Genomic DNA, 144179 nt, shown 5'->3' on the forward strand with positions numbered 1-144179 from the left:
AAATCCAACAAAAGTGTCTTGTTTCCACTGTTAGAAGAAGCTTTAGACAAAGCTATTAGAACAAAATGTAGAAACACAATAAAGGCTGTCACTTCCCGAATCATTACAGAATTTTCCCAAATGCATAAGAACGTGTTGGACAGAAAAACAAGTATTTGGTTAGGCATCGAATGCGCTTGTAAGACAACAAAAGATGAGAATTACGAAGATTGTCTTTGTTTCTCTTCAAAGCCCAAGATAATTCTTGAAAGGTATCAATCAAACTTTGAAGATACATCTATCGATAAAATGTTTGCTGGTTTCTCGATAAGGATTATTGATTTTATGGAATCAAACTCAACAGAAGCAAGCATTGTTGCAAAAAAGATTTTGGAAAATTCTGAAACTCAATTGATAGAGGGGAATATATCTGGGAAAGTAGCAAAAGAACTGTTTAAAAAACACGCTAAGTTATCCATTATCTATCCTTCTACTATGAAATCGAAAGGTTTTAAGAATCCCGGATCTCATAAAGTCGAGAAACTTGACTGTATCAACTTAGTTTGTAGCGTAAAAGGAGTTATACCAGTAGGAGAGACTCATTTTCCTTTAGAAATTGAAGGTGTCCGAACGGATGTGTTAGAGGGAGCAACACATTTACTTGGCACTTTGAGGATTGGTGATGTGGTTGAAAATACGAATACTCAAGCTACTGGCACGCTCGGGGGGTTTGTAAAATATTATGGATTGGACACATTTTTAACATGTGCTCATGTTGTCTTTGGAATAGATAATGTGCATTCAATAACAAAAAAAGAAATACATCTCAAAAACTGTCATAAAATGAAGGGCAACACCATTTCTGATGAGACAGAATGTATATTGATTCGGCATCAATTCAAAAATAATAATCATGATCCATCTGAGACGAGCATCGATGCAGCTTTGGCTATAATCAAGACAGGCGATTTGAGTATAATCAACATTGCAAGAGACGGCCCAAACAATCACTGTTGCTCGGGATTAGGTATGTCCACTTCATAAATATGTGCATTAAAAACTGGAAAGCTCTGTCTACAACAACGTATCGACGAATCAAATTAACACAATAAAAGTAACACAAAATATCTAGTGGCATAGTTGCACGGGTCGGGAAAATTTGTTACATCTTTTGATATGAAACATTTAATACAACCTATACGATTTCAATAAAATGTAGCGGCGAAGTAATAATACCTATGATTTATAAGATAGTGTTTCGGATCATGGTACTCATAATAAATCCCAGAAGTGAGCTTAATGTCTTGCGATATATTGGTGAGATATACCAAATACAGTCGATCGCGATATCGAAACAACATATTATCGTCTATTTCCTGTCAACGTGGAAATTTGTGCACGGGGCAACTTTGTTTATTTCCCGATGACATGAAATACCCCCTGGCGAAAAGTTTATAGAAAACCAAACATATTGCGGCATAGGCTAAGGCGAACCTTTTCTTTATCCAAGAATTTAACCCCTGCACTAAAACGTATGTACTGAAATCGCGTAATCATGAACCAGAAAAAAAAAAGATAAGATCACAGTATCATTTGTTTCAGGCCCTTTCAATATTGATACTGTTTGTATTTGCTATCCGTCATTCCTAAAATGTATTTAATTTGAACAGTGCAAACGTTCATTGGCATATTCAGGATGATAACAATTCAACAATTCATACAAGAGTTATTTTCCACATAGTAATTGGTTATTTAACACGAATAGAAAGCCATCGGGTTTTAGGTCAACAGTCATACTTGACGAAGGAGAGGGCGTGTTTATACATTCAGCAAAGTCAAACAAACGCTCCTCTTTGGCAAGGCTTTTAATGCCGGATGGGAGAAACCTTGGTATGTGAAATAAATATGTGAGAGAAAAAATGTAGGTGGTTATGGAAGAGTATTAGATAACAACTATATTTTCATTGCAATTACAATGTTAATTTTCCTAAATCGTGTGCATCCTTTTCAATGGAATTGTCGTTTCTTGGCGTTTGAAGCAGTGGCCATACAACTGATGGACTGCAGCAATGTATTAATTGAATATCGTAACAAAATATACTGTATATATAAACAAGAAAACAAAACTAATAACGGACTGTTTCTTTGTCTATTTTTTGTCAGGTTTGTCATCACCTTATTTGAATAACAATGCTATCGATCCAGTAACATTGCGTAACGCCAAAGCATTTTGCGGATATTCCGGAAATCAGATAAGTGATTCAAAAACATTGAAGAGGAATGTCCTTGTAAGAATGCCTTCACATCTACAGTCTGGATACATTACGATGTTCAATCAGCTATGTCTCTATGGGATGGATTTTCAACCAGGAGATTCGGGGACGTGTGTGTATGTTGATAACTCGAGCTACTTCAGTAGGCAAACTGGTTGTATTGGGATGTTGATAGGACAGTCAACGTGTGGACACTATGTTTTAACACCGATGAAGGAAATACTGAAAGCATTTGAGTTGTAAATCGTATATAACTCAGAGATAGATATAAAAACTAATAATATTTATGTGAAAACATTAAATTATGAATGACCTATATTTTTGTTGAAAGTTTCAAAATTATTGTATTCCATATTTATATTCCTACCTAATGGAGCAAAAAGGACAGTATGGTTCTAGATTTGAGCAATTTGGTCAGAGCTGTTATGTTTCGAAGTTGTATTGTATATATTATGATTTACAGATTGAAAGTCTACTAGAAAATCGTAGCAAAATGAAACTATTTGTAGGAATAACGTTTTGATTTTAATCGAAACATGCGAAAAGGGACAGAAAATTTAAAAGAGGCAATCAAAACCAGATATAAAAAAATACAGAAAACATAAAGATCAATAGATTAAAACTGCCCCAGGTTTAGGGGGGGGGGGGGATGTGAGCGCTCACAAATATGTTTAACTCCGTCATATTCTTTATGTGTCTGTCCCATGTCAGGAGCCTGTATTTAAGTGGTTGTCGTTGGTTCATGTCTGTCATATTTGTTTTGTTATAAATTAGGCCTTTAGTTTTCTCAATTGAATTGTTTCATATTTTCATATCGGGGCCTTTTATAGCCGACTATACGGTATGGGTTTTTCTCATTCTTGAAGGCCGTACGGTTGCCTATAATTGCTTATATCAACTTTATTTGAACTTTGGTGGATAGTTGTCTCATTGGCAATCATACCTCATCTCCTTATTCTTATATTACACAGAACTAGGAAGGATCAAAATGAACATAACCAAAAATCTAGGTGAATACAGGCTCCGGAAGGGTCATCAGTTCATATATGAATATTGACACAAGTATTGTAACTCTGTCTAAATCAATTGATTATATCCATCTTATGTACTCTTTTCTTTTTAAACTATGAGAAACTATAGACTATCCATTCATTATCTTATCCTTATACATAATTTAGAAAGTTTATAAAGTCTGAAAAGAAAGGATAAACAAAACCTTCAACTAGTGATTACGCAAATTTGTTTAGTCTATGCATCAGCTAACGGAACCCATTCTTCGATGAAATGAATAATCATATTAAGAATTTTAGTAAATTTTTGATAAAAACAAACTAATTTGGCTTTTAAATGATAAAGACAAAGATATTTCTCCGTTTAGTTCGTAACCTGGATTTGTTTTCTCTTAATCAATTTATGACTTTTGAACAGCGGTGCCTTTATATATCATATATACATTGTACAAATTGTGGGATCAACTCTCGAAAAGAGATATTCAAATTAATGGGTGATTTATGAGCTGCTCCCCTTAATTATGTGAAATATTGTGTTCCAAATGGAATCGATATTGCTGTTCTTACCAATTTATGTTTTGCAATTCTTGTCTTTTTATGTATGTATGATGTATGTTGTTATCAACTCAATTCGATGAATGGGGTGTTTTTGTTTTTGTTTTCTATATTTTAAAACTGTTGCAATTTACTTTGGATATTACACTAAATCAATTGCACATTATGTCTTCCTTCACTGTTCGTGACGTCTTCTATGTACATTCAATGACATTAGAGTGTACAAGGGCATGATTTATAATCAGTCCTTTGATCTATAGTTACATTTGTTGTTTTTATTCGGTTTAATTTAGTATTAAATGCATTGTACTTATGGTTTTGTTATTCATTGACACGGATTATTAAGTATAATTTTCGGGGTGTTATTTATGCAGTTAAGTGGTTTATATGAATCAATTTTATCTTCTTTTTTTAATGTGTCCCTTTTGATATTCATTGATCGAGATTAAATGAGAGAGATTTGATTTGAGTTCTTATAAAATAACCGATAACCCTATATTTTAATGTGTGTTTCGATACCTAACATCGTCAATGGTCGTATCTTTGACAGTCTCTTTTAAAATCGTTTAACACCTTTCTTAACTCGAGGTGAAATATAGATACTGTGGAATCTGAATTCATCGAAGAGTACTAATTTTCATTGATTTCGATGGTATAGGTGAGCCACAAATCTTAATTTTAGCGAAAAACAAATTTCCTATGAGCTGTGTACAGAATTTCTCTAAAACCACGTAAACTAGAATCAATGCAATATTGATTCTCTCTGAACCAACAACACATGGATCCAAACGAATATAGTTGTTAATTTCTGTGTCATTTGGTCTCTTGTGGAGAGTTGTCTCATTGGCAAGCATACCACATCTTCTTATTGTTATATCAATGAATCTACAAAAATGGCCTATTGTTCAAGACCATATTTTAACTCCCGATATCCTTTTGTGTTCGATTGTTTTCTCATTGACGTATACCAGTATACCGGACATCTCCATGTAATTATTTTAATTTTTGTTTTTTCTTACTTTGGCACTGTCTTGATGCTAACCCCATATAATATAAAGAGAAATGTGATGTTATAATAAATGAATTTCAAACAAAAAATTGATTACTCTTATTAAAAAAATATAAAACTGATTGTTAACTGTATCTGCATACGGTGTGAGTAATCAAAGGTAAAATAGGAAGATAGCATACATATTGATTGCTTGATAGTTGATTGCTTAACGCCCAATTGCGCATTTCGTGCAAATATGTCATGCAAATTCAGGACTAGAGATCTTGTAATTTGCTAGACCGGGATTGAGGTCGGGATATTCGGACTTCCAATTTAAAATGATAATATGTTGGATAGGGGCCGAAACCACTCATAAATCCTAACTGATTGATTACAAGGGTTCTTTGATGTGTAAAGAGCAAGGACCATCAAGCATTTTAATACTTGCCAACATTATGACCAGACGCAGATTCGTATTTATACATGGCCAAAAAGACGGCCTGTTTTCGCAAGTTTTACTGACGGACGGGAGAAGTCAAAAGATGATCATATTTATATACGCTAGTTAAACCATGGGTTAGACAGCATATTATGTTAGTGACACATACTGATGCATAAAGAAGTGATGAAGAAACAAAGGTTCCAACTCCCTCGGGCAAAGTTGACCTTTGTTGAATTTGCCAATCCTTTTTTTTGTCATTTTTTTGTCAAATAGTTTCTGAAGGTTCTACTAATTTATACATTCCCGGCTTTAAAATGTTTACATTTGATTGTTTCTGATGAAAGCATTTCCAGAAAAGCTGTTCGGACGGACGGGATTAATATGGTGTTTTTTTAACGGATTGATAGTTCTCCATTCCATGTACTAGTACCGAAAAGACAGATAAGATGTAAACACAATCGGAATTTCATTAAATTGAAACTGATTGAGACTAGGTGCACCTGTCCTAAGTCAGGAAACTGTTATTCGATGGTTGCCGTTTGTTGGTGTGAATCATACGTGTGTCTCGTTTCTCGTTTTTAATATAGATTAGACCGTTGGGTTTCCTGTTAGAATGGTTTTTCACTAGTCATTTTTGTGGCACTTTGTTGCCATTGCGTTGTCAGTTTATTTTCGATCTATGAGCTTGACTGTCCCTCTGGTATCTTTCGCCCCTCTTTTATACATTTATAGCTTGCTGTTCAGTGTGAGCCAATGCTCCGTGTTTTTACAAATTTTGACTTGAAAGGAGAATGTTCCTTCATCCAAGCATATCTTGGATGTGCAGGATGAAGGTCATTCTTAGAATATGAGCCTGAGGCTCGAAAGTAATGAATTAGCTTAACTTCTCTATGAGGGGTGAAGCTTACATGTAATATCTCTGTTTAAAGAAACAAACTATAACCACCAGACCATAGATGGCCAGTGACCTTGACCCTAGTATATAAGCACCTGTTCCATAATAACTTGTCATAATTTAAAGCAAGTTTGTGTCGACCATAAAACCCATTGGAAAAGGGTGGGTCTGACTGATAATCCCTAGGGTGGGAATTAATTACTTTCGAGCCTCAGGCTCATATTCTAAGAATGACCTTCATCCTGCACATCCAAGATATGCTTGGATGAAGGAACATTCTTATTCATATTTCGCCTTCGGTCTCAAGTAATGAATTAGCTTGTTTAAAGTGTAGACACAAACTAAAAACAATTTTTACATAAATGCCACATTTAATAAAGCATAAAAATCACAAGATCATCCAGTAATTACAACTGAAGAAAAGTGTTTTAGTACTGATATTATTCACTTCCCTGTTATTGAACTTATAAAAAGTTCTAGCACATGTCCAGACTAAGCTGTTGCTATAATGTCTTTAATAGAACATCCTGAAGCTAAAGGCACTTATGAAGAGGTTCCTCTAAATGAGTGAACCTTAAAACGTCTGCTAAAATTAGAACTCTCTATCTAAACTTTACGAAAAGTTCCATAAAAAATAAACAGACTTAGATGAATTCCTCACATATTTTGTACACAAAACATAATAAATCATTGTCTTAACAACACAAAGTTTTGGTTTATCAAAACCCTTGAACACCTCATTAGGTAGACTAACTAACAGATCTAGTATTTTTCAAAAGCTCATGTATATGAAAAAATAAATTGCCTTGTCTCTGAATGAAAGACATAGAATGTAAATCTAGAGCTGATAAAGATTGTACTTTGGCAGCTGTAGTCAAGGCAAATAAAGACACAAGTATAAAAGACAGTCTTCAATGTTAAATCCTCCAATGAATATAAAGAACTTACCACTAAATTCACCTCCCAAGTGAAAGAGTATCTAACTCTTCAATTGCAGATTCAGGTTTAAGCAACCCTTCACATAAAGTAAACAAACAAATTTAGTAACATCTACTTCTTAAAGGATCAAGTCTGTTTCAACATAGACCAAGTAAAATTTACATTGAACATGCTGAATATGAAAACTTCTGTTTTACAAAAAAAAAAATTCAATAATCAATAACATCCTTTTCAGATGGTGATGAGGAATTGATTCTCCTTTGAACACACCAAATAATGAAATTTCTCAAAAAATATTGATATTGCTTGATCATAGATGCATGGTCTCCAAGATGAAGTGTAAACATATTTTGCAAATGATTCTGAAATCTTCTATTTATAAGTGATTTCTGAATACAATACACATGTTTTACCCTACCGCACAATCACCACTTCAGGTGTTGGTTCACTTATATTTTTACTATACACACAGTTAAATTTAGTCTCTTCCTGAGGGGAAGGCATTCTTCAGTATGCAACATCGTTACTAATTTTTATGCTTAGCAGTTTAACTGGCAAATAAATTAAAAAGGCCTTAGCAAAGAAAACCAACTCTGAGCCGGCCAAAAAGGAATAATAAAAATAGCCTGAACTTCACTAATAATTTTCTTTATAATTATCCCCAACAAGGAAAAAGATGGGAAAATATAAGGTCTTAATTCTGACCATGAAAAGTAAAAACATCTCTGAAAGGAGCTTGTTGGTCAAAAGACAGAGAAACAATTATCTACAGATTTGAAAATGAAAACGTGATAAAAACAAAACAAATATTTCTTCTTTCAATTGCCATTCTGTTGAATCTGTAAAATTTCTAGACATATGATAAGCATCAAAATTTTCTTTCCAGGAATATAATGAGCTGTAATAACAATGTCCTTTCTTGAACACCAAGCCCAAATAATGAAATATTTGTAGTAAGCCTGTCAACTGACAGAGGTTATACCTCCTATTGCATTATAAAAGCTTCTGAAAATGTAATTTCTGATTGTATAACAATTAACAAGACTCTTTGTGACTAAAAATTTCTCTGCAAAAGAAAAATATAGCCAACAATTCTAAGTAATCTATATGAAATGAGCCTACGTTCCGAGAAGCTCCATCTACCAACAGAAAATTTTTCTTCAAATTTGGATCCCAAATCCTTCTGATGAGGCATCTGGTCCAATCCAAAAACTTATTTGGATGGGTCTTATCAATTTTCAATTTCTGATTTTAAATTGTTAAAATTTCACCTATTGATGAAAATAATCACTGTAACAACTATTCAGTGGTTGAACATTATTTCTCGCCATGTTTCTGCAATGTAACATTCCCACAGATACCGCATTAAATCATGCGCAACAAGACCAATATATGATGCAAAGCATCTATAATACAGTTACACAATTCTATTTAAGAAGAACTTCCCAAGGGAGATAATTTTACTATTTTCTCATCTGTCAGAAAAAAAATAAATAACTCAGTATCAATAATGAGACAAAGGAAAACAATGTGTTTCCAAGGAATGAGGACCGACTTCTTAAAATTTATTCTGAAGCACAGTTTATCAAGCATTTGAACCATTTTTTCTGTATTCACAGTACAACTATCTAGATTCTGATCCATAATAATAGAATCATCAATGTAACTTTATCATGTATATACTTCAAGTGACATTTTTTCATAAAAATGCGTAGACAGGTTTAAAAGCCTTAGTAAAAACTCTTTATGCAGAAGCCAATCCAAAAAACAAAGAACATAAATATCATATAATGTCCTTTCCACATGAATCAGGAATTTTTGATATAATCATTATTGATATTAAAATATGCATCTGTGAGATCTATGGATGTTAGCTATATATATATATATATATAGATAATCATCCCTATAAATTACATCTAAACAAATGATAAATGGTCCTGCTTCAAATGCTGGTTAGCCACAAGCTAAGTTTGTTTGAATTTTTCAAATAGATAACAGGCCTTGAAGACCCATCTTTCTTAGGAACTAAGAAAATATAGGAAATAAACTGATTTCCCAATGATTCAACCTCTTAAATAGCTCCCTTAGCTATCAATTTTTAGACTTCTGAAATTATTTCATCCTTATGTAAAGTGAAATGTATTTTATTCAAAAATGATGAACCTTGTGGCACAACATTAAAAATAATTTTATAACCATTTCTTATTAAATCGAATATCAATAGATCATAAGTAATATTTTCCAATTCATAATATTTAAGTTATCTACTGTATATAGGAACTGGTTGAGAATTGTGACCTCTTTGAGATTCTCTGTTCCCTGTTGGGAAACCTCTCCCTCTCAATGAAGGGAATTGCCATACACCCTGTTGACCGACAGAACCTCTGCAGTTAAAAGACTGATATTGCCTTTCCCATAACTGCTGGGAGTAAAATAATTGCTAGACCTGGAACCTCTTCCAAGGAATCTAGGATTTGCTTAAGAATCTTGGTATAATCACCAAGTTTGCTTCATGCAATCATAACTAAAAACGTGATAAATCAACTATCACATCAGAATTACAAATTGGTTTTATCATGTATTATGAAGATCTAATGGCTCATTCTTACAACAAATATTAGCCAACTCAACAATAGGGGTGATGGTCAACCCGTTAATAAAGTATCTCTGGGTTTCTTACATCTTTGAAACCACATAGTGGGCCTGTCTAGACAGTGCCATTTAGATCTATTTATTTATCCTTGGCACACTAGGATTCTCGCAGTTCTCAGGAAGATATTATTACTCCTCTATCAACTTGATATTTTCATGATTTGATATTTACTGACATGGTAGTATAAACAGTCACAGAAAGTCCAGAAGAAAATTCAGACCCAGTTTTCTGCCTTTTTAAACAATTTTGGGATTTCCCAAGCAAAATCATGATTAAACTGTTCAACAAACAGGCTGAGATACTGGACCATTAATCTCACCAAGAGAAGCCTTAAAGGCTTCTGAAAACCCTAATGTAGGATCAAACGAAGTATCAAATTCAGCTCTGGCTGAACTATCATCAGCCATGGCACAAACTCCAAAAGGAGGCCCGTACATGCACTGTATCATTACAGTAGTTCAGATCAAAATCTAGAACTAATCTTCATTAAAGTAAGCCTCTAATGGCAAAAATGGAATAAAGCAGCAGGGTTCTCTACAACCTCTGCTTGAGTGGAAGGCAGAGAAACTGTCTCAAACCTCATGGTTCATACAGACTCTTTACTACATTTAATAATAATGAGTCAATGTATCAATCTACATGCCTATTTTAAATCTCAAGTGTGCTATCTCCTCTTGAGAAATATTCACAAATCTAGGATATTTTGAAGCTATACCAGTAGCACTAGATTTTAAAACTTCCTTTTGACAGGTTTTGTTGCTTTGTCACTTGTCATTCATTTCCAATTGCAATGCCTTTTATGATTTTTTATAAAACTACTAGGTTCTATAACTGTTTAAGAAGAGGATTTATTCAAAATACCTCTAGTTTTCCTATTAAATTTATCATCTTTAATTTTTAAAACAACCCAGAGGTGATGAAAATCAAAGCCATCACCCTCATTAGTGTTAACATCATTCTAAACATCTTGCTAAAGCAATACATCTGCATTATCAAATTCAGCCATTGTAATAAAATAATGTGTACCTGTACAGGTAAAACACGTGCTAATTCTGAAGAGTACTCACGACCTTCAGGTAAAAGAAATACTTTTAAATATCTACCTGTTTAACAAACAGGAGTTAATGAATTAAGTAACACATGTGCCTTACATCGTAGGCAAAAACTTAATGAATATAAAAAATTGTCATACATCGTAGACAATAAAATTTTTTAATTCATTTCCAACAACACTTGTCATACATTGCAGACAAGAAATTTTTAATTCATTTCCATCAACACTTGTCATACATCGTAGACAAGAAATTTTTAATTCAATTCCATCAACACTTGTCATACATCGTAGACAATTGAGAAAATATTATGTCTAATTAACATATTAACATTAGCACTTGTCGTACATCGTAGACAAGTTAAATGTAATTGAAGTAACTTTCCCCTAAATCTAAGATAAAAATAAAATAACTAAACAGAATTCAAGTGAAGTGTTGTGTTCACTTCACACCCTCTAGAAAAATAATGACAAGTTATTATGGAACAGGTGCTTATATACTAGGGTCAAGGTCACTGGCCATCTATGGTCTGGTGGTTATAGTTTGTTTCTTTAAACAGAGATATTACATGTAAGCTTCACCCCTCATAGAGAAGTTAAGCTAATTCATTACTTGAGACCGAAGGCGAAATATGAATAAGAATGGCCTCATTTCAACTCAAACCAAATCTTTTTAAATCTAATAACATTTCAAAATTTTGTAACATTTTATTTTCAGGTTGATCAGGCAACATGTCCTTTAAACAGAAAACAATCTTTATGTATTAATTGATGTCATGGAATAGAAAATATAGAAGATACATACCCCGGACTACTTTAATAGACAGACTGATTGTATCAGAATATTGATAAGATTTTCAACTTCTGCACACTTTGTTTTAACTCCGATAAAGAAAATACTGAAATATTTGAGTTGTAAATCGAATATAACTCAAGATTGTTTTAAAAAAAGTTAATAGATATGTGAAAATGTGCAATGGTGTTCAAAGCTTCAAATTATTTAATTACATATTTATATTCCTAACTTCTTGAGGGAGTAGAACAGCGAGGGTCTAGGTTTGTGTATTGTACATGTTGTATATCAACATTTTTAAACTTTACTACGAAATCGTAGCTTAATCGATCTTTCTCTTGGAGGCAATGCTTTTATTTTCATATAAATAAAGGCAACAGTAGTAAACTGCTGTTCAAAAGTCATAAATCTTTCGAGAGAGAAAAGAAACCGGATAACTAACTAAAACAGACAGAAACACATCAACTATAAGAGGAAAACAACAGAACAACAGAAATGGAGGGTTAAACCTGGTTTAATGGCTAAAAAGTGATGGAAAATTTAAAAAAGGAAATCAAAACCATTACTCGAAAAATGAAGATCAAAACTCTAATCATTAAAAAGGGAGGTTAAAAAACGAAATAAAAAATCTATGTGAATTCAGGTGCTTCTTGTCCTGATACATAATTTTGAACGTTTAAATTTCTGAGAAAAAAAGGATAGACAAGAGCTTTAAAAAGAGAAAATCCGCATGTTCTTAATCAATGCATAAGCTTAAGAGTGGCATGGAACCCATATTTCGATTACATGAAAAACTATATGAACTTTCTAATGAAAACAAACTAGTTAAAATCGATTGCAAAATGTGTTTAGTTTACACTTACCTCCCCGCATATGCGGATAGAAACTCATCTCGTGTTCTTTTTATTAACATATACATTATGTACCAGAGTAAGAAACATGTTAGTTCACGCATGCTCATAGAATTTACATTTATGTATCTCCGGTAACTGGAATGAACGGATATTACCGATACATATAGGTTTTATTGTTGTTAAAAATTGAGGCTCCAAGATAACGCAGAAATAGTATCATAGAACATCGGGATTGTCTTACCTTTTCACATGTCATTTCCTGATATTGTGTAATAAGGTATATCGATCAATCAAGCATCTGGCTTTTAAATGCTTTAGCTGCTCTTCAAATCATTCGATAACACAGACGCTTACCACATTATAATAATTTTATGAACAGAGATTACTTTTAATGGCACATCAGATGTTATCGTAACAATGCCATTTCACTGTTAGAAGACGACATAAATTATGGTTGACCAACTTATAACATGTATAAGACTTGCTCCGAATGATTGCGAAAACTAAAATAGACGTGTTATATACCATTTTGAAGAAGATAGTTAATGAAGATTTACGACGTAACAAATGTCAGTGTGACATATAATCCGCAAAAAATAATATTACGGAAATTCGCGACCGAAGGTTATAGTAAGGTACAGTAATTTTGATTATAGATGGAGATAAAATGTAAACAGCAATAAAGTTCAGCAAAGTAAGATGTACAAAAACGTCATGACCAAAATGGTCCATTGAGCCCTTAAGGAGTTATTGCCCTTTATAGTCAATTTTACAAAAATATTCTCCTCTGAAACTACTTAGTCAAACTTGGCCACAATCTTCATCAGGCTATTTAGTTAAAACAAAAGAGGTCGACAATGGGTTAAAACTTTTGAAGCCAGGTCGAGTATGAGTTTAACATTTTAGTATAGTCAAAATAAGGGGAGTGTATTTGTTTAGACAGTGACGTGTGCTTCAGACTACATTTGATTAATATCATGTAAAATAATTCTTATTCAAAATGATCGAAAAAACACGGTACAGTAGAGTACAAAAACTGTCCAATACAGGCTCGTTCTGGTTTGTATATATTTTTTCTGCCAGTCTTCCAGTCTTTAATGAGTCATTTAATTGATCAAAAACTAAAAGTTGAACTGCGCACAATGTTAGCATCAGAGAGAGAGAGAGAGAGAGAGAGAGAGAGAGAGAGAGGGTGTTATGTGTCTGAATTATAGTATATGTTGAAATGATGGTCAACAAACAAAAATATGTACATAAATTTCCTTTTGTACTACATAACGGTATCAATATTTATCGTTGCTGTGAATGCATACATAAAACACTGAAATAATTTTAATTTAAGATTTCAAAGAAAATAGACTTTATTGGATGAACTTCGCGACAGGTGATTTGAAATCTGCATATTTAAACGAAACTAATGACAGGAAAGAGTTCAGCACGAATACGACCATAAAAAACGTAGGCACCCATGCACTTGATAACGAAATATACTGTGTAAACTTGAATCAAATACTCAACGTCACATTGCAACCAGTAACCTCAGCGAATGTCATATACGCAGGCACCAACAGAATATATGGTTTATTTGTATATAAGGATAGACGTAAGTACCAGAATAGAAATTTACGCAATTTTAAGTTACCTATGTTCAAATCTCACATATCGATGAAGAATGCGTATTATGGCAACACACAAAAAGTGAAGAAATCACTTTTACTATACAATGAGTGAGACAAGTTGCCCATTATTAAGTATATACAAACAAGAAAACGGAAACGGGGAATATGTCAGTGTATATACATGTATTCATATAAATACACCAGCATCTAATTAAGTTTTACAATATTAATGGGAATGTACTGCAAAGGATGTATCATTATTAGTATTTGTTTTTTTTATGCTACTAAAAGTTACCGATATATACCAAAATAAAAACATTTTCTAAATTGAAAACTGATGTATGCATTAAACATGTGAAAGTCGCATTAAGCATGTTAAGTATGTTTCTAGCGATAAAATATTGAATTTAGTATATGTATTAAGTTTGCTTGATTATTTGTTTGTTGGTTTTCAAAGCTTCTGTTAGGTTCATGACTCTAACATGGTCGATAGTTTAATCTACTTGTCTTCTGTTTGATATAATTAATACAGCATGTGTGTGGTAGTATAACTCATATGTTTTTCTCTTTATACATGGTTTAACTAAATAGGTCTATATAAAATGGTTACTGCTTGTTGCTTTGATGCACATATGTATAGCTTAACTGAAATACTACAAGTCGTCACAGATTACACTCCATGTAACATATTAAGAGCGTGATACACTAAACTTCTTTAACAGCGTATATTACGTCAAAATGTTTCTACTTCAGACATATAACAGTCATGGCATACAGTCTTTGAATGTACATATTACAATGCTTATTATACATTTATAATGCAAAACTAGTTTTTGGAATTCTTTGCATATCTCTTACTAACCTATCTGCTTCGCTTTGCAGTTTCGTATACATTAAATGTTGACCGATACGATTCTATTCCGCATTGTATGGTCCCGATTTGCAATGTTGACATTTACATTAGTTAATGAGTTACTTAGATTTAATTTTACGTCATAATATAAAAGAGAGGCGAAAGATACCATACGGACATTCAAACTCATAAGTCGAAAATAAACTGACAACGCGATTGCTTGGCTAAAAAAAAAGGGACCATGTGACGTACAATAATACACAAAACACAACATAGAAAACTAAAGACTGAGCAACAGGAACTCCACCAAAAACTTTGGGTTATCTCAGGTGCTCTGGATGGAAAGCAGATCCTGTTCGACATGTAGCACCCGCTATATTGCTCATGTAAGTGCAAACCCCGTAACAAGTCAAATTCGGTTTAATCGATATGATCTTTGGTATAATCATTTGTTTTGTATAACATGCCAATTGTATTGTTACCTGATTGTTCTGATCTAGTAGCTTATTCAATTTATCCGTTCGATTGCATTGACATTGAGGTGAGTAGTACATTATTTATTAATTGATAACATTCTACACGATTGTAAACTAAATATATTTTCATTTCACAACGTCATTTTGTCCAAAACGAAATGCATTATCATTTATATTAAATCACAAATGTACAAGAAAATAGAAAATAAATATGAAGCGAATATATAAATATTGCACACATCGTTTGACTTCATTTATACTATTAAAAAGGCGTCTACTGCGAGAGTGAAGAAGACATGTTAATTATGCGCTAGGTTCGCTTTTTTGTAAAGGCTTGGTTTTCCGTTGACAATTTGAAACATTAGGATGTCTATAGATCTGACATGGATGTATATATTTTTAAGGAATTACACTGATAATTTTGTTCAACACTACAAACATTCAAACAAGATTAACGGAGAGCAAATGAATATAACTAATACACACCAATTGAAACATCGTATCACAGACTTCTTGTCATATCTAAATGTCGCAATAAACACGGCCTTAATCTTAAAAATGTGTTTATATTGAATTCCAGTCGCATTAACAAATCTCTTAGTACTTGTGTTATGACACAGATTCAGAAATATCAGCATAACCTTAGTTGACAAAAGAACATAAAAGTATTCATTGTTTACGTTCGTTGGCATTTTACATTTAGCATTTTTTCTTCTTCTTCAATTATCATGGTTGAAATGATGTTGTCATACAAAATGTATAGAAACATTGACAAATTGTTGACACAGCATACGTGTATTTAGTTGTAAAATATCATAAAACTAATTTTGATTATATATTTGTTTTCTAGCCGGATTAATGTAAATATAATGTATATATTTTTTAAAGAATAACAGACACAGATCGAACGCGTATTGATAGAATGGACGACACACTATTATTTATTTCTTCCACAAAAATCGAGACAATCAGATGTTGAAAATCAATATTTCAATGACAATTAAATACGGGAATGACGTTGTCAAAATAATCATTAAGATCAAAATGGTCAGAAATTAAACGAGCTCAAAAAATCTAGACAATTTCATGTCAAACATAAGATGTGTATGTGATTACATATCTCATCTTTAACTTTTATTACACGTGTTGATATTTCATCTATTTCTATGTGATAAACATATCATGCAGAATAATGATATTAAATATTTTTTGTTAATTGTAGTTTTTTCTTTTACTTTGTTGGTACATTAGTTATAACGCAGTTGCTTGTGTTTATCGACATGTTTTGTTAATACACACAAGATATCAACACACTCAAACACAAACAACAGAACGACTGGAAACAACTGTCATATTCTTGACTCGGTACATGCATTTTCCAAAAAAATAAAAAAAGAAAGTTAACTGAGATTTAGCCTGCCACTTGTAACTTGTATGACAGTAATGTATTGTCCCTGTTTTTGAAGAAAAAATATAAGTAAGCGACCATTCGATACACAATACAGCTATACGTTACCGGACCATTATTTGCATACAGCAGTTAAAATTTCGAAAACATACATCATATATAATTATACATCATAACTAACTTAACCCCCGGCCATCCCCTCCCCCCAAAAAAAGCGAAAAATAAATAAAAAAAAAACAAAAACCTACAAATAAATCAAACCCGGCTACACTTTTGTTAGTAAAGTTTAATTATATAGATATAAGAAGATGTGGTATGAGTGCCAATGAGACAACTCTCCATCCAAGTCAAAATTGATGAAAGTAAACCATTATATGTCACAGTACGGTATTCAACACGGAGCCCTGGCTCACACCGAAAGTAAGCTATAAAGAGCTCCAAAAAATTACAAGTGTAAAACCATTCAAACGCGAAAACCAACGGTCTAATCTATATAAAAAACGAGAAACGAGAAACACTTATGAACCACATCAACAAACGACAACTACTGAACATCAGATTCCTGACTTAGGACAGTTGCAAACAAATGCAGCGGGTTTAAACGTTTTAATGGTACCAAACCTTCACCTATTTTCTGAAACAATAGTGTAACATCACAACATAGAAAGACACACTATAAAATATCAACTGAAATAGCTTAACTCAATCAAAGGACATATTAACACCATTGAACATACACTGAACAAATAAATTTGACCTATGACACAATGTAAATACAAAATAAATAAACTAAGGGAAGAATAATAAAAGTAACATGTTATATCGGTAAGAAATGTTAAGCAATTAAAGAAAAACAATAAGCTCGAACAAAAATATCAGCCATATGCAAAAAATTTAAACACAGGTAACTGAAAATAATTTTGTTGCTAGGTATACGTGTACAGTACCAATAGAGAAAGGAAATATTTTTACAAAATAAATAATTTTGATGTTCATAGTACGAAGTGAGAATTTATAGTTATACCAAACACTTATCAAAGCTGTTATATAGACCATATATAACCCTGAATAACATTAAATAACAAAAAAGCAATACAATAAGTAGCAACAGTTCAAATAAACAAGAAAGTACGATTTGAGAGTACTCGCAGTTACTGACAGCTAGTTAAAAGCCAAAAAATTAATAATAAAGAATCATGCATCAGAGACTAAAATCAACTAAAACACATCCCAGGGATTTAGTATTTTAACGTCATGGACAGTCAAAGAAGACATGACTAGTGCAATGCCAAAAATAAATGTATCGACAGACAGTAGGATAGTTAGGAGTTTAACCTCTTTATAGATCTAAACGAATGTGGGTGTGTCTTTATACATCCCGCTTGAAAAAAAATACAAATTTAGTTATGTTTTAATTTGCTGATGACAAAATCGATATTAGTGCCAATGTAAACTATATTCAAAGATCTAATTACAACATTGGTAAGATAACCTTTGCTAATAAGTTTGTTTAAAGGTTCGATGAGTTTACACGGATCACATAGTGATTTTCGCGCTTTAAGTACAATATTACCGTAACATTAAGGATGTGAAATACCGTTTTTAATCAGTTTTCTACAAGTACAGCCAAATTTACTAATCAAATCTTTGTATCTATGAAAGAACTTAGCAAACGTTTTACGTAATTTATGGTAACGAAATCCTTGATTTAATAATTTACCAGTAATGCATTGATTACGTTCGTTAAAATCTATGACATCATTACACACAAGGGCATAACGAACGAGTTGGGATATATAAACACCGTATGATGGAGCCAAAGGAACATCGCTGTCTAAAAAAAGGAAAATTAACAATAGGGAACGAAAAATCGTCTCTTTTGTCGTAAATTTTCGTATGGAGTTTTCCTTTATTAGAGATTGAAATGTCCAAATCCAGAAAGGACAACTACTGCTGTTTATGTTAGATTTAGTTAAAGTAAGTTCTATTGGGTAAATTTCTGTAGTATATTTAGAGAACTCTGGATTATTTAACGAAAAAATATCATCCAGATAACGGAAGGTATTGTTGAATGTATCAACCAAATGTAACAATGACGTGTCTTTACTGAGTTTGGTCATAAACTGAGATTCATAGCAATACAGGAATAAATCTGCTATTAAAGGGGCGCAGTTAGTGCCCGTAGGAATACCTACTACTTGTCGATACACTCTATCGCCGAAACGTGCATATATGTTGTCCAGGAGAAAATTTAAAGCTTCAATCATATCTTCACATTTCTAGTAAGTGTATCTAGAATACTTTCCTTTTTCGTTACAGAAAAAGGCTTTAAACGAGTTACAGCAAATAAATGTGTAATGAGATTTTTCAAAAGACCATTTAATTAAATATGAAAACTTTTTCTTGATGTCTGTTTGTTTTGTTTACACATCGTTGTCAATCTATTGGAATTATAATAATGTTATACAAGTGAGAGGTTTAGCTAGCTATAAAATCAGGTTTAATCCTCAGTTTTCTATATATGACGGTTGTTATCCATTCGTTAGATGTGTTCGAGCTTTTGATTTTGCCATTTATTCACGGTTTTTTCGTTTTGGTTTTTCGGTATTTTAGTTATTTTACTTTTTAATTCGACTAATAGTTGATAGTACTGTATAGTAAAACAGAATGGCATATATATCACAGATGTATATCTTGCTTTTTATTTGGTCTTCTGTTATCACTTTTAAATTAACGTTTTGGTTTTAATAACGTGACGTTATACAGCTTTGAAGTAAGGCCAATGAAAAAACGATAGTCAAAAAACCATTAAAAGGTTGTTTTCTACATCACATTAAATGAAATATTGGACAGTAGACATTAAACAAGCAACAATCGATCATCAATCTAAAATATAAATAGTTTTTATTGTATATATCTCTTGATATTGCACTTATTCTAGCACGCTTTTTTTACATGATTGATCGAAATAAAAAATAAAAACATCACAATATTTTCCCTATTGACGTTTGGCATTCGTTTTTGTCCCTCGGTTTCTAAGCATAAATCTTCCTCATATCAACACCATTACATGAAGTAATTATGCGAGCAATTTTATAACCCTGAAATAATCTCTATCCTGAATACCATCTGTTAAGCACAACAAAAAGAAAGAGAGCTTACAAAAGCCCATACAATGTAATTTGTTTAAAGATCCGTTCGTTATGAATTTTGAAAATTTACACAATGTTGACATCAGCGTATTAACTTTTTTCAAAACATCCTCAATGAGACTTAAATCTAAAGAATGACATTTAATTGATTTTAAAAAAAAATAAATAAACGTACGCGATCACTCCTACGTACCCTTTTTTAGAAAAAAATAAATGTTTCCTGTGTTTACACATAGAATGTTGTCTCATTATGAAAACCGTCGAACAAAACGGTTTTGCATTACACATACACATACCCCAGGACTATAAGATACAATCTGGAGAATTTATATCTATAACTCCATGCATGACATAAGCTCTATTAATTTGAAGTTTCTCGAAAAATAACAATACACAGGAAAAATATAGAGGTACACACAATTCATGTCATTTGTCTAGCTCATTAACGGACATATTTCGAAATCAGAGTGGGTAAATGTAAGCAAATTTGTAAATAATAAAAATAAAAATTTAAATAAAAAACGAAGTGGATTGAATAACATATAATTTGATGTTTGACTATACAAATGAAACAGATCAAAGTTATTTCATATTAAAAAAGTCGTTGATCAACATTATTTACTTGGACATATTTTAAATTAAAAAAAAAAGGTTCGTTTGTTGATATGTTCATACGTGTTTCTCGTTTTTTATACAGATTAGACCGTTGGTTTTCCTGTTTGAATGGTTTTAAACTAGTCATTTTGGGGCCCTTTAAAGCTTGCTGTTCTATGTGAACCAAGACTGAATTGATTTATAATCTTCCCTGAACTTGGAATGAGTATTTTATTAATTGTGATATCATTTACCATAACGTTATTTATCTAGATCTTGTTGGTGTTTTTATAACGATACCACATATATGCAATGTATTACTTTCATAAAAAAAGGTCCTAAATCATCTTATAAGGTATGTTATCTGGGAGCATATATATAAATATAAAGTGTATTCTCATAAAACAATACAGATACAAAGGTTACAGAGAATTTAAAATCATGAATACAAAATATTGGATGTGAAAAAATATATTAGAAATAAAATTTTTAAACAGGCAAAAAGAGATGAACATGATGACTAAATAAAAATATTTGAAGTTAAATAAAGTAAATAAACATGTTTAAAGAAAAAGTTTTAGTGTTTAAATATGTTGAAATTAAGGTTGAGGAGAAGTAGAACTTTCACCGTGTATATATGTTTTATGAAATTGCAAAACGGTCTGAGTGTCTTTTGTTATTTAGAGTTAAACAGTGACTTGAATTCAAAACATTCTGTCTGGTTAATAGTTCGTTTGGTATCAATCTTTTCTTTTCATCTTGTAAAGCCAGTCAGACTAAAATATAGAGATATTCGTCTACGATATCTCCATTCTGGCATATAGAACTCTTTCTTTGACTTCTGTTAATATGATACCACCCCCTTCTCTATTTGAAGTGAACGATTTGAAGTTCGGAATTGGAAAGTGTATAGCTTAAAGCCTCTTCCGAACATATGAAAGTCCCTACTATGTCATGCATGTACTGGTTACCTAAATTGAAAAAAGAACAATTTAAATTCCGTTTCATCTCCGCATCTAGTTAGTGGTCTACTACTAATCTATCAGAGCTTCTTACTATGTCCCTTACTACTATCAAAGAACTTGTTATTAACTTTTGTAATAAAGCTTATGAAAATAATAGTGTTAATTAATTTTGGAGTGTTAAAAAAATTCTTTAGAGGTTTTAGATAAAATACATGCTTTTGATGGTCCTTTTAATTCTGTTGACAGTTATGAGTTTTCTACTTATAATGGTTTACTTTTATAAATTTTGACTTGGATGGAGAGTTGACTCACTGGCACTCATACCACATCTTCTTATATCTATATATATATATTTCTCAGTCATTGTTAATACTGAATTAAATTTCTAATTCCACCTTTTCCTTGGAAAGACTGTACGTGATGCATTTATGAGTGTTCTGGATAGGCGTGTTTTACATTTGTTTAAACTGGCCAATCAATCGAAGTTTGAGACTTATCGAAAACAATTTTGTGAGGTCAGTATTTTGCATACGAAGAAGGCATTACAATATAATTTGTCATACATCATATTATCTATATTATCCGTTAATAAAAAGAATAACGATGATCTCATACAATTAGGTAATTAAAATTCATGACGGTTTGTTTTATGGAAACCGATCTGAATGTTCCATATAACCCATCAAAATCCACACGTGCACAAGATATATTTTTATTCATATTTTACTATCGGTTTGATAATCTTAGATTTTGTAATATTTATTATGCTTTTAAGAAATATTTGAACTTCTAACGTATAAGAACAATGTAGTTATGAATTTTAGACCTCCCTTGTAAATAGGAAAGGGGCAACCAAATCTTGATACAATAGACACACCGATAAAATATTTTATCAAAGCCTGAACGTATTCCTATGACTGAATCTACGTCTTTCTTAAAAGTTGCATACCTCTACCTTAAATGGGTTTCTGATTGATTGATTTAACCAGCCGATATATTTCTTTTTTAGATAATGATGAAGATCGCCTTTATTGGATGGAATTCAACAGTGGTTTTTTGAAATCATCAACACTAAATGGAAGCAGTGTTATAACGGTTTTCAACACAAATACAACAAATAAAAACCAAGATATTCATGTTTACAGAGGAAACGTGTACTGTGCAAATGGTAATTCTATACTTAATGTGACAGTTACACCAGATGTATCAGCGGATGTCATTTACAATGATACAGGAATAATCTATAGTGTATTCATTTATGACGAAAACTATGACAAATGTACGTATACTTAACAAATTCGATATCCTAACTGTTTCTAAAAGAGTTTATGAAAAGTATTTCAAGTGATAGAAAGAAAACATTTAAACAAAGTTTCATTGTTTTCAATTATAAGTTGACTGCAAGTTGAATACATTTAAATAATTCAATACATTTAGTAATATCATACATTTTAAATAAACGACTACGGATTATCTCATTGAAGTAGATTACGTTACACATTTTCTTATTGTGATGATTTATCAATGTGTTTTAGCATTAATAATACAGTTATCAGTTATTATGTTCATTTTGTTTGATATCCATTACAAATATATTATCTAACGACAATTATGCTTTCACATTTTATATTTATTTTTTTTGTCATTTATGTGAATATGTGTACTAACAAGCTGATTTCATTCATGCATTTCATTTCACTAAATACGTACATTTATGAAGAATCTAACTATAAACATAATATTTAACACTCATACTAACCTTTTGTTTATTTAACTGCGCTAGTTACCAGTATTTATAGAAATGACATGTTTAACAATATCAAAAAGGTTACGTGATTACTTAACACAATTTTTGTATATTATTCTACATTTTGAACTTAGCCAGTGTGATCTTCTATGAACAGGTAGGTACTTGATCAAACAAAAAACACTCGAAAATTGACCACTGTCTACACATGAGCAAATGTTCAAAAAATTAATTAAAACCATTATAAATATGCTATAAGGCGACAGTCTTACAGAACAACTCGTTTCTAAAAACAGCTGCTGTACTCCTTGTAATAAGTGTGATACGTTAACATTGCAAAACATGAGCTGTTTCGGATAGAAACCGACCTTATGCAAATGAATATCAATACATCTGTAAACCTATTTCGGGTTGAAACAATCTCTATGCAAAGGTTGTGACTGTTTGAAAATTGATTTATTATAAAACTCATAAAAATACAGATCAAAAGTCATCATTAATTTTGTATTCGAATGTTCCAAAGTCAATCAAAGTCATATACATGTAAATGTTTACGTGCACTTGCAGAAGGTCGATTTCTATTCGACGCAGGTGACATATTATTGCTGTATTGTATTCCTTTGCATTAACCTTATTGCTTTGTAAGTATACGAATTATGCCTGCGTAACAAAATACTTATTCCTGATATTGTGTTTGTTTTATAACATTTATTTTTATAAAATAAATACCATTTATGCAAAATAGTTTTATGACAAATACAGTTTTAATGTTTCATTAATGAATATGTTGACACTTATTAAACTCATCATAGATACCAGGATTGACATTTTGTACGGCAGACGCGCGTTTCGTCTATAAAAGACTCAACAGTGGCGCTCGAATGAAAAAAGAGTTTAGAAAAATGTGTAGTAATATTTAACCAGTTATCTTATATTTGAACGGCTGTATGTTTACTGACTGTCAATGGTGAGTAGGATTTTTTTCTATCTTAAACAATTTGTTAAATCTGCACAAATGCCTATGACAAGTAAGAAAACCTTATCTATGCAGATACACTCAAAACGGACAATACGTCAAGGGACAAAGCGTTCCATACTGTGCATGCATTAGCTGTCATATGCAGGCGAATCTACATTCAATCAAAATACGACGCTATGTCTCGATATCATACGACTTTTGATGTAACTAAGACTAGTAACTTAGATTTAGTGAGTTGAAAAAGATGAAAGATAATATAGTGTTTTACATCAACTTTCCCCTATTGAACAATGGGGGGAAAAAGATTTAAGGAAACTATATTTGATCTGAACAGCACTTTACAGAACGAGGAAAAACACAATACGTCATTTAAAGTCTTACATTAAAATTTCAGACTTTTCCTCCGCTACAAACTTAGTACTATTCACACAATTTGCTGGCAGCTAGGCAATACTGATCTGTTTCGTCAATGATCAGACTGTTTTTATCTGTAAAAACACAACAACATATTCAATTATATCATCGAGATTGAACAAATGCAAAAGTTATGAACAGTAATGAATGAACAGACAAACACAAACTTCCAGAACAAAACTTGACGTTTGCCAGTTTTGTTGAGATCGAAACGGTCATTCAAGATTTAAATTCACTTAAAAATGAATATCCTTTAAGTGTAGTTCTTTAAACATATACCATAGAACATGACAATACACTGTTAAAAAAGAGCAGCGTTCCAATGAAAGTGTCTCCATTATTCGACATGGTAAATCACGGTGCAGTTATTTACATAATTGCTGTTGTTTTGTTTTATATGATTTAATTTGATTGTAATTATAGGATAGACACCATTGGCCAGTAAATCAGTAATGTCTTACTTAAAGTAAACTATAGTAATGATTATGATACAAACGTAGACATGCAGTATTAAAAAGGAATGCGTAGTACATCTTTGATCAACTGAAAATGGATATCAAAAATAGAAATAAAGGTGAGTTAAACGGTTCTACTCTTCACACGTAATAAACATATATTGGAATAAATTTGCTGGAGGTTAATATTGATAAGTCTTGTCATTATTAGTACCATGGCTCTAAACTCAATGACATTTTTGTTTTGTCTAAATATCATCAGCGTTGACAGAATATGCGCGAGAGAGACTTTACAAAAATAGATCCAGTATGTTACTTTTTGCCATCGAATTATAATGACTGTATAATAGTAAAACGAAGGATATTGGATATCCATCCCTGACACAAAAGCAGTACATACACAATACACAGCCAAAAAAAAAAAAAAAAAAAAAAAAAAACACACAATATACAATATGTTCAGAAATGTCCATATCATTTCAGGTTTTTGTTGGTCATACACCTTTTCTAGAATTCGTAAAGTCTAGTCTTTCTAAACTTTTGTTTTAAGCGTAACTAAAATAAAAGATGACTCAGGATGGTCCTAAAATCCCTTTCAGTCATATAGCTCCAGTAATATAAGAATCAATAGCTGCCATACTTTAGTTTTAGTGTATGGTGTTTCTAATCAAGTGTAATGCACAAAAGCGCGTCAGATGCATCACATGTACTAGGTTTCATTTCAATTGATATGTCAACACTTAATACAGTTAAATAATGAATTACTTCCCATGAACTTTCCATATTTCGTTATCAATGCTAAAACATGAGCTGCTTCGGATAGAAATCGACCTGATGCAAATGAATATCAATACATCTGTTAATCTATTTCGGGTTGAAACAATCTCTATGCAAATATGTTACTGTTTGAAAATTGAGTTGTTATAAATCTCCTAAAACAGATCAAAAGTTATTATTAATTTTGTTTTCGAATTTTTCAAAATCAATCAAAGTCATATACATGTAAATGTTTACGTGCACTTGCAGAAGGTCGATTTCTATCCGACGTAGGTTATTGCTGTATTGTATTCCTTTGCTTTAACCTTATTGCTTTGTAATTATACGAATAATGCATGCGTAACAAAATACTTATTCCTGATATTTTGTGTGTTGTATAACATTATTTTTTGTAAAAAATACCATTCATGCAAAGTAGTTTAATGACAAATACAGTTTTAATATTTCATTAAACAATATGTTGACACTTATTAAACTCATCATAGATACCAGGATTGATATTTTGTACGGTAGACGCGCGTTTCGTCTATAAAAGTCTCAACAGTGGCACTCGAACGAAAAAATAATAAAAAGGCCAAATAGTTAAATAATAATCTGATCGAGATTGAACAAATGCAAAAATGTTTAACAGTAATAAATGAACAAACAAACAAAAACTTCTAGAACAAGACCTGACGTTTGCCAATTATGTTGAGATCGAAACGGTCATTTAAGATTTAAATTCATTTAAAAATGAATATCCGTTTATTGTTGTTTTTTTAAAACATTTACCACAGATCATGACAATAGAATGTTAAAAAAGAGGAATTTTCCAATGCAAGTGTCTTCATTATTCGACATGGTAAATCACGGTGCAGTTATATACATAATTGCTGTTGCTTTGTTTTAGATGATTTAATTTGATTGTAATTTATAGGAAAGACACCATTGGACAGTAAATCAGTAATGTCTTACTTAAAGTAAGCTAAATGATTATGATACAAAACTAGGCATGCAATATTAACAAGGGATGCGTGGTTCATCTTTGATCAACTGAAAATGGATATAAAAAAATCGAAATGAAGGTGAGTTAAACGGTTGTACTCTTCACAAATAATAGATATATTTTAGAATAAATTTTGTTGGAGGCTAATTAAAAAAAAATATTGATAAGTCTTGTCATTATTGGTACCATGGCTCTGAGCTCAATGAAGTGTTTGTTTGTCTACATATTTTCATCTTTGACAGAATACGCACAAGGAGACTGTATGTTACTATTTGCCGTCGAATTATAATGACTGTATGTTTAACAATGTCCATATAATTTCAGGTTCTTTTTGGTCATACAGCTTCTCTAGAATTTGTATATTCTAGGCTTTCACCCGTCTGGTTTAATGGTATTTAAAAAAAAGGATGACTAAGGATGGTTTAAAAAATCCTTTTCAGTCATATAGCTCCAGGACTATAAGAACCAATAGCTACCATCGTTTAGTGTAGAGCATTCCTCATCAAGGTAAATGCATAACAGCGCGCCAGATGCATTGAATGTATTAGGTTGTATTTCAATTTATCTGTGAACACTTAATAAAGTTGAATAATGAATTACTTTTAATGAACTTTCCAATTATAATTTGAAGTCTTACACATCTACCTCTTTAACTACAAAAGAAAGAAATTTTCGTCAAATAAAGATACGGGGAAAACAGACGATGTAAACACACCACATCTTCTTTTTTATATACACCATGTGGATATGGTAATATAGTACACAAAGTTTTGGTGCTTTAATACATTATCGTGTTTCTTGAAAATGTAATATTCAAACAAATAGTCACATTGAAGTGGTCGAAGTATGAAACAGTGTCATTCATTGATAATCAAAAAAGGCGTTTTAACCTCCAAAAAGTGTATTAAGAATGTTTAATGTTTAAAGTTTGAATTACCCTTTGGTATCGTTTGCCTTTCTTTTAATTTCTAGTGAATGCTGTCGTCTTCAGTTAAGTTTTATTGATATAAATAGTTCTAGAAAAACCCATATAAACTCAACGTTAATATTGAAAAAAGGAACAATTTAAGACTGGTCATATTCTTTAAAAATGTAAACGTAAAAACATTCAACTATTTTAGATATTAGCACCTAAGACACTGTTATTCACAAATTGTTTTAAATTATTAATAACTTAAGATGCAGAAATAACACCATGTACAATATTGAGGTATAAATAGATAATGGTACCATATTTAAGTCTTCTGAGTGAACGGTGAAGTATAATAAATCAGTTATTTTTTTCAATATTCGTGTTTGTCGCCAAAACAGCAGGTAAACTAGAGACTAATGCAGTAATTTAAAAAAAAGTCGAGGTTTACGTTTTGGAGTTATTTGGATATATTGAGGGAACATTTTTACCAAATGATTTTGTTATTTCTATAATTCAGAACAAATTCCGCAATAAAGGATGGAACTGCTGTTTATTTCCGGTTAGTTTTGGAGAAGATGTCAAAGAAAATACGTCAAGATAAAAAATCTTCGTAAAAGAAGCAGCTAATTATATAATATCAAGTCAAAAGTGGAGATCACCTGAGAACTCAAGACTTAAATACGATAAATGTTACAAATAAAATAGCATGTTTTTTTTAGATCTAATTTACTAAACAACATGTTCATATATTTTCTTGCAAATAAACTTGCGAACAATACCAATATCAAAACAATGTATTTTGTCTGATCCTTTGTCATACAATATCTTGACATACTGCTACAACAGTGAGATGATTTAAGTTATTTTTTGCTAGCAGGCTGGTTCCATGTTTTAAGTTTAGAATTCCATCGGTAGTCTCATACCACATAAGAAAGTTTTCGATATTTAAAGAACTGACAGGTTATTGCAGATTGTTGTATTGTGTCTGTGATAGAAACAAACGGTTTATTTTTATGTAACTATGTGATTCGGTGTCAGGACAAACATCGGAAACGTAAAGATACTGAGTCTGAATTATATGCTTAGAAAATATCAACATTAGTTTTAATTTCATTCATGAAGCAACACATTTATTTACCATTGCATATTGTTTTTGATACTTTTTATAATAAGCATATTGCAAATTTTACATTGTGCTGAATTATTGTGCATCGACTGACATCGTTAATCATCATGCATTTGATTGTATCCTAAGATCGATGCACTGTTTAAGTTACAAGATAGATTTGACTTGTTAACTCTCTTTGTAATAAACAAAATCATCAAGGTCGAAATGTATCTAGGGTATATAGTTTTGAATGCTCAATACACGTGTATTAGGTGGTTAAATAATCCAAGTCACGCAGTTAAATCCACGCATGCATAGAGCAAAAACAAAGAGCTGTGACTATGTGAAATGTAATAAAGATTGAAAGACTTTTAAAATGTTCATGGTGTGGAAAAAAAGGCTACGTAAATTTTACATTGAGGTTCTGCAAAAGGAAATCACGAATTCACCAACATTCCAACTGACTTCATTTTCAGAAAACGATATCTGTAACAAACATAAACTACTAGCTACTTCTTTACAAGCAGAACCAAATACAATGAAAGTCCCAACTATGTACTGGCTTCCGAAGCTACACAAATCACCTTACAAATATAGATTTATTTCGTCTTCAAGTCATTGTTCAACTACTAAATTGTCTATTCTACTTACTAGTACACTTGGTACAATCAAAAACCTGATAATAAATTGTTCAAATAAGGCATTTGAAAATAGTGGAATTACTACTTTTGGAGTGTCAAAAACTCGTTGGAAGTACTTGATAAATTGCATGCTTATATTGGTGATTTTGAATCTGTTCAAAGTTTTGATTTTTCTACACTATATACCACTTTGCCTCATATTCTTATTAAGAAATAAATCACACACCTAATTAAATGGGCATTTAAAAAGTCGGAATGCGAATACATATGTTCAAACTCTTTTAGGTCATTTTTTAGTAGCAACAAACAAAAGAGCTATGTCAATTAGACATGCTTTGATACTATATCTGCCCTTGAATTTTTACTTGATAACATTTTTGTTCGCTTTGGAGATTCCGTATATCGTCAAGTTATCGGAATTCCAATGGGGACTAACTGTGCACCACTTATTGCGGACCTGTGTTTGTATTGTTATGAATTACAATTTATGACTAAAATCAGCAAAGACCCATCGAAATAACATCTGATACAAAAATTTAGCAATACTTTTAGATATTTGGATGATATATTGGCTCTCAATAATGACAACTTCAGTATGTATACTAAAGAAATTTATCCTGTTGAACTTACTTTAAATAAAGCTAATACTAACAATGACCACTGTCCTTTCCTCGATCTTGATATCTATATCATTAACGGGAAGCTTAATACAAAAATTTATGATAAAAGAGATGATTTTGCATTTCCTATCGTTAATTATCCATTTTTAGATGGTGACGTTCCCTTGTAACCTTCTTATGGTGTTTATATATCTCAACTTGTACGATTCGCTCGTGTATGTAACAACGTATTAGATTTTAGCGAGAGAAATTTATATATTACTGAAAAATTATTACACCAGGGTTTTCGATATCATAAACTAGTCAAAACATTTACTAAATTTTTTCATCGGTATAAGGACATCATTCGTAAATATAACTCAACATGCAGACATCTTATACGTTCGGGTATTTCACATCCAATCTTTTATGGTAATATTCTTCACAAAGCACAAAAATGCCAGTATTCACCTCAAAAGCTAACAAAACCTTTAAACAGACTTATTAAGAAGGGATATAGTTACGATACTGTTGTCAGGTCATTAAAGATTGCATATTTTGGCTTTAATATTGATTCACTTATAGGGTCTTTGCATCGGAATTAAACATATTTATTCTAAAACCAGTTGTTGGCATGACACGGGTTGTGTTCTTCTCATTTATTTTATGACGGTATAATACTAAACCCCTAACAGGAGGGATTGTGCCTGATATTCATATGATGAAGACATAATCTTTCAATCAGTGTAATTGAGGTCTGGAGCAAGCATGTCAGTAACTGCTAGTAGTCTGTTGTTATTTATGTATTATTATCATTTTGTTTATTTTCTTTTGTTTCCTATTCTGACATCGGACTCGGACTTCTCTTAAACTGAGTTTTACTGTGCGTACTGTTGTACGTTTGTTTTTTCTACATTGGCTAGAGGTATAGGGGGAGGGTTGAGATCTCAAAAAACATGTTTAACCCCGCCGCATTTTTGCGCCTGTCCCAAGTCAGGAGCCTCTGGCCTTTGTTAGTCTTGTATCATTTTTAATTTTAGTTTCTTGTGTATAATTTGGAGTTTAGTATGACGTCCATTATCACTGAACTAGTATACATATTTGTTTAGTGGCCAGCTGAAGGACGCCTCCGGGTGCGGGAGTTTCTCGCTGCATTGAAGACCCATTGGTGGCCTTCGGCTGTTGTCTGCTCTATGGTCGGGTTGTTGTCTCTTTGACAGATTCCCCATTTCCATTTTCAATTTTACCTCTGCCCTGTTTCTTTATTTATTACTTTGGATTTAGTGATCCATGTATGGCAAAGTGAGCTGCCTTGTTAAAGACTATGCGTTGCCCTCTAGATGTATTCAGTATATTTGTCAGTCTTTTTGTTGGATATATAGTCCGTTACATACGTTGTCGTTGGTTCTCTTGCTGCATATGCCATTGTTTGTTCTTCTGTTTTGTTTCGTCTGATTCTTTTGGACGGGTTTAATTTTATTCTATATTTAAAATAAGTTAGCATGATTTTCAATATATGAACATTCTAAAACAAAGTTTAGTTAAGCAGAATTATGTGAAACCCAGACCATCAACCTGATCAAAAATGAATTGAATAATCATTAAATTATATCAACATCATATTGAACATCGACTATAAGATACTCGGACAAAGAGATTGACCGAATATTGTTTTTGTAATACATGACGTCACATTTGACGTCGACAGGAAATGTTAAAATATCAAACCTTGATGCGTGTATGTGACGTTTGTTTATATAGTACACACGTTACTATCGTCATCAGTTTCATCTTCATGCAATGCAGTTTATTAATTGAAAAATGTGTTTTCTCCGTTGTCACATGAAGTGTAGAATTATTCCAGCAAAAAACACGAATAAATAATGAAAAATTGAACCTCTTCAGCAAAACTAACAAAGCAGAAAATTGGACGTGTGTGAAATAATCAATCGTGATGTATCATTTAATAAACACCAAAGACAGAACAGAACAGTCGACTGGGATTATAAAGACAAAAGTTGGAGGATCACTTAGATTAGAAGAGTCATTTATAATCCAAAAAAGTATGTGATTTCCTTATTTATAATCAAATGTAATCGCAAAAATACCAAAACGTCAGAGTATATTCAAAACGTAAAATCAGGAAAAACCGAAAAAAAAAAGACAATATCATTCTACGTAAAGACAATTGTCATATTCTTGACATGATACAGGGATTTTCTGAGTAAACTGCTGGGGGTAAAACTGATTTATAACTAGCGTAACTTCTTATTTGTATTATAGTTGTATATAGTTTAGTTCCGTTATTTTGACAAAATTGTGTAAGCAACGCACACAGAAATTACTGGTAAAAATGACAGTAACTGGGATAAATTCATCAAAATGATAAAGTAATATATTGTATTGCATTTGATATACTCGTTGTATTCTATGTAAAGGAAATGAAACGCAGTAACAAAGTTGTCTAGTCCAAAAAGAAGCACACTCGGAGGAACTGACTACAATACATTTAGATGACCACTTCTTTTCGATCTAAATAGCTTCCGTTACCATATTACCAGAATATAAAAGTACACTAAATGTACGTAACTGTACGCAAAATTGTGTCTTAGAACGATCAAATGTTAGACTAATGTATGTTAACGTTAGTGTAAAAGTTACTCGATTATACTATATTATCATTTGACTTCATTTATACTAGTAAAAAGAAGAGAACTGTGAGAGTGAAGAAGACATGTATTAAATTTTCGCTGAGTTCGCTTTTTACGAAGGCTTTGGTAATTTGTGCCATCGGTCTGTTTGGCTCCCCGTTGACTATTTGATAGATTTACATACCTGTAGATCTGGGCTAATATGCATAAAACCACTTTTGTTAAGATATCCAATCGTAGTACTAATTAATCGTAGGACATGTAACCCGTCCGTTCGGAACAAGTAGTTTTATGCATATCAACCCTGACAAGGAAGCATATTTGTTTTTAATCATAGGTCTATGTTGTCACAAAAGCAAAAAGCAGATTCAGCATAACATTTCAGATAATTTAATTCAACTATATATAATTATATCGAAACAAGATACACGAAGAGCAACATGGAAAAAACAAAATATCCTAAAATGCAACAGCATCATATACTGACACAAACCAATTTAAGGAATATCCATGATAAAATATACACCAATTAAAACATCGTTTAACAGAATTGCTGTCATATTTAAATGTCGCAATAAACACAGATGCAAGGATAAACGTACCAAATTACGGTCTGTGTCTTATCTAGGGTTTTGAAATTGAATTAGAGTCAGAATAACAAGTCTCGTAATACTTGTGGAATGCAACAACTGCTGAAACATCCACATCATCTTAGCGAAACTATATAACATAAAAGTATAGATTGTATACGTTTATGGCATTTTTTATCTAACAAAGAATCCTTCTTTTTTTGTAATTGTTGACACAGCATACGTGCATTAAGTTGTAAAAGCTGATAAAACTAATTTTGATTGTATATGTGTTTTCTGGCTGGATAACTATATACAATAAACTTGTTTTTTAAGATTAACAGGTACAGATCGAAAGGGTATTGATAGAATGGAAAAGAAAATATGGCTTTTTCTTTCTAGAAAAAGCGAGACAACGCTGCAATGAAGACCAATATTTATAGACAATTTAATGCAAAAAAGACATTGTCAAAATATTTATAATAATAAAAAATTTCAAAAATTAAACTGGCTTAAAAAATAAGACCGTTGCATGTTAAACTCAAACTATGTATGTGATGGAATATTCTGTCTTTAATTCGTTATTACACATGTTGATATTTCACTCATTTCCTTGTAATATTGGCGACCAAAAGATATCATGCAAAATAAATAAAAATAAATTTGAATCTACGTTGTCAAATGTTGTATTTCTCCTTTTGGTTTATTTGTTATAATGCAGTTACATATGTTTAAGCAAGTGTCTTGTTAATATAGACACTATATCATTACAATTGTAGTGTAGTGTGTTTATTGTACATTGTGAAAAGTCCGCATCCTACCAATAATATGACAATAGTGTATCTTTCATCTTGACAGATGAACATATAGCCAACTGTTAATGAAAAACGTCAATTTAAAAAATAAAATAACAAAAATACCGACTTCCAAGGAAAATACAAAACGAGTACTTTATCAAATGGCAAAATCAAAAGCTCAAATACTTAGAATGAATGGAAAACAATTGTCATATTCCTGACTTGGTACAGACATTTCCTTATGTAGAAAATGGTGAATTAAACCTGGTTTTATAGCTAGCTAAACCTCACATTTCTATGACAGTCGGATAGAATCCAATTATATTGACAACAATGTGTGAGCAAAACAAACAGACAGAATAGGTAAAAATGTCAAAAATTGGGGTTTAGCAGTCAATATTGAATTATTATCTTAATCACTGTAAAAACAAATGACTACATGTATTTCAACAAAGAAATACAAAATGGCATAGAAACACTCCATAGACAAAGTATATAAGCAAAATAGATAGACAAGAATACAAAAATGACCATAGCACAGTAACACAATGGCAGGATGTATAAATACCGAGCCACGCCAAAAGTATATTACAAAAAATGAACTAAACAGTAAAGTAAAAATATAGAGAGACAAAGAAATAGAACACTATAAAACGTATGTAAGATAATAAGCAATGTAAGTTCCTAGAATCTATATTTCAAGGCCATTATGTACTATTTGTGAAGTTGATACGGAATATTTATCAACAAGGTTTTGGTATCTTCCGATGAACTTTTTTAGAAATAGGACGAGACGTTCTTTGACATAACCTTGGTTCATCAACTTTCTGCTCATGCACTGGTGACGTTTTGTAAGGCCTGAGTAGCAGCTGCAAGCTCTTGAATACCGAATGAGTTAGGAAATGTATATCACATATGACGGTGAAGTTGGTATATTGCTGCTAAGGTGGGGAACATTGATAATTATAATAGTCTCGTTTTTGAGCACTGAGATGACCGTTTAGGTCAAATTATAAAAGTTTGTTGATAACTAATTAGTGAATGGTATAAGATTAAAAAGGGAAATAGTATTGAGTAATAAATTACCGGATCTTAACAAATAATAATCATTTTGATTTTCTATTAGATAAGAAATCTAAACAATTATGAATATGAATAAGTCATCTAAACTATAAAGATATATAATATTTACCTCGACTATGGGCGATGACAAACTAGAAAAACAAATTTAAAACATTTCTTAAAAAACTGTGCCAGATGAATATCCTCTTATACAAGGTTCAATAGACATCGGTCTCAGTTGTAAGCTGCATCACTCAGTCTAACATGTTTATCATTAAATCAAAATCTTTTGTTGATTTAATAACATGGAGCTTTATAGCATTGTTCACAAAACACTTGCGAGGTTTTTTCCAAATCGAATTGACATTTGTTGATCATCAACGTTCAAATGATCAATGAATGAATATATGCATAACATAACATGAAACTGAACATCATTAGTAATTTTTTCTATATCAGATCAGGGTATACAAATTTCAAATATCCGTACTTGAATATTAGGCCACAAAAGTTGACCGATGTTCAAATAACTGCTCAATCGAATACAAAACCATAAGTCCGATCATGTTTTGGTGAAGATCCAATGTATGTAGCATAGTCCACCTTACAATAATTCTTAATATGAATGGGTTTCATATTTCATGAAATTAGTGGATAAAGCATCTGCTCTCTTTTCACACAAGGTCACGTGTAATTGATATCTGTACGATCAAAGCCATCCATAATTAATACATACAATCCAAATGCATGTGTAATGTAACTGTTTAAGCCAATATACAGTGAGTATAAATATAGTCAAATTATTTTAACTGCAACTATCAGTTCCTTCAAATATTGTCTGAAACAATTCATTTCATTTCTTTTGTTGTTTAAGAGGAGTAGCTAAAAAACCAAACATGACAAACTCTTTGAATGACCTTTGATCTTGATCTCAGTTTGACTGCCATAATGGAAATTAGGAAATAAATCAAATGCTATGTCAAACTTCATTGACGTTTCTTAGAGATGTGACCAATTATATGAAAACGAAAAACTTAAAAGCCTTCACCGTTTCAATGCAGTGGTGATAAAAAACAAAAAGAGTTAGAACTATCAGATGAAAAATGTGTTTGATTACACAGAGTTGACAACAAAAGCGATAAAATTGTTGTTTGCATTATTCAATGATCTGTTCCGCATGTTACAAATGAAAACGACCAATATTGGAATCAAAGAAAAGTTGTAAAAAAAGATGTAAGTGTACAGATAAAAAAAGGCTAAACATCCAAATAAAAAGAACACGATCAACAGATCTTGGCTCAGAAAGGTTAAAAGATAATAGACATTATGTGTAAAGAAAAAAAAAACCAACTCTTCAATAAAACCCACTTTATTCAAATGTAATGTTCTTATGTTCACGGTTTGCTTATCTATATAGATTCATTTATATGTTCAAATTTATAAATTGTATTTCTAAATTGTCTAATATGATATTGTTCTCATGTTAACACGTGTCGTTTACATGATTGATCGAAATGTGAACATCACAATATTTTCCTTATTGCCGCTCATCGTATTTTAATGGACGTTTTACAAGGATATATTTATATCTATGTTTCTCAGAATGAATATTTCCCTATAGCAAAACCATCAAATTAAATATTCCTATATATGAACAATACATTAATTACAAATTCTGAAACACAAGAATTAATGACTTCCCTAAATGCACGATCAAAAGAAAAGATAGCGTTAAAAAAAAAAACACGCGAGGAAATATTCATTGAATGCTTGTACAAGTTAAATACTCTTTAAATATCTGTTCTTTATGAATGAAACATTATTTGAGGTCAACAGCAAAAACTTTAACGTTAATGATAGTAACAATCGTGTGTAGCCCATTTTAATAAAATTAAAATTTTTCCTGTGCAGATTGAATGATTTGATTGTATTGCATTACACAGGCTTACACACTTACTGATCAAGGACACCAAGCTAAAATCCAGGGTGTAATAAGTCTATCTGTAACCGCACACATGACACAAAGTTTTAGCAAGTTGAAGTTTCTCGCTAAATAAACCACAAAAAGGACAGAAATAGGTAAATAAACCTTATGTCAATAATTTTGCTTCTTAACGAAAAAGTTTTGTAATCGTAGGGTAATAACTTAAGCAAATGTGTTAATATCACGATACAGGTGACTAAATTATAAGTACATGTGTGAATATAATGATGAACATTCTTATACATTCAATTTTCGGTTTTAAATGCTTTTAGTGCTCTTAATAAAAAAAACTTCAAAACTCAGAATGTTTAATATGACATCAGATTGACGTCCTAATGCTGATATCTACCATTATATACAGTTGGGTGCAGACCAAGCATTACATGTAGACGGGCCAAAAAAGTTAACGCGGCAATTACTCGCAAGCACTTCATGTTAACGCCGCGTTAACTGTGCGTTAACTTCGAAATTTCAGTAGACATAAAAAGTAAACGGGCGTTTACTTTCGCGTTTACATCCGCGTTAACGCAAAAACGGCGCGTCTTCTAATTTTGTAAAGAGTAAACGGGCGTTTACTTTCGCGTTTACTTCCACGTTAACGTGAAAAAATGCGTGTCTTCTATTTTCATCAAAAGTAAACGCACGTTTACTGTTTGTAGTAAACGCGCGTTTACGCAGATTGTCATCGTATCCTGGATACACTGACCCAAAATATCAAATGATAAGGTACATCAAAATTAAATGACCAACTGGCCATTTTCGATTGACATATTGACGAATACAGTTAATTAATAATGTAATCACACTTCTTTAATTAATTGAAAATTAATCTTAGTAAATCTCTTTTTCTTCACAAATAAATAGTTCAAGTATGTCCTTTTATTCAAATAATTTAATCATCACCAAAATTAAGCAGTTTACACATCTCAGACAGGCTGACTCAGGATAACTCGTAAAATAAAATTATTTGATCTCATTTACCAAAACTGACCATATTTGCCCTTTATCAAGTTATCTATATAGCCGCGTAGTAATTCAGTTATATTTTTCTGCCAATATGGACCGTATAATACAATTGACAGCAATATTGGAACCAGCATGACCTCTTTTTATTCAAAATATTTAATCGTAAACAAATTTCAGTAGTTTTCATACCTCAGACTGACTCTTATAACAAAAGTATTTGTCCGCATCAACCAAAACTGACCATATTAGCACTTTATTATGTAAATCTTATAGTAGCATAGTTAATCAGTGATATTTTCATGTAAGGTAGATAATATAAAACAAATTATAGTAATATTGGAACAAAATGACTACAAAAATTTTCTGCATCAATTTAGAGTACCAGCATGTCCTCTTTTTATTTAAAATATTGAATCGTAAACTAATTTCAGTATTTTTCTTACCTCAGACTGATTCCTATAAAAAATCATTTGTCCGCATCAACCTAAACTGACCATATTAGCACTTTATTATGTAAATCTATATAGCCACATAGTAAATGAGTTTTTTTTCATGTAAGGATGGATTGCATAATACAAATGATAGCAATATTGGAACATAATGACTAAAAAATTTTGTTCGCATCAATTTAGAGTGCCAGCATGTTCTCTTTTTATTCAAAATATTGAATCATAAACAAATTTCAGTAGTTTTTATACCTCAAACTGACTCGTATAACAAAATAATTTGTCCGCATCAACCAAAACTGACTATATTAGCACTTTATTATGTAAATCTTTATAGCCGCATAGTAAATGATTTATATTTTCATGTAAGGATGGATTGTATTAACAAATGACAGCAATATTGGAACATAATGACTAAAAAATTTTGTTCGCATCAATTTAGAGTGCCAGCATGTCCTCTTTTTATTCAAAATATTGAATCGTAAACAAATTTCAGTAGGTTTCCTACCTCAAACTGACTTGTATAATAAAATTATTTGTCCGCATCAACCAAAACTGACCATATTAGCACTTTATTATGTAAATCTATATAACCACATAGTAAATGAGTTATATGTTCATGTAAGGATGGATTGTATAATACAAATGATAGCAATATTGGAACATAATGAATAAAAATTTTGTTCGCATCAATAAAGAGTGCCAGCATGTCCTCTTTTTATTCAAAATATTGAGTCGTAAACAAATTTCAGAAGTTTTCTTACCTCAGACTGACTCGTATAACATAATTATTTGTCCGAATCAACCAAAACTGACCATATTTGCATTTTATTATGTAAATCTTATAGTCGCATAGTAAATCAGTAATATTTTCATGTGAGGATGGATTGCATAAAACAAATTATAGCAATATTGGAACATTATGACTACAAAAACATTTCTGCATCAATTAAGAGTACCAGCATGTTCTCTTTTTATTCAAAATATTGAATCATAAACAAATTTCAGTAGTTTTTATACCTCAAACTGACTCGTATAACAAAATAATTTGTCCACATCAACCAAAACTGACTATATTAGCACTTTATTATGTAAATCTTTATAGCTGCATAGTAAATGATTTATATTTTCATGTAAGGATGGATTGTATAATACAAATGACAGCAATATTGGAACATAATGACTAAACAAATTTGTTCGCATCAATTTAGAGTGCCAGCATGTCCTCTTTTTTTTCAAAATATTGAATCGTAAACAAATTTCAGTAGTTTGCATACCTCAGACTGACTCGTATGACACAATTATTTGTCCGCATCAACCAAAACTGACCATATTAGCACTTTATTATGTAAATCTTATAGTCGCATAGTAAATCAGTAATATTTTCATGTAAGGATGCACTGTATAAAACAAATTATAGCAATATTGGAACATAATGACTAAAACATTTTAGTCGCATCAATTAAGAGTGCCAGCATGTCCTCTTTTTATTCAAAATATTAAATCGTAAACAAATTTTAGTAGTTTTCATACCTCAGACTGACTCGTATGACACAATTATTTGTCCGCATCAACCAAAACTGACCATATTAGCACTTTATTATGTAAATCTTATAGTCGCATAGTAAATCAGTAATATTTTCATGTAAGGATGCATTGTATAAAACAAATTATAGCAATATTGGAACCTAATGACTACAAAAACATTTCTGCATCAATTTAGAGTACCAGCATGTCCTCTTTTTATTCATAATATTGAATCGTAAACAATTTCAGTAGTTTTCTTACCTCAGATAGTTTCTGTTGCCGATTTTGGAATTTATTTTTTAAAGTTCAATCTATGATAGGTGTAAAATAAATCGTCATTGCCCGAATTTTAATTTTAGAAACAAATAATGTGAAGTTTTGTTAATTTATCGCTACAATACAGAGAGATTATCATATATGCGAGATGAATTTTAATGTAAAGCTTTCATAACACTTTAAAATAAAGCCAGATTTAACATATTCGTGTGTAATTCACACTGAATATGTTGATTGATTGATGGTTACTTAACGTCCAGTGGCAAATATTTCATGCATGTTCAGGACGATACACACTGAATAGGAAATCATACTGTGACCTACATGTATTGATATTCGTTTTCGTGTAACGTGTACATGTATCACGACTTCGTGCCCCCTTCGTGTCAGTTTTTAACTTTTTTACATTTATGTATACCTTTTACTATATCAAATGATTAACTAATAGAATATTCTTATATTCTATTGAATAACATTCACGTACCTCACAATAAGGTCGGGTGGGGGGAGGGTATATAATTATATCCTGATTATCTGTTAAAAAATGTATTGCTATTCAAAAGAAAATCATTCTGAATATTTAATTCGATTCAATTAAAATTGTTGAAAAAATAATCACTTTTCCGCAATAAAATGTCATTACAAACAGACAAAAAAAAAAAAACAACATAGCACCTCCCCCGTTCCATAAACTAAGTTGGTACAATAAATTACTTACAAAGTGTCTTGTATTTTTCATTACACCGTTATCAGATGGTAACAATTCATTTGTGTCTTACTTCATGCAGTTACAGTAATATTTTTTATTGTGTATGGATAATAATTTTTAAGGTTTATATCTAGATTAATTTGTGAGTTTTATTTCACATTCTAAATGATCCGTAGGGCGTATTAAAACCTGAACGCAATAGAAAGGAATATCCCACTTAAGTGTGATCGGTAAAATAGGATGCTAAATTTTGCAAATCTTTATAAAAACAATATTTTTTTGACGGTATATAAGTCAGATAATGCATATTTTAAGGTTTTTCTTGTCGTAGAACACACCTCGGGGTGTCAGGATTGCCCAAAGAAAGACCTCCCTACGGTTGGTCTTTCATTTGATCAATTCTGATACCCCTCGGTGCGTTCTAAGACAAGACAAACCTAAAAATATGAATTATCTATAATTTAAACAAGTATCTTAGATTATGCCTCGTGAAGATCTGCGAGAACCTGTCGATGATCTAATATATTACTTTCCTTAATAGGTTTATAATCATCTTACTGAAATGTTCTTTAAAGGTTTCGAAACGACAAGTGAAGGTAAGAACGAAAAGATATAAGAACGGTCAAACGCATAAAGAACTCCGCATAACCATATACCTATAACTGCGCTTAAGGAACAGTTACACATGAACAGAAAAGCAAGCTCATACATATTCTCGTGAGTGGCAACTCAGTACAAACATTAAAAAAAAAACAGACGATTATTCACATGGTGACGTTGCTCTACACATTTAACAGGAAAATAACCTTTTCAACATTTTTGAAAACAATACTAGTAATTAAATTAGTCGTATTTATTAATATGTTACCATTCAATAAACATCCATCGTCTATGAACCGCAATATCTTTACACTTAATATAATTTACATACGCTCTATCAGGATTGCAAAGATATGGAAATGTGTAATTGCTTTTTGTTTATGATAATTATTGTCATCCATTTGTTTGAAATGTGACCTCGATCATTCTTCGTCACGGTATCAATGTTTTGTTCATTATAGTCTAAACATTTTACTTTGTGAAAATTTAACGAAAAAGTAGTTGCCAATTTACAAATTTATGTACACATGATATCGAGCGTTTTCTTTAAGTGAATGTTTCATCACCAGCCAATTTTTTTTTAATGTATGTGCTTATTTGTTTAAAAGAACAGCTATTCATGTTTATCAACGGAATTTTCATATGACTTTCCTCTGTCGAATATTAAGGAATTGCCAGTTTTAACCCAATATCTATCCCCGACAATCAATATATCTTGTTTATTAAAACCTATCAGTAAATTGATGTTTGATAATACAACATTTCCTTCGCATATGCATAACTTGTAAAAGACGTTAAAAAATCACAACTAATATTTCCGACTAAAATAATCAAACGTTTTCATTCAATGTTTGCATGGTTTGGATTAATAAATTAACATAATATCAAAACGATTGAAAAAATGTACACGTTTTTATAATTTATCGATATAAACATATTCCGTTAGTTTACTTGTGCATTTACAATTCTCTCGTATATCATACATATGTTCACCTAAGGGACGAAGCAACAAAATGAAGAAACATTTGTTTTATATCTAAGGAACTATTTTGTGGTACTGTTAATGTGCTTTTTCTATATGATATTTTGTTTTGCTTTGTTGACATAATTGTTATTTTTTTTAGAGATTAAGATTATATCACAATGTTGCCTGCTGGACCCAAATGTTTGACATTTTTACCTGTTATATCTGTTTGTTTTGCTCACACATTGTTGTCAATATAACGGAATTTTAAGCTACTGTCATACATGTGAGAGGTTTAGCCAGCTATAAACTATATTTAATCAACCATTTTCTACATAAGGAATATGACAGTTGTTTTACATTCGTTTGATGTGTTTGAGCTTTTGAGTTTACAATTTGATAAGGGAATTTCCGTTTTGAATTTTCCTTGGAGTTCGGTATTTTTTTATTTTATTTTTTAGATTGCCGTCTCCCTGACAAATACTATTTTTCTCATTTCACTAAAGGTCATCCACTATAATGGTATATTTCGATTTATACTTTTATTCAGTTGTTTTTTTGTTTTTATTTATTACGGTAGTCGTCATAAGTTTTACTAAATTAAAGAAAAAAAAACTCTTCAAAGATACCAGCCTATTATTTTGTAAACCAGACGTTCGTTTCGTCTACAAAAGACTGATCAATGACGCTCGAATTAAACATGGTTAAAAGGCCTAATCAAAAAGGAAGATCAAGAGCAAGTTATGAATGACAGCCTACTATATGTTTGTATTACATTCATAGACGTTCATTTAAAAGTACTGTAGGTTATCCATATTATAACCTATTGTCTGTGTCATTTGTACTCTTGATTTAACGAGAGGAACAGGTATGTTTTGATTTACATTTTCTCAGTTTAATTATGCAAACTGCAAACGACAAATCTATTCATAAGGAAATCTGGTAAGTTATAAATATATAATATCTATAATCATTTTAACATTAAGCTGATTATGATAACTAAATTCTTACTATGTCATTTAAATACACTCAAGAAATTGACAGTTATTGTCACACACGTTTAGAATGGAATAGTGATCAAATCATGCAGAGCTCGCTTTCATACAAAACAAGTACACATAACATTTTGTTTGATGAACAGTCCCTGTCCTGTTTTATGTCGATTTAACCGAAAAAATGAGATTAGAATAGCCAAAAATAAAATCCGTTTATGATTAGAACGGTACACACGAATTCATGCTTACGTTTTAGGGTAATGTAGAATAAACGGTGATGGCATCGAAAAATATTACAGTAAACACATAAGCAAACAGCCATCCAATTCTGGACGGGTGTAAACTTTCAAATAAAACGTGCATGTAATGGTGTTTGGCGTAATAGTGTATGATGTATTGTGTAAGGCAAATGAGGACTGTTGTATGGTGTATATATTTCAGTTCGTCTAATAAAAGATGTATAAACATTTCCAATTTCTTTAAACATTTCAGCGGATAATTTTGAAAGGTGTCAATCATGTATGATTCACATTTTAGAGGGGAAAGTGAAAAGTAAAACAACAAAAATACCGAACTCCAAGGAAAATTCGAAACGGAAAATCACTTTACAATTGGCAAAATCAAAAGCTGAAACACTTCAAACGAGTGGAAAACAACTGTCCATTTTCTTATGTAAGGGATATAGTATAAGGGCTTGTAAGTTGTATTTAGAATGATATGGTGTAAAGGTGCATGATGTACTGTGCAAAATGGAAATACCATTTTATAAATTCCGGAAGCGCCTTTCTTCATCAGAAACGCTCAAACCTAAATAATAGGAGCTATAAAACCAAAATGCAAACTCAGATCAATTTTGCCTGATCTATGGGACATGATGTAATTGCTATTTTTGAAGGTATATGAGGATAAAGGGAATGGTGCATGGTGTTAGCGGATGTTCATTTCATTCAATGACAATTATCAATGAAGAGGCACATAATGCATATGGCAATCATCCTTATTCGGTTATGGTGCAAAGAAATATCGAAATGTTCAAATTGTGTTGTGTGCTTATGTTCGTGTAGTTTTAATCAACAATCGCAGTAACGATGCATCTTTGTCAATATTGATTTAATATCTGATGTCTTGTCCAACTACTTAACCTCTGCTTAATCAAATTAAGTTATCTAGCAAATATGAAGTAGCTTTCTCACTCTGTTATTATCTGCGTTTCGATGATTGATCAAAGGAAATGCGAAAGAGGGGTAACAATCGAAAAGGCTGTGGAAAATTTCGATTTTAAATCGTTACAAAACACGGAACTTTTTTATGTTATTTTGATATTAATGATGTAATGATGCATGGTGTACTGTGTTAATGAAAATAACATTTTTGAAATTCTAGAGGCGCATTTATGGATGTACTTCATCAGAAACGCTTAAACCACAACAGTTGAAAGCCATGAATGTATAAATAAAGAGGAACATTAAGAGCTATATGACCAAAAGTTCAACTGAGATTAATTTTGCCTGACGTATGGTGCAAGATATAATTGATATTTGTAAAGGTGCATGGTGCATACTCTTATAGTGAATTGTGAATTGTGCAAAGAGGAAGTTTATCTCTTTCAAGGACAGTAATCAATGAAGAGGAACATAAAAGATATGACCAATTTTGTAATCATCCTAGTTCGGTTATTGTGCAAAATAAATATCGATGTGTTAATCTTTATTTTAGAAGTATCAATATCAACAGAACAACGTGATATGATCGCTTTCAAATTGTGTTGTGTACTAATTAATGTGTATTTTTATTCAACAACACAACACACTCCTTGTTGTTTATTGATCATGCACATATATAATATAGTGTCATTAACTGGCTGTTTTTTGTATTGGTGCGGTTATATTGCAATTCCCTTGAATATTTTACCTTGTAAATAATTTTCAATGATGTGCATCATTTATGATTCAAATTCTAAAGGGGGAAATGAAGGGATAATGTACGGTCTTGTATGATATAATGAGAATGGTGTCTGATGTAATCGTGCATTGTGTACTGCGTAAATGGATATGATACTTTATCAATTCCGAAAGCGCATTTTTGGATAAACCTTCATCAGAAACGCTTAAACCAAACCATTTGAAAGACTAAGATTATGTTTGCCTGACGTATAGTGTATGAAGTAATTGTTATTTGTAAAGGTGCATGGTGCATACTGCTATAGTGAATGGTGTATTGTGCAAGGAGGAAGTTTATCTCTTTCAAGGACAGTAATCAATGTAGAGGATCAAAAAAACATATGACAAACGTTGCAATCATCCTAGATCGGTTATTGTGCAAATAAATATCGATGTGTTACTCATTATTTTAGAAGTATTAGTCATATTGTTTAGTATCAACAGAACAATGTTATATGATTGCTTTCAAATTTTGTTGTGTACTAATTTACGTAAAGTTTTATTTAACAACACAACATACTGTTGGTTGTTTATTTATCACGCATATGTATATATATATATATATATATATATAATATAGTGTCATTAACTGGCTGTTTTTGTATTGGTCCTATTATAGATTCCAGGTAAGCTGTATAGGCCCCAGCACACGAAGAATCGAGGGCTAATACAGCTGAGCGAGAATCTTTTAAAGGACCAATACAAACACAGTCAGTTGATGAGACTTTTATTAAATGATTCGATTAAACTGAGAAACTTCTCACAAAATAATACGTGAACATTAAACGACATGTACAGACAACAAAAACAACAACAATAGATCTGTAATTTAAAAATAAAAATAGATAATACTATTAATAGCTTTTCAATGCTCTGTAGATTTCAACAAGATGTTAAAAGATGTGTTGACCATCTCTGAATTGATTATTTGCCTCTGCTTAAGATTTCAAGGTAAGTAATGAACATAATTTTTAACAGCACCAGTTATTTTATATAATTATTATGTATATATAAATCTTGGTCAGGGACAAATTACTATCAGCAATCCTCAAATATTCTGTTATATGATAAATTAGTCTGCGTCTAGTGTAAAAAAAGATACGCAATACGTTGTTACATTTATAACGATTTCATTCGTTTTTCTTGTTTTCTCTTGTAATTCTGATCACTATTTTATTATGTAATAATATAAGAGTATGGGCCAAATGCCTTTGATTTAAATGATAACTAATGCATAGATAGCAGTTGGGAATGAGTATTTTTGACTTTATGTTGCAACAAACTATTGACAAGTTGTAAAATTAACAGTGGATATTTGTTGAATTTCAATTTCAGGTTTTCAAAATAAGCTTATCATTTCGACTTATGGTACTATCAAAGAACTTAACTTGCAAAATGGAGAAGAATTGGAACTTCAGACTGACCTTCATAGCTTTATCTATTCTGTAGACTATGATTATAGAAATGGATATATATATTTTTCAAGATATACAAAAAATGATATACAAAGGTATGAAGAGGTTGATGACCATTTTTTAGTTACTTTCAACTATAATCAGACAATATTTTGAATACCATTGAAACTAATTTTAACCATACTAGCTTTAACAACACAGTACTATGTGGAAGGTTGGCATATTCTATAATGCCATACATGCTCAAAATGTGTCTTAAACAAATTAAGTTGGAAAACTGCAAGTGTTAAACGGTTTTCAAAAGTGGAGATATTCATTACCTACCATAGTTAGACTAGTATCACTCATTAATTGCATAATGTAACATTACGGAATATCATATTACATGTTTAAGGTAAGTACTATTCTTGCTTTGATGGTTACACGGCATACACACTTGCATTCTAGAAGTGAAGCATAACCATTTCTTTTTAAATATTTGCATAGCTTGTGAAGTTAAATTTTTATACAAGAATGCAATTATATATCGTTATAGTTTACACATTTGTTTATAATTTTTGGTTCTTTAAGATTTCGATATCCACCAGGACAAATGGCGGATTTAGTACCTGTTACTTTTGCAAGCAGACCAGTAGGATTGGTGATTGACATTTTATATAACCATGTGTATTGGACAGAACGATCCACCGGGAAACTTTGTAGATGTAATTTAGATGGGTCACTAAAATCAGTTATATTGCAGGATGATCCACTCTTTGCTCTCACATTTGATTATCGGAACAGGTTTGTATTAGAAAATTACAAAAACACGTTAAACTGAAATAGATATCAAATAACATATCAACTTCGTTTTTTATATAGATTAGACCGTTGGTTTTCCTGTATGAATATTTTACAATAGTCATTTCGGGCCCCTTTATAGCTTTCTGTTCGGTGTGAGCTTAGGCTCCGTGTTAAAGGCCGTACTTTGACCTATAATTATTTACTTTTTACACATCGTGACTTGGATGGAGAGTTGTCTCATTGGCACTCATACCAAATCTTCTTATTTCTATTTACAATAATAGTGTTACAAAAGAGCATTTTTTTGTATCAATGCAAAATTATCCGTTGTGTTACTCTTTTATCATTTTCCAATTGCAGACAGATAGATATACTGAGTCGCAATATCCCCTTTGATATCAACAAGCATTCTTCGAACCGCCTTTTTCGCGACATATAATGTCCCTATCGTACTATTTCCCTATATTTGTATAGCTACTATCTATTCATAATGTTCTTTGTCATATCGGATAATATTGAACGAAACCCTATAATTGAAGAAATTACCTGTCATGTCTAATGTAGGCAGTGTATAGCTTAAGATAACGGTAGTTTCAAATCGAATCAATCGTCTAACAAAACAAATCAAGGTAGCGTAAAAAAACTGAGGGAATCTCATGAATTCCTAAAAGACCGAGACTTTGTGTATCGACAGGAAATACGTCTCTTGCTAGGCATGCTCAGCCTGCCATTCGAATCCACACTCAGTCAACATATCTAATCGGGATTCGGTGAGACGATTATAATTGTATTTTAGGATCTAAGACTGTAAAACCTAGAGTCACGACATATTGTGTTACTCAACAAATTGGTGTTGGTGACGGTAAAACCCTTGAAGTATCGAGTCCAGTCGTTCTTTCCTATGTCAGAAATGCTACACATATATTTACTGTTTTTCTTCAGGCCATCATCGTTTTATTTATTTAAATTTCAGATGGCTGTATTACAGTACGGATGGTACAGAAAAATCAATTAGGCGATTGAAACTTAACAGTTCTGAAAATCAAACAATCATAAATGTTCAATCAGAACTAGTTACTGGTATGAGCATTGGTATGTTGTCTAAAAATAATAACACTAACAACGGAAATGCGATATGATTTGTCACATAATCATTTTAACCATACATTACAAAATAAGGATGATCCCTTGCAACTTGATAACTAATGTTTTTACGGTTTCTGTAGAAATAGAACTGATTGTACTTTAATATTTCACGCAACCAACTGCCCATGTACACAAAATATATGTTTATTTATACTTTACTATGCTTTTGATAATCAACTATCTTGTAATATTTATACGAATTATGTGTACTTGTCAGGTGTAAGACACACACAAATAAACAACCCCTTGTAAAAAGCAAGATGATTGTCACCTTGTTTTGTAATAAACACATTGATACATATGTTTCAATACTTCAAATAAATGCAATCAAATTATGTAAAAGCAGTTAATTTGATTACCGGATAATTGGACTGGTAAAACATTGGACGGGATTTATTTAGAAGCATGCGTCTTTGTCAAAAAGCATGTCATCTTTGATGTTTTTTTTTTAATACTTGTGTCATTCAAACATGTTCTATCACCATTCACTTTTAAGTTTAAAAATAGATTGTAGAATGTCGTTATCTGAATACAACCACTGCTTTCATTTCCGCAACATCTAAGAAAACACATGGTTGATTGTTATATTCGTGTTTTCAGTCTTCACTTTTCCAGGTATCGTTTTGTATATTAATGTTCCTGCAGATATGTGTGTTATTTTTGTTTTTTTGGCATGGTGTTGTTGACTTTTTATGACTTAAAAAAATATTTTCCCTTTTGGTATCTAACGCCTATTTTAATATGATCATCTGAAGACATATTCATTGAATATCAGTGCCTTGGATTAACCGGACAAGGAATAGGAAACACAGTCTGTTTGAATGTATTCATATAAATCAAAGTATACTATGTTGGGTACAATAAGATTGTTTTCAAATCGATGTCACATTCATGTAATCGGCCGAATTTTTTTTTTCTTCATTAGATAATGATAAAGATCGCCTTTATTGGATGGAATTCAATAATGGATTCTTGAAATCATCAACATTAAATGGAAGTAGTGTCATAACGGTTTTAAACACAAATACAAACAATAAAAACCAAGATATCCATGTGTACCGAGGCAACGTGTACTGTGCAAATGGTAATTCTTTACTTAATGTGACACCAGGAGTATCAGCGCATGTCATTTGCAATAATACAGGAATAATATATAGTGTATTTATTCATGATGAATACCATGAAATACGTACGTATACTTAATATATTCGATATTCTAATTGTTTTTAAAAGGATTTATGAAAAGTATTTTTAAGTGATAAATCTAAATTTTGTTAAAAATAGAAATTTAAAACAGGTTTATACTTCTTAATTTTAAATTGATTAACAATTGAATAAATTAAGATGATTCACTGCATTTAGTAATATCATTAATTTTAGACAAACGACGATGGAGTATCTCATTGAAGTAGATTACGTTTTATATTTCTTATTGTAATGATTCATCAATGTGTTTTAGCATTAATCTTACAGTTAGCAGTGATTATGTTCATTTGGTTTGATATTCGACAGGAAATGTATTATTTAACACAATTATGTTTTCACATTCTTTATTTACTTTTTCTCAATTATGTAAATATGTGTACTTGCTAGCTTAACTGATCGCTGTTTTCATCCATGCAAATTGTTTTTTACTAAATACTTACAAAGTAACATAACAAAAATACCGATCTCCAGGGAAAATTCAAAACGGAAAGTCCCTTATCAAATTGTGAAATCTAAAGCTTAAACACATCAAACGAATAGAAAACAATTGTTTTATTTCTGGTTTCATACAGGCATTTCCTTATGCAGAAAATGGTGGATAAAACTTGGTTGTATAGCTAATTAACCCTCTAAATTGTATGACAATCGTATAGAATTTTGTTATATTGACAACAATGTGTTGACAACATGTATGAAGAATCTTGGTATGAACATAATTGTTGAAACTCGTAACAATTGTTTATTAAAATGGGCTAGTTACCAGTATCTCTAGAAATTGCATGTTACACTATCAAAAGCGTTACGTTATTACGTAACACAATCTTCGTTTTTTATACTACATTTTGAACTTAGCCAGTGTGATGTTCTATAAACAGGTACTGCATCTAACGAGCAACACTCGAATATTTATCACTGTCTGCGCATGAGCAAATGTTCAGTAGAATAATTAATACCGTGTATAAATATGTTATAATACGACAGTCGTACAGGATAAATCGTATTATAAAAACAGCTGATGTACTCCTTGAATTAAGTGTGATACGTTATCATTACTAAAACATGAGCTGCGTCGGATAGAAATCGACCTTATACAAATGAATATCAATACATCTGTTAACCTATTTCGGGTTGAAAAATCTCCTTGCAAAGTCTGTAACTATTTGAAAATTGAGTTGTTATAAGACCCCTACAAAACAGATCAAAATTCTTCATTAATTTCGTATTTGAATGTTCAAAAATAAAAACAAAAGGTCACATGTTATTGCTGTATTGTATTCCTTTGCATTAATACTATCGCTTTGCAATTATACGAATTATGCATGCTTAACAATACACTAATTAATAGTACTATGTTTGTTGTGTGACATTTCTTTGTATAAACAAATTTAAAAAAAATTATCATTCATGCAAAGTAGTCTTATGATTAATACAGTTTTAATGTTTCATGAAAGAACATGTTGACAATCAATAAACTCATCTTAGATACCAGGATTTTATTTTTGTACTCCAGACGCGTGTTTGGTCTATAAAAGACTCAACAAAAGACCCCCCAAAAAAAGCTATTCAATTATAGTGTTTTCTTAGTTTCTTTTAGCATTGATAATGTGTTTTGATATATAATCAGTTATTCTATTTGAACCGCTGTGTGTATACTGACTTGCAATGGTGAGTAGGATTATTTCTATCCAAACCAATTTGTTAATTCTGCACGAAGGCCTATGAAGTATAAGAAAATAGTATTAACACAGATGAATTCAAAACGGACAATATGTCAAGGGTCTAAGCGTTCCATACTATATACAAATAAGAAGATGTAGTATGAATACCAATGAGAAACTCTCCATCCAAGTCACAATTTGTAAAAAGTAAACACTTATAGGTCAAAGTACGGCCTTCAACACGGAGCCTTGGCTCACACCGAACAGCAAGCTATAAAATGACTAGTGTAAAACAATTCAAACAGGAAAACCAACAGTCTAATCTATATAAAAAACGAGAAACGAGAAACACTTAAGAACCATATCAACAAACGACAACCACTGAAACAGTATCCTGACTTAGGACAGGTGCAAACAAATGCAGCGGGATTATTCAATCAAAGTCTGACATTAAGGAAGCAGTTGTAATCGGTAGGTCTCTAGATCATACGACTTTTGATGTATCTAATTCTCAAACACTAATAACTGAGCTTTAGTAAGTTGAAAAGATGAAAGTTGTTCCTGGAACAATGGAAAAAATAAAAAATAAAGTATAAGGAAACAATATTTGATCTGAACAGCTCTTTACAGAATGAGCAATAAACGATACGTCATATCAAGCAAGTCTTACATTAACATGTTAGACTTATCCTCTGCTACAAACTTAGAATTATTCATACAATTTGCCGGCAGGCAATACAGGTATGTGTTGTTAATGGACAGACTTTTTTTTTATCTATAAAAAACACAAAATATTCAATTATCTGATAAACTATTGAAGAGAACGAGATTGAACAAATGCAAAATGTTGGAACACTATTGTATAAACAAACAAAACCAACTTTCCGCACAAGACTTGACATTTGCAAATTATGCTGAAATCGAAACGGTCGTTAAAGTTTTAAATTCTTTTAAAAGAATATCAGTTTGTTGTTTGTTGTTTTTTTTTAACATACATCACAGAACATAACAATTAATTGTAAAAAAAAGGGTGTTTCAATGAAAGTGTCTTTATTATTCGCCATTGTAAACTTCAGTGCAGTTATATAAATCAATGAGGTTGCTTTGTGTTAGATGTTTTTATTTGATTGTATTTCATGGGATAAACACAAGTGACAAGTAAATCAGAAATGTATTACTTAAAGGAAACTAAACGATTATAAACTAAACAAGACCGGCAGTATCAAAAAGACATGCGTAGTACATCTTTGATAAACTAAAAACGGATATAAAAAATCGAATTTAAGGTGAGTTTAACGGCTGTACACTTCACAAATGATCAACATATTTCGGAAGAATTAGGTAGAAGAGAGAGGGGCGAAAGATACCAGAGGGACAGTCAAACTCATAGATCGAAAATAAACTGACAACGCCATGGCTAAAAAATAAAAAGACAAACAGACAAATAATAGTACACAAGACAGAACATAGAAAACTAAAGACTAAGCAACACGAACCAAAAAACTGGGGGTGATTGGAGTACAATTGAACAAAAAGGTGTATTGAATCTTGTCATTAGTGGGAACCTGTCTCTGTGCTCAATGAGGTGTTTGTTTTGTCTAAGTATCATCAACTTTGACAGAATATTTACAAGAAAGACTATAAAAAAATAGATCAAGTATGTTACTTTTTGCCATCGAACTACAATGACTGTATGTAGAATAATGTCCCTAACATTGTTGGTTCCTTTTGGTCATAAACATTTTTTAGAATTTGTATATTCTAGGCTTTAAAAAGTTTGGTTTTAAGCCTAACTTAAAAAAAGATGACTTAGGATGGTTTTAAAAATACCTTTCAGTCATATAACTCCAGAAATATAAGAATCAACAGCTGTCATCTTTTAATGTAGGGCGTTTTTAATTAAGGTAAATGCACAACAGTGAGTCAGATGCATTACATATTTAAAGTATTAGGTTGTATTTATTTTTATCTATTAACACTTAATGCAGTCGAATAATGAATTACTTCACGTGAACCTTCCGATTATAATTGGAAGTCTGACACATTTCTTTCCTGAACTTCAAAAAGAACGTCTAAAACTTTCATTCATATATGACTGAAATGTTCGTAAAAAAAAATCGAGAAAAAAAACTCGATGCAAACACACCTTTTAGATTCGGTATTACAATACACATTGGTCAAAAAGGATTTGCTGCTTCACGAAATTATCGTGTTTCTTGGAAATGTGAAAAAATAAATCAAACATATAGTCCTATTAAAGTGTTCAAAGTAGGAAAACAAGTGTTATTCATTTGTAATAAATAAAAAGGAGTAATGCTCGTTCCAAAGGTGTATTGAAAATGTTTAATGTTTAAAGTTTGAAGTTCCTTTGGTATCTTTGGCCTCTTTTTTAATCGCAAGTGAATAATATAGTCTGCAGTTAAGATTTTTTATTGCCATAGTTATTTAGTGTTTTCTGGGAAAACCAATATAATTTAGAATTAATAATACAGAAAAGAAAAGAAAAATAACTGATTACATTGTATGCAAAATCGAACGTTTTAAAATGCAACTGATTGGACATTCGTACCTAAGACACAAGGAGTATTTTTTAATACCATAAGATGCAAAGATAACAACATGTAACACCTTTATGTATATATAAATAATGTTATCATGTAGAAAGTCTTCTGAATGAACCGTTAAGTAAAATAATGTATTTGTTTTCTTCAGAATTCATGTGTGTCGCCAAAACAACAAGAAAAATAGAGACTATTGCAATAAATGACAGGTCGAGTTTTATGTTTGGAGTTATTTGGAGGGACTGAGGACATATGTTTACAATATGAATTTGTTAATTCTATAATTCAGAACAATGTTCACAAGAAAGGAACTATTGATTTGTTTTGTTTGATTTTGAAGAAGATGAGACATTCATAAAAAGTATGAGCTAATATTAAATTGAAATTGGAGATCAGCCGAGAACTCAAGATTTAAAAAACTATATATATATATATATATATATATGAAATAACATTTCTTTCTAATATAATTCACAAAACAATATGTTCATACATTTTTCTTCCAGATAAACATGCAAACGGTACCAATTTCAAAATACTATAATTCGTCTGATCCTTTGCGATATAATATTCTATTCTATACTGTTACTACACGTACAGTTAGATGATTTAAGTTATTCTGTGCTATCAAAACTGGTTCCACGTTTTTAGTAGAGAATCCAGTCGATGGTCTCATACCACATTCGAATGTTTTCGATACTGACAGAACTAACATGTTATCGCACATTGTTGTATTGTTTCTGTGAATGAGGCGAAAAACTTAATTCTCATCTTCGAAATTAAGTGCCGACTTTTGTCATCATTTTCCGCAAAATAAAGTTGATCCCAGTGTTCAATAACACTGTATTTTCTCACTTTCGAATTTGGTCAGATTCTTTTAATCATATGCATTTGCTTTGCAGATGAATGTTTTTTATTGATTAATTGAACAGTTTTTCCTATTTATTATATTTTATGATAAATTTGAGTTCAAACTTGTGTATCGTTACTTTTGTTGACTGTATAAGAATGAGGGGAGGACAGGGAAATCAAAATATAAGAATGAAGGGCGGGAAAAGGTGGAGTAAATATAGGGATATTCTGGTGATCATTTTTTACCAATTTTTGTCTGGGAGTATGGGGCTAAAGGGAAGTGGGAGTAGCTGGGGAGGAGGGAATCGGGGGTAAATTGAGAGAAAAGTGGGAGTTAGAGGGTAGGGAAGTGGGTATCAGGGACCAGCCGGTCCACCCAATCAAGAATATTGCAAATTTGATATTTCTTGAACTGTTGTGCATACCAAAAGGCATGTATTTGTTTCTGAAGGTAAACACATCGTTTTACTTACAAGATAGATTTGGCACATCTGGTTTATTCTCTTTTTAACCAAAAAACTCATCATTATTGAAATGTATCTAGATTGTGGTTTGAGTTATCAAAAGACCTTCATTTAATGTTTCATTATTCTAAGCACACAGTAATATCCACTCATGCATAGAGTAAACACCAGAAGCTTCGATATGTGAATTGTAACAGAAAAACAAAGAATATGGGGTATCCATCCATGACACAAAATCAGTACATGCACTTCAAAACACACAAAAAACCAAAAGGTACAGCACTTTTAATTCCTATTCTTCATCTCAAAGTCACTGTAAGGCCTTCAACACGGAGCAAAAAACTTTCGACTCACTGCAAGTTTTAAATAGCCCCAGGAACCGGCGTGAGCGGAATTCTTGGCAAAAACTACTGAAACAGAATTTGTAAGATGTAACTCCACCAAATCGGGCCCGGTCAAAGAAAAACTGGAAAGAAGTACATATTTAAAACAAAATAGTTCCTACGCATATGTGTAAATTTATAACTAGATAGTATATATTTTAGTGATTAAGGTATCAGATGAAAGGTAAAGGACCGGTGACCCTTGTGAAACACATAATTGTAATAAGGTTGAAAGACTTTTAAAATGTTCATGGTGTGAAACAAAGGGCTACATCTGCCCTATTTCTTTATAAACTACTTTTGATTGAGTGTTCAATATATGTTAAAGACTATGTTTTGCCCTCTAGATGTGTTCGGTATATTTGTCGGTCTGTCTGTTGGATATTAAGTCCATTAAATATGTTGTCAGTGGTTCTCTTGCTGTATATACATTGTTTGTTCTTTTGTTTTGTTTTATCCGAGTCTTTAGTTCAGGGATTTAATTTTATTCATATCAAAAGAAGTAGATTTTCAATGTATAAACATTCTAAAAAAATAGTTCAGTTAATCCGAATTATGCGAAACCAAACGATCACAAATGAATTATATCAAGGTTAAGCTATAACAAGATTATGATAGAATAGAGAATGACAATATGGAATGTGTCAAAGATACAGCAACCTAACCAAAGAGCAGAAAACAGCACAAGGTCACCTATGTGTCGTCAACGCATGGACCAAATCCACTAACCGGAGGTGGACTGACCCCTAAATCATAATGTATACAATTTCAGAACAATGAACGCCACACTAAACTCCGAAACATACAGACAAACAAAATAAAAAAAAGGAACACACATTACTAACAAAGGCTAGAGGTTAACTTGGGACAGGCGCAATAATCCGGCGGAGTTAAACATGTTTTGTGAAATATCAACAAAATTGTCACTTGCCAAAACTGTAATCTACATGAAGAGTTAAATGAATATAAACTAAATGAAAAACAGGAAATTTGCATTTTACAAATAGGATCATTTATATATGAAATTTGTCAACCAATTTTAGATTTGATCTTGCTTTCACCAACAAAGGACTTATAAACAACAAATATTATTATACCTTACATATATTATAAACAATTCTATTAGGTTACACGTTATCACGTGACATGGAATAATTCTGTTAATTATGATTTAATTGCAGGGAGGGACGAATAACCCTAAAAATGTACACCAGCGTTGAATAACCCTATTATTCACCAATGTATATAACCTTTAGAGTTTCATGATTTGTACACGAGTTATCTCCCTTGAAAATGACGTCACAGAAGTAAGTAAACAAAATGGCAACATTCAACTTCAAGTTACAGGAAGCCCATCAAGTGACGAGTAAAACAAGGCTTTGGAAATGCATCTAGTGCCGAGGATATCTCTTATAAACAGTCCTTTTCAGGGCCATCAATGTTTCACAAAAAGGTTCTACCTTTGTTTTACATATGAGAAATTCTAAGACACACATTTCTGTTGAACGTTTACTTGTGTTTGTTATGATACAGTAGGTTACGTGCTTTTCAATGTTTCAAAAGGCCCTCCCACTTTTAGTTCGGTATAATAAAACAATTGTGGCCCCTTAAGAAGCAATGCATATCCAAAATTGTCAACTCTAATAGATTATTTCACTTCGGGCTGCGCCCTCAGTGAAATAACCTTTTCGTGTTGACGATTTTGGATATTCAACTTCTCTACGGGCCATAATTGTTTATTAAAGTTATGCAAGATAAATATTTTTTTTTATGATGTTTACAATTTTCTCTCTTTAACAAGTTAATTCCGTGAGCATGACATAGTTTGCCCCTTTGCTATTTCTTCGAAAGCAAAGGCAATGTCAAGCAAAGAGTGAACAGAAGCTTAGAAAACGAGAATACGGAAAAAAGAAAAAAACAACATCAATAACAATTTGATTCTAAATAAAATTCTGTAGGAATATTTAAAGTGCATAGGAAATAATACCTTGACAGTTGATATTTTCTAAACCACAAGGCATGATCCACAGGGATTAGAAGGATAAACAAGTTGTAACAGTAAACATAACACATTGTTCCCTCCCAACTCCCAGCCATATCCTATGAAGCATGATATAAAGGAACAGGTATCATCTGTCAACTTCTAATGAGAAAACAATTTGAAACAAGTAGAATAATTTTAACAACGATCAGCGAAAGACCATTGGAACAGAATTTGATCGCAATATATGGTAACACATCCCCTCTTAATCGACTAAGACTAAACCATTTAATCTCATAAAATATGGATCGGACAGAAACCGCAAATAAGAACTCTTTCTGGAAAACATAGAACACCTCAAACGTATTGAAATGACAAAACAAGAGAAACGTTGGCAAGCCACAGGAGCATCCTACACCATTCTTTAGTGTACAGCATCACTTCATGGCTGTATGATCCTGCTTAATACTTTACATGACGAGTAGCAAGAGAAATAAAAAACCATAAACAAATAAACATGCAATGCCTTTATGGAAATCTAAATCAGTTCATTTTCAGCCAATCAGGTAACAATGACTTAGAACAATTTAGATACATAGTAGCAAAAATTGAATACTTGGAAATACTATCTGAACCTATAACATCTGATAATGATGACATTCAAGTTTGTATTGCAAGTATTCAGGGATGATGTTCCTGCAAGACAATTTTGAGTTGGACAACAGAGAGGTGAATATCATCCATGTGTAGGATGGATTCATGCAAATGATCTAGGTAATTTTGTTTTGTTTCTATGGCAAAGATCAAGAGATGCAGTACTTGATGCTTTCATCCTACAAAGGAAAGCATCAAATACCCAAAGACATCTTGATAATTATTATTATAACTTTTCTTAAATAATAGCATTTCGATAATACGCTAGACCCTTATCGTAAAGTAAGTTATAAAAGGCTAAAACAATTACAAAATATTAAGCAATTCAAAGAAGAAAAATATTTATGGTTTGTATTAACCCATTTGGACTGTTACTGTTTTGTTCAGTAAAAAACGAGCATAGCGACATTTCGACAACATTTATGCAACCTTAGACCTAAAATACAAATGAAAACAACACATTATTAATTTCATGCGTCCGAAGCGCTTTTCAGGATTTACCTTCATCAGGAGCGTTCAAAGTCGAATATTTGAAAGCTGAGGCTGTATAAGAACCGAAACAGTTGAAGAGCAAGATGGCCAAACAGTACCTAAAAAAATAGCCAAATCCATTTAAGGTCAACTTTGCCGAAGGGAGTTGAAACCTTAGTTCTTTATAATTTCAAAATTTATAAACGGAGAATTTTAGAAAGATTTGATATAAATCATGTCAGTACCGAAGTACTGACTACTAAGCTGGTGATACCCTCGGGACTGATAGTTTCAACCGTTTCATTTGCGCAGTAGTCAAAGGGTCAGCCCTTACATACTTTATTAAGTAAAACCTGTATAAAAACAATCATAACTAAACAAAAATCATATTTGATACCCTTTGTCAACGTAAGGGTGGCTTTCATTTGCCGCTTGGTGATATTTAAAGATTAGGTGTTTGATAGCGTTTAAATCTCCACCAGGGGTCGACTTAGTCTGACACAAATATAGTGTAGAGAAAAATAGATATTAACTCACATTCCTCAAAGTGGCCTTTTCTTAAATTTTTACTTCATCACTTTCTTTGATAATTCATATGCATTGTAACAATATAAAAATTGGCATATGATAAGTAAAACAGTTGTAACTTATTAGTTTAATTTGTCATTTACAAGTCATTGGTATACTATAAAAGTAAAATAACAAAAATACCGAACTCAAAGGCAAATTTAAAACGGAAAGTCCCTTAATTATCAAATGGCAAAATCAAAAGCTCAAACACATCAAACGAATGGAAAACAACTGTCATATTCCCGACTTTGTACAGGCATCTCCTTATGTAGAAAATGGTAGATTAAACCTGGTTTTATAGCTAGCTAAACCTCTTACTCGTAAGAAAGTCAAATAATTATTGACAACAATGTGTGAACAAAACAAAACAAAGTAAAAATGCAACAAATAGGGGTATAGCAGTCAACATTGTGTTATAATCCTACTCATTATAAAAACAAAAAGGTATGTCAACAAAGAGAAGCAAAATTGCATATAGAGAAATCTGTAGTTTTCATCAAATATTCAATAAGGCATAATGTTTGAAAAAAAAGGTCAACCAAACATGTATCGTAATTATAAAATGAATCTACGCAAATCGTTTATTTCAATTTCACATCTTTTCTTACAGTATGACGTAAACGGAAATACACTGAAAATTACTGAAGTGCATTGATGTTTGTCAAATCAGGCTAATAACTGGTTCACTTTAAAAATCCAGGGCAATAGTAATTATATAAATTTGAAACTTATGTATCGTGTGGAAATTATAACTTAAGAACGTTGACAAAGAGATTTGGTAAGTTATACATATAAAAATCTGTTTTTACTTTTATCTTAGTTATGCTCATTAATTCAAAAACGAAATATACATGTCCACAGTATCTCCGAGGTCTAATATCAAAATATCAACGTCGCTTTCTCATAACGCATGACAAATGCATTTTATCTGATGCAATTTTATAGAACTGGGTGTCAAATTTTGTGACGACCGCAAAAACTCATTGTAATTCGGACACGGAATTGTCTGTTTACTTATTTGTCATTAGTCCATTTTAAAAAAAAATATCGCTGTTAATATAAAAGATAAAAGTGTTCGTGTCGGTTTAAGAAATCAGCTCTTTATTAAACAAAGAAAAGTAATTATCTGACCCATTTGTATACAGAAGAAAATTATATGGATTCAGTCATACATTTAAATGTCCCCGTGACAATACATTTTTAATTCACATAAAAAAGATAGAATCGCGACAGTAAACTGATACTTGTTTACTTAAACTATATAGTTTGTCGTACAAGTATTGAGTTCAACAATTGGTTAAATTTGAAAATAGATATCTACGAAAAACACACGGAAAGGTGAAGGACCAACACATAAACATGATAAAATAATGCTTTCGTTTGATTTTTATGAGGACATAAGAATGAACCGAAAGGAGCGAAACAAACATTACGTTCGAAAACAGTATGGAATCGTAATTTGTTGACAAAACCTTCAACCGTTTCCATATGAGTAAAAATCTAAAACTATTAATGCAGTTAATAAATAAACACAGTCTTCATCATTTAAATCACTCAAAAAATATGATATTCTCTGAACACAACCTAAATGCAAAACGCTGGTACTGATAATTCCAACTAGACACTAGCTATGAAAGAGTATATACAACTGTGTTTTCAAAAGGATTTCACGAATACTTAAATGCATTATGTATATTATCAATCAAATCGATGTCAATTTACAAATAAAATGATATGCTTTGCTAACTGAACATTTTATAAACATTTACAGTGACAAAGAATATTCAAAACCTCTGATATTTAGACATAGTCAAAAATGAGAACAACACTTTATAAATTGCATGAGTCCGTAGCGCTTCCTGGGTTTACCATCATTAAGGTTCACACTCACGGAGCTCCCATCTATGTGTTTGTCATATCAGTTGCCATAATTGTGAATCCTCTGAAACAAATAAAAAGCAATGTTATCAGTGTACAAATATCACAACTGTGAATATAGTATAATGACTATTCGTGTAAAAATAGGTTCTGATCTGATAAAGTATTCTTTCTATATATACCTTTTTCTTTTTAATTTATCAATTGAATGTTTCCATATTGTTTCCGTCTTATTATAAAACATGTTATCTCTATTATTAGAACAAATCGCGTGTTTTGTTGAAAAATAACGCAGCTTATATTTTAAAAGTATTTCAGGGTACCTTCCTTTTATGAAAAATTATGTTTGGTGCTGAATAATCCAGTTTTTATTTACGCAGTTTACAACAATATGAAATGGTATGTGATGGTATTGTCTGAAATGTTCCTTTTTGTCTGCTTTATTAATCAAGGTAAGACATTTAAATGTATAACAATATTAATCACGAAAAGTATTATTGGCACTGAAATCAAAATAGTCAGAAGTCAAATTCAATACACACGAAACAGCACATTGTCCTCATATCAAATGCAAAACACAAAGTGTGTATCAAGTTAAAGTTTCTACCTTTGAGGCTTTCTAACTGAGGAGGGATTTATGTTTTTGTTGGTTTTATAATGTTGAAGGGACTACTTGACGTTGTTATTTTTAAATTCTCTACCTTTTTTTTCCAATTCGAAGTTTTGGTTTACAAGCACAAACATGACAACAGTGATATTCAACTTTTTTGCAGGTCTTTGTAAATGTAACTGATATATGCTTTGCTAACTGAACATTTTATAAACATTTACAGTGACAAAGAATATTCAAAACCTCTGATATTTAGACATAGTCAACAATTAGAACAACACTTAATACATGTCATGAATCCGTAGCGCTTTCTGGGTTGACCATTATCAAGGTTCACACTCACGAAGCTCCCATCTATGCTTTTGTCATATCAGTTACATGGATGATATTCACCTCTCTGTTGTCCAGTTTTTGTTGGTTTTAGAATGTTGAAGGGACTACTTGACGTTGTTATTTTTAAATTCTCTACCTTTTTTTTCTAATTCGAAGTTTTGGTTTACAAGCACAAACATGACACCAGTAATATTTAACTTTTTGCAGGTCTTTGTAGTAATAGAAAGTAAGCATCTAGTATCAATACAACATGCATATGCTAAAAGCACTCTTTTGAGTTATGTCCCAACATAGTACCACCTGTGGAATTTTCATCTTTGCTTGCTTTCAAGACAACGGTCGAACAAACTAGGTGTTCAATATGGCAATTGAAAATCTATAAAACAGTTAGGAGGTTTAAAAAAAAGTCGTTCAAACCGACATTTCAACGAAATATATCAGGATAATAAAATGTTTTAGTCATAATGAACATAATCATAAACTTTCAAACGTTTTTTTGTTTTGGAATTATTATAGACCTCAAATAATTAGACTAAAACGATTTTAACCCCTCGTACAATATACACTGTCGGTAGAAAAAGTAAAAAACCCAGATATAAACGAAGTTTCTTTCTTGTTTTACGTTTGATTCAATTATATTGATAAGATGCTTGCATTTTTTGACGTTGATAAACCGACTAGTCAATTTTGACAATATGGCAACGCCCTCTAAACTGCGTTGAGCGCCCCTGCCCACTGTGCTATAAAAAAATATAAATATCAAAAACTTAACACAGTTTTTCAATGCAATTAAAACTTCTAAGCTATTGTTTAGTGCACATAGCTGATGATGATCTGCTGCTTAAAACTCAGTAACAAATGCTGCTGAAATAAAAATAAAGAAACAGTTTTGGACTTAAACACCCAAGGCATTTTTGTATCGAACTTAAGTTCATATGACGGATTATTATTTTAACACAATGAATCAATGGTCATAGTATATGACACCGTGTTTCTGTTTCTATTAATTTGTAAATCGTTTACTATCTAAAATTGATTGTCCATAGCCAAGTGTTGATAAAGGAACAAATGATATCATACTTGTGTTATAGACAAGAAAAAAGAAAATAGGAAGTATTGTACTGAAGAAGGTATTGTAAGCAAATCCTTAAATATCTCTAAACTTACTTTTCAGGTCTTCAAAACAAGATCATATTTTCAATTTATGGTAAAATTAAAGAATTCAACATGAAGACTGGAAACGTATCAGAAATCTTAATCGACCAACAGAGTTACATACATTGTTTTGATTATGACTCTAACAACGAATACATATATTTTCCAAGAGCTGACAAAAACGATATATTGAGGTACATTGTATGTGTTTTGTATAAGGAAATAGCAAATCTGATTCACCTGACACAAATAGCTTGAGATAACTCTTTCGTGCATTTAACATATTACTGTATTGCTTTCAATTGGCAATGGTTTTACGCTACTTGTTCTGACAATAATAGCTATTATTTTCAAATGTTTAACGAATACGAACACATCGTTACATTGTTAACTTTCTTGTGTTGGTGCTGCTGCCTTTTATCTTGCAATTTTTCAAAATGTTTTCGCTACCTCTAGTGGTTGTTAAGGGAATGACATTTGATTTTCTGAGGGGTAAGGAGCAAGAGGATTTTGGAAATGAATATCCTGGCCTTGAAAGATTTGAAAAATGAATAACTTTAATAATAGAAGCAAGGGTAGCAACATATAAAAATAGTCAATCTACCAAAAATCCTCCGGCCCTCCACCAAAAGAATAAATGGCCACTTCCAAACAGATGGCTTCAGTCGAGGATTTTTACAGGTAATATGCTTATGAGAAATATAATACTCTCCGCGAATGGTTTAGACCTTGAGGTTGTGGATTCAAGTAAAAATAAAAAACAAATGTTTGGTCTACAAACACACATGCTACACCTAACTGTAATGACCCAAATATTGCAAAGAACTTGTCATCATCCATGCACGTGTAAGCTTATATCCCTGCATATAAGGCCTCAAACAGCATCTCGTTTGTGCGTAAACCACATATACATAAACGGGTTAATGCATTAGTAAGGTATTGCTAATTCACCTGATGACTAAACAAATATCCCCACGACACTAACCAAGAAGGAAATTCTGAGAAATCTAAGGTCTGTCATATGTTCCTGTGGAATTGTAAACAAAGAATAATAACTGGATATTCCTTTTCTGTACTATAAACATAAAAAATGAAAACAAAACGCTATGAAGTTTTTGCGTCCAAAGCGTTTTTCTGGATTTACCTTCATCAGGAACGCTCAAAGCCTAATATTTAAAAGCCAAGAATGTGTAAAAACCAAAACATTTGAAGAGCTATATGACCAAACAGACAACACATTAATTACATTAGTGTCCTTACAAACAATGTTTTACTAAAGGGTCGTCCTTAAAACCCCTTTCTTCACTTTTAACAACAATTTGATTAGCAATCATAACCGAGTTTCAGAGATAATGTAAAAATCGAATACCGGTGTGAATCAATTTTGGACACAAAACAAATACAAAAAAGCTAAAAGAGTGAAATTAGTACAAAATCAGTAAGAATGTGTTCTTTTCATCTAAGACAAAAGAGATATCGTACCTTAGTTTATTTGCCCACACTTTTTCTCGTAATAAAAAGAGGGGGTAAAACAAACAAATCACCAGTCTGATTAAAATTGTTCGACAAAAATGCTGTAGGCGATTACCGTAAAGAAGAATTTCAAATTACCCAATGACCTGTTCTCGAAACTTAATTTTGAAAAGATCAACGCTTACAGTTGAAAAAGTGTTGAATCTTTGTTCTTAAATTGATAAATATATGAACCAAGTCATCGATCCCAATGTTATTCTTCTGTTATCCGTATATATTTTCTACTTCTATGTTATAGTTTTTGATGATTTCTCTCTATGAAATGACTAATTAAATTGTATATAATTAATATACATACCACATCTTCTTATATCTATATATATAAAAACAAAAACAAATATATAATGGATATATTCTTAATTGTTTTTCAAGATTTCGTTATCCATCAGAACAAGTTTACATGACAGAAACAGTGACCCAGGCAAGAAGGCCAATAGGTGTCGCTATTGATCCGGTAGGCAATCATGTATATTGGACAGAACGAATGGCACCAGAAGAGCTTAAGCGATGTAATTTCGATGGGTCAAATAATACATCAATACTTCAAAATGGTCAACTATATGCTCTAACGTTAGATTATCGGAACAGGTTTGTAATTATTTAGCTATCAGTGACTTAGGATTGAATAAAACCCATGAAAACCAAAACAAAGCTGGTTACTAACTGACTTTTGTGCACATCCTTAATAAATTAAGATATGTTTTGGAATAGGTGTAACAAAGCTTTGTTAAATTAGTTGTAATTTTCTGCATACCAATCTCTACATGCATAGCAGATATTATAACATCGCTATATTCATTTGAAATCATCCAATGACTTCTTTGTTTTTCATGCAATCGTACTTCGCTATCATATCTTATCGCAACGTATCAACATAAAGGATCTATCGATATAATTATCAAAGGAAAATGAAATATCTTGGAAACAACCCATGAAGCAAGCGATTCAATAAACAAGCTATTAAGATAGTATTTGAAACAATAAATGCAAATAAGATAACTTGTAGCCTAGCAACACATCATTACTACATCGAGATCTAAACGTAAGTGTACTATTTGATTAACTTATAGCGCATTAATATTCGTTCTGTTTACTTTGTCGACAGTATAACCCAAATCATGTATTAGCACACACCTTAACGCGAATACAAGAGCAAACATTTAATACCTTTGGAATAGGACATATAGTTTTACACTTTTAAAGGAAATATTAGAGTAATAACATTATTTTATAATGTATTTATTCATTGTTTTTGTCATTTTATACGCAGATGGTTGTATTACAGTATATATCCTACAAATAGTGCAATAAGACGATCAAGATTGAATGGAACAGAAACTCAGACAGTAGTAAATGTTTCTACAGAACAAGTCACTGGTTTGAGTATAGGTATAGCATCAGAATATTGCATAATTAATTTGTAAAAAAAAAATGTTAAAATTTTATCCCCAAATGACCACATTATGGACAATGCATGGTCATACTAACCTTTTAAAAACTACTTGTGATAATAATACATTTATGATGTCAACGTTGAGATTGGAGATATTTTGTAGTGCAGGGTGACAGGATTTTATACCAGAAGGACGAGTTGTTAGCAATAACTGAGTTTTTAAACATGATATATTAGCATGACATATAACAATATTATAAGGGAAAAAATGATAATAACCCCGCCTCATTCTCTGTATGCCTATTCTAAGTTGTCAGGGACTGTAATTCAGTTGTTTGCTAAATTCATGTTTGGATTATTGTCTTGTACATAATTCAGACCATTGGTGACTAATATAAATGCGTACATTCACGTTTGTGGGATAACTTTGGGTAGTTGTCTCTTTGGAAATTATAAAGCATGCTTGTATTTTATACTACATATTTTGACTGAACTTCTTTTATTCTTTACTTTTAAATTCGCATTCTCTTATATATCTAACTTGAGTATGTATCGTTTCCTCGATTTGCAGGAGCAGTAACAAAGTGGCCAAACAGGTGACGCGTCTTCCTGTGGAGTGCAACCTCATAAATTGTTTCGATATACAATAGAAATCTAAGTGTTAGTCTAGTACAAAACATGTATATTATTCATTTCACAATAACATGATCTCGTCATGAATATGAATTCAATTTACCACTGCATATATTACCTTGGTACACTAACTATACTATACTTTGTCTAAAATACAGTCTTGGAATATACGAATTTCTAATTAACGCTAAAAAAGTTGCTTTTGATTCGTTTTTTTTTTCTTGTACTTTGTCAAATGCCCATGACTATTGGATCAACTATCCTATTTAGGGTGAAGGTTAGCGTCTGTTAAAACGTTTAAACCTGCTGCATATTTATGCACCTGTCCTAAGTCAGGAGCCTGTTTTTCAGTGGTTGTCGTTTGTTGGTGTGGTTCATAAGTGATTCTCGTTTCTCGTTTTTTTATATAGATTAGACCGTTGGTTTTTCTGTTTGTCTCATTGGCACTCATATCACATCTTCTTATTTATAATATATAGCGTGCGTTAGTCGAGCTGACATTTCCTATTCAGTTAGAATAATTAATTGTTTGTCACTTGACTCGTCCTTATATGCGTTAAATAAATATTCTCCTGAAAAAAAATATCCGGGATTATTCACATTATACAGGGATAATGACAAGATTGTTTATAAATTCGTGTAAAATTTGCTTTCACAATAGCTTATCTGCAAAGGTGTTATTGTTGATGTTTTAAGTTTGCTTTTCGGGATTTGAACCGAGATTATATACACTTATACAATTTTCAGCTTGTCCACTAAAACATTAAATAAGTTTGATTTGTTTCACAATTGCTTTTTTAATCTGTGATAAAAAAAAAAAAAAAAAAAAAAAAAAAAAAAATCTACCCATGAGTGAAACATACATGACATAGGAATTACGTCACTTTTCTGCTTGACCTCTATCCTTGCTATTATCATGAAAATACATCGAAACAATGTTTAACGCCTTTTAATTCTATTAACCGAATATGGTTACCATTCCAGAGCACCTGAGATCAATCCCAGATTTTGGTGAGGTTCCTGTTACTCAGTCTTTAATCTTCTATGTTATGTTTTCGTTACTATTGTTTTCTTTTGGTTTGTTAAATTTTTTTTTGCCATGGCGTATATTTTCGACTTAAGTTATGAGTTTGAATGTCCCATTGGTATTTTTTGCCTCCCTTTTAGTTAAAATTTGTAACTGTTCATTGTGACCAGGATGTTACATCGATTTTCGTATGTCTTGAATGTATATCTAGTGGATGTGTTCGATTACTATGTTGTCTGGATACACGATCTATGTATTAGCTGTTTTATGCTTTGAACTAGCTTTTTGTGAGTACACTAAGGTATATACTTTGTAGTATACCACGATCTGATGAGTCAATAATATTTTATAAAGATATTGTTAGTGTGTGTATCATGGAAACAATCGAGTTTTATACTAGCAAAGAAGACACATTTTCACTTTTATATTTGGTAACGACATCTAGAGCTTAGCGGCCCCATTTGATTTTAAGCACGATATGAGCTTTTATCTTACCTCCTATATATTTCTAGGAATATGATTGGTTAAAAGCTAACGTGCGGAGACCGTGTATATTTCATATAGGGTTAGTAGGCGGGGCTTATTTCAATACACGGCTACTGGTGGTTTTACGTCCCTTTATAAAAACAACACGGTGTTGAGAAAAAATATGATGGTTTCAACAGACGAAGAAATTGATGATGAACGATTGAAATAAATTTTTAAACACATTTAAAGCTAACTATATATTGAAGACTTATTCGATTTGATAAGCCACTAGTAAACATACCACATGTTATGATAGTCGGTAAGATATATTCGTTACATGGTGTGCTAGTGACCTAATACGCATCGCTCTCACCCCATAAGGAATGTACAGACACCATATATATCGTATTAGGTCACTAGCACACTATGTAACTAATAATCTCCTTCCATAGACATGATGGACTGTGGCAAATATATAAACACGAAAAGATAAATAAAAACATTCCAAAATAGACTAATATAATCTATTTTGGATAGCACTTTAGAAAAATAGAAATAAAAAAGAAACAACAATGCTGAGGCTTACTTCCTTAGAACATTTATAATACAAATATTGCATTTGTTTACAAACACAGTTTGTAAATCTTATAACAAATAATGACAAGATAATCAAATAAAGGATCTTTAGTTTTAAATGCATTTTGAATATATGCAATGCCCGGTTTCCAATTTTATTCCAGATTATAATGGTGATAGACTGTTTTGGCTTGAAAGAAAGAGTGGTGATGTGAATTCTTCCAATTTTGATGGTACTAACGTTGTCAAAATTGTCAGCACAAACGCAACAAATGAAAACTTAGGGATACACGTACATAATAGCGACATATACTGTGCAAATGGCAAACGAATTCTACTGGTCACATTATCACCAAGAACTAAAGCAAATGTCATATATTCTGATATAGAGATGATTTACGGTGTACTATTTTACAAGGAAAAGGGTAAGTATATACCTGATACAAAAATCATATACATATACGTAGTAAGTCAAGTGCACGTCCCAAGAGCATAACAGTTATTACGACCAAAGTCAAACCAATAGGAAATTTAACCGCATAAACAACCAAGAGATTCTTAAATGTATTGCAAAATCTTGCTACTACGAGTAAAAGGAGAAATTGGATATACGTCAATGAGACAACAACCAAACGGCAACTTTAATCGGGATCATAAAGGCCTCCATATTGAAAAAGTATCTGTAAAAAATGCCAGGCTCTAAATTGTTTTGATTCTTTAACATTTTTGAATGAATTAAACAGAAACAGAAACAGAATCAGTCAAAGATCCTCTCTGAACACCACGTTATATGCGCTTTTTATATTTTGATTACATTCCAAAATTATCGCAATTTCTGTTTTTGGATAACATATTTACGGTAAGTATTTCTAACTCAATTAATGTAATAGATGTATTGCACCGTGCGTTTAAGTAACTTACAGCTATTAAATGACAAACATTATATTAACTTATCATGTTCTTTTTCATTATCATTTTGTTACGGAAGAGCAACTTGTAAAAGACCGTTTTATTTTTGTTTGTACATGTAGTTTTGTATTAATTATGATTATTATGATACATTTCAATGTGTATTTGCATCTTTTTCTTTTATTTATATATCAGTGTTATAATATGTTATGTGATTGCTAGTTGCTTGCTTTTCTTTGCAGATGTTTTATTTATTTATTAACACCAACTACTTGATAATTACAAACATTTTCAACCAAAATATACACTAAACTCGTTATTCAATATCTATCAGAGTCCTTAATACGAGGTATTTCCTGGCATTACTATTTTGTGATGGTTAATCTGTAGAATTCACATGATAGTCACATGATATTCAACAGCTTCATAATGTTGCATAATTTTATATACTGTCGTGTACATGGTGTAGTTCGTAGATTTATAACATGCATTACTATATCGTTCTATTTTATCATTTCTTTTACTGTTTTATAGTTGTAACGAAAATATGTTACCTATGTTTACCAAGATATTAATGTTAATCTTAGGCGTTACTTATATTAAAAATTTGATATACTCAAGCTTGCTTGGTCTTTAAATGTGAGTATTTTTAAACATTTATAAAGTTACCAATGACTGCAAATAACGTTTACGTTTGTATACTAGTATTTTAATTTTACATGCATATATACTCAGATGTTGAATTGTTCTCAGTTTCAAGTATAAATTAAGCTCTTATCTGTTTCATGCCGTGTTTGTCGGTAGTATTACTAGCCAGCTGTTACTTTAAACGACAGTACATAGTGGGTAAGATTTTTTCTAAAATATTCAAGATATATGGGCATGTGTTTCTTTCAATTATTGTTATATTAGAAGATTTATTTATAGAATTACTTTACGATATGACTCAATGAGCACATGCACAACTGTAGGCAAGTTCCTTGATGTAGATCAAAATTGCCACTGTTCATTAATAAATATATTTGAACTATTTAGATACTACATACAAACAAAGTGAATGCATGTGATAGTATATTATAAACACAAACTGGAAAGCTCGACACTCATCAGTAGACTGGCAAAATCATAGCAAAAAAAAAAACGACTGACAACACCTCACAGAAACGTCTTGTATATATATAGGGATCCGGAAAGGTTAGCATATCCTGCTTCATAATCTACCTCCGTAGCTTCAGCGCATTTAATAGAAAAGTCCTCTAATAAACAAGAATCAAAACAACGGATAAAACCCTAATATCAATAGCATGATGCGTGTTATAACATTTGATTTTGTTTAAGGTTTCGTTTAGAATTTTCGAAAGTATGATATAGTACTTCTGCAATAATTGTGTGGCCGTAGCTGAGTGGTATCGGAAATAAACTGCAGACTTGGATAGTTATTGGGGAGATATTATGCGTGTGTTAGCGATTAATAGTAAACAAGGTAAAATGTAGACTATCATTTACTTTCGATTCTGTAGTTAGTTCCCACTTTGGTTTTATCATGTATATTTATTATATAGTCATTTTATAATATTTACTGTTTGCAAAATTATAAATTATTCTAAATAATAAGGATGTTCTTGTCCCAGGCAGAAAATCCTGGCCGTGTAAGGCGCAACTTTTTGGAAGTTTTGGTCCTCGGTGCTCTTCAGCTTTGTACTTGTTTTGGCTTTCAAACTTTTTTTTATCTGAGCGTCACTTGTGTGGACGAGACGCACGTCTGGCGTATTGAATTTTACCTAGTACCTTCTGCTAGCTATTATTCGTGTTTTTCTTTGTCCTATATGTTCTCCCATTTATTTGTATTGTGGTCCTGTCATGTGATGTTGTCGTTTTGGTGTTGTGTTTGACGTTGCCATAAAAGCGGGAGGTTTGGCATGCCACAAAACCAGGTTCAACCCACCATTTTTTTCTTAAAATGTCCTTTACCAAGTCAGGAAAATGGCCATTGTTATATTATAGTTCGTTTCTGTGTGTGTTACATTTTAATGTTGTGTTTTTGTTGTGTCGTTGTTCTCCTCTTATATTTGATGCGTTTCCCTCAGTTTGTAACCCGGATTTGTTTTTATCTCTATCGATTGATGAGTTTCGAACAGGGGTATACTACTGTTGCCTTTATTTACAGTTTATTCCTTCTAAATACATTTTATTAGAACAACTGACTGACGTCAGAAAAATATATCAAGTAGTAATATACAATGTTAAGTTTCCGAAGCTATTAACATGACAAATGTCGTACCCAAATCAAACAAACAGAAAAGCATTTGTTATTTGATAATGTACTCAAATTAAAGAAGACAGTAGTCAAAAGTGTACATGTATCAATGTCTACGTTAGAGGTATGATTTACAGTATTGTATACCAAATTCTATGTCTTTATATCTGTTTGCCTTCAATACTCTAACATATACTAGAAACATAGTATATCAAAATACATGAGTCAATAAATTACTTGTATTTCTCAGTATTGTAATCACAGTAATGTTTAAATGGGTCTATTTCTATAAAAAAGAAGATGTGGTATGATTGCCAATGAGACAACTCTCCACAAGAGACCAACTGACACAGAAATTAACAACTATAGGTCACCGTATGGCCTTCAACAAATGAGCAAAGCCCATACCGCAATTTTCTGCACGTTTTGAAGTAGATGTGACTTTGTTCTCGATGTATGCAATTTTTGACTTGATCATTTTCTTTTCCTTCATGGTTTTTGTTTCTTTCTCTAACTGAATAATACTGAAAATATTTTTAATTTTAAATCCCAGTAGCATCACATCAATCTAAAACATTTTGTTTTCTTTCGACACAAAATGTACGTCCAAACTTTGGAAATGTGAACTATATCTCATTTAATTGTTTATTTTAGATATTGTAGATCAGGACGGATGTCTTTTAAATTTTTTATAACACAACCTGAAGAATAATATTTTATCAGCCAACACTTACTATGACTTTAGGATATGTCATCTTTGAAGCAGAACTTTTATAATACTAACGTATATTGCAGTTGCGTATTTAGTGTGATTGCATGTCAAATTTAATTTTTTTGTTTAAATAAACAGTAGTAATTATATTTTATTTTGTTAATAATAACAGATAAAGTTCACACTTGTAAAATTTTTCAACAAAACGCACTGCAAAAATGCATGCACATTTTTGTTTCTATTTGTTCTTATTTGAAGACAAAAATAATCATTTTAATCAAACAGTAGGTGTGATCATACTATTTTGCTCATCTTCTGTAAACATTTTAGATTTGTTAAAGGTACACATGGCAAAGATGTCTACTATGTTTTATGTAGTTGCACAGATGCGCCAGTATTTTTAACCCATAACTGATCGATTATTGCGAATGTGTTCAGTAAAGATTGATTCAACCAATTTATGTTACAAAATTCATTTTTCAGAATATTTTCAGGAATTTAATGCTTTTTTTGGTAATTATATGTTAGAAATTATCTTAAATTAACGAATGTATCTCCCTCATGCAAAGCTCAGATTCCTAACCCGGCTTTGGCTATACTTTTTGGATTATAGCTCTTCATCTTTTTAATAAGCTTCGGATTTTCAAATATTTTGGTGTCGGGCTTCACTGAAGGGACATTTATCGTCGAAATTAGTACCTGGTGCAAACAAAATGGTACGTTAATGTTATAATGTTAATATTCTGAAACATGAAATGTAATACTGTGTTAGGGGACGACCATTTGATATTCTGGGGGGTAGGGTGAGGGGAAGGGGCAGGAGGATTTAAAAAAAAAATAACTCCACCTTGATAATGAAAAAAATGAATGGTTCGTTCTGTGGTAGTTTGAAAATAAATAAACTAAGCTACTATGTATTGAAAATAAATATCTCAGCAAATATTTTAAACCATTTTATAAATGCATGTTTTAAAGTATGAGATGGCACCAGATTCTACAAAAATTCTTTTTTATTCGTATTTTTTTCGGGAAAAACTTCCCAAATCTTCTAATAAAATATAAAATACACCATAAATAAATATTAATGTTTTTGAAATGTCTGAACATGGGTTTCATTTCACTTACGGTATATTGTCTCATAAACATTAATCTCACTTTAATACCTTTTCCCATTTTAACCTGTATTGTTTTTTTTTGTACGTATGCATTATATACAGCTTTGAATTAAATGGTAAATACTGTGTTTCATCTCATCGATTTATATTAAAATCAGTCGGGTCCAGGACCAATCCAGTATATCTTATTATAGTCCTTTGTAATAATTCCATTTTCTATGTACATGTATCTAGAGTTATATAGAATTAGTTTACTCAATGTATGATAATAATTTTTTGTTATGGAATACTGTTTTCAGCATTTATTTTTGTACTATTAAAGAAATTCATACGTGCTTGTTATTTTAATAGTGTGTGTATTCTTAGAAAAGAATCACAGAGTTGAGTCTGCGTTTCTTTTTATTTAAAAAGTTTTTCGGTTAATGTCGTATGGACCTAGGCCTATCTTCATGAGGTATCCTGACCATATGTTTTCCTTTTTGTAATATTAAGAATTTGATTTTTACGTATAGGGATACGACATCTGTTTATACATTCGTTTTTTTTTCTTTTTTTTTTTCTTTCTTTATATTCCTTTGATTAAATATTTTTCTGTTATTTTGTTATGCATGATTTTATCTTTTGTTGGAAATTATCTTAATATATCCTTTTTTTTTTTGAATGTCTTAGATACGCGGAGGTTTTGGAAATAGTATTATTTTTGCTTTTCTGTTCATATAGCTCTGTCGATTTCTTTAAATACCAGATTAAATCTTGTTCCAAAAACGAGTGGTGGAAATTTTGTTTTTTTTATAATTAGATTTTTCTTTTTTTCTTGTTTTTGTTATGATATTGTCGATTTCACTTTTGCAATGTTCTCTTTTAAGAAGTTTAGACTTAAACAGTTGATCTTCTTTATAGAGGTCTTTTTAGTTGTTGCAAGACCTAGTAAGGCGAATAATTTCTCCAGTTATGAAGCCTGTGAATACTGACGTAGGAAGGGCTGATGTTCGTTCAAGATATTGAAAATTATCAGTTGGTTTTCTATAGATTTTAATGTCTAATATTAGATTTTTTTTTCAAATCTTTCACCTTTGAAGATAGATATGTAAAAAAAACTTGATAATTACCCCATCCAACTCATTTTTGGAGGACAGAAGACAGGCGCGTAGCTACGTTTACGTCAAAACGACCGGGTGTGCATATCAATTTTGGAGGGAAAATATTTTGATCCAAATAAATTAAAGGAATTGTTTAAAGCACACGAGCAATTGTAATGCTTTCTTTGATGACTCGTAAATGAAGATACAAGTGACGACATTTACTTTTTAATCAAATGGTATCGTATTATATATTTGTTCATTTTCTGTCAAACTTTGAATCTACTGTGAATATTCTACTCAGATTACTATTGTTTAAAGCAATTTAGTATCTGTTGGGATACAATATGTGTGGCTTGCATTTTTATTTTACACCTGACCATCTATGAAAATTAATAATTGCATGCGTCCATTAACGAAATTTTCCCGTAAAAAGGTGTAAAAATTATACGATGTTAAAACAATTAATAGAACTTGCTTTTTAAACTATTTTTATAAAGTTTTGATTTTTTTGTGGATTGATTGGTTTACCCAACATCTCCTTTTTAAACATATTCTAAAGTAACTGATTTGGACATTTTTCTCTAAAACAAAGGACCATTAGATTCCAAATAAACACAATGAAATCATGAAAAAAACCCAAATCAAACTTTAAAAGAGAGGCGAAAAATACCAATATTCAAACTCATTAGTTGAAAACAAACTGACAATGCCATTTCAGAAGACGAAAAATTACGAAAAGACAAACAAAAGTATATAAAAGACAACATAGAAAACTAAAGACTAAGCGATACAAACCCCGCCTTAAATCGGGGCTGATCTCAGGTGCTCCAGAAGGGTAAGCATATCCTGTGTGGTATTGCAAATGCATGTAAAAACTTGTTGATAAGTCCATTTCGGTAGGTTAATATCGAAGAAAAGAGGACGGAATTGTGACTACAACAATGAACAATGCCTGTCGTCATCTGTGAGACAGTCAACCAATTTACATTTTCAAAGGAATGCTTTCAACTTCACCACTTAGAACTCTTAGTTTGACAGCTTCCTTGTAGGTAGCAACCTCATTCAAGGAAGTTATAATGGGAAATTCTGAAATATCGTATCAACTGGAAGATATATATTTCATATGCAGGTTCTACTGATCTATTGCTACATAGAAATAGAAAGTTCACAACTGGTAAGCTGAAATCATCTCTTATGTAGTCAAGATTTGTTCTCAACCAACCAAGTATGTTGTTATTGATGAATTTTGAATGACAGAAATGTTATCATTTTCACGATAACGCGTGAGCTTCCGGTGTTTTCGCCCCATACCCGGAGGTCCTTTGCCCCGTGGGCTACTAAGGGCCTTCGGACCCCTCGTCGAGGTTCGGGCATACAATTATTAAAGGCCTTGCTACGCCACTGGGAATTTGATATTTGAAATGTACACATTATGACTTTTAGTATCCCCATACGTAAAAATAAAATTCGAACAATTCTTAATATTACAAAAAGGAAAACATATGGCCAGGATACCTCAAGAGGATAGGACTAGGTCATTACGACCTTAACAGAAACACCTTTTATATAATCAGGAACATATAATCAGCTCTGTGATTTTTTCTTAGAATATACACACTATTTAATGTAGAAGTACGTATGAATTTCTTTAAAAGTACACAAATAAATGCTGAAAAAGTATTCCATGACAAAAAAATCATTATTATACATTGAGTAAATCAATTCTAGATAACTCTAGATACATGGTCATAGAAAATGGAAAGTATGACGAAGGATAATAATTAGAGATACTGGATTGGACCTAGACCCGAATAATTTTTTCCCATAAGTAAAACATCAAATTCGGACAAGTCTTAATATTTCTTAAAGTTTTTATCATATATTGAGTAAAACAATTCTGGATTATAATAAGATATATTGGATTGGTTCTTGATCCGACTGATTTTAATATATAATTTTGAAAATAAAAAATCAGTCCCTTGTTTTACTGAAAATGAAAAAATCATGCTTCAACAGTGCAGAAAATAAATAATCTGTCCTTATAGTTTACAAAAATAAATTCTCCTTGCCCCCACCAGAATATCAAATGGTCGTCCCATTAGCATATAGAGTTAATTTTTAAAATGTTTACGATTTTCTCAGTGCACATGACTGTAAATAAAAGTAACAAAAGTTTACCGATGTTTTAAATCTCAGAAATTGATTAAGAAGACAAATGAAGGTAAGTCGACAAGCTAAGCGTCTTCTGAAATGCATGGCTATCCCTAAAGTCAAAAATCAAATTAAAACTCAGTCAGACATGCACAATAAGCAAACGTACAGGTAAGACGACTATTTTAGTATCAATCGATCTTCCTCATAACTCTGTTGGATTCGTGTTTGTGAAAGGGGGTGACTTTACTATCATTCGCCATGTCATATCTCGCACATAGGGTTACAATCTCTTAATCTTACATTATCAACACAAAAGGTGTCACTTATGGAGCAGGATTGGTGATGTTGGTGTTGTTGGTTCTTATGATGTGTTTCATAGACTTGTTTTTTTTTCGTGGTTTTTTTACTTTTTTCTTTCCAGCTTTTGTCAGTTTGTCCTGATTTTTTTTTTTTTTTTTAAACCCTTTTGAAACCTCTGTCTATTTTTCCTAATGGGCTATAGTTGAATCGCTTGTTTTTTTAAGAGTGTGTTATATAGCATTTTAATATGACATTCTACAAACGATTTGTAACCACACCCGTGGTAAAATATGAAAATAGTGATATCTCAGTGGATCGTCAGCGTCATGGATTGTTTCAATCCATATATTCAAGCCCCATGAATAAAGTCCTTATTGTTTTATAACTCATTCTTAAATAGTGAATAATGAACAAGAAGGGTCCTTGTAATATTTGTTTTTTATGTTCAATTTTGATTGCTTACTTGAATGTTGTTACGTAAAGAGTCATTTATGACGAAGTGGCGAAATTTGTTAATATGCAGTTACCACTACCATATCATATCTAGGGTTGTGAAATTTTCTTTCCGAAGATCTTTTTTTTTTGTCGACTAAAACTACTTTATTCAACAATTAATAACAAGTGTCTGCCACGATGAAACTATGGACGCAACCAATTCAGTATCGCGCCATCCAACACACTGTATGCTATTTCATAAAAGAATGAAATAAATTGTATACATTCAAATAAAATTAGAATGACAACAACAAACATATTTCATGTAAACAAAAGGAAATATTATGCAGTCAAATCTAAAAAAAAAAAGAAAGCAGACAAACGATTATTCAAAATAACTGCAAAAGATACATATCAAAATAAATAGTTGCTAGGGAGACATTTACTTCCCTGCGGTAATGATACACAAAATACAACAACTATTTCCTCAATACGGTTTGACTCTGATTGACCTTGGACGTCATAAAGGGTTCTATAATCGTTTTGAATTCTTTCTTTCTTGATTCAAACAAAACAAATATAAAACAAAAATGTAAACGGAAGCAAATCGATGATTTTTTTTTCTATGAAAAGCAATAAATCTTCCTCCAATGCGGGAGACACATTAAGGTTGCACATTTTTAAAGTTTTATATTAAATTTACGATAACAAATCATTTCCTTGCTTAACATGTTCTTTTCGTATTGTTTGTTCAATCGTGAATTCATTGAGTTTGTTTTTTAGAACATAAGATCAAACAGAAAAAAGACTACTTTTGAAGATTAAGTTAGTATAAATCTTTAATTTGTATCAAGCTCAAGGATCTAGCAAGATCACGAGAAACGATTAAGCGCAAACTTTACAGGATACACTGTTAATGTAATAAGAATGCTAAACCTGCATTCTTCCAGACCGATCATTATTTGTTAAGGTGTTAGTTCTCATGGGAAAAAAGTATAGGAACAATAACCAAACTCCAAGTTTATCTTAAAAAGAGGAAGTCAGTAACAGTGAAAAAACAAACGTTGAACTTTATCAACCAACGGAACAAATGGTAACAGTCTGCAAGAAGACAGATACCCTACATGACGCATAATACTGACTTATATCCGACTATGTTTTGCTCTTATTCTTTAACGCTGAACGTAGAAGCACAATAATCAATTTCAAAGAATTTGTTTTGATTCGATTTGAGTTAAAACCCACGACCTCCCGTTCTAGAGGCTTACAATAAACCACAATGACTCCGCGCTAGTCAAGATTATTTACTCATCTAATTCATTACAGTGACATGTATCGGACACCACAAGGACACCGCGCTAGTCAAGTTTATTTACTCATCTAATTCATTACAGTAACATGTATCGGACACCACAAGGACACCGCGCTAGTCAGGTTTATTTACTCATCTAATTCATTACAGTGACATGTATCGGACACCACAAGGACACCGCGCTAGTCAGGTTTATTTACTCATCTAATTCATTACAGTAGCATGTATCGGACACCACAAGGACACCGCGCTAGTCAGGTTTATTTACTCATCTAATTCATTACAGTAACATGTATCGGACATTTGTGTTTTTATGTAATTTGAGTATTTTTTAGTAATATACAGATCATGTGTCCAAGCTTTGTTTACAAGGATTAAAAAACGCCCCTTTCTAATCTCCGTATTAAAAATCTTTCATGATTCTACGGTTTTGTCGGATAAAAACGCACCTTCAAAAATTTGAAGGCTGAAATTTCATTGGCTGATGTAAACTTTACCTGGACAAAAACTAAAACGGAGCGTAATCAGATCCTTGTCAGTTAAGCTTGAACACAGGATCTGTTTTTGTTCCGATTTGGTGAGGTGGACAATTTTGCAACTTTAATATTCCTTAAGTGTGTTCGCTGAAACCATAATTTCCTCAATCCGTAGACTAAAACATCACAAAACGATGTAAACACAAAGTAAAGCTTCAAACAGGAATAACGTTAAGTTCTGCTAAGATATAGCTACAGTGAAGGGAGTACATGCGATAACACGTTTAATGTCACTTTTATAACAAACCAAATGTTATCACATTCATGTAAAGGGATATTAAAGCACGAAAGTATTATTTTTTTGTTAATTAACGTCGTATTGAAAAGCGTAGTAAAACATAATATTGTTTGACCATATATTAGTCAGACAATGCTGTTTTAAGGTTGTCCTTGTCAAATAAGACACCTTGTGCATGTGTTATGGTGTCAGGATCCCCTAAAAATACCTCCCACCGATCTGTATGTCACTCAATCAATCCTGGTACACTTTAAGAGGGGCGAAAGATACCAGAAGGACATTCAAACTCATAAATCGAAAATAAACTGACAACTCCATGGCTAGAAAAGAAAAAGACAAACAGACAAACAAAAATACACAAAACACAACATATAAAACTATTCAAAGACTAAGCAACACGAACCCCACCAAAAAACTGGGTCACATAATTCCGTCGGTTCGATGTCCCTTATAGCAGATTGAAATAACGGCAAATCAGAAATAACCTTTTAACGTTTTTCTTTATTATTGTAAAAATGCTATTAAACAGTTTATACAAGGGTAGCGATAATATTAGTAGGAATTTATGAATATCTATTTCAGAGGATGTATATCTATCAAATACGATGCGTCATATAAGGAAGAGCAATGCATTTATTTTGTGATTTGTATCGAATTCTTTCATAAGAGGTTTACGCTTGGATCAGAGTTCATTTAAAATTTCCGAGAGGAAATATATATTATTACCTTGAAGGCATCATATTGTTTGAAAATAATTACATTTATATCTTTGCATTGGGACCAGTGAGTTATCAATTAAAAATATATCACATCATTAATTTAGCGAAATTATTTTAATTCTTTAAATAACATCATTATCGGCATTGCATGGTTAATGTTAAAGGCAGACTCAACCAAACGTGTTATCATATGACCTTGTTTGCTTGCCTTAAGTATGTTATAACTTATACATACGTTATCAGAAGCTTTATTTTTATATTGTGTTACATTAATCTAATAATTACCCAAACACGTAAAGTTGCCCCTTATTACGTTACAGTTTTATAATTGAGTGCACTGATGTTGATGATCATGTATATACCCACTGAAATTTGGCATTTTTATTCTGAATAAATTATTTTTTTTTCTTACATTTATTGATAAAGTGAACTTTTGTATACACAAGTATAACAGTATAACTCACGTACTTCAATGTTTTACAGAATCAAAACTGTTAAAGGGATGCTTATGATAAAATAAATGAAAATCTGATAATCATTGATACCGTGCTGCGGAATGCAAGGAATATTTAACAATGCGTGAACAGATTTAGTTTCCAATTTAAATGTCAAATATGAAGTTTCTAATTTATGATTTTTTCCGTAACACTAACTTTAAAGATCATATTTGTATAATTTATACCAAATCACAATAAATGACAGTTTTAATTTAATGTCCATTTTTTTTTTATATTTGAATTACATATAAAACACGACACTTAATAGTTCAGTTAAGCGTATAATATTCGAATACAGTTTGTGCAGTAAGCATTACTCTGAAGTTGACAAATTCAGTCAAGAAGTATCATGTATACGTTAACAAAACAGTAACCTACACTAAGCTAGAAATAATACTTGATCAATTGGATTCAAATAAATTTAACTAAGCTTACGGTTAAAGATTGTCCGGAGATATCTCAACATGAAATGCTTTTTGTTTGGATTCATGATTTACATCTACTTTATTGACAAAGGTAAGGAATTTACATACTAATGTCTATTCTCATTTTAGTGGGTAACGCATAACGTACTATAAATATCATTATTTCGTATACAACAGATTCGCTGATCCAACCGCAACATTGTGACTTAGTGTAAATATGAACAAGTGAAACATAGAGCTCTTGTTCCCGAGAATACGGTCTGATTTCCAATAACTTTTAAAAACGGCAAAGCATTTGACTAGGATCTTTAATACGCTTCCTGTGAAATTGCAAGATCAGATTCAGATACCAGGATTACTAATTACAAAGTCATTTGGGTTATCTTGCACTGCAGCGTGTGTACCGATATCGATATTTACGACAAGAGCTGACTAATCGTATGTTAAGAAATCATAAGTAAAAAAAACATTACTATTCTCTTTACACATGATCTTTTTATCGCTGTTTGTTAAAAAAAAATAATATTGCTGATATGATGCAACGAACTGACGGAGAGCAAAAGCCACTAAAAGGTACAAAATGTAGATGTTTTATTATTAACACGTTGAAAATAAATGTTTTTTTTTATATACGACAGGTTTCATTTCAACAAATAATCGAATAAAACGATGAGTACAGTGACTTGAACCTATATCAGGACCCTCATCACTCATTTACATTGTTTTTACGCACCATATAGTTTTACAATACACAATTACTAATTGTATTTGTTTTATAACTTTGGCTTAATTTGGATTTTGTTTTCAAACTGAACTGAGAAAACATTATTTGTAAATATGCACTGTTGTTGAAGTAACAGTGGCACCGCTTAGGTTATTGACAACATGCAAAATAAGGACTTTGAAACACGAATCAAATCAAAACCTGGGAGTGATGACATATATCGTGTTAGTTACCAACAAAAATCAAACACCATGTTATTTTCTTTTTCATTCCAGGTCATCAACACAAGATTATCTTTTCAACTAATGGGAAAATTAAGGAAACAGACTTAATAACTGGAAAAGTAGCAGATTTGTTGACGAATCTACAAAGTGTCATCCATTCTATAGATTATGACTATAAATATGAATATGTTTATTTTACAAGATTTGAGCAAAATGACATATTGAGGTATTTTTTTCCATATATATGTTATAGATTATATTTTCCCTTAATAATACTTTTAAAAAATGCAGGAGCCCCTACGATGTGAACTTTCATCAAAACACTGTTAAAATAAAACATAGAAAAAAGTTATGCAGCATTGAACTATCTATTATCTCGGTAGCCTGACTTGGCGCAGACACAACATGAATCAAGACTTAATATATCAAACGCATGCAAACATATTTCCCGTTTGTTTATAATGAAAACTTGTCATAAAAAAAGACAATATCCAATTGTTCATTTACAGTTATTGTTGCAAACATGTGAACATGCTTTTCCTATTAGATAACTATTTTTCGTTTTATTATTTTCTTTGAAAGGAGGAGTCATACATATATATATATATACAAAAGAAAGGAAACACGTCAAGCAAAGTAACAACGCATTTTCCTATACATTTCTATTCCTAATCTTAAATCTCAACCAGCTTTTTGACAATGAACAGTCAATCGTAAAATTAAGGCTTGAACTGTGATAAGTCTACCAGCAACTAGTTATTTGAACAAATATTAAAGGAAGCCATATAAGGTGAATATTACTTTCTTGATTCAGATTTCAAATTGAAAGACTCTAGACTCTGGATTCATTGTAATTATATATTCATTTGTTTTGACTTTATCAAATCAAAATAAAAAAAAAACGTGGTACGGTTGCCTTTGAGATAAATCTACACAAAAGACCAAATGACACGGAATTGAATAATCAAAGGTTACCATACTGTCTTCGAAAATAAACAAATCCCAAACCGCATAGTCAAATATAAAAGGTCCCGACATGACAAATGTAAAACTATTAAAACAAGAAAACAGATATTACATACAGCATCAAACGACAACCACTGAGTTACTGGATCCTCTCTTGGAACAGACAAAGGATGAATGCGGTGGAGATAACCGAGTTTGCTGTCACACAACTTTCACCAAACCTTGCATAGTGATGTAACATTATTATATAGGAACAAACTATACAAATCAGTTGGAAAAGGGTTTTATTTATCAGATCGATACAAAGCAGAAAAAAAACCAGACTGGATTTGGCAGGCCTTTTATACATCCCCATAACAAGAGAGATACGTAGTACAGATTCGAGAGTACTCGCAGTTGTTGAAAGGTAGTTCAAAGCCTATAAAAACTTATACAATGGTACATGTGGTAAATATGACGAGAGACTGTGCGAGACCCTCATAGGTAGTCAAGGTCGTTTAACCCCCTCATTGTTGTATCTGGTGATTTCATACACTATGTAGTGACTATGTAGTTTCATTGAATTTCAGTTATTTGAATGCCTGATTTACAGTAGTTTGTTTAACGAAATATTACTGAAGAGGTAATGACACATCTACTCTTTTTAACTTTTAGATTTCGGTATCCTTCAGAACAACCATACATTTCAGAAACTGTCACAATGGCAGATAAACCTGTTGGTGTTGCCGTTGATCCACTATCCAGCCACGTGTATCTGACTGAATATGGCACAGGAAAGCTTTACAGGTGTAATTTAGATGGGTCAAATAAAATAAATATACTCAAGGATGATCCGCTGTATGCTCTCACATTAGATCTTTCGCACAGGTATGTCATTAATTAAAACAAAATATGGCTTATAACTATGAACATGTTCAGTTGCTCGCGAAATTATTTTCGCTTATTTTGGTACTACGTTAAAACAGTACAACATACCCTGTGCTAATAGTTTGCGAAATATTCAACATTGGTACGATGTATGCAGTGAAATAGCAAAACAAAATTATAGTCCATGTCCTCCAAAATGAAATTATGGACTCTTATCAACCGTATAAGACCCTCTTGTGCAAATGTATACAGTCTTAGTCATGTTAGTGTTCATCTATGAGTCGTGTATTACAACTGGCATACGAGTTGAACATAATACTAGCTGTAACACAACATGTTTTCCGGAAAATACCTGTAACAAGGCAAGGATGTGAGATTTGTTTTCCGATCGTTCTCTTGGTTGACGTCGTGTGATTTTATCAACTATTATGGATTTCGTCTTTTTGCATTTACCTTCGAGTTCACTATGTTTGTTATACTTTTTTTCTCCATTTTATTTATGCACAATTTTACTCTAGTGAACTTTTGTACAGCATTACGAATGAAACATATCTACCTCAAGGTAGCAAGAAAACAAACCATGAAAACCTTGTTTCAAACATGAAACAACTAAAAGAGTATATTAATTTATTTGACACTGGTTTTGGAGGTTTCTTCTCCAAGGGTATATCCATACTAGTACACAGCACTGAATAACCATTGGGATGTTCATGAGTATCATTCATTGTTTACGAAACTTTTATATTTTTTGATATTTCTAATACGTATAATTTTTCTACCACAGGAATTGATTTCCTGAGCTGTATTTGAAAAACATTTCGGAATTTTTGGTCTTCAATCTTCCTTCGTCAACTTTGGACTTTATTTACCCCTTTTATTCGAGCGTAACTTTCGAGTCTTTTTTTTTACGACAAGCGAGTCTGTCATACACAATTTCAACCTTGGTATCAATGATGAGTTTATTGTTTATTTGAGTTTTCAAATCATATTTTTTTTCTTTAAAACAGATTGATGTACTACAGTACATATTTAACTGGCGACGGAAAAATAAAAAGAGCGAGACTAAATGGAACAGAGAAACAGACAATCATCCATAGTTCACACAGAATATATGGGATGAGCATAGGTGAGTTATTTTACATATTAATATATCAAATTCGTTCTGTTATTATTATTAATATGAAATGTTATTTGATTTCATATCTTTACCATGTATACGCAGCGATTCCAATTATACAGGTCTATTCAATGTATTATTGACGTCTTCTTTAAGTTTTTGGATAAATATCTTCAAAGACGCAAACAGCGAGTGATACAGTGGGTACATATGAGTCAATTATCTGCAATACACAAATTATAACGCAATGAGATCAAACCTTCAAAAGATAAAAGAATAACTTTTTTTAGATGCCACTGAAAATCAACTTTATTGGATGGAATATACCAGTAGCGATTTAAAATCTTCAAATACCAATGGAGATAATGAAATCAAAGTTGTCAGCACAAATGCAGCCTCTACAAACATAGGCATTCATGTATACGGAAGCAACGTATACTGTGCAACTGGTACGACAATACTTAATGTCACAATAACAACTACAACGATAAAGAATGTTATATACTCAGATCCAGAGAGAATTTTTAGTGTGATTTTCTATACTGAAAAATGTAAGTATATCAAGGAAAACGTATTAACAAGAAAACATAATTGTGCGATTGATATTCAATTGTATTCGTAGTTAAAGAAATATTCCAAAAAGTAAATTAACGGAAATACCGAACTCCAAGGAAAATTCAAAACTGAAAGTCCTTATTGAAAATAAAGGCTCACACACATCAAACGAATGGCAAACAACTGGAAAATCCCTGCCCTAATCCTGACTTGGTACAAGCATTAACATACGTAGATAATTGTAGATAATATCTCGTTTTTAAGATAGCTAAATCTTTCACACATATGACAGTGGCATAGAATCCCATTATATTGACAACAATATGTGACTAAAACAGACATTAGTTAAAATTGTCAAAAATTGTAGTAATAAGTGTATAACATGAATGAGCTTAGAATTATCAAAGGAGCCTTTTAAATTGATAATTACTGGTTTGAATAAAATATTCAATACAATATATCAAATGAAAAAGGTGGTCTATTTGTTGTTTAACAAGTATATTATTGAAAAATATGTTATTATTGATTATCATAGTGTCAGATTTTAATAATTGTTTTTACTAATATATTCATTCATCAGTGTATTTAAATTTGTATATGTTTGCGTTTGTATTCGTCTTGTCAACAATTGATAGTTGTTAACTGGCAACTTCTTTAACGCATTCTATTACTAAATTCACAATTTGTTAATCTCTGATATGAATGCTTGAACATAATGCACTTAACTGATATATAACTTAATGCTTTTAATATTTATTTTGTTCAACGAGTATAAGTTGTTAATGTATTACATGTACCTATTGAAAGATGATAACCCAGCTGAACGCTTTAGAATTGTATGTTGATTTGAGTCAGTGCATACTTAGCTGGTATGCACAACGTTTGTCTTCAGATTTCCTATAGATACAATGTATAACAACTGCATCAATATTGCTGTGTGTAGCAGTTCATAAAAATGTTAATTTCCACAAAATCGTTACTCTTTTGGACTGTTGTTTTTTTTTAGATTTTAAATTATAAATGAATACAGATAAGTATAGATATATGCATATAAATTAAATTTGGTTTCGTTTTCTGTTTAATAATCAAGTTCTCATTTCCTTTACATTAGAAATCTGTTAATAATGCTAAAAAAATAAAAAGACAATCATGCTTCTTTAACTTTGCATTTATTTTGTTAGAGAAAACGAGTGTAGAATTAAGAATGTCTTTTATAGAATGTAAGTATTATTATATATTACTGTGACAAACAATGGCATCCAAGAATTGACCGTAAAATGAAATTAAGCACTGCTCTTATTGCAGCATACGAATCAAACATAAGCAACATTATCATTTGATTGTGCACTTCACTCTTTCAACTCTGTCAACCAGATCACATCGGTATATTTGTGTTTCGAAAATATATCCTTTCACTATTATTTAAATGGTTCATATTATACAAAAAATGACTTATTGTTCATACCGTCAAATTCTTTTTTTGTGTATTATATCTTTGTGAGCTGTTTTGAAATGTGTTGTTGAAGCTAGAGTACCGAAGAAAACAGTTAACGTTCGCAACATAACTGATAGTCCTTGAAAAAGAAAGGCAAAAGATACCAAAGGCACATTCAAACGCATAAGTCGAACATAAACTGACAACGCCATTGCTAAAAGAAAAAAGAACCACAGACAAATAACATTCAACAAAAAACTACATAGAAAACTAGATACTGCAAAACACGAACCCCGCTAAAACTGGGAATGATCTCAGGCGCTCCTGAAAGGTAAGCATACCTTACTCCATATGCGCCACCCGTCGTTATTAACATGAGATCAGAATCGAACACACGTAGGAATAAGTTGGGTATCAACTTACAACTTAAGGGTCACAAATGATTACTTTAAGTGTGATACTTAGTCGATGCTTTCTCCTTCATTTCAAGGAGCCCTTGAGTATACCTTACATACGTTTAAGATACTTTTGACAAACACGAAAAATAAAATGAACACCATATAATGATTGGACTATTATGAAAATATATTAGGCATGTTGTAAATAAACTCATCAGTGATTTTTTTTATATTGAACAGGCGATGACCGTTACTCAATATCAAAGTGTTTATGACGATTTTTGTTGGATCAATGAGACCCCCTTTGAATCTAAAGTGTACAAGGTAAGTATTTTGAGTGTTCATTGGATTTAGACATTGCATATGTATGTCTTGTTTGTTAATATGATCGTCATGCAAAGAAAAAAATATTTCCTAAATGAATAATATGATAAAACGTTTCCTACAGAAATTAGCAAATTTAGAAACCCAAAAGTACTACACCAGGTACATACTGTTATCATGGTTATAGAATGGAATGCGAATTATACTTTTCACGAATGTGCCCTACCAAATTAGACTAGTTACCGGGTTTGTACTAACAGGATCTCCTTACCCTTCTGCAGCATCTTAGATTACTCCCAGTTTTTGGTGGGGTTCGTGTTGCTTAGTCTTTAGTTTTCGACGTTGTGTTTTTTGTACTAATGTTTCTCTGTGTGTCTTTTTTTATAGCCATGGCGTTGTCAGTTTGGTTTTTTTTTTCGAATTATGAGTTTCCATGTCCCTTTGGTATCTTTCGCACCTTTTTTTATACAAATAATGTTGGTCATTACACTCGCGAATCATTGACCGAACATATTTAAATTCCCTGAATTTGGTTCAAGTCTGACAACTGATTTATTTGAGATACAGACACGGAATTGTAATGTGGAAAACGAAATACAGTAAGGTTGAGATATGTTTAAAATCTTTAAAAAAATACTATATGTAATAAATCTATTTTAAATCTATCTATAATAATACATGTTTTGAAGTTGTTTATATGTTAAGCAGCTGATTTAACAAGTGCATTGAAACCACAAAAATCCCACGAAAAGTTTTCAACGGTACAAAACGTTAAAGCTAGATTAGTCGACTAATTTGTTTAACATCGTGGTAAAATGCAAAATTAGAAAACAAACGTACGACTTTATATTTAAACCCTTTTGGTGTGTGCTCGTAACATCTAGCTGATAGATCTACATTATAACAAAAACACTTGTTTTGTATGTATTCTTTTTTTCATATTTTAGCCAGTTATATCCTCTACGTACAGTACATTTTCATATCTTAAAATTCATACGTATAATTAATGAGAACACTTAACATCAAACAGCTTTCACATCTCCTTTTGTATTGATGTTGATGAATGTAGCGAAAATTACAATTCAAAATTACTTTGTCTATGCATTTAATATTTATACTTATTTCTGTTAAATTTGAAGATGATTTCACATTGAAATTAGATTTTTGTTCTTGTTTTGCAGATAACAAATCAGAAACGATGCTAGTGGTTGTTACATGATAGGTTTCCAAAGAAGACTGCTAGCGCCATAATGCTTTATGAACTAAAAAGTAGTGAAATGAAGGGAACATACCAGTATGGCGGTAGTCATCATTTAATTGTAACCTCATTTAAGACTCATTTTGTATCAATTATGTAAACAAAAATCCTACATTGTCTGGTAAATAAATAAAAAAAAACCCGATATTTTTGTTTTAATAGAATGATAGAAATTTGTCTAATTTGTAAGTTAAATACAGCTGTTATTACAATTTGCGGTCCATTAAAGACTTTTTTTTTTATATAAATTTGGACAATTGGAACATTATACACAAGAAAGGGCAATATATGAAAAAGAAACTGCTGCATCAAATATGTACAATAGTTGTATTACATAGTATAATTAAAACCACAATCTGGTAAATATTGAACAGCAAAATGTGTTGACTCTAATGTACATTTAAGAGACAAATTATCAAAAAAATATATACATCTATATGGCATTATTTTCTGTCAAAAAAATGGGTTAAATTGTGCAAAAACAACCTGGACAATACCTACTTTCAATGGCATATAGTTCAAAGCAAAAAATGAGGATCTCTGTAAGGTCATCATTTACCCTATTTAAGATGCAAAACCACAGTTTCCTATACTAATTGATTTAATTGATTTTTATCTTGTATTGGGTCTTTTTGGTTTTACTGTTCTTTATCAAGTTTTTAATAAAATTGAGAATGGAAATTTAATAGTCTGTGAAGGTTTTAAGTACATGTAGAAACAAACTTTTCCTCTATTTTGTGGACTGTATTATCCTAAAAGTTGTAAACGCACTGCTTTATTTTCGAAACAAATAAAAGTTTCGTGAATGTTTCGCTAAAATACAGAAACATTATTTGAGATGAATTAGCTGATTACAAATTTTGTCAAGCTTATATTCATAGCATTCGGAAGGAAGTATACAATGTTGTTGCTTCACCCTGCATCGAAAATCGTACTTTGACCGATGGATGTCGATTGTTGTATAAAGGTTTTACAATTTGTCCTCTTTCCGTTGTAATTTTTGATTGTTTTTGATAGTTTTCCATCTTTCTCTCTCTCTCTATATATATATATATATATATATTTATTTCTTTAAAACATGCCATATGTGAAGGAGGATCTGCTTAACCTTTCAGAGTAGCCGATATCTTCTTCGTTGGGTTCCTGTTGGTCAGTCCTTACTTCACTATGTTGTGTTTTGTGTACTGGTATTTGTCTTTTGGGTTTTGTTTTGCCATGTTTCTGTCAGTTTATTTTTGACTTATAAAGTTGAATGTCTCTTTGGCATATTTCGCCTCTCTTGTACTCTCTCAATTGAAAAATAAACATCATCGTTTGCTATAGGATAACAGTAACGTTATTTAAGGTGGAAGGGGGGGGGGGGGGTATAACATTTTTTCTGATTCTCATTTTTGATGATTATCCAGTTGAAGTTTGTCTATCAAAACAACATTGTATTGATTGACAAACGCAAACAATTGTCCTGAATGGTTCGCTAAAAAATTGTTGAAAATATAATCTGCTTTTCCTCCGTAAACAAATCTTGAAACAAGAAAAAAAGTATGGCATCCCCTTTTATGAAGTTAATATAATGAATTGCTAACAAAGTTAAGTGACATTTATTTTTCATACACCGTGATATTGTTTCTTTCAACACTCTGTTACAGTAACATGTTTTTAAAACTGAACAATGATTTCTTACGTTTATCGGTAAATTAATTAGTGAGTTATACTTTACTTAGATATAAGAAGATGTGGTATGAGTGCCAATGAGACAACTCTCCATCCTAGTCACAATTTATAAAAGTAAACCATAATAGGTCAAAGTACGGTCTTCAACACGGAGCCTTGGCTCAAACCGAACAGCAAGTTATAAAGGGCCCAACACATGACTAGTGTAAAACCACTGAAACGGGAAAACCAACGGCCTTCTCTATATAAAAAAAACGAGAAACGAGAAACATTTATGAACCACATCAACAAACGACAACCACTGAACATCAGGTTCCTGACTTAGGACAGGTGCAAACAAATGCAGCGGGTTTAAACGTTTTAATAGGTACCAACCTTCATCCTTACCTTAAACAATAGTGTAACATCACTACATAGAAAGACAACCTATAAAATATTAATTGAAATGGCTTAACTCAATCAAAAGATATATTAACACAAACACGTGAACATTCACTGAACGAATAAATTTGATCTATGACACAATATAATTACAAAATCAATAAAATATGTGGTGAGATGTTAAACAATTTCAGAAAGTCATCCATAATCTTGGACACAATGCCGCCAAATAGAATAATGTACACAGGTAAATGAAAATAATTTTTTTGTAAGGTATACATTTATGGAGAACGGAAATATTTTTTAAAAAATAAATAATTTTGTTGTTCATAGTACATTTAGTACGAGAACAGAAGTAAAAATTTATAGTCATAGCAAACACTTATCAAAGATAGTATATATTAAAACAGAGAGACGAGATATAACGAGATATAAAACTAAATAAGTCAACATTAAATAAAAAAAAAGCTTTACAAATTTCATCAACAGGTCAAATTAACATGAAAATACGATTTGAGAGTACTCGCAGTTGCTGAAAGCTAGTTAAAAGCTATTAACAATTAATAATAATAAAAAATCATGCATCAGAGAATAAAATCAACTAAAACACATCCCAGGAATTTAGTATTTTAACGTCATGGACAGTCAAAGAAGACATAACTTGTGCAATGTCAAAAATAAAAGTACGACAGGCATTAGGATAGTATGGAGTTAATCTCTATGTAGAAAATGAACGTGGATGTGTTTTTATACATCCAAAAAAAAAAAAAAAAAAAAAAACGTTTGAAAAGAATACAAATTTAGTTATGTTTTAATTTGCTGATGACAAAATCGATATTTATCAAATTAAAACGTTTGTAAGATAACCTTTACTAATAATTTTTGTTTAAAGATTCGATCAGTTTACATGGATCACATAGTGATTTCCGCGCTTTCAGTACAATATCACTGTAAAATTTAGAATGGGAAATACCGAATTTTAATAAAATTTTCTACAGGTACAGACAAATTTACTAATCAAATCTTTGTATCTTGGGCAATATGCGTAATAGATTTTCCATAGGCGGTATTGGAAACGTTTTCCTCTGTAGCACAGTCCATATCGTAAACTTGGATATGCATGACGGCTCATTTCGAAGCTGAGACATTTTCACATATTTGGTTAAATTTTCGAGGTATGTAGTGTAATTCATTTTTCCGTAAATTAGCACACCCCGAAAATCCTTTCGTGTTGCGGCTCCTGGTTGTTAAAAAAATCCCTTTTTTCACACCATAAGTTCTTTGAAAATTTAATACTTTGCATACATTTAATAACTTCATAGTTTTTACACATTTATTCTTTGGTCCTCTACTTTTCAAAACAATACAAATGGTCAAGCTCAGTCACTTGTTAAAAATACAAACATGTCCAATAATACTACACAGAGATTTTACGCACAACTTTCAAGTTGAGGCGCATATTAGGGATATTGACCCATCTATGAAAGAATTTAGTAAAACTTTTAGGTAATTTATGGTAACGAAATTCCTGACTTAATAATTTACCAGTAATGCATTGATTACGTTCGTTAAAATCTATGACACCACTACACACACGGGCAAAACGAAAAAGTTGGGATACATAAACACCGTATGAAGGAGCCAAAGGAGCCAAAGGAACATCGCCGTCTAAAAATGGAAATTTAGCAAAAGGGAATGAACAATCGTCTCTTTTGTCGTAAATTTTAGTATGACGTGTCTTTACTGAGTTTGGTCATAAACTGAGATTCATAGCAATACAGGAATTAATCTGCTATTAAAGGGGCACAGTTAGTGCCCATAGGAATACCTACTACTTGTCGATACACTTTATCGCCGAATCGTACATACATGTTGTCCAGGAGTCAATTTAAAGCTTCAATTATATCTTCACATTTCCAGTAAGTGTATCTAGCATACTTTCCTTTTTCGTTACAGAAAAAGGCTTTAAACGAACTACAGCAAATACATTTGAAATGAAATTTTTCAAAAGACCATTTAATTGAATATGAAAACTTTTTCTTGATAAGATTGTTTAGACTTGTAGTGTATAGAGTAAAAAAATCATAACTGTCAACAGAATTAAAAGGACCATCAAAAGCATGTATTTTATCTAAAACCTCTAAAGAATTTTTAACACTCCAAAATGATTAATACCATTATGCTCATAAGCTTTATTACAAAAGTTATTAATAAGTTCTTTGATAGTAGTAAGGGAGGCAGTTAGAAGCACGGATAGATTAGTAGTAGAACACTTACTATATGCGGAGATGAATGTGACCTGTACGGAGTGCGAGGCTATACATAATCGCAAAAGAAAAAAATGTTCCACTTTTCATAAATATGGGTCAGATTATGCATATTTTACGGTTTTTCCTTGTGTATAACACACCTAAAGGTATAAAGATTTGTTGACGGTCAGTCTTTCATTTGATCATCTTTAGAACCCTCAGTGTATTATTCTACAAAAATAGCCAACTAAAATGCATTATCTATATATCATTAATCTAATGATAATTTACTTAAGAGATAGTATAAATTATAGCACGAACAAAATACTATCCGTTTGAAAGGCATAGTTGTACACATTACATAGGTTTCACACAACGAGTGTTTATAGAAACAATAAATTGGGAATGCTGGAAATGTTTGGCAAATAAAAGTTGTCAAACATTCTGATATTGTACAAATATAAGCAGATTAATTGGTTGATTAAAGTGGTAACGCTTAAATACTGAAAGATTGGCGAGAACTCCAAAATGGAGCAAAACTGGTTGGCTCAAAAGACTAAGCGTGAATTAATATGTATACTTTCCCCGAATTTACACTATAATACAATGTTACAGTCGGAAAATTTGCTCAGACGACTTTACTGGTTTATAATGGAATTTTATGCGACTGTCATAAAAGTAAGAGGTTAAGCTAGCTATAAAAACAGGTTCAATCCACCATTTTCTCATAAGAAAATGCTTGTACTAAGTCAGGAATATGACAGTTGTTATCGTTTCGTTTGATGTGTTTGAGCTTTTGATTTTTTGCCATTTGACTAGGGACTTTCCGTTTTGAATTTTCCCCGGAGTTCGATATTTTTGTGATTTTTCTTTTGATCAACCTGTGCGTAATGGTTGTTCTTTCTTGCAACTCTGTTGCAGCAGTTTATGGGTAGATTACCTGGTAGGGTTAGTATGAACAAAATAGTATACGTGCAAACATAGTTTCCGAACAAAATTGTACGAAATTGGGTCTTAATAACAGTCAGTCTAATGCAACATTGTTTGTAATGTTCATTTTGACTGGATAACACACAATTTTCGTGGCATGTACACATCATTCACAAATCACTAGCGAAGGAAACGCGAGACTTGTTTATATCATTAAATAACCATTGTTTGACTCATAAAAACTGTTATGTCACTTATAAACCATAAGTCCGATTTTTTATTAACATACTTTATAACATTGCGAGCTTTGAAACACTAATCATTTCTTTCGATATATAATTGTTAAAAGTGTCCTGGTTTATTTTGTCAAACGTTGATATTGTACAACGACTGTATACAATTATTATTGCCCTAAGCTATTTGTGATTAAGATATCCCTTAACCATCAACCGAATTGTGATTGCGTCTATACATTTATTTTGATAAGAGTAAAAACAATAGCTTTAATAATAACAGTAGTCCACAGAAATTTAACAAAAGACACAAGCCCTGCTGCTACATATTGACATATTGAAATTGATAGTTCACTATGACAAAATAGAAATAATCTTTCTCCTAACCTTACCTTCAGTTTTAACTCCTTATTTGGCTTTACTTTAGGTTCTGTTTGGTTTCTTCGTCAGTAGTATTAGGTTTTGTATTATGCCCCAAGATTCCCGACGATATATTACGTGTCGAAATGCACATCTGGTGCTGTTAAATTGTTGGATCAGATATTGTTCAAAATATGTGACAGACCTAACTCCTCCTCCTCCTCCTCCTCCTCCTCCTCCTCCTCCTCCTCCTCCTCAGCAGCAGCAGCAGCAGCAGCAGCAGCTGCTGCTAAATCAGCGATATCAACAGCAGTAGCAGCTGAAGCAACGATATCAACAGCAGAAACAGCAGAAACAACAAACATTAGCAGCAAGTTCAGGAAACGTGTATAGCGAATATACTTATTTTCAAAGAGTGCACATATTCCATATGCGATGCACAAAACGTCCTAAGACAAAATTTATTGACAAAACATATTAGTTATATATAATTGTTCTGCCGTTCTGCATTTTCTGTTATGAGCCGTCCATTGTACGACAGTCATGAATGCAAGCAATAGATAAGTGTAACATTAAGAGAAATATTTCTCATATTACACTACCAAATTAAATGGTTATATTATGCTTGTTCTCCAATCCTTATATTGTATCATTTCATTTGGATAAAACAACTCATCGATTATCTTGTAGTAGCTAGTCTGCATTGTTTTGTTGGGAAAGCAGGATTTTCGGTTTGAATCTGTGGTCAGGTCATATCCTTTCCTAACAGTTTGATAAGGGTTCTTCTTGATTAAGCACGCAACATTAAAAAGAGCAAAGACTGGTTGGCTCGAAAAAAAAATGTCTGGTAGTTTACCATATCTCTTGAATGTACAATCTGATAAGGCTTTGCATGTCAGTCTAGAAGGGCACATTTAAATGTTTCCGTCCTGAATATGCATTTGATTTTCCGTTCTCAATTACAGCAAACCATGATCAGCATAAACACAAAGTTAGGACCTTGTTTTGAAAATACGAACTTATAACCATATCATTTGCACATTTACCCAACCTCATAATCCATGTGGCTGTCCCATGTCAGCTTTAATGTTACGATTGTCTTCTGTACCTGTCTATCATAATTGTTTTTCGTTGGTTGGATTTTACAAATTATGCCGTCAATTTTCTCGTTTGGAGTGTTTCACATTGCTTATGTCCAGGTCTATAATAACTGACTTTACAGTTTGTGTTTTTTTCATTGTTAAAGGCTGACATTGGCCTATCATTACTTTTATCTTCGTTTTTTTTTTTTATCTCTATCGGATAGTTGTAGCATTTGCAATCAATCATATCACATTTTAATTTAATGCATGTGGAATATTTAATGAATATACTTATCTTTTTCCCTTATCTCACATACGACTACATACCCTATGGTTTACATTTTTTGTTGAATCATGTTTTATAATTTTTTTTTGTATCATGTTTTTGAAGCGTGTCGACCATGTCATAATATAGTTTCACTGCAGTCATACTGGTAACAGGGATATATAGTTTTTATCGGTTGTGAATATAATTTATTAAGTTACTAGCTTATTTAAACTGTAAGTATTTTTAGATATACTTTTTTTCTGAAAGCAATTTTGTTATCAATATTAGTACAAAATCATCAAAATAAAGGTCTACAACAGGTGTTACATTATTTGACTTAATCTTGAATACAATAGTTGAAACGAAACACTATAAATCACATGGTCTAAAAGCAATACTGTCTTTGTTAAAGGTACACAGATACGAATATTTTATTTTTAACAACTCACTGTATCCTTGTCTTTATCGTGGAACAATTATTTTTGTATCCGTTAATTTATGTTAAATGTAAACTAAATACACTAGTAGTGAGATGTTTTGTTATTTATTCTTTTTACTAATTTAAATATTACAAAGAATGCGGAACGACAAACCCAGTTTTCATACAAATAAAAAAAAACAAAAAAACATATGATTATCTGAAAGGTCATTCTTTCATCAACAAGGGAACTTGATACGGAAGAATTTAGTTACAACAATTTATATTTGCGTTTCATTATCTACCTTGCTTGTCAATAGGATTACAGATTGGACATATAATGCTTTTGCATCTTGTTTTATAGTCACTTTAAGGGTAAGTTATAATAAACTCGTGACATTTTTTATACATTAAATGATCTTAAAATGTACTGTACCAAGTCAGGAACATGTCAGTTGCTATAAACTAGTCCGTTTCTGTGTATGTTGAAATTTGTTTAATGTTGCAGTACAGTGTTTCTGTTGTTCTGTTGTTTTCCACTTAAAGTAGATTTTCCCCTTCGGTTTTAGTTTGTAACCTTGATTTGGTTTTGCTTAATCGATTTATTAAACAGCGTTATACTAATGTTGCCTTTTTTTATTTGAAAGAAAATGCAAACAATATAACAACATTTAGCTAACAGAACAGCCTGGATATTAAAAAAAAAAACAACAATATGGATAAAAAATGCCCGATGCAAATAATAGACATTTGCATTTACCATCTAAACATGATTAATTTTTGAATATTTCATCACAATTTGAATTGAGAATTGTGTTTTACTTTGACTTATTAACAATAAATTCTTTATATTTTGCAGATAACATCATGATGAAATACAGTGTTTGTGTTTTTATTAAGTTGCTCATTTTCGTTTGCTTCATCAGTAGAGGTAAGGGACATGCTTGTAGTTAAATAGTCATTCACATAATACTATATAAATTATTCTTAAATAAACGAAAACAAAAACGATCACGCAATGCTTATTACAACAAATAATGAATACAAAGTGTAACAATTTAAAAGGTGATCATCTGTACCTTATATACGTTTATATTGCTTAGAAAAAAGGGTTGAACATTTGTTGAACACAATGTTATATGGTAACATTTGTGTCGTACCTTATAACCTTTTTAGTTAAGTGTTGTCAAAAAAGGTTGTCATTCAGAGATCCAACGAGACGACACGTGTGGTGTTCGATACAAAAAAACAAAGTAATTGATGCAATCAATAAACAACGCTACTCAAGCTGTAGTTTATACTTACCAAAAGATTGAATTTGCACGCTGAATATTAGATTCATGGTTCGAATCTGTATTTCAAAAAGTTTCTTTTTATAAATGTTTAAATGTAGCTGACATTGTTTGTATGATATCGCTACATAATGTGCGCGTTGTTCATAGTTAAATATGTATGAAACAACGCTATTGATGGTTATATATATTGTTTTTTATTTATTGTTTAAGGTTCGACAAAAATACTTTTCAAAAACATATGATCAATATTTACCAACTTCACTTATCAAGCGTTTTTATTCATTTATTAATATACAGGTTTTTTTTTTATAAAGGGATCGTATCTTTGAATGTATGTAAAAACCATGCCAATTCAGTTATATATAATCGAGTTTAAAATAAAAGCTATATACATATATTTATTTATGCCGCTGATGGACATAAATGTCAGAAATCAAACATACATGTGAATCACTTAAACAAATGTTTTAAAGCCTTGATTTCGTCCCAACGTTTAATCTTTTAATATGGTTTTATTGAAACTGCTGTTAAAGTAAACACTTAATCTAGTTAGTGTTATGTGTTTATATATAGTCGTATATGATTTATAACAAAGTCATGACAGTTTCGGCCCTTTGTGTAATGATGCAATATGTCATGTGATATAATTTTTTTCTTTCTGAATAAACGTGCTATGGTTAGTTGATGTGTGTTTTTTTTTTTTTGTTGGCTCTTATCAAATATACGTTTAGCGGTATTGGGAGGCAAGTATTTGTCCCCGATGACGTAATATATAACAAGAAAAAAAAAAGAAGACAGAGAAAATTTGCTTAATAAAAATACCATAAATATGTCAAGGCCTCCGTGGATTATTCTCTCAGACTAACGCGGGCTTAAGCTCTGAATGTTACCATTGTAGATTATTCTGCAATTGATATAATAAATATAGAAATAATAAGGTAAAAAGACATAAATATTGCAACAGAGAACATAATTTCCCGAAAAACAACTTATTACACTACACGAAGCATCTGGAACGGGTAATCTCTATTAATTTAATGTGTTGTTTAAAGCTTAAGTAGATAATTCAGCTTCTCTTCATAAATAAAAACAAAAATATACAGCGACCAAAGCCAACACTAGCTGGTGCTGTTTTTTTTTTTTTGGGGGGGGGGGATGTAAGAAAGAAAACTTAGAGTATAATTATAATAGAATGTTTTGGCTTTTTTTCTTTAATTTCAGGGCTTCAAAACAAGATAATCTATTCAATTTATGGTTCAATTAAAGAAATAAACTTGCTCAATGGAGAAGTATCAACTTTAGTATCCAATCTGCAGAGTAATATATATTCCTTAGACTATGATTATAAAACTGGATATATTTTTTTCCCGAGGCATAATAAAGACGATATTTTGAGGTAATCAATCAAAGCATTTTCTTATAATCTTGAAATTGATATATACATGTGTATGTTGTATTTCAGTACTCCTGACTTTGGCTGGAATCATTTATATATTTAAATACAATTTCAGGAATCCCATTTTATCAATGGTTCAGCATTCTGGCAAAATGTTAAAAGATTGACTGAAAGTTATTATTGACGACAGCTAATTGTATTTGGCTTTAATCATCTTACATTTAAAGGGAGGCGAAAGATACCAGAGGGACATTCAAACCCATAAGTCAAAAAATAAACTGACAACGACATGACTAAAAAAGAAAAAAAAAGCAACAGACAAAGTGCAAAAAACACAACATAAAAAACTAAAGACTGACCACCACGAACACCTAAATCTGGGGGTGATTTCAGGTGCTCCGGAAAGGTAAGTAGACACTGTTCCACATAAGACAACCGTCGTATTGCTCATATAAGTACAAATATCCGGTAATAAGGCTAATTCGGTAGTTCACATTCGGGAAAAATTGACGGGATTGTAGTTACGACATTATGAACATCTATGAAACGGATATTCCATAACGGTCAACCAACTTCTGATGGCGTCCTTAAAACTTACGAAGAGATTATTTTAACTTCACCACTTGGGACTGATGGTTTAATAGCTTCTTTGTGGACAACAACCCTCTATCAAGGAAATGGTGATAGGAAATGCAAGCCCTGGAAAATCATATCAACTTGGAGATATGTATTTCGTATGCAGGCTGGAATATTGCTACATAGAAATAGTAACTACTGTGTGACTTTATAGTTTTGTGATCTGCGTCGTTCTTATCACCAAAATCCTTTTCAACTGATTTAAGCAGTTGGTTCCTAACTTATGCTGTCACAATACTGTTCCAGCTTAGAGTGACAGTTACACACAAACAATTGTGTGCAACCTTATGTATTCATTGTGTGCCTGTTTTAAGTCGGGATCATTCAATGAAGTTCTGAGTTTTGTATTATGTTTATTGTTTTTCTTGTTTAAATTATTTCATATTTCGCCATATTGATGCATTTTAGCTAATTAACGATCATGGTTTCCATTATTGTTGAAGTCCATACAAAGACCTGATAAACCTTAAGTTACTTATAAATATATCCACGTCATTTATATTACCCCAAATTAGTTTATCTTACATAGTATAATATAATATACTGTAGTGATTGCTAATAAGAATGAAAACAATGGTCTTAAATTTTAATAAAATATAATGGTTAAATCATAAAATATATTGGAGAAATCATTCTGATAGACTGAACGCCAATAACCTCAATTAAAGTACATAAGGTACTATTAGGGATTTTCAAATATGAAAAGATTGTTTTGGGAGAGAGAAAACTACAATCAAAGAGAGATGTTAACATACAAATGAAAGTTAGATATTTTCGTAGGACGAACCCTCATATCCTCAAAATACAGAGAGTGAAGACGAAACAAGTGTCACATTCATTTTGTTTTGTTTAGTTGATAATTAGATCTTTGTTAATCTATTCTCATCTTAATTGTTTACATGGGAGCAAATAACCTTGGTCTCATTTTTCATGCTAACCACTTTGTCTTGGTCAATGGGTTATGGTTTTATTCAATATTTTCACCTCTGACAAATGTTTTGTATATATTTCGTTGGTTTCGTGTTTTCAATAATTTGCTGTGTTTCACGAAAGAAAATCCTGAAAAGCGCTTCGAACGCACGGAAAGTATTTATTTCATTTAAGGAAGTGTGAAATTATACAAAAGTATTATTTACATTTCATAGGTTTCGTTATCCATCTGATACAGCTTATAGCACTAAATTGGTAATAAGTGCAAGGGAACCAATAGCTCTGGTTATTGACCCGCTATTGAATCATGTGTATTGGACAGAAATATACCAACAAAAGATCTATAGATGTAATTTTGATGGGACAAATAAGAACTTCATTCTGCAAGATGATCAACTATATGCTATTACATTAGATTACGTAAACAGGTTTGAATTAAAATTAATACGGCATTTGGGAATCTGGTTATAATAGGATAATAGAGAAAGCACAAAACCAGCTTATCTGTCTAAATTCGATTTGATTGATAAATTTAACAATACTTACTGTTATTTTGATGATATTTTCTCATAATAATCAAGAATACTCTGAATATACTGCCGAAATTCACCACAGCTAACTTACTTTAAATAGATCCAATATTAACACCAATAACTGAACTTTTCTAGAGTTAGATATATATATCAGTTTTACACGAGAAGTCTTAACAAAAATTTACGACCAAAGGGACGATTGTTTATTTTTTTGGAGGTGATGCTCCTCTGGCACCGTCTAACGGTGTTTTTGTTGTTGTACAAGTTATCATTTTGTACAAATTCTAATTTGTATTTTTACTTTGTACAAATTGAAATATTTACATATTTTGACTAAAATTCACTTATAGGTTGCATTTCAGTAAATATAGACAATGCAATTTCCCATAGGAACTCCCTTTACGGCTAGAACTGTGCAACTTTTACTATAAAGTTTCGTAAAACATAATGACCTAAAATGGAAAATTGATTTGCACTACTTTTTTATTCAAATGTAAATACACAGGGCTGTGCGTCATATTTTCAACATTTATATACCCCCAACTTCTTAGAGTTTAAACTTGTACTAAAATTCTGCACTACCCCTCACATCACTTATGATCTTTCTTAGAATTCAATTTACCCCCTACCATGTGCATTTATACTGGTAACATTCCCGATTTAAGATGAAACATAGGGATCATATCTGGGAACCAGTACGTAAACAAAAAAAAATATCGATGATTTTTTTATATTTCCCCAAAAGAAGCGTGGTTTGTGAAAAAGCTGTATTTACAAAGTCCAACCTATAACGTGTACATTAATTCAAATTGTTGATTTTGTTATAAAAAAAAAGGATTGATACACACTATAAATTTTTTATTAAATGACCACACAAAAAACCTTATTTACCGAATACAAAAATATTTCTGCATCATTTGTTTGAGCGTGTGAGTGAACTATGGCATCGGGAATCGCACAAACTCATTTACTTTTTACATTTACATTTTACATATTGAGAAGTGCTTCTCCTCCTTTGTATCTACATGAAAGAAAACCCTGACCATCAGTTTTTGAAAGCTTTTTAACTGTTTCACGTAGCAAAATTTTAAGCTCAGAAACCATTGCTGCGAATAAAGATGTGGCTTTAACAGCTTCAATTTGATTTCAGTTGAGGAACGATCATACTGAGGAATTGGAAAAATGACATTATCCCCCACAGCCAGCTTTGATAATTTCTGTTTCGTTTTCATGGTTAGATATTCGGCTTGGATCTGTTGGCCAGCCAGCTCACGGTTCTTGGCACGAATGATTGGTGATTCAACGTCAATATCATCCTAATTGTTACCCGAGCCAATTTCTATTATACTATCAGAATTGTCACTGGGTCAATTTCTATTATACTATCAGAATTGTCACTGGGGCCAATTTCTATTATACTATCAGAATTGTCACTGGGGTCAATTTCTATTATGCTATCAGAATTGCCACTGAGGCCAATTTTCATTGTACTATCAGAATTAACTGGTATTCATGTATCACTAACATTTAATATTATATAAATATTTTGTAGTGTATATCTATGCTTTTTTTTTTATAACAAAATACATACTATAAATTATTGTACAAGTTATAAGTGAATTTTAGTTGAATTGTGTTCAAATTGTAATTTGTACAGGCACTTGTTTACAAATTATAATTTGTACAAAGTCCAAATACAAATTATAATGTGTACAACTTTTTTGTACAAATTATAATTTGTACAAAATGATAACTTGTACACAACATTTATATATCACAACTCGTTCGCTATACTCGTGTCTGAATTGACGCTTTGAATTTGAATGAGTGTAATATATGTTTTACTAAAATTATTTAGTCAAGTATTTCGATACCACGAATCTTTTAAAACCTTTTTCTATATTCTTCCATAGAGACAAGAATTTGGTTTGCAAGTTTGGCTGGATTCGATATCATTAATTAAATCAATAGTTGATATTAATGTTATACACAAATGCATGGAATTACACTTTGTCGATGACTGTCAATGCACAATGTCATGGTTTCTATTAATGACGTTTTTACACTAAATCCATTGCGTGTTGGGTGTGTATTGATTGATATCTTAGTCTTAGATACATGATTCTTTTTATTAGTTGTTATTGGTTTCAGCTTTCAGTATCTTCGAGTATTATCAAGTCTTTACTTGGTGCCTTTTTTGTTTTGGGATGTATAGATACGCTGCCACATCCGGTCTGTGTTTTCGTGTTTTTTTGTTTTTTGTTTTTAGTTTGTATCTGATCTGATGAGGTGAACCCTTTTCAACTGATCTTCAAAATTTGTTCTAATGTTGTTCTGTTTGTCCCAGGTTAAGGGAAGGATTAAGCGCCAGTAAACTAGTTCAACCCTGCAACATTCGTAATGTGCCTGTCCGAAGTCATAAGCTTGTTGTTTAGTCGTTGTAATTGATTCATGTCTAATATTTAATTTTTGGAAATTGTTTTGTTATAAATTAGGCCGTTATAATTCTCAATTGGATTGTTTCATATGTTTTACATGTCAGAACCTTTTATAAAGTTAGGTTTTTATTCTCATTATTGAAGGCCGTATGATTGTCTACAATTGCTAACATCCACTTCATTGAACTTTGGTGGATATTTGTTTCATTGGCAATAATACATCATTTTCTTATTTCTATATTCTATGTTTGTAATGCCAGTCTGATTTACGAGCGAAAGGTCGGGCGGGATGACGTGGGTTCCCTTTTCATTTTATTTCATCTCATTACAATGTTAAAAGAAGATCGCAGAAACTTCAGTAAAACATGTGTAATATGTCGAAGAAGTGCATATGTTACTACTTACTTGTTTGCAAATTTTACAAAGACTATTTACAATAGTGAACCAATATACATGTAGAAATCATTTTCAGTGTGTTAAGCTCTTGTCTCTCTATTTTGGCATTTTTTTGGGAACAATATTCAAAAGATAAGTAACATTATATACCTATACGGAGTTATTTTCTTACAGAACGTAAGGTGCTTTTTTGGAAGAATCAACCCGGACGATACCAAGTTACAATACTTCAAGACATAAAATAATGTCCTGCGTACGGTCATTATTTTCCCTGATTAAAATGCAAACTATAATTAAATTATTTAATAAACATTAAAGTCGTTTGATAGTAATCGTGTGATGTTACCAATTAGGGTTTTACATTTTTTCTTTTCCATCGTTTCTGGCTCGACAGAAACAATCATTTCCACTGTTTATTAGATTGAAATACCAACAAATCGCACATTTTAACTTTACTTAACTAATACTTTCAAAACAAGCCAGATTTAACACATTTACATTCGTGTGTAGGATTTTTGAAAATCCTATTGATTCACGTTGTATTGGAAATCATTCTTCGACCTTGGATATTCGTTTTTCGTGTTACTTGTACATGTACAGGTATCACGATTGCATATTTCCTTTGTGCCAGTTCATAACTTTTTACATCTATTTTTTTGTTTTACTCTATCAAATGATCAAATTACTAAATATTCTTATTTTCTACAGAATAACAGTCGTGAACATTAGGGGGGATGCATAATGTATACTCCAGGTTATCAGTTAACAAAAATGTAATGCTAGACAAAAGAGTGGCAAAATTTATTCTGAATAGTTTATTAAAAGTTGTTACAAGAATAATCTGCTTTTTTGCGATAAAATTGTCAACAACTTACAAAGTGACTTGTATTTTTCATACACCGTGACAAATCAGTTGTGTCTTGCTTCATACTGTAACAGTTATGTTTTCATGGTAACTGGATAATGACTTCTAAAGTTTATATCTAAATCAATGAGTGAGTTTTATTTCACATTGTAAATGAGCCGTATCAGAAAGAAATATACCACAAATCATTGCAGAAAATAATATTTGTTTATGGTATACAAGTCAGATAATGCAGATTTTAAGTTTTGTTGTCGTATAACACATATATGGCTGTCAGGATTGCCTTTTCATTTGATTAATTCTGACATCCCTCGGTGTGCTATACGACAAAAAAAAAAAAAAAAAAACGCAAAACATGCATTATCTATAACATATTATCTAACCAAATCTTTGTGACTTCACAGGAAATAGTCAACACTATTGAGGTTGTCATTCGTGCATTCTGAGCATGTTAAAACATCATTTTTCATTTTCCTATTTTTTTTAGTCTGTTAGTGAATAATATTGTTTAATGATTATAACAAATCATTTTACATAACTGTCTTCAATTTGCGTTTTTTTTAACATATTATTATATGATAAGTCGTTTGGTGTTGTTTCCTCTGTGTTAAGATTATATTCTGAAATTTGAGGCAGCACAGATGATAAGTCTGGTAGTGTCTGACGATACAGCAACAGTAACAACAATTCTTATCATTTACTTAATTCTTATATTGTTTGTTATTACCACCATTTTTACTCAAGGTCATAAACAATGTAAAGAAACATTAAATAACGTATAAGAAGACACCGTTTGGAAGCAGATTGTTGAAATCAACTGATAGTAAAGGGGTTTTTAAATTGGTTCTTATTTATTGAAAAGTAATAATGTCATTAAAATGTGATCAATTCAGTTCCGATATGTTATTCGTTTTAATGTCAATGCCGCATAATAAACATGATGGATTATCTGTGCAATATCATCGTAGGGTATTGACATGATGTAAACTAAATAATAACGAATAAGAAAGAAAAAAACTAGTTGTAATAAACATTCTTTGAAAAAGATTAAATTGGTTTAGGTGATAGAAGCCACACGATATCATTTTCCTTTTAAGGAACATGTCTTATTATGATCCAAAGTAGACTACCACCATTTATTCACAACTCTCTCACGTTTTTCAATATTTTTCTATTATGTGATTACAGATGGCTGTATTATAGTACAAAGACAAATAAAATAAAAAGATCAAGATTAAATGTTGCTGACAAAACGACCATTAAAGAATTGGTAGATGTAACTGGTTTGGGTATAGGTATGTAGACTCAATGGTTTATGTTAAAAAAAAAACGACAACATGGATATAAAATATGTGGTACCGATGACCGATAGCCTTCATAATGATAGAAGATTCCTGGAATTAGATTTAATGTGTTGACGATTGCATTTAATGTTTTCCTGGCATCCTTTTTAGAGGTTGAAGCTGGACGTTTTTCAATCTAATGGGCTAAAATACAATGACAAAAATATGTTTTATCCATAAATCAGAAGCCTTCAACAAGTACTTATAATATGCGGAAGAAGTAGTGTTTCCAGTCTAAGTGGAAAGCTTATCAGAATCATATTTACAAATTAAGTATTATATAAAAGAAAAGCATGAACAGAACATACCACAATATATTCTGAATATTTAATGATGGAAAAGAGTAACTGAGTACATTAACTTATCGAAATGTCCGTTTACACTGAGGAGAAACTTATCAGAGATACGCTCAAATAAAAAATAAAAATTTAGAAAGACCGGGTAAAGTACGGATTTAAAAGGCATTTGAGAGTCAGAGTTCTGAAAGTTTTGCTAAATACTGCTAAAGTAGTCTATTCCAGGGGTTTGAACAGAAAACCTCCAAAAATGACTTTTCATGTTCTTTCATTTCTTTTTAGACCGTGACATACAAAGAAAAAGTCCTTTTCTAATGTTTGACTTGCCCAAATGAAGACTGCTAAATCTTGCTATCTGTATGTTACAAAACGTTAAGAAAAAAAAATTTGCCGTACGGTGACCCATAGTTGCTAACTTCTTATGTGTAAGATTATATACATAAGAAAAGACCTAATAGTATATCAATAAGTCGAAAATGGTATAATTTATGTGAAAAATACCCCCATAACAATTGTTGTTTCCATGACATTTTTCAAAATTAGAAAATTAGAAATGGCACATTATTGCCAATAAAATAACAATCCATAGAGTTAAACCAAGAATGACATGCACAATTGCAGGTGACCGATTGACTTTGAACCTTGTGGATACTAAGCAATAAACTGTACAAAGGCCAAGCTTAAATAAATATGTAAGCAGTTAAAACAATAAAACATTAAGCAGACAGTTTCTTTTAATTGATTATAACTTTAAGCATAAACTTGACAAAGGTTGTTAACAGTAGCTTTTTACATCAATGCTCAAACAAAGTTGGTTGAACAAAAAGATAAAACATGCTACACAGAGCTACAAGTGATCAGTATGATGGAGTTTCTCATTGATAACAAATTTGTTGAATTTGGAGGTATATTTTTTAAACAAGTTGTTGGCATTCCTATGGGAACAAACTGTGCGCTACTCCTTGCCGATCACTTCTAATTTTCATATAAGTTCCTTCAGACACTTATCAAAAACATGTAAATCAAAGATGCCCGATCATTTAATTTCACATTTAGATATATTGATGATGTATTTTCCATAAAGAATCCATACTTTTTCTGATTCGGTTCCATTAATATATATTCCAGAACTTGAAACTAAAGAAACAACTAACACGGCTTCCTCTACTTCAATTTTTAGACTTATACCTCGAATTTGACATAATATCAGAATATCTGACAAACGAGACGATTTCAATTATGAAATTATAAACTTTTCCCACCTTGGCAGCAACATACCAACTTCACCTTCATATGGGATTTACATTTCCCAACTCATTCGGTATCCAAGTGCTTGCTGCTGCTACTCAGACTCTATAAAACGTCACCAGTGTCTGAGCAGAAAGTTGATGGGCCAAGGTTATGTTACAGAACGTCTCGTCCTTTTTTTTAAAAAAGATCATTGGAAGATACCAAGACCTTGTTGATAAATATTCTGTATTAACTTCGCAAATATGATAGTCTTGAAGTATAGATTCTAGGAACTGACGTTGTTTGTCATCTTAATTACGTCATTGTACGTGTACAGTTTCCTATGTGTGTCCTTTTAAATTTTTAACCTTTGCTGTTTAGTTCATTTTGGATTACGTGGATCGGTACTCATACATCCCTCATTGTGTTATTGTGCTATGGTCTATTTTTAATTATTGTCTTTTAATTTTGGTTATTTTCTTTGTCTATATGCCATTTTGTGATTCTTTGTTGAAACTGTTATTTGTTTTATTAGTTAGTAAGATTGTATTACAATGTTGACTGCTTTACCCCAATTTTTGACGTGGTTACCTATAATGTCTGTTTGTTTTGCTCACACATTGTTGTCAATAAAATGGAATTCAATGCGACTGTCATATAAGTGAGTGGTTTTGCTAGCTAACAAACCAGGTTTAATTCCCCATTTTCTTTATAAGGAAATTCCTGTACCAAGTCAGGAATATGAAAGTTGTTTTCCGGTCGTAAGGTGTGTTTTGACTTTTGAGCTTTTGATTTTGCAATTTTATAAAGGACTTTCTGTATTGAAATTCCCTTGCAGATCGGTATTTCTATTATTTTACTTTTCAGTAAGAGCTGGTTTTAGGCTAAAGAGTGTATTCTATTGAATAACAATGCAACAATCATGATAATGATTATAATAATACTATTATTATTATACATACAATGACTTCTTCAAATAATAAGAATAATACTCTTAGTAATCCCGAAAGGCTCATCGTTATTCCTAGAAAACTGACACCCTTCGAAAAGAAAAAATTACAAAACTTTTAAACCATTGTGTGTCGCGAAGGGCCAGAAATGACAACATTTGATTTAAACAACTAGTGAAAACTGTATATTCCTGCCAAGCTTACCTTTAAACAAACTTATTAGTAAAGGTTATCTTACCAATGTTGTAATTAGATCTTTGAATATAGTTTACATTGGCACTAATATCGATTTTGTCATCAGCAAAATAAAACATAACTAAATTTGTATTCTTTTCAAACGGGATGTATAAAGACACACCCACGTTCATTTTCATCTATAAAGAGGTTAACTCCTAACTATCCTACTGCCTGTCGATACATTTATTCTTGGCATTGCACAAGTCTTGTCTTCTTTGACTGTCCATGACGTTAAAATACTAAATCCCTGGGATGTGTTTTAGTTGATTTTAGTCTCTGATGCATGATTTTTTATTATTAATTGTTTTTGGCTTTTAACTAGCTGTCAGTAACGGCGAGTACTCTCAAATCGTACTTTCTTGTTTATTTGACCTGTTGATACTAATTGTAATGTTTTTTTTGTTATTTAATGTTTACTTATTCAGGGTTAAATCTGGTCTATATACCAGCTTTGATAAGTGTTTGTTATTACTATAAATTTTCAATTCTTCGTACTATGAACATCAATGAAAGTTATTTATTTTGTAAAAAAAATTCCTTTGTCCATTTGAACTGTACACGTATACCTAACAACAAAATTATTTTCATTTACCTGTGTTTAAAGTAATTGCAAATGGCTGATATTTTTCTTCAAGCATATTGTTTTTCTTAAATTGTTTGACATTCCACAGCGGTATAACATGTTACTTTAACTATTCTTCATTTAGTTTATTTATTTTGTATTTACATTGTATCAAATATTTGTTCAGTGTATGTTCACTGGTGTTAATATGTCTTTTGATTGAGTTGAGCCATTTCAATTGATATTTTATAGTGTCTTTCTATGTTGTGATGTTACACTATTGTTTCAGATAAGAGTGAAGGTTTGTTACCATTAATACGTGTAAACCCGCTGCAATTGTTTGCATCGGTTCTAAGTCAGGAACCTAATATTTAGTAGTTGTCGTTTGTTGATGTGGTTCATAAGTGTTTCTCGTTTCTCGATTTTTATATAGATTAGACCGTTAGTTTTCCCGTTTGAATGGTTTTACACTAGTGATTTTTGGGGGCCTCTATAGCTTGCTGTTCGGTGTGATCCAAAGCTTCGTGTTGAAGACCGTACTTTGACCTATAATGGTTTACTTTTATTAATTGGACTTGGATGTAGAGTTGTCTCATTGGCACTCATACCACATCATTATATCTATTAATTCAAATTCATGTTACTAAATTGTCGTTATAGGTCAGGCCTTTATACTGTAAATCAACAATTCCACTATCTGTATATTTATTACTAGTATTATTTTTATATTTTTTTTTGTGCTAAGTATTAATTATCATTGATCAGTGTAATGAATCGTGTGTCAAATGTGAGGCGATAATTATGTTTATTTTATTTCAATATAGTCACGACATAAATACCTTGTAACACCATATTGAAATAACTACCAAAACTGATGATAGTGATTCTAAAAACACCATTGCTATTTCAGATGCTAACAAAAAACGACTGTATTGGATGGAATATCAAAAAGGTGATTTGGAATCTTCCGATCTAAATGGAACAAATGCTATCAAAGTTGTCAGCACGAATAAAACGAGAACAAACATAGGCATCTATGTTTATGGTAGCAAAATATATTGCTCAAATGGTAATCAAATATTAAAGGTCAAAGTATCACCAGTTACAATGGCAGAGGTCGTACACACAGATACAGAGAAAATTCATGGTGTACTTTATTATGATGGTAAGGATATACTTATTGGAAGAAAAGGGTAAAGATAAATTATCTGACATATTCGTATACTGTTTATATTTTTTCAGTCAATTAAGATAAAATCACATGAACGGTACCAATTGTTCTGCACAAGATGCGCATTTCCACAATTCATGAGCTGTGTCAGATAGAAATCGACCTTATGCAAATGATTATCAATATATATATATTAACCTTTTTCGGGTTGAAAAAAATCTATATGCAAAATTTGTAACTGTTTGAAAATTTAGTCGATATAAAAAACCTACAAAATAGACCAAATCATCTTTTATTTCGTATTTGAATGTTTCAAAATCAATCAAAGTATGATACATGTACATGTATAAGTGTATTTGTCAATTTCTATCCGATGCAGCTCACATGTCACATGATAGTATGGCCGAAATATTTGAAAAAATCAAAACCTAATGAAAAAAAAAATGAAGAGCCTATACATTATAAACCAAAAAGAACAAAAGGTAAAGGCACAGCCGGGCAAGGAATCAGAGCTTATAATGAGAGGATTATCAGTCCAATAAACATGTGGATATTTCTTAACGAATCAATTCATAATTGATTTGCAATGTTTTTTAATTGGATTATTTAAAATGCAATATGTGTAAATAATGACTTGTTAAGAAGAATGAATAAGTTTGTACAAATGTATGTTAGTCTGTAAATGAGAAAATTACATGCATACAAACAATGTATATTGCACAATACGGATGAATTGTACACGTAATTTGACAAATAAAAATGTTTGCAATAAATGTTTAAATTATTGACCTAAATATGTTATGCATAATTTTATCATATATGTAATCTATATATTTTCATCTGCAACTTTTATTTGTCATTAGTTGACGATGTTTAACCTTTTTGTTTGGGTCTTTGTCTAAAGATTGTGAAATAGTTATGTACTGCTTGTACGTGTATGCAGCCATATAATCAATGTTATCTCGTAGCTGTTAATTCGCTTTAAATTAACGAAACGTACATGTTAACTAACTCTATTATCTAGCTTAATAAATGCAATACTGTTGGTTCATTTTATTTCGTGGTAACCAATTTTCGTGGATTGAGGAAAACTTGCATTTTCGTGTATATCTAATGTCATTGTTAATGCTAAGTCTGCAAACATTCCTTTAGAAAAAATTGTAATTCGTTGAACATTTTAATTCGTGGTTCCCATGTGAAAACGAAATCCACGAAAATTGGTTTCCAACGAATATTAATGAATTCACAATAACAGATGTTTATGATATGAGAGAGCAGTCTTTTATTGACGTAACCATTTGGATATCAGCTATGAGTAATCAATAATAAAAAAAACCTAGACAAAACAATAGTACAAACGAATAAACGTATCCTACTTTGTAGGCTTACAGAGGGATGCATATAGTTCGTTCTACCTCATAATCACGAGTTTTTAATTGTATTTACTAATAATGTTTCAATCGATAAATATTCAAGGTTTATGTTAATACAAGTTTGTAATACATTTAGAAAAGAGGGGCGAAAGATACCAGAGGGACATTAAAACTCAAAAATCGAAAATAAACTGACAACGCCATGGCTAAAAAAGAAAAATAACAAACACACAAATAATAGTACACAAAACACAACACAGAAAACTAAAGACTAAGCAACACGAACTCAACCAAATACTAGGGGTGATCTTAGGTGATCCGGAAGGGTAAGCAGATTCTGCTCCACAAATGGCACCCGTCGTGTTGCTCATGTTAGTACAAACCCGATAGCTAGTTTAATTCGATAGGTCATAGAAATATCGTGTTTGCCCCTCTTTCCATACAGATTTGAACTACATACATTCACACAACCTTATTTCATTCATTAAAACGACATAAGTGACATGTCACATTGTATATTATGATTAAGATGTTTTCTAAATACTTTATGACATGTTTACATCATGTCTATATTATACGATGTGTTATTGGTTTTTAATGTTTAGTTTGACTAATTTGATAATGTCATATTTGAAATAAAACTTGAACTCACTTTTGCTTTTTTCGAATAATATTTTCATGAAAACAAAGTATCCCTTCTATGAACAAATGATTTTCAAATCAATGACCATTATCTCATGAATTAATTGATATTTGATTAAACATGTCTCTAAATTTGCACATATTAGCATGTTGAGTTTGATTATACATATGTTTTATATATCTAATTTCAACCTAACGAATTGATTTATGTTATCCTTTTTCATTTAAAGAAATGTTTAAAACGTCTATATATGAGGTATTTACAAACATAACCTTAATTGATCCCACTGGCATCCAAAGGTGAGTAAGATTTTATGTTTTTTTTTAATTCAAAACTTATTATAGAAACGTGTAAAAAATGTTTATAGTTACATCAGCACAGGCAAATGATTATAATTTTCAATTGATTTTGAATAAAGAAATATTTAATATGTCACAATACACATATTTGAACTGAAAACACTATTATCCTCAGATTGTTTTTCGCGCATATGCGTTGATATTGGCAAGTTTGGATCAACTGCATAACAGTTTGTTATCCGTAGACTAGACTCTACAAAGTAAATCACATTACACAAACACTCGTCTACAAAAAACAAAATACATAATAGAAGTAACAAAAAAAAAAAAAAAAAAAACGGAGGATATAGGGTATTTAACGATGACAAAAAATCAGTACATATAAGTTTTTGTGATATTAAATGGATATACAAAAGTGTTTACATGAACCTATTGTTTTACCTGTTTTTTGAACAAAGACATTTATTTTTCTGTAGAAGATTTTGCTTAACACATCTGACTTACAGTTGAGAAAGATTATGCAGTATCTTAATTAACCATTGTTGTTCCTGCTTTATATATCCTTCATTGTAAGTATTGTTATAATTTATTATAATGTTGTGTTCTACAGATATAATTTCAAAGTACATGTTAAAATTAGTTGTTGTGAAGGTGAAAATAGTAACTTCCGCTTTTCAAATCATTTTAGTGTCAGATGATGGCTTACCCGATGCGCATTATTCATATAAGTTACATTACCATTAAAAAAAACTATTTTACTATACGCTGATTTATCAGGTCTTTTGAATGTTTGATAGGATAACTGAATCTATGCATCTTTAAACTCACAATCAATGTGCCTGCTTGCCATTTTTGAAACAACTTGTTTTCTTATGTAAAAAATCCAACCCTGTCAAATATTTATTTCATCATTGAACACATTTATTGAAAAAGTCATGTGGAAAGTATCCCTTTACAATATAAATTCTCCATCTTAATTTACTACGTCGATGAAATGCCAAACAAACGTACACATGACATCAAATAACGTCACCTTAAACCGAACACTTTGTCAGAAAAATAACGATTGAAATTACGCGTAATATAAGCCAGGTATAGTTGATGAGTTTTTACTTTGATTGCGATGCTACAAACATATGTACATGTATAGTGAAGGTAAATGGAAAACATGAACTTATATATTTGTCCGATGTCATATAACTGATTAATTATATGGAAGGCTACACGGTGACTACATTTTGTTAACTTATATGCAATTTTGGCAGTGGTGGAGATTTGCTTTCCTGGAAATCATACAAAAACTTAATTTTTTCATATATAGGAATTTTTATTTTAACTAAGAATAAACATGATGTAACTAGATACTTTCGGCCACGTCAATTAAGTTTTCTTTGTCGTGCGTATTTGGTTTTTATGCGATATAATCATAAGTTTATAAATGCCTTTAGTTTCTTCTAGTCTTTTGTGTTCTTTAAACGTCTTCAACTTCATAAACATGTTAAGTCAGTCTAGTAAACAACATGACCCTGCCAAATTTAATTTGTTTTAAATGTTGATGCAATCTTGTGTACAGAAAATCACTTAACCAATCGACCAAGTCTTTTTAAAACGTCATCACTGAGCAGAAAGTTGATGAACCAGGAGTATGTCAAAGAACGTCTCGTCCTTTTTCTTAAACAAGACCTTGTTGATAAATCATTCTTATCAACTTCACAAATAATACACGATGGTCTTGAAATATAGATTCTAGGTACTGACGTTGTTTATCATCTTTAACACATGTTATAGTATTCTTTCATTTGTCTTTGTAGACTATTACTTTTACTGTTTAGTCTATTTTTGGTAATATCCATTTGACGTGGCTCTGTACGTATACATCACGTCATTGTGTTATTCTGCTATGTTAAATTTTTGTATTCTTGTATTTCGTTTTTACTAATGTGCTTTGTCTCTATGCCTTATTTTTTTATGTTGACCTATTTGTTTGTTTTCATTGTGATTAAGATTATAACACAATTTGACTGCTGTACTCCTATGTTTGACATTTTTACCTATTATGTCTTTTTGTTTTCTTCACACATCAATGTCAATATAATGGCATTTTTTGCTACTGTCATACAAGTGAGAGGTTTAGCTAGCTATAAAACCAGGTGTAATCCATCATTTTCTACACTAGAAAATGAATGTACCGAGTCAGGAATATGACAGTTGTTATCATTCGTTTGATGTGTTTGGATTTTGAGTTGCCATTGCTTAGGGACTTTCCGTTTAGAATTTTCGGTATTTTGTTATTTTACTTTTTGCATAACAGAAAACATGTCAGGGTTTGTTCAATGGTAAAGACACACCCAATAAAGACAGAACACAAATTATCTGACGATATAGTTTTGAAATCGTTATGACAATGCTAAATATAAAAATCAACGTTTGTTGGTGCAACGTTAGAAATATAAAACCATAATTAAAAAAAAAAAGAATAAAAAACCTTAAACATTTTTGAATATTGCTTGTTCTCAGTCCTAGAGTATGTACTTTTTCAAATTTTTGTGTTAGGCCGTTTTCACATTGAGCTAAAGTTAACTAAACACTTAGAATAAACTTTATTACGTTTCCATTGATAAAATTCAATGTTTACATATAGTTTAAATCAGGTTTCGACAACATGCAGTCCATAGTCAATATAGGACTTGTGTATGTTAAGTATACATATAACTTGATATTAAGAACGTGGTTTTTACCATGAATATTTAAGGAGGTTACAATTATTGAAAAAAAAATGATTTCTAATATTTGTTTTCTTTTTTGCTAATGGAATATTCATTTTACATCTGAGCTGAGTCAATATATGAATTCACCTTATGCAAGCGCACATATATGTGTATAAGACTTTGAAAGATTTTGGAACATTCAAATACAAAATAAAAGATAAATTTGGTCTGTTTTGTACGGTCCTTATAACAACTCAATTTTCAAACAGTTCCAGATTATGCATACAGATTTTTTCAACCGGAAACACGATAACAAATGTATTGATAGCATGCATATTACTTATTGATATAACGGCTTTATTATTTAGCACGAACATTTTTTCTTTTCTTTTTGTATACAACTATTTCTTGCAAAGTCCTGCATTTTTTAGGGAAAAATATTTATTGTGAACCTTTTTTGGAAACGGTTATTTTGAACAGTTAGTACCAGTCCAGAATATTAATTTCCAAAATCACCACTAAGGTTTTGGGGTAATAGAAATATTGTCACTTAGGTCTTATTTACAATCGACAGTAAAACCCTTGTCAAAGTGTATCATCAGTTTGGCTGTGCGGGATGTACAAGTATGTAGCAACGACCTGTCAGAATGGGGACATTAAATCTGATAACTTGTGTAAAGAGAGATCAGAGCACGTTAAAAACCCTTGCAACAACACTTTCAAGGGTCTGTTGGTGACCTGTTGCAAGGGATATACTCTTTCCCTATCCAATATACTCTAATTTTCGAGTGGCAGTCTAAATTTCTCTGAACTTCGTCCCGAGTGGCTTCTATTATAAGACCTACCTATTGTTTTGATTGTGAATTTGTTCATGTCCTGAACACGTATGAAATATTTGCCACTAGACATGAATCAACCACCAATCAATCCATCCCTTATTTTCAAAATATTTTTTTCGCCTACAATTATGCTGTGTTATCCTGTTTAATTGTGATATCTTTAGAACACTCAAAGTTCTACAAATCAATATAACAATTTTTGGAAGGTATTTACCATTCATCTTATTGTGACAAACCATTATTTTTCATATTTATAAAAAACAAACAATTTTTCATCCATAACATACAGGAACATTTATTTAACTCCATGTTGTTTACACCGCCCTTCATTTTCAATGGAATGAAACAATTTTCCTCACCCCTTCCTGAAACAAATGTATGTTTTCTGTAAAAAAAATGGAATTTAAACAATTTATCTAACCACCATCCCCCCGAAACCCCCTCCCCCCCAAAAAAAAGTTTATAATTGAAAATAATATGAATTGGTCTGCGCCTAACTGATGTAACAGTTTGCAGCACTATTCGTAAATTACATGTGCATATTGTTTGCTGGTTGAACATTTTCCATAAAGAGGTAATTGAAACTGATGTACAGATGAGAACAAATTTAATGTAAAACCAGTGGTCATTACTTGAAACTAATTGTAAAACATGTACAGAATGTGACGTTTGGTGTGTATAGGATCTTAGTTGGTGTATTTTGAGTCCGAATCTTATATTTAGTTTAATCTCTATGTTAAAATCTAAATCACTTGTGACCTACAATTCTTGCCAAGTATTGTCATAAAATTTGTCCTCCAACTAAACTAAAATTACATAGAATATATACTTTGATCATTCGTGAGTGTGAAATGTTTTGTCGTGAACTCATGTCAGCCTTCTACTCATTAAGTTGAATATATGATGATTATGTTATAGTTTTTTCTTCTGTATTCAGACAAACATATGATTAAAATTAGTTTCATGTTTTATTTTTAATCATTAAAAAATTTCAACAGCAGTATTTCTATACGTGTGTTGTTTGGTCAGTTTGTTCATAAATAGATATCAGAAATGTATGATTATTATGATGATTGGCATTTAGTTGAAGCTTTATGTTCTTCCGATATTAGCAAATATAAGATATCAAAATCATCATTTGAAAAAACATACATTAAGGAAACAAAGGAAAAACTCTTTCCTCATATTTATGTTTATGTTTTACAGATATGCCTCATATTTATGTTTATGTTTTACAGATATGTCGGCAGTGACAATAATTGGTCGTTATTACTCTTCCTGAACTTAAAAATGAAAAATGATACGATAGAAGGACGTTGGAGTTTGTAATGGAACACACTGCATGTCGGATAGACCGCGACGGAGCCCAACTATTGAGTGATATCGTAAAGTAATTCTAACTTTCATCAAAAGAATGATTACGACGACTTTCATTAATTTTACTGAAACATTTAAAGGAATAAAAAAAGATAATGAGCATGCAAGAATTAGGACCACAGAACATCTCCAATACACACTAGTGACTCACAGTCGGACAATCGAGTGAATGTTACAAGGAATATGATGTTAATTATAAATATATAAAACATGGGACATTCGAATCGGTAAATTGTGATTACATATTAAATCATTATCCATACTGCCGACGTATTCGGGACAATAGTATCAATAGACCAAAGCGAAATATATGTCAACTTGTGTTGAAAATAGTTCTAAAATAAACTCGAACTGATTTAACTGGCAAATATGAATGATAATCAAAAGCAAAAAAATGTCTACCGTATTCAAATAAAAAAGGCGATTTGGTAGTTGAAGCAAAGATGTGAACTAAAGTACATATACATACTCCAATCAAGATGCATAAATGACAGACGTATAAATGAGTGGTTTAGTTAGATTCTTAAGAGCTTTCATTGAGGGGTTTATAAAATGTTGGTGTTTGAGTGAATGTATTCTGAGATGCATTATACACATAACAGTATTTACTTGGGTAAAAGCGGGAAGTTTAAATCGGGAATAGCTAATGCCCATGCTCCTTACAGTGGATAATACGTCAGAATGTGCATGCATTTAACAAAATGTGTATGATGCCGTGATGCAATTATATTACACCATCAAAAATATATTGCAGCTTATATAATATATTTTGTTGCATCATTTATTGACAGGGAATTCATAAACGCAATACTTTGAATTCGGTAAATAAGTTCGCAAAACAGTCAATGCATACTGTTTTTTTTTTGGCTTACATGTTCGATTTTTATAAATTATTAAAGTTCACAAAGAGTCATGTGTTAAAACAATCACAAAACGCTAAAAGCTATTACGTAAACATATAAGCATTTAATGCAACATATATTGATTGTCTTTTAGGTATAATAAATAAACAAATATCAATCATGAATTGAACGGTGCATTATTATAGATACACGGTACCCTGAATAACATCGTCATTCATAGTAAGTGAGGAAACTTCCTTTAAATTTCGAGGAAGAGGTTGTCAAACTATCTACAACCGAATATACATTTCTGTTGTTGGAGCAAGATAGTACAGATTCTAAGAAGATAATGATTTATTAGCGACTGTTAGTTTCGATGCTTGATGAATTTTTTTGTTTCAAAAAGCGAGTACGAATTTTCAATTCTAAATACTGTCAAATCAAAATCTTACGAAATCTATCACAAAATAAAATCAATTCTTCATGTTGTTCTTTTAAACCGCTTTTTGATGGGGTTAGTGTTGTCTTTAGTTTACTATGTTGTTTTTTGTGTTCTGATGTGTGTCTTTTTTTTGTCTTTTGGGGTTTTTTTTTGCCATGTCTTTGTCAATTTATTTTCAACTTTTGAGCTTTTTTTCCCTTTGGTATCTTTTGCCTCTTTTCTCAAATCATATAAGGATTATTTACTCCTGAGCATTGAATATTACACACAATAACCGTATTCTGTATGATGCTGAGGGTATTACGAAGAAAAAGTCTCCACAATTCCCGCTTTAATTTAACTCTTCTTAAATTTAAAACGAAACCAACCCCATGTCCGTGTCCGCGTGCAACCCCATACTTCTTCAAAGACAAGTCTGTAGATTTAATTTATAAAGTTCTACAGACAGTCTCGGATGCATTATTAAATGGATTAAATAAATGTATTTCAAACACACGCAGACTGTGATTGACATGTTGAACTATATATTTTGTCTAATATCAGAACCTGGACATTTTACTTAGGGCAGCTGTATAAAATGTAAAAATCAGATTGAAAAAGCTGGATCAAAAATAAGCAAAAAAGAACGAGAAAGTTACACACAAAGTCTAAGAGACTAGTAGTTCTGAACGTTTAATTCATTATTTCAAATTGTATTCCATTGCACCATACTGAACCATTTGTTAATACAGCTGGAGAGGTATGACCTTTCTTAATCATTTAGCAGTTATATAATCGGTTAGTGATACACTATAAAGTGTTAATGTTTACACTATGAAGTTGATGGCAACATTTTGTCGTATTATGAATATATAATCAAGTTGCAAAACCTTTGCCTTCAGAATCAATCACATAACAAGTAACTCTGTTTGTCTGTTCCTTCCCGTATATAGTGGAATAACTTTTATGTTCAAGTTAATTATCAATAAAAACTGGGAAAAGCAGCACACTGTTATAGAACACATACAGTTGATACATACCAAATTATCGGTGTTTACATGTTTCTTTTTTATCTAAAAAAAAAAAGGGTACGCGAGAATTAAGTGCAATTGATAAATTTTGAAAGGAAATTTTGCAGTATACTATGAGCTCAAATATATGTGTATCAGTCCGACATCATTGCTTGTGTTTCGTACTGTTAGTTCCCATGCTTATCATCAAAATAATAGCAATTGTTTTGAATTTCCACCAGAGATTGATCTGGATCTTTCATTCCTGTAATTTTCAAACAACGCTATACTTCTAAGACTGTCAAATGCTCATAAGGGTGTGAAATAAAAATTGTTGAAGTAGAGTTTCAATCATAACACCTGTGTAATCTAGTTTGTCTTGTTATAGCTTTGTAGAAAACCCTTATATCATTAATTTGCTTTACGTCAGTTCAACAACTCTCCCCAGTAGATTGTATCATCTTGCAAATTGGCGACGATGGCCATTCGTGTTCACAGTTTATTCGCTTATATAAACAAGAGGGCTATAACTGTTAGAGCATAATAATAAGGAATAGAGAACAATGGAGTTGTACACTATAGAGAATAGGGGATAATGGGTGCTACATTATAAAGAATAGAGAACAATGGGGTTGTACACTATAGAGAATAGAGAATAATTGGGTGCTACATTATAAGGAATAGAGAACAATGGGGTTGTACACTATAGAAAATAGGGAATAATGGGTGCTACATTATAAAGAATAGAGAACAATGGGGTTGTACACTATAGAGAATAGGCAATAATAGGAGCTACATTATAAAGAATAGAGAACAATGGGGTTGTACACTATAGAGAATAGTGAATAATGGGTGCTACATTATAAAGAATAGAGAACAATGGGGTTCTACACTATAGAGAATAGAGAATAATTGGGTGCTACATTATAAGGAATAGAGAACAATGGGGTTGTACACTATAGAGAATAGGAAATAATGGGTGCTACATTATAAAGAATACAGAACAATGGGGTTGTACACTATAGAGAATAGGGAATAATGGGTGCTACATTATAAAGAATAGAGAACAATGGGGTTGTACACTATAGAGAATAGAGAATAATGGGTGCTACATTATAAAGAATAGAGAACAATCGGGTTGTATATTATAGAGAATAGGGAATAATGGGTGCTACATTATAAAGAATAGAGAATTACGGAGTTGTATAATATAAAAATGAAAATAACAGGGTGCTATAGTATAAAGAATAGCGAATCATTGGTTGGTACGATAAAAAAAAATTAAGAATAATGGACCAAAAAAAATAGGAAAAGAGAAAGATGGAATGAAATATTTTAAGATACACAAATGAAGACATCCAGACATCCAGACCATTTTTTCTTGTCGTAAGATGCAACATTTGGTTCTTCTTCAATCATCATCCCATTACTAGTTGATTTACTGCTAAAGTTTTCAATAGTTTCTAGTCTGTATTGGTGTCGTGAGTTATAATTTATCTTCTCAACTATATATTGAATATTTGTGTGACATATGTTATACAAAGGTCATACTAGTTCGTGGTTTTACCACTGTGTTGTTTTCAATGGATAGTACAGCAAAGATCAAATGTTTTGGCATCTTCAAGTGAGAATGACTTTTATTTCATGAATAACAACCCAACAGCATTTACAAAGGATGTTTGCATATTATTCAAGACAATCTCTTTATGATGACTACCAAGGGACATTATTCTTTTGACCTTGAGAAGATAAAAGCCAATCCTCGATTAATATTGTTAAAAAGATGTTGATCAATGTAAGGCCTGAATTTCTCTTAATCTACGATTGTAATAATAAAGGTAGAAAACACAAGCGAATAGTACAAATCTCCATTTAAAGGCAATAGTCGACTGACGGTTTTGGTCTACTGACTTTGTGTACATGTACATCTTCCATCGTTCATACTTTTGGCTGTTACATCATCTGTCAATCTACTGTATGTTTTGTCAAGAACGCACAGAGTGGTCGAAATTTTAAATTTCGGTCATTTGAATTTGTTTGCAGATATCAACTAGCGGATCATAGTTTGTTCTTATAAATAATAGTTCCCTTTCTCTATCATAGCTTTCACGAATATATGCAAAAGCCCAAACAATAGATTAACATGTCATTGAAGGGTAAAGACTCCTATGATGTGTCGACTGACAGCTTCAGCATTCTGATTTATTTGTAGATCTTGCCAAGATGATTTTGTCTGCCTTTTAAAGTTTCTCTTTGAGGTCTAAAAAATGTAAAGTTTTAATCAAAAGAAAAGTTGCAGAAAAATTATTTAAAATCGATATCAAATTAAAAAAAAACTCGTATTGAGAGTCGACTAATTATATCGGATGGTTATATATATAGGACAAAAACTCACTAACATGAATGGACAATAAACAAAAGATGAAAATATTATTGAGTTGATGACATGTGGGGTAGTACTTGAAATAAAACATAGCTTAATTTTCAAATTTTGTAGAAGTTAAAACCAATTTTTAGCAATATTTTGTACATGTTACAACATGTACGAAGTACTTTTGTACATGTTATAACTTGTATTTTTGCATTGTACAAATTATAACAGGTACAATATTTCTGTACACATTATAACATGTACAAAATCGCAACTTGTACATGACATGTATATAACTGTGTAACTCTATTCTTAAGCTTACCAATAATGGGTTTGTAAAAAGGTCTCCCTATCTTTTAAAGGTATCAAGTTTATAGACAAAAACACAAATAAAAATCGTCAATCAAGTGCAACATTTTCTTAAGTAGTCAACAGACCATTTCGACCCTGGTAGTTAGTCGCATATCTTTTCTTGTTGATTCAATTCCATCAAACGAATCTCTCTATTTATCATAGTTTTCACAATAATTTTCAAAACACTAGGCAGTGCAAAGAGATAAGAAATGCTGACACTGAACCTTCGAACCAGGTGAGCTAACACATTGCAATACGCTTAGTTATATTTATCTAATATTCATTTAAATCCGTTATGATGTAAAACACTGATATGAATTGTTTCTGCATGTCATAAACCTTCCCCTTTTAAATGACAACGACATAGATGCTTTCACATCATTTCTATAGTATATAGAGGTGCGACAAATGATGTATATCTGTATCAGTTTAAACCACACTAATTCAAAATGAAGGTCGCTGCTCTTGGTTTTGTTTTTTTATTGTAGATAATCGGAATACTCTGGTTTTATCTGAAGTGCAATTACAAATTTTGCCCGCTTACCCCTTCTTTTGATTTCATATTTCAATAACATAAAGTTTAAAAAAGTCTTTTTTGAAAATGACAAATAATCCTTGTTTTTATTTTATTTTTTTTTATTGTTTTTGAAAAAAAAATGAATGGTGCGAATGTTAAGTATACGAACATTCTAGAGAAAACCAGTTCCCGCCAAATGTTCAATGGCTTCTATCTCAAAAACAAGGACGCAGATGCTTGTCTGTTTTTTTAGTTTCGTTATTTATGTACTATCAATGTATAACAATATTTTAAAAATCTTTTTATTTTAAAACGCAGTAGCGAACTTCCTTAACACGCCATTATTCAACTGACAAAAACAATGATCATATCTTTGTTCTGTGTGTTCAAAGACATAGACCAGAATATTACATTACAGTAAGTAGATGTAACATCCGAATTCACTTTGTTTATGAGACTAAGATACTAGATCTAACATGCTTTTCGTTTTTGTAAAGACAAAAATGCTTTGTTCCTTCTTTTCTTGTATAAAAACAAGTACGCTCACTGCATGTAACGTGATTAAAGGATATGAGCTAAACTGTGTTCAGATTACTACTATTAACAAAAGCAGTTTGAAATTTCGTAATCAAGGGAGAAACTCGCAAACAATCTGGCATGTTCAACGTATTGTATTGTTTTAAGTATATATATATACATTTATAAAAAAAAATTATTAACAAATAAAAGAAACAAACAAGAAAAAAAAAACAGTTAAAAGAAACAAAAAGTCATTTCTGATCATAAAGGACACAGACAAAAATAGCGGGAATTCAATTTTGATAAAAAAAAAATAAAATAAATTATTACTTTCAGCTTACCAGAATAATTATAAATGTGTCATTATCAAATTATATTTATCCAGAAAGAAATATTTTATAGAACAGTAATTTTTAACACAGTGTTGATTGCAGCCAGTCTATTTTTGACATTTTTACCTATTATGTCTGTTTGTTTTGTTTACACATTGTTGTAATTATAATGGAATTGAATGCGAATGTCATACAAGTGAGAGGTTTAGCTAAATATACAATCAAGTTTAATCCACCATTTCCTACATAATGAAAATTTATGTACCAAGTTAGGAATATGACTGTTGTCTTAACATACGTTTGATGTATTTGAGCTTCTAATTTTTCAATTTGATAAGGGATATTTTCTGTACTTTTCATTTACTACGAGGTACATATGCTCGCATGATTGATTGATAGATTGTTTGTATTAAACGCCACTTTTAGAACTATTGACTATACCGTGAAGCCAGTTTGTATTGGCACGGAAGCCAGAGTGTTCGCACGGAACCGCTTGTTTTGGCCACAATCAAGAATTTTTTTTTTTAATTTTTAAATTGCAAAACGCTTTGTTGATTTTAACCTGAACGCAATTTTTCTCTGCTAGATTATAAATGTTGATACAAAAAAAATCATGTTTGTTTTGCAAAAATTAAGAAGTAATTCAGTTCTAGTAACCTCTCCTTTAATTCTGATGTGTGTTGCTTGAAACTTAATACGATATCTTGTATGGCAGCATATGGTACTGAATTAGTTTAAAAGCGGCTCCTATTATATAATTTTAAAAGGAAAATACAAAAGTCATATATTAGCGTGTTTGATCATTAAAAATGAGGAATGGAAGGAATGATTAATTAATGTTTGCTGAACGTCCAGGGGTAAATGTATTATGCATGTGCAGGATAAGAATAAATTAAGAATACATGACATATATCAAAATGAATAAAGGTAAGGTAATTTCAATTTTCAATCTCCCTTCTATGAACTTGTCATGTGACACAATAGCCCTCAAAGATTGGTCGTGTGTTATGTTTGTTTCCATTTTTTTTTATTTATACAGTTTTCGTAAATAGTTATAGCAATCATATGTTTTGGACACAATTATATATGTTTATAATAAATTACTATACGTGAAGCAAAAACACCTATCCCATACCGCCCAATTTAAATAGAACACTTTCAGAACTACTGAACTACATCGACATTCGTCAGACAATAATGTTGATGCAGACAAAGAACACACTTAAATTTCATAGTTTCGAAATATAAATGTATATTGTGAAACATATCTTTTAAAACACAAATCAAAGGAATACAAGCTACTTGAAGTTTGATCGGGTAAGTTACCTTACACAGCTTCGCCTCGGTTGGCAATGTTCTTTCTATGACTTTAGGTATGTAAAAACGTTCTATGATTTCATTTACATAACAGCATTCTATAACTTCAAGTACATAACGACGTTCTATATATAAAGTGTCCTTTACATACCAAAGTTCAATGACTTCAAGTTCATAACAGCGTTTAATGAATTCATGTACATAACAATATTACAGTCATTAAGAGAAGGAAACATAAATATAGCAAGATTTATTTTTGTTTGACAGTCAATGAAAATTGCTACATTACACATGTTACATGGCCGAGAAAAAAACTCGAACAAAACCATCCATTTTTGGGGTTACTGTCATCCTTAGTAAACAGAAAATGGAAAGTCTTTCATTTCTGCGAGTCTTATAATTCGAAAAATCTCAAACAATGTCTTGGTTAGAATGATAGCAAATTACGGAGTAAGCTCCCCTTTATTGGTATTTGTTAGTGCACTTCAATCGTTTTACATCGTTAAATACCACAACTTGAAAACGAATGTTATATTTGTGCACTATTACACATTTTGAACTGAAGTTTATGTAAGCTTAGTGGGTTTTTGTTTGTCGTGTTTTACCACTCAGTTTTTTTGGGGGGCAGATTGGAACTTGAGATTCAAAATAACTCTCTGGCGTAAGAGTTTTGATAATACAATACTTCTCTAAGACATGTGCAAGAGCTTCCTTGGTGTGCGTGTTTAATGGTCTGCGAAAGGCTCTTTTATTGCTAGTTTGATATAATTAAACATAAGTGACCATTGTAAGCCTTGCAAATCCAAAATTGTTACCCCTTACATTTTTGTTCACCTCGAGATCCGTCCTCAGAGAAATAATCTTTTACGATTGATAATTCTGATATTCACCCTTTCTTCGGTCCATATTTGTATATACTCAAAGAAAAATAACAACAACTTCAACATCCAACTTTTTGAGATTTTATATTTCACCAAATTCACCCATGTATTTGCTTACTCCATTGTTCACCACAAAACAGAATTTAATAGTCTGTTTAAGACCAGTAAAATATCTGTATTTACAAGTTTTTTCTGTATTTGACCTGAATTAATCACCTGTCCTTAGACACATGTAATAATATTAAATCGACAATTTGTAGTGCATCTTACGTCATTGATAAATAAATTTGTATACATACCCAATGAAAGTGTGTTGACCCAGTTCGAAGTCAAAATTATTTAATGGGTCGATAAGAAAATGTATTGACTGAAAGGAAAAGGATTCGATTGTTTCATTTTAATATCATATTATGAAAAAGTTGTAACTCGATTTTCTTATACCTTATCTGGTGGACTATTAGTCCCCGAGGATATCATCAGCTCAGTAGTACTGACATAATTTATAGCAAAATTGTCTAAAAGTCTCTGTTTATTAATTTTGAAATTATAAATAATTATATAAGGTTTCAACTCCTTTAGGCAAAGTTGACCTTAGATGGATATGGCAATTTTTTAGGTATTTTTCTGTCATACAGCTTTTCAACGATTTCGGTTCTTATACATTTTTGGCTTTGAAATATTCGACTTTTACCGTTCCTGATGAAGGTAAATCCAGGAAAGTGTTTCGGACGCATGAACGTATTTAACGTTTTGTTTTCATATTTTATCTAAATATTCCGTATCATCTTCACAAATAATACACGATGGTCTTGACGTGTCTGCACCAACGTTGTTTAGCATCTTTGTATCGTGTTATAGTGTTCGTTTAATTGTCTTTGTATATTTATAATCTTTACTGTTTAGACCATTTATAGCAATATCCTTTTGGCGTGGCTCGGTATTTATACATCCTACCATTGTGTTATTGTGCTTTGGTCATTTTTTTATATTTTTGTCTTTCATTTTTGCTTATGTGCTTTATCTACAGAGTGTCTACATGTAATTTTTATTTTCTTTGTTAAGATAGTTGTTTGGTTTTATAATGATTAAGATTATAACACACTGTTGACTGCAGTACCCTTATTTTTGACATTTTTACCTATTACATGTATTATGTTTGTTTGTTTTGTTTACACATTGTTGTCAATATGATTGAATTTTATGCGACTGTCATACAGGTGACAGGTTTAGGTAGCTATAAAACCAGGTTTAATTCATCATTTTCTGCATAAGGATTTGTCTGTACCAAGTCAGAAATATGACAATTGTTTTTCATTCGTTTGATGTGTTTAGCTTTTGATTTTGTCATTTTTTAAGTGACTTACCGTTTTGAATTACCCTTGGAGCTCGGTATTATTGTTATTTTACTTTTTACATTTTTAAGGTGCTTGAATTATTTTAAAATTCATAACTACACAGTGTGTTTTTTTCTATATACATTTGCACGTTTATTATGTTCGACGAGTTAGTGGTATAACTGTTTTCTGATTATTCCTTGTTGAATTCAACTCGAACTATCCTTGTTTAAATATAACGGAAATTTCCCAACTCACAATTCCTGACAAAAAAATTGATACATAATATATGTTTTGAGTCTTTAGCACAACAACGAAAAAATCATTTATGACTTACAGAATCAGAATATACGTATCTGATATTACTACAACAGTTTGTTTTATTATTTTGGATGCATAATGCTGTGCTTCGGGCCGTTTCTAGTATATTGGATAGTTGAATCACTAACAGTGTTGCTTATGAATTACTTAATCGGTATTCTTACCTTATACTTTCTACAAATGCAGTTCTCTTTGCCATTTAAATCTAAAACAAGTATGTTAATTGAGTGTAAAATAATGAACATTTACGAGATGTACAATGAATCAAATAACAAAAGAAAAATAATGGGGATCAAGTACATTTGTGACGTCTAGACTAAGATAGGTATGGATCAAGTAAATCAAGTTTGCATTTATCTATTTATTATACCACCTGTCATGCTGAAGAGTTACATTGAACACACATATGTTTTTGTAGATCAGATCAACATGAAGTGCAAGGTGATGTTTTTGTCTGAATTGGTGATTTTGTTCTGCCTTATTGGTCAAGGTGAGTAATGGAAACGTTTTCGAAGCAAATATCACTAGTTCAATTTAACGATTTAAACACACAAAAATAGCTAAAAAAAAAAAAAAAAGCCCAAACAGATATACAATTGAATAACAAATAACCGAACGAGCCATTATTACATGTATGGGTACTTTATCAAGCAATCCAATCGTAAAGGATGCTTAATGTACAGTGAGTACTTCTCAAATGACAGCTGAAAATTATGGTCAAAATTGGTCGGTATTTTGAAAAGAATGAAAGTCTTTTTTGGAGACTTCTTTTTATTTTGTGTTTCATAAAAAGTGAATAAGAGATATTCTACTTTACGCAAAAATAAAACTAGTTTTACAGTGTGTATATTATTTAATGGATAAGTTTATTTGTTTATTTAGATACAGTTTAATTTTATTATTTCTTTGTTTCTTTATCTACTTGTCTCTCTACTTTAAATAAGTGTTGTGCTTGCAAACGTTTTTTTTAAAAATATATTCTGACATTATTCATTTATCAAATAATTACTTGAGGTAGTATGGGAGTATAATCGACCATTGATGGTAAATTTTTAAACTTTGCCAAAATGTAGTATATATTGTGATTATTTCCTCAACATAAAGATAATACATTGGGTCATCTAGTTGTTTTCAAACTACATGTTGTGAAACACACGATACATTGTGTATGGATCATACAGAGATAAAGTAGCATTGCATGAATACAAAGTTAAGATAGCTCTCATAAAATGATTTCGTAATATTGAAAGAAAAATATGGGTTCACCGTAAGTTCGTTTTTTTTTCCTGCTATCAAATACAATAAAACAATATTCTGTATGTTCCTCTATAAATTATAAAATGTACTAGTTACCCCTAGAAAATATGTTAGGTAAAACATGAAATAAATCAACAATATTTTACCTTTGTATACATATGACAATTTGTACACTAATTCACATACATTTGTTCATTTAAATGAACATTTTGCCAGCATTGTGTCTTTCATTTCCTTTTTCAAATGCCCGTGGTTATCTTGCTGGTAGTTTGACAGCATATCTTTATTTAATCTTGAATTTTTTGAATATATGTCTACATAGGTCAAGGAGCAATTATAATTGTTATTCGATATGTCACATTCGTGGCAAAAAGGACGGAATTGTAGTTACGACAATTGTAATATATACGTCGTCATATACGACGGATACATTACAATTGTTGTGACTACAATTCCGTTCTTTTTTCGCCGATTGTGAAGTCAATCAACTCATGAAGGCGTCTTTTAAAATTTCGAAAGGATGAGTTCAACTTCAGCACGTGGAACTCTTTCTTTAATAGCTTCCTAGTGAGCAGCAACCTTCTATCATGAAAGGAAATGGAAGCCACCCCTGACATATCGTATCAACTGGGACGTTATACTCCATATGCAGAAGCTGCTAAAATGTTGTTACATAGGAAAGTTCAGAACTGGGAAGCTGCAATGATCTCTTTTGTCGTAAAGTGTGCTTTCAACCGACCATCATTGTTAATATTAACTTTGAAGATGTTTGTCAAGATAGGAGACAAACTTAACTGTATCTATTGTATCCTTGTATGTGTACATGATTCGATTATGGGTAATGCACAACAGCTAAGATTAACAGCAAAAGGCAAAGCAGTAAATTGTATTTCTCTCTAGACATCTGCAACTTTCATTATTATGATGCATTTTTAGAAACAGCTATAACTATGTTCAGGCTATAAGATTTAAACAAAAATTAAATTAGGTCAATCAAATAGTGCTAGATACAGTGTCAATTAAACATCAGCCAAACGATATATATTCATGCAAAAGATACAAAATTACGTGCGTTTGGCATAGAAATATTTACTTTGTTCACATGGTCATTTTCATTTTTGTTTTCAATTGTATGTTTAAATGTTCTGATGACGGTTAGTGCACAGCTTCTAAGATTTGCAGCAAATATGAAAGCAGTAAACTTCTCAAGTCAATACTCGTCTGTTTTAATTAAACGAAAGACATATCACAATGACATAATTGACGGATGCATACATATCCTATGTATGTGAACTCGTAAAAAATATACCCTAATCGAAGTGTGCGCCTGCATATCATATAGCAAATTGAGACGGGGAACATTATAAATGAGTACAAAACAAACAAATCAGTTCTCGGTTTTGAAGGAAAAACAGGTTATGCTGTTATGAAGCTACTAATGATTGAAAAGTTATTAATTTAAAAGTAAAAAGGTAACAATAATGTATTCAATCCCTTTTAATTCACATTCCAGGTCTACAATTCAAGCTAATCGTTTCAACTTATGGTAAGATTAAAGAAATAAACTTGCAGACTAGGGCCGTGACACATCTTTTGACCGATCTGGGAAGTGAAATTAATTCTATGGATTATGATTATGAAAATAAATACATTTATTTTCCAAGATACAGTAAAAACGACATTTTAAGGTATGTCAAACTATTTTCAATTACATTTTAAATTCCATATTATGCATCTATAAGTATATTAGTATGTTTGGGTGAATTTTGTTATTAATGTTCACCTTTTATTTAACATGTATATTCATGTTGTTCAAGATATTTTTCCTCTCTCAAATGCATACCAACAGCTTTAAAACCTTAGTATGTAATGAGAACAACTGTTATGATTTTAGACTGACAAGAATAAATATAGTGCATTATTTAATGTCCCCCAAAATAAACTTTGATATACAAGTCTCTACAAATTCCAGATTGTACCTAGCACTTTTTAAATTATATATGTATGCTAGATGTCGATTAAAAAACACATATATGTAAAGAAACTTTAAATATTGACGCTTTCAAGGCGTATACCTTTTTGTCAAGTTTCGTTATTTAATTGAGGGTAGGTTGGTTGTGGTGATATACAAGTAACCAAGTCTAAAAATATATGTTTGCGTTGTTTATTACTCCAGTAATCCTTTAAAGGACAAAAAGATAGGCGGAAGATACCAAAGGGATATATTAAAGTCTCTAGTCGATGACAACCTGATAACCCCGTAGCAAAAAAAAAATAAACTACCAAAGACAAAAATAGTATACATATCAAAACACAAATAACTATAGACTGAGCAACACGAACCTCAACAAAATGGAGGTGATCATATGTTCTCCGGAAGGGTAATCAGACCCTGCCCAACATTTGACACCCGTTGTGTGTATCCTATAACATATGCTGGCAAGATATATTAAGTGATTAAGCATTACACAACATTGGTTTTGTAATTTGGTAAGAAATTACCAAATGTATAAGCAATCAGGAATGTTTATAAGCCCCGAAACTAAATAAAAATTTCGAAATTGAAATACGTTTTCATGACAAAGATAGACAATATAAAATTAAGAAGATGTGATATGATTGCCAATGAGACAATTCTCCACCAGATGCCAAATGACATAGAAGTTAACGACTGTAGGTCACCGTATAGCCTTCAACAATGAGCAAATCACATATCGCGTATAGCACGCTATAAAAGGCTCCGAAATGACAAATATAAAACAATCAAAACAAAAAACTAACGGCCTGGTTTATGAACAAATTAATAAACGAAAAACAAATATGAAATACAGCAACAAACAAAATCTCCGAAAAAACAGACTCTTAATTTGTGATAGGCACCAACAAAGCGTGCTTTAAAATGTTTGTTGGCCCTTAACCCTCCCGTAAACTGGTACAGTGTTGTGACAATACAACATAAGAACGAACTATACAAATCAGTTGAAAATGGTTTAACTCACCAGATAGATAGAAAGCACGTTAAAGCCTTAACAAAAACAAAAAAGACACAAAGTAGTACTCACAGTTACTAAAACTAGTTCAACAGCAATATCAACTAATAAAAGAACATGTGTCGAAGACTAAACTATCAATCGGCTCATATCCAACATCAAATGCATAAGATGTCATCAACTTTTCAACAAAAAAATGGCCTTGTACAATGCCAAAATATAGGTATCGATAGATTGTAAAACCGTGAATGTACATACGTGTATAACAATGATATTAAGTTTAGTTTGGCTCAGTAAACAATATCCCAGTGAACATTATAATGTGCTATCCTGTTTGTATTACAGCTAACTTCAAACCAATTCTTTTTATCTTTTGAAAAAAAATAGTAAAGGCTTTTAGTAATGTGTGGTAACGAAATCCTTAAATCACTAATTTACTAGTAATACACAAATTACGTTTATTAGAACCTAAACCCTTACTACAGACACGGGCATAGCGAACAAGTTGGTATATATACACCGTTACATGGTGCAAAAAGAATATCACCATTAAAAAAAAAAGGAAAATTTATCAATATTTAACGAAAATCGTCCTTTGTGTAGAAAAAGCGTGATGAGTTTCCCGTTTAGACCTGACATATCGAAATCTAGGAAAGGACGGTTATTACCATCTATATTTGATATATTTCAAGTAAATTCTTTTTTTGTAAATTTCAGTAGTATATTTAGAAAATTCTTGCTTATCTAACGAAAAAATATGATCAAGTTAACTGTGATTGTTAACGGTACAGGAACAATATAAAAATAAGGAGATGTGGTATGATTGCAAATGAAACAACTATTCACCAAAGTTCAAATGAAGTGGTTGTAAGCAATTATAGGCAACCGTACGGCCTTCAACAATGAGAAAAACCAATACCATGTGGTCGGATATAGAAACTGCTATGAAAAATATGAAACAATTCAATGTTGTCATGGAGAAAATATTCAGCTTCAATCATCCCATCACCTCCAGCAAATATATTTAGCATATTTCTGCTTTTTTATTAGAGAAAACGGTTTTAAATGAGTTCCATCAGATGAATTTGCAATCAAATTATCCAACGACCATCTAACTAAATAGGAATACTTTTGTTTGATAAGGTTGTGTGGAAGTGTAGTGTAAAGAGTTGAAAAGTAAAACCTGTCAACCGAATTCAAACAACCATCAAAAGCACGTAATTTATTCTAAAACACCAACATAATGTTTTACGCTTCAAAAAAAGTTCATTCCACTACTTCCATATAAGTTATTACAAACTTCAATGACAATGTTAAGGGACTAGTTAAACATTTTAAAGGCAATGAAAGATTAGTTGTAGTACACTTAATGAAAGCCGTGATAAAACTATATTTTACGGATTGTTTGTATTGTTCAGGTAACTAATACATAGTAGGGACTTTAAAATGGTCAGTTGGGATGTTCTGATGATATGATTGTTTACTCTGTGACTCTCTGTGCAGCTCAAATATCTATGTCTACAAGTAATTAGAGGTTTAGACCAAGGTTATTCTACCATTTTCTACATAAAGAAATGCCTTTATCAAGTTAGGAATATGACAATTGTTTTCCATTTATTTGATATGTGAGCTTTTGATGTTGTAATTTCATAAGAGACTTTCCGTTTTGAATTTTCCTTGCAGTTTGGTATTTTTGTTATTGTTCTTTTCATCTAAAGGTAGAAGAATTTAGAATTATTTCTTAAGAGCTTCCTTTTACATGAAGTATATACGGTATACCACCACGACTTTCCTGGCTTCTTTGTCGGCCGAAACGAACACAAACCGCTTCGCATGTACTTGAATTTGAAGTTTGTCGTATTCTAGAAATAAGCGTTTTATATACCCTTTTACCAGGAAGAAATTACCTTACCCATATTTGGCAAAACTATGAACATTTTGGATCCACAATGCTCTTCAGCTTCGTAATTTGTTTTGCCTTTTTAACTTTGTTTGATTCGAGGGTTACTGACGAGTCTTTTGTAGACAACACGCTTATCTGGCGGATATAATTTTAGTCCTGGTATCTATGATTAACTTTTTTATCTATTTATTTTTAAATTTATTTCAACATTTTAAATTCAAATATCATCAATATTCATACATTTATCTAAATAACAAAAATTATTAAAATACAATGAAATAGCGCTTTAGATCTACAAATTTACTTCAGCAAAACTTTTTTTTCTTCCCTCATGAGGAAACCGCAGCTTCTATGACATCATGGGAGCATCGCCTTGACGGTGTTCAGCCATTAAACCACTCGATCAGCTATATTTAAACATAGCTTTTGTTAAACGAGTAATGGTTTTCCCTGTCGGCGATCTATACGGTTGTTATATATATAAATATATATATATAAACACGTCTAGCGCGTTTTCGGCTTTGAATTTACTATTCAATTGTTCTAGTTGAAATGAATGTATTCCTTCATCTCAGATACATACGGATAATAAGTTACATGAGTTGATGATAACAATTTGTTTTGTACTTTTCTTTTTTAAGATTTCGCTATCCATCAAACTATACGTACCAGACAGAAAATGTCACAATGGCAAATAACCCAATAGGTATAGCAATTGACCAGTTATACAATCATGTGTATTGGATAGAACGATATACGGGAAAGCTTTATCAGAGTAATATGGATGGGTCAAATAAATTGTTAATATTACAGGATGATCCAATGTTTGCTTTAACATTAGATGTTACTAACAGGTGTGTCTATGTATATCCAATATATTGAAAATTATGATTTAAACAATAAAAAAAAATACTGCTACGTTGTTTACACATCTCTTGGCCATGAAGGTGAACGTCTATTTTTTTTTTTTTTTTTAAACAAAAAAACTAGGTTAATTGTGCCATCATCCTAAAAACCATACATCTTGTATCCATGTTTGACTTATCATTTGAAAATAATAGTTAAAATAGAAATGTGGTTTCTTAAAATTGCTTTCAACATTGATTTTCTTTTTAACATGATGATACATTTTTGTTATTTAGACAAGGATAAAAATCCAAACAAACCGCGTTGTATGTTTATTATAATACTGCTTGTACATTCGTGTCGTTTCGCTCTTTAACACAACAAAAAGTATGCTCTGTGACTCGTACATGTATGCAAATACTTTTTTTACACCTCGAAGTTTTTTTTCTTAAAAGAAGAGCACCTCGAACGAATAACAGTGCGTTTAAATGTGAAATATTAAAGGAAACATCCTCCTCCAAACGATACGGCAATGCCAAAACATTGGGCAATTCAAAGGAGAAAGGAAAGAAAAGTCAAAAGCCGAACAGATACTACATGTATGTTATCTTCTGTGTATATAGAAAAACCCAAATGTATGAACTTAATTTGGATTTGGATCGAAAAATCAAATATATATGCATTTTAAAAATGAAATGCTACACATAGATTTGCACATCGCATGTAATTATTTAAGTAATTTGATCATTTATATAACAGATGGGTGTATTACAGTATAATTGACACCGCAAACAACGTAATAAGGCAAGCTAGATTGAATGGGACTGAAATACAGACTTTTACAGATGTTCATACACAAACAGTATCTGGTTTGAGCATAGGTATGCTACCCGATCATAATTTAAATGACCATAGCACAATAACACCATGGCAGGATGTAAAAATACCGAATCGCAACAAAAGTATATAATCAAAAATGGACTAAACAGTAAAGGTTAAAAATGTACACAGAAAATTAAGATGCACACCGTCCGTACCTAGAATCTATACTTCAAGACCGTAATGTATTATTTGTGAAGTTGATACGGAATATTCATCAACAAGGTCTTAGCATCTTCCAATTTTTTTTTAGAAAAAGGACGAGATGTTTTTTAACATAATCCTGGTTCATTAACTTTCACCCAGACACTGGTTACGTTTCATTAAGTCTGAGTAGTACACGCTCTTGGGTGAGTTGGGAAATGTTTATCCCGTATGCAGGTTAGATTGATATATTGCTGCTAAGGTGCGTGAAATTTATAATTTCAAAACTAAAATCGTCTTTTTTGTCATATTCTGGTACGGAGACGACTGCTTATGTAAAATTACAGGTATATGTCTAAAATTAAGACTGCGGAAGCCGTGACAGTTGTTTAGTGAATGTCTAGCTCTAAAGGATATATTATTAGAATCCAATGAAATAAATTTTATACAATAATGTTACGAAATAAAAATGCGGAATTAAAATTTGATCAGTTTAATGCATACGCTATTGTCTACCTTTCCTGTTGAGCTAAAACCTAGAGTTATATACATCTGCAGTAATGGTTCTAACACTTTCTGTTATTGAATGAAGAAGTTTTGTGTACGTCACACTATTAATCATGACATGTTAAGTCACAATAGTATGTTTTACGTTAAGCCAACTCTATCTGAAAGCATGGAACACACACCACAATAGATGGCGTCTTTGGGATCATCAACATATATTGTTACAGCTATTACATGCACAGACAAATTATTAACTTATAATTCATAAACATAGAGAATGTTACCAGTTTATCATTTTTTTGTGAATGCATGGAATAAATTATCAATAACACAATCTTCATATTAGATTCCAACGAAGAACACATTTATTGGATGGAGTATATAACTGGGAATTTGATGTCTTCTAATATTAAAGGAACTGCCGTATCACAAGTTTTCATGACGAGTACTACCAACACAAACAGAGGTATCCATGCATATAATAGAATAATATACTGTTCAAATGGCAATCAAGTACAAAAGGTCACAGTTTCATCAGTAGTTACAGCGAATGTCATATACACAGACAAAGAACAAATTTATGGTGTATTTATTTACAATGAAAATAGTAAGTATGTTAACCGGCATCATCTTTTCTTGAAAACAAACATATATTTTTCAACACAATGGATTGTTATTTAGTTATATCGTTGATACTTTCCATTTGCTTGGAAATATTTGTCACTTTGAACTTGGAATTTACAGTTAATTTCAAATGCAATACATTCTGCAATAATAACATTCTTATATAAAGATAGTATTAAATAAATTATTATATACGTTTCTTACTTTCATTATATTTAAAATGCAAAAAAGCAGTTGTCTTTAAATATTTCGTTATTTAATTTGTCACACATTTTGATATATTGTTGTGTTAACACCACTATTTTTATTTGTAGAGCTATCTTTTTTAAAATATGTTGTAGCTGCTTGATGCTACCGCTTCCACGCATATGATTATACTCGAAAGCTTGAAAATGCTTATTACATGTTTCATACAGATAATGTTAATTTCACCCGAAATTAAAAGATTATTTTTTTCAATATTCTCAATGTTAACCTTTGTAGTTCGTATTTATTTGTTGTTGCTATTATTTTACTTCAAATGAATGTCGGGGTTGGAGATATCTAGTAGGATTGTAGAATGTTGTATTATATCTTTGACACATTTATGCATAATTTAGTTTGCTTCAAATACCCCTAATCCTGTGTAGAATTGAAGAATCACGTTTTAAGATGCATGTTATCAGTATCAAATATTGCAGTTCTTTATTATCATGGTTATATTAAATCAATAAATAAAAAATATCGCCCCCGAATAGTTGTATGACTGCTAACATGTTTGATTATACTGTATTATTCCCTCTTCAGTTACTCATTTAATAAATGTCAGCAAGATATGTTTATATAAACAAAATTACATAATTAGCCGTTACATAGTTGCTATACCTTTGTATATATCTATTAACCTTTAGACGATACCTGTTTTCGATATATATATATATATATATACCTTAATGTTAGAATTGTTTTTATTTTTTTGTATTACGTGTATAAGTGTATTGTTCTCGTGTTTGCTTTGAAGAGATGTTTAGTTTTAATTTAGATATTTAGGGACAATACATCTTTTTTTTTCACTCCAGTGACAGATACTTGTGAGTCAGATTTCTTTATTTAAATTGGTAAAGTTGGATATGTCCATTTTCCAAATATATAACTGTTTGATAACTTTATCAAAGCTAGAACTGAATTGAGGAATTGACTACTACATGTAACTACAGCACTTAAATAAAAAATCAAATAAATCGTGACACTGTAATATGTTATGTGCGCATGCACATTTGATGGAAAGTATAAATCAATGTATAACACATTTGTTTTTCGAATATAGATATATGTATATATGTTATAAATTGAAACAAGGAAACACAAACAAAGTGAAAAATCTTTTTATATTAATCTAATGTGTATGACAATACTCTAATATGTTGTAGCTTTCAATGAACAGAAAATGCAGAGGAGTCCAGTACGCATGGATGCAACCGATAAAAGAGAATTACAATAATCATAACTGTCTTTCTTATCGAACACTGTAAGTATTATGTTTCTACTATGTGCCTCAATACATAAAGTTGATTTGTTGTTATATTCACTACAAACTGCTCAGAGTCTGAAAATATCATATTCTGTACTCAACCAATAAGGCAATTGACAAGTCTCCTCATAATCTTAACTGTACCTAACTGTACTTGACCTTGGTTTAGACTTTACTTACTAAGTTTAATTGAGTACTTGATAATCTTGTTATAATCTGAATACGGTCTCGACAAATGCTCGACCAGTCTCGACTCTGTCTTGACCAGTTTCGACTATGTCTCGACCAGTCACGACCAATCTTGACCTTTAAATGTAGTCTCAACTGGTCTTCACTCGGTCTAAATCAGCGCATCTATGTCAATTATATATTGATCTCACAAAATGCCAGGTTATTTGGTAGTTTGATTTATTGCTGTCAATAGGCATAAAAAAAATACAATTTTCAGTTCAGACTACTTTCAGATAGTCCTCTTTAAAGATGTCTATAACTTATTCAAATCAACTTTGATTATGATAAAACTCTACACTATCTCAATTATCTATTAATTTTACAAAGAGTTACGTTATTTGGTAGCTTGGTTTATTGCTGTCAAACTAAGGGAATTATTTAATAGGTTAAAAAGCTAGAATTTTCAGTTCAGACAAAATTCAGACTTATTCAAATCAACTTGGAATTTCAGTTATCTCAATTATAGATTAATCTTGCAAAATGTTAAGTCATTTGGAAGTTTGATTTATTGCTGTCAAATTTAAGGATTTAATTAATGGAAAAAATACTAAGATTTTTACTTCGGACTAAATTAAGATAGTCTCCTTTGAAAATTTCTATAACTTTTTTAAATCAACTTGGACTTTCATAAAACTCGTCAGCTATCTCAATTATATATTGATCCATCTGAACCAATTAAGCTACCAAATAAGCTGGCATTTTGTAAGATCAATATATAATTTCAAATAATTTGTTTCACTTTTTTAACCAGTGAGCATTAACGAGTAATGACTCTTTCTAGATGTTGTAATACATTATGCTGGTCTGGTAACTTCCTTTGTTGTACATGTGACTTAACATTACACGCACAAGTTTTAATCGTGAAACGTGTATATTTGCTTTTTCCTCATTCAATAAAATTGATTATTCTTTAATTCTTTATATCAGTCGTTTCTTGTTTTGATAAATCAGTCAATTGATAATGCATGTGAGCAGTTATCAATCGCTTAATAAAATAACTCAAACTTAAATAAAAGAAAAAAAAATCAAAACTTTGAAAATGTGCCCAAAGTATAGTAGGCTGTTGAAAATGTGTGCGTTGGTTCATTTTCTATGTAAAAGGTTTAATTTGCTGCTATGTCCTTATATCCTTTGTCTTTAATATTCTAAAATGTATCTGCTTGACCGCATAGTTAATGAATTTCTGTGAGTCAATACCATTGTTTGCATTTCTCAATTTCGTGCAAGCAAAAACCATAATGAGGATCTAATACATTTGTTTTATTATTTATTATAGATTATGATTATGGTCTTGCTAAAAGAAGGTATGAAACACCTTAGAACTAGCTGTTTTTTAGCCACCAATTACTAGAAATTCATGACATACCATCGTTGAAGTAGGAGACTTTATCAGATTCAAAGTACCACGGTTGATTCTCAAACAAACGTGTTGTGCATTCTTGAATGTAATGTGATATCAAATAGGGAATACCCTGCTTGATTCTTACACAAACGTGGTGTGCTATCTTGAATGTATTGTGATAGCATATTAATACATTTGTATTGATATATATATATCAGTTGTATCTGTATATGACTTAGTTCATAATAAAAAAGAAACTTAACAACAAACACACCAAATTTCATGGAAATTCGAATATGGAGATTTCATCAAAACCGACAAAACCAAACACTCGACCATATCAACCAACGGTGCCACTGGAAACTAATTAACATGTGTTTTAAGGTAACATGATCTCTGATCACATTATCGTGTATAACAGTGTTTGTTAATGTTGTGTTGAGGTCGTTATTCATGTAAATAAAAAGTCAAGCTTCACACTAGCTGAATTCTTTACAGAAACTCATATCTGCTTCAAAAATGGTAGGCAGTTTCGTTTCCAATTGTTCTCAAGCAAGGTAATATCCCTTTAATCCGTTAAAGGTCTTGGTAATTCAATAAGAGATTCTCAAAATTGTTCATACCGGTAAGCAATGAATCTCTATTTCTGAAACAAATCCAATATTGTGTAACCATACATTACCCTACATATTGAATCGAAACACAATTCTTTCATACGACTGTTGTTTATCGCTGTTTACATCTGATTAATAAAATTTGAAGGTAGCACAATATAGAACTCCAAGGTAAATTAAAAAAGGGTAAGTTCATATAAACTGACAAAATCAAACACTAAACATCGAACAAACAAAAGAACTATGTCAATTCGACCTGCTTTGATACGATAACTGCACTTGAATTTTTACTAGATAACATTTTTGTTCGCTATGGAGATATTGTATATCGTAAAGTTATCGGAATTCAAATGGGAACTTACTGTGCACCACATATTGCAGACCTGTTTTTGTATTGCTATGAGTTACAATGTATGACTAAAATTAGCAAAGACCCATCGAAACAACATCTGATACAAAAATTTAATAACAATTTTAGATATTGGATGATGTATTGGCTCTCAATAATGACGACTTCAGTATGTACACTAAAGAGATTTATCCTGCTGAACTGACTTTAAATAAAGCTAATATTAACAATGAACACTGCCCTTTCCTGGATCTTGATATCTATATCTTTATCGGGAAGCATAATACCAAAATTTACGATAAAAGAGATGATTTTTCATTTTCTATTGTTAATTATTCATTTTTAGATGGTGACGTTCCCTTTTTTTTTCTTTTTTTTTTTTTATTTTATAACTTCCAACTAGTGAAATAATTTCACTTTTTTCTTTTTTATTTTTTTTTTTTTTTTTTTACATAATTAAATATTTATTTCAAATATTGGCTTGTTACAATATCCTTCAGAAGTCCAAGCTCCTCCTGATGTTCCCTGTTACAATCCACTAATCACTCAGGGTGGTGATTAGTTGTAAAATACATATTACATTTGTACATCAAATATATATTAAACAATATCACTTAATATGACTATTCATATGTTTTCTAATAGTTGCTAAAATATTAATTTTAATTTTCAAACATACTCTTCTATTGAACTCATTGAGAAAAATTAAGAAAACATTGACATTTTTTGTCTTTTGATCAGATATGTTATAGGCTTTGTAAATTGAAAAGCCAACAATTGTTAAAAAATAGTTAAAGTCAAAATATTCTTCGTCAAAAGTTTTATATCCAAATACCAAGTGTCTTAGTTTTATCTTAAAAGTTATTTTACTGTTCTTTAAAACTTCATTTATTTCATTCCAAAAATGTTTTAAATACGGACACAGTATAAAGTAGTGCTCATAATCCTCTTCTTGTGTACAAAAATTACAAGAACTATTGTTTACAATTTTCCACCAGCATAAAAGTTTCTTTGTAGGTAGAATATGTTGTAGTAATTTCCATCTAAAAATTCTAAGTTTATTTTCTTTTAAATATCTGAATAAAAATTTATAAAAATTGTTTTGATATAACACATCATCTATATCAAATATACGCAGCCATTTTTTTGGTCCGATAGCTGGTTCAATTTTTTTATTTATCAGAGACTTATATAAAAGTTTATTTGTTAGTGATTCTAATTTTATATGTGAACCTTCCAATATAAATTGGTTTCTTTTTATATTAACAATACTTTTTACAGAATTTTCCGATTTTAAAATTGCTGCCCAGTCTTTTGGTATTGATTTCTTTACTAAATTAATTTCAGCTATCCAGTTTGATTTATTTTTTAGTTTATTTAAAATTATGTCTTGAGAAATACAGCCTTTTTCATCTATGATATCATTAACATAAATAAGATCGCTTTTAATCCATTTTTTTAAAAATATAGCTTTATTTTCAAATTTAATAAATTTATTGTTCCATAATATTTGTTTTCTTATATCTGTAAATGTTTCTGTTTTTTTTGTTAGACCTCCACCAGTTAATTTCCAACATTTAATGATATCTTTATAAAAATCTGGAATGTGTTCAATGCTTTCGTCTGGCTTATCCCCACTGTTTGTTTGAAACACTAACCAGTTTGACCCAAAATTATAAGAATAGTGCTGAGGTATAATTTTCCAACCTCCTTCACAATCATTTACTAGTCTTTTTA

General features: G+C 31.3%; 4 protein-coding genes and 4 long non-coding RNA genes across 15 annotated transcripts in view; all 8 read left to right on the forward strand.

The window, feature by feature from the left end:
* LOC127718976 (uncharacterized) overlaps nucleotides 1–2895 on the forward strand; it is a 3834-nt gene extending 939 nt beyond the window's left edge. The window contains exons 2-3 of the mRNA XM_052225050.1: nucleotides 1–1006; nucleotides 2143–2895. The exon at nucleotides 1–1006 is cut by the window's left edge and continues 173 nt beyond it. Coding sequence (XP_052081010.1) covers nucleotides 1–1006; nucleotides 2143–2495 — 1359 coding nt within the window. The 3' untranslated portion in view covers nucleotides 2496–2895. The remainder of the gene's footprint in view (nucleotides 1007–2142) is intronic.
* A 20751-nt stretch (nucleotides 2896–23646) lies between these two features.
* On the forward strand, nucleotides 23647–28964 carry LOC127719015 (uncharacterized). The gene is made up of 4 exons (XR_007990100.1): nucleotides 23647–25219; nucleotides 26794–26941; nucleotides 27187–27369; nucleotides 28293–28964. It is a non-coding gene; the product is annotated as an uncharacterized LOC127719015 (long non-coding RNA).
* Nucleotides 28965–46948: 17984 nt separating this feature from the next.
* On the forward strand, nucleotides 46949–51649 carry LOC127719011 (uncharacterized). The gene is made up of 4 exons (XR_007990096.1): nucleotides 46949–47119; nucleotides 47595–47807; nucleotides 48781–48899; nucleotides 49879–51649. It is a non-coding gene; the product is annotated as an uncharacterized LOC127719011 (long non-coding RNA).
* A 1406-nt stretch (nucleotides 51650–53055) lies between these two features.
* Nucleotides 53056–55356, forward strand: LOC127719009 (uncharacterized). Its single transcript, XR_007990094.1, has 2 exons — nucleotides 53056–53103; nucleotides 54530–55356. It is a non-coding gene; the product is annotated as an uncharacterized LOC127719009 (long non-coding RNA).
* A 5001-nt stretch (nucleotides 55357–60357) lies between these two features.
* Nucleotides 60358–74687, forward strand: LOC127718990 (low-density lipoprotein receptor-related protein 1B-like). Of its 4 annotated transcripts, XM_052225077.1 has the most exons (8): nucleotides 60367–60531; nucleotides 61942–62083; nucleotides 63749–63923; nucleotides 65635–65850; nucleotides 66533–66651; nucleotides 69524–71114; nucleotides 71607–71751; nucleotides 73189–74687. In XM_052225077.1, exons 2-6 carry the CDS (start codon nucleotides 62023–62025, stop codon nucleotides 69853–69855), a joined length of 903 nt encoding a protein of 300 aa, XP_052081037.1. In that variant the 5' UTR covers nucleotides 60367–60531; nucleotides 61942–62022; the 3' UTR covers nucleotides 69856–71114; nucleotides 71607–71751; nucleotides 73189–74687. The 4 variants fall into 4 exon arrangements, 3 of the variants coding, with proteins under 3 accessions (XP_052081037.1, XP_052081035.1, XP_052081036.1); XM_052225075.1 differs by having other exon boundaries at nucleotides 69524–71751; XM_052225076.1 differs by having other exon boundaries at nucleotides 62012–62083; nucleotides 69524–71751.
* Nucleotides 74688–81994: 7307 nt separating this feature from the next.
* Nucleotides 81995–90130, forward strand: LOC127718994 (low-density lipoprotein receptor-related protein 6-like). Of its 4 annotated transcripts, none has more exons than XM_052225086.1 (7): nucleotides 81995–82141; nucleotides 83050–83224; nucleotides 84619–84831; nucleotides 85839–85957; nucleotides 86239–86499; nucleotides 87685–88660; nucleotides 89842–90130. In XM_052225086.1, coding segments are annotated over exons 1-6 (822 nt in total). In that variant the 5' UTR covers nucleotides 81995–82089; the 3' UTR covers nucleotides 87687–88660; nucleotides 89842–90130. The 4 variants fall into 4 exon arrangements, 1 of the variants encoding a protein (XP_052081046.1); XR_007990084.1 differs by lacking the exon at nucleotides 81995–82141 and having other exon boundaries at nucleotides 82606–83224; nucleotides 87685–87723; nucleotides 88577–88660; XR_007990082.1 differs by lacking the exon at nucleotides 81995–82141 and having other exon boundaries at nucleotides 82606–83224; nucleotides 86239–87723; nucleotides 88577–88660.
* A 6762-nt stretch (nucleotides 90131–96892) lies between these two features.
* Nucleotides 96893–120357, forward strand: LOC127719006 (uncharacterized). Of its 2 annotated transcripts, none has more exons than XR_007990090.1 (7): nucleotides 96893–97325; nucleotides 98370–98441; nucleotides 100027–100201; nucleotides 101983–102195; nucleotides 107188–107294; nucleotides 111528–114672; nucleotides 118889–120357. It is a non-coding gene; the product is annotated as an uncharacterized LOC127719006 (long non-coding RNA). The 2 variants fall into 2 exon arrangements; XR_007990091.1 differs by lacking the exon at nucleotides 96893–97325 and adding an exon at nucleotides 97681–97885.
* An 11667-nt stretch (nucleotides 120358–132024) lies between these two features.
* Nucleotides 132025–141956, forward strand: LOC127718999 (low-density lipoprotein receptor-like). The gene is made up of 6 exons (XM_052225093.1): nucleotides 132025–132191; nucleotides 136038–136250; nucleotides 137002–137123; nucleotides 138119–138379; nucleotides 139806–139903; nucleotides 141414–141956. Exons 1-5 carry the CDS (start codon nucleotides 132127–132129, stop codon nucleotides 139874–139876), a joined length of 732 nt encoding a protein of 243 aa, XP_052081053.1. The 5' UTR covers nucleotides 132025–132126; the 3' UTR covers nucleotides 139877–139903; nucleotides 141414–141956.
* Nucleotides 141957–144179: the final 2223 nt, after the last annotated feature.

Source organism: Mytilus californianus, unplaced genomic scaffold (assembly GCF_021869535.1).
Source record: "Mytilus californianus isolate M0D057914Y unplaced genomic scaffold, xbMytCali1.0.p SCAF_10, whole genome shotgun sequence".
NCBI lineage: Eukaryota > Metazoa > Mollusca > Bivalvia > Mytilida > Mytilidae > Mytilus > Mytilus californianus.

Excerpts from the sequence above, each read along its gene's own strand:
- LOC127718990 (XM_052225075.1), top strand. The coding sequence starts at position 62,023 with ATGAAATGGTATGTGATGGTATTGTCTGAAATGTTCCTTTTTGTCTGC. Across the intron at positions 65,851-66,532 it reads ACGTTAGATTATCGGAACAG|ATGGTTGTATTACAGTATAT; the intron begins GTTTGTAATTAT and ends TTTTATACGCAG. Across the intron at positions 66,652-69,523 it reads AGTCACTGGTTTGAGTATAG|ATTATAATGGTGATAGACTG; the intron begins GTATAGCATCAG and ends ATTTTATTCCAG.
- LOC127718994 (XM_052225086.1), top strand. The coding sequence starts at position 82,090 with ATGAAATGCTTTTTGTTTGGATTCATGATTTACATCTACTTTATTGAC. Across the intron at positions 82,142-83,049 it reads CATCTACTTTATTGACAAAG|GTCATCAACACAAGATTATC; the intron begins GTAAGGAATTTA and ends TTTTCATTCCAG. Across the intron at positions 85,958-86,238 it reads AATATATGGGATGAGCATAG|ATGCCACTGAAAATCAACTT; the intron begins GTGAGTTATTTT and ends AACTTTTTTTAG.
- LOC127718999 (XM_052225093.1), top strand. The coding sequence starts at position 132,127 with ATGGATTATGATTATGAAAATAAATACATTTATTTTCCAAGATACAGT. Across the intron at positions 136,251-137,001 it reads ACATTAGATGTTACTAACAG|ATGGGTGTATTACAGTATAA; the intron begins GTGTGTCTATGT and ends TTTATATAACAG. Across the intron at positions 137,124-138,118 it reads AGTATCTGGTTTGAGCATAG|ATTCCAACGAAGAACACATT; the intron begins GTATGCTACCCG and ends TCTTCATATTAG.